Source organism: Lycorma delicatula, chromosome 10 (genome assembly GCF_047948215.1).
Source record: "Lycorma delicatula isolate Av1 chromosome 10, ASM4794821v1, whole genome shotgun sequence".
Lineage (NCBI taxonomy): Eukaryota > Metazoa > Arthropoda > Insecta > Hemiptera > Fulgoridae > Lycorma > Lycorma delicatula.
The window spans coordinates 38,517,999-38,662,177 of record NC_134464.1 but is presented as its reverse complement, the minus strand read 5'-3'; the positions used below and the strand labels follow the sequence as shown (position 1 = coordinate 38,662,177).

Here is a 144,179-nt window from a genome sequence, read left to right as displayed (position 1 = left end):
CCACACACACCTCAATTCCAAGAATTTAAAAAAGCTATTACATGTATGTAATACTGATACTTATTTGGTATCATTTAATGGACGGACACAGAATTAGAAAGCATTAACATATTATCAGGACAATCATAATTAAATAATGTATAGACCAACCAAACACTAATACTGAATGAATGGTGCTATCCAGACAAGTAGGAAGAAGTTTTGAACAAATCTTAGCCTTACAGCTCTCTGGAACACATTTTATAATGTAAGAACACATACTCAGAAATAGGATTCATTATTATCCAGGATTGTATAATACACCAACAAAAATGATAGAAAATACATTCTACAGAAAACTAATATTGAGTCTGATAAATGTAAAAATAACTGCCATTATTAACTCAGACAATATAGTTGTAATTTCAATCATTACATGTACAAAGTGTACTGACAGGCACAATTATATAAACATACTTACAGCACTGATTATATTACAGTGTTTCTCAACAATGAGAAACAATGATTCGTAGCAATGATAAGAAAGGGGGTTGTGAAATTAGCCTATAGCTTTACACATAAACAATAATGAAATCATTTTGTGAAAAAAGATATCATTTATTATAAACATTTTACTTACATTTATAAGTATACATGTAAAAAAATAAATTAATGAGATGGTTCCTTTTGTTTTTCATTTAAGAGTTTCTCCATATGTGAATCTATATTAGAAACACACAAAAGCAAATTGTTTTCAAGTGATAAAAGACATCCTACATTTAGTTTTTAATACAACCATAGATGAAAAACCCTTTTCACAGATGTAAGATGTGATGAAAAGGATTAATATTTTCAATGCTTCTGTGACTAAATTTCCATATTCACTTCAACAAGCAAGTCAAAAGATATCTAAATCTTCAGATGTGAAATGTAGTTGTAATATTTTATCGGCAGATATTTCGATTAACTGGTTGTGAATCTCAACAGGTAACAGCAGCTACAACAACATTTTCACTAAATTGATTCAGTACTTATCTCTTTGAGAAATTGTTTTTATCTTTCTGGAAATACTCCACCAACTGAATTTTTAGCTCACGCAAATGCATCTTCATGCTATCCAAACTCTGGTGAACAATAGTGTCTTCTTCATTCAAATTTTTTCAAGTATAAATGGAAGCGAGTTTAAACACATCAAAATTTTTGCTTCAAAGGCAAATAATAGATATCAAGCTTCGTAATGAAAGCATGAACTTTGTCAATAAAATATTTTTATTACATCCTTGTAAACTCACATTCAAGTAGTTAAAATGCGAAAATATACTAGCTAAGTAAGCCATCAGCAACATCTAATCAGTATCCTGTAAAAATGTTGAGAATGGCATTTGCTTATCCTGGAAAAATACTATTACTTCATCTCGCAATTCCAATAACCGGGTTAACACTTTCCCCTATGGCTTCTGTAGGGAAAAGAAGAGATTTTTTCTTTTCGCCTATTTAATCACATAGTTTAGCAAACAGCCTATTCTGTAATGGTTGACATTTAATAAAGTTAACCATTTTTATAGGTTTATAAAGAAATGTTTGAGATTTTCCAGTATATTTTTTGCGGCAAGAGCATGTCTGTAAAGGCAGCAATGTGTCCATTCTGCCCTTGGTGATGATCTTTCTACAGAAATCGACTATTGTTTCCTTTCGCCTTTGCATTATCACTACATATGCAATTCATTTTGTCCAATCTATATTATAATTTTTACTTTTTTTTATGTTTTTTTGTCTTCAGTCATTTGACTGCTTTGATGCAGCTCTCCAAGATTCCCTATCTAGTGCCAGTCGTTTCATTTTAGTACACTCCCTACATCCTGCATCCATAAAAATTTGTTTTACATATTACAAATGTTGTCTGCATGCACAATTTTTCACATTTACCTGTCCCTCCAATATTAAAGCAAATATTCCAGGATGCCTTAACATGTGGCCTATAAGTCTGTCTCATCTTTTAATTATATTTTCCAAATGCTTCTTTCTTCATCAATTTGCTGCCAATACCTCTTCATTTGTCACTTTATCCACCCATCTGATTTTTAACATTCTCCTACAGCATCATGTTTCAAAAGCTTCTAATCTTTTCTTCTCAGGTACTCTGATCATCCAAGTTTCACTTCCATATAAAGCTACACTACAAACATATACTTTCAAAAAGGTTTCCTGACTTTTAAATTAATTTTTGATGTAAGCAAATTGTATTTCTGACTGAAAGCTCATTTCACCTGTGCTATGCGGCATTTTATATCGCTCCTGCTTTGTCCATCACTAGTAATTCTACTTCCCAAATAACAAAATTCTTCTACCTCCATAATCTTTTTTCTTCCTATTTTTATAGTCAGTGGTCCATACACATTATTTCTACTACATTTCATTACTTTCGTTTTGATCTTGTTTATTTTCATGTGGTAGTTCTTGCATAGGACTTCATCCATGCCATTCACTGTTTCTTCTAAATCTTTTTTACTCTCAGCTAGAAGTACTAAACAAGTATCGTATCATCAGCAAATTGTAGCATCTTTACCTTTTCACTTTGCACTGTTACTTCGGATTTAAATTGTTCTTTAACATCCCTAGTTCTATGTAAAGATTAAAAAGTAACGAAGGTAGGGAATGTTCTTGTCGAACTCCCTTTTTTATTATGGCTTCTTTCTTATGTTCTTCGATTATTACTGTTAAAGTTTGGTTCCTGTGAATGTTAGCAATTGTTCTATCTCTACACTTGAACCCTAAATTTTTTAAAATGCTGAACATTTTATGCCAGTCTATGTTATCAAATGCCAGTCTAAGTCTACAAATGCCAAATATGTTGGTTTGTTTTTCTTTAATCTTCTTTCTTCTATTAATCTGAATGCAAAAACTGTTTCCCTTGTCCCTATACTTTTCCTGAAACTCAATTGGTCTTTTCCAAACATTTCTTCCACTCTCCTCTCAATTCTTCTCTACAGAATTCTAGTTAAGATTTTTTATGTATGAATGGTTAAGCTAATTGTTCTGTATTCTTCTCATTATGTGCTCCTGCTTTCTTTGATATCATGACTATAACACTCTTTTTTGAAGTCTGACAGAACTTCCCTTTTTTTCTAAATATTACACACCTGTTTGTATAAAAAATCTATCGCTTCCTCAGCTGCATTGCACAATAATTCTGCAGGTATCCTGTCTATACCACGAGCCTTTCTGCCATTCATCTTTTAATACTCTTTTAAATTCAAATCTCAGTATTCTTACTCCCCTTTCATCCTCTTCAACTTCCTCTTCTCCCTCTATAACACCATCTTCTAATTCATTTCCTCTGTATAACTCTTCAATATATTTTACCAGCCTATCAACCTTTTCTTTTGTATTATAAATCAGTGTTCCATCTTTATTTAACACATTATTAGATTTTAATTCATGTACCACAAAATTCTCCTTAACTTTCCTGTATGCTCCGTTTATTTTACCAATGATTTCTCTTTCTACTTCTGAAAACTTTTCTTTAATCCACTCTTCTTTTGCTAATTTGCACTTCCTGTTTATAGTATTTCTTAATTATCAATAGTTACTTTTACCTTCTTCATCACCAGCATTCTTATACTTTCTATGTTCTTCCATCAGCTGCAATATAAACTCTGATATCCAAGGTTTTCTCCTAGTTCTCTCTGTTCTGGTTAAGTATACTTCTGCTGATTTAAGAATTTCCTTTTAAACATTCTTCCATTCTTCTTCTATATTTTCTACTTACCCCTTGTGATGTCCTTCTCAAAAATCTTCTTTACCTCCTCTTCCTCAAACTTCTCTAAATTCCACCGATTAATCTGACACCTTTTCTTCAGGGTTTTAAACCCCAGTCTAGATTTCATTATCACTAAATTTGGTCACTATCAATATCTTCTCCAGGATAAGCTTTGCAGTCGATGAGTTGATTTCTAAATCTTTGTTTAACGATGATATAATCTATTTGATACATTGCAGTATCACCTGGATTTTTCCATGTTTATATTATTCTATTATGATTTTTAAACTGGATGCTGGCAATTAATAAATTATACTTTGTGCAAAACTCAATGAGTCCATCCCCTCTTTTCATTCCTTTTGCCCAGCCACAATGTTTCCTTCCCTGTCTTTTTCGATGCTTGTATTCCAATCTCCCAACTATTATTAAATTTTCATCCCATTTTATGTGTTTAATTGCTTCATCACTATCCTGGTTTTGATTTTCATCCTGATTGCAATGATTCTATCACTAAGCTTTTTGAAATACTCTACTCTCTTCCCTATCTTCTTGTTTATTACAATAAACCTACTTAATACAATAAACCTACCATTACAAATCCTACTCCTGCCTGCCCTTTTTTTGACACTGAGTTAATTATTCTAAAATCACATGACCAAAAGTTGTTTTCCTCTTTCTACCAAACCTCGCTAATTTCTACTAGATTTACATTTAACAAATTTTCTAACCTACCAATCTTTTTTAGACTTCTAACATTCCACGCTCCGAATCATAAAATGTTATTTTTTAATTTTCTGGTGACCCCTTCCTTAGTAGTTCCTACCCAGAGATATGAACAGGGGACTAGTTTACTTCCAGAATATTTCACCAAGGATGGTACTTCCATCTTTGTTACATGAAAATGCAGAGAGCTATAATTTGTTGAGAAAAAAAGCAGCCATAGTTTACAATTGCTTTTAGCTGCATAGAACTCAGAAGATTGAGTAATGTTGATGTGACCGTTTAAGTCCTCTTGACCTACATCCTTAACAACTATTGAAAGACCTGCTTCCCTCTTTCAGGAATCATTCCTTAGTCTGACTCTCAACAGATACCTCTCTAATATTTCTGTACCTTTGATCCAGCTACTCTGTATCACTGAGCACTCAAGCCCCCTCACTATCAGCTAGGTCTCACGATTCATAGAGGGAGAGTTTTTAACAGCTTCATAAAAAACATCAAAAAGACATTGTCCTATTGCATGACTAGGTATTGATTTGCAAAACTACATATTTTCTTTAATTGATCAAAGAAAATATGTAGCATTCATATCCTATCATACCCTATCGCATTCATATCTCACAAAAGATAAGAACTGAGAAATGTTCGCCACATCTGTTGTTTCATCAAATCTAATACTAAAAAATTCACTTGAACTCACTTGATGAATTATCTGATCACGAACATAGACAGACACGTATCTGATTCGCCTTGATACTGTGTTGTTAAGAAAGTAGAACTTTTTCAATTTTTTTTGCTTCTTCCATGCATGTTAAAACACTGACCATATCAATTGCAGCAGGCTATGAGGTTTTGTGTATTTTATGGGGTTTGGACATCTTAGCTGCAATTAATGCTAGGAGCTCTCTCTTTTTCCTGTTTAACCAACATTAACTACCGTTTAGATAATTCTTCAGAGGATGAATGAGGATGATATGTATGAGTGTAAATGAAGTGTAGTCTTGTACAGTCTCAGTTCGACCATTCCTGAGATGTGTGGTTAATTGAAACCCAACCACCAAAGAACACCGGTATCCACGATCTAGTAATCAAATCCATGTAAAAATAACTGGCTTTACTAGGACTTGAATGCTGTAACTCTCGACTTTCCAAATCAGCTTATTTGGGAAGCTGTTAACCACTAGACCAACCCAATGGGTTTAATGCTAGGAGCTAAGATGCTTCAAGTGTACTTTTATCAGTATAGCTTGATTTACAAATAAAAGCTTTTCATTTCAACAAGAACTTTAGTGGGGAGTGAATCGAGTCTCAATTATGATGCACTGCTGATCCTAATTGAGTCTCAATTATGATGCCAACTCTACACAGAGTTGGCATCATCTGATGCCAGCAGCAGGATATCCTCAGTGATTTACTGCAAAGGATCATCTCCGAGGCCTCAGACATCCAGGCGTTCTGGAAGATAGAATAAAAGAAAGAAAGGATGGTCTAAGGGTAAACCTAGGCAATAGAAATTAAGATCTTAGTTCTTATGTGATTGGTTTAATTTTGTGATTTAATGTTTTAATTTTATTTTGTTAGTTTTTGACATTTAATTAGAAATGGTTTGAGCATTTTTAAGTGTTTACTAATGTGTTTAGAACTGTTTTTAGTGTGTTAGTTTTAACTGATTTTTAAGAGACAAAGACCCTTTACACTCTTGTACTGTAGTGCTTTTTTTGGGTGTATTAATATCCCTTGACAAGTCTATTTCTGGATGTTCTGTTATGACAGGACTAGTCTACTGATTATGTCACTAGTGTTTTAACAGGGAGAGGAAAGGAATTTTTCTGTTGATGTGGAAGGGGCTAATGACCACAGTAGTTGATGCACCTAAAATTAAAAAAAAAGTAATTATAATAATACTGTTTGTTAAATAGTTCATAAATATATCTATTATTTGTTTTGCTAAGTATCTCAAAAGTACAATGTATTATCAATTAGAATTATGCAAATTCATGTTTTCAGCACATTAATAAAATGTATGGTTAATTTTAATTTGGCAAATCTGTCTAGTAATTTTTGTCATTTAGATAGAAACATGTGAATTACACCATTAATTTTTGCACACTGTTAAAAATGTGAATATTTTAAATGAACTTAGTTTTCTAAATTATAAAACACATTTTATTCATAATTTTAATTTAAAAAAACTTATATAAAGGTATTTAGACAGTCAAGTTTCTGGACATTGGCATCAAATGCACAGAAAGATGTCTAACCATATGCAATATAGATGTCCATGTATGGTTAGATATCTATATTTTTTATCAAGGTCTATTTTATCTATATTTTTATCAAGGTCTAAATGTTCAATGTTTAAATTATTTTTTATTTCACACCTGAAAAAATGTACAAAGGAATTAAAATATGTTTTACTCATAATTTTAAAATGAAAAGTAAATGTGATACAAAATTATAAATACAGGTCTCTCAAAACTTATGTACTTCTCATATATGGGAACTATACCTCTGACAAGAAATCATTTCAGTCTGCAACTAACAAAAGACAGCAGAGGATGGAATGATACATATTTATTTATATAGTAATAAAAATGAAATCAAGCGATATTAAAATAATAAAATCAGGCTTCATTTTAATTATACCAATTACCTTCCTGAATACAAATTACTGAACTAGTTCTATTTCATTCTTACCTGCCATGTGCCAGTCAGTAGTAAAATACTAACAAATGCTCGAACAGTATGAATTACTACTAGCCAAGCATTATCATAATCTGGAACTGAACAGAATTTAAGAAAAATTTAGATTTTACTACTAAAACCATTTTACTAGATATAGTGTAACAAGAATTACTTAACCTCAGGAAGAAATTTTAAACTTGAAAATAAACAAAACATTTCTCAAACACATGTTCAAAAATTTTTCATTTTCCATCTGTTTGCCATTTATATTTCTATTAACAAGTTGTTTGAAAATTCTACTAAAACATTCATTACAAAACACATAGATTTATGTTTTTAAAACCCTGTTGTCAGCCATTCCTATTCCAAAGTCATTAAAAATTAACTATTAAAGAAATTTTCTTGGAACTTAATCTTCATAGTCAAATTTGTTTTGTCAAAATCTAAAGTTCAATTCTGACAAAAAATGACTTCTCAAATATGCAAATAAAATTACCATTATCTAAGTTGTATGAAAATTGATACTGCATATCAATAAGTTATGAAAGAAATTTCATTTCCTCTAAAAAAAAAGTAAGTCCTCTCCTTCGTGCTGTCAGTTCCAAATAAACTCACACAAATAACAGTCAATCATGAACAGATGTGCACCGCACTGGGATTTGTTACATTGCTTTGCAAGCCACCACGTACTCTACTGTCTGTATAAGAGCCAACTTAAGGCTCTACAGTCACATTTATGTACAACAGTTTTATAGGTATTACCACATTTTTGAAGAGATGTACTCTTCATTCACCAGATATAATTGTTTCCAGAAGAATACATTCTTTGATGATGGGTAACAACAATGCCTCTGTTCAGTTGTCAACAGCAACTAAAAACATTGCCTTGTTTCAAAGGAGTCTCTGTTGAGAAGTGAACGTGAAACGTTGTTTTAAATAGGCTCCTTTGTGTGTGTTACTAGTGCTTGTGTGTTGGTGTTCTGCTTCTTTTCCGTCAAACCTGTGTCCATGACCATGTGACGTCAGCAACATCCCGTCAGGATGCCTACCCAGGCCTTCAGTCACATACCAAAGCTATTGTCAGTGACCAGATAAGTTTTAAACCTTTGTTTAAAAACTTCCTAATTTTATTTATTTCTATATGTTAATATATTAGTGAATACTATTTAACTTTTACAAGTAATTTTATTCCTAACTCTTAAATTAATTTAATTTAATTAATTTATAAATATAAATATTATATTTATAAAATATAATAACTCTGTTATTATATTTTGTTAAATTGATATTAGTAATTTAATTTAACTTAATATAATAAGTTAATCTTAATTTAATTTAATTAATTAAGCCATTAAATTGGACTTTATGTAAATTAAATATAATACAATAAATAATTTTGTATTAAATTACTTCTAATTCTAAGTAATTTTTACTTTTTATTTTAAATTTTCTAAAACAGACTTTCCATCGAAGTCAAAAATAGTTTAATAACTTAATATTAATTTAAATTTTAATACTAATTTTAGCAGTACTCTTCGGACGATTCTTTCTTAATGGAAAGCTATGTAATCCGAACCCGTCCTCCTCCCCCTCGTACCCCTCGACGGAGTTTTCTGATGGAGGAGAGGATAACGGTGTGGGAGCAAGAAAACGTCTAAAGCATAGGTCGGTAACTACGGGTGATCAACCCTCCGAGGAGCCGCTCTGAAACGGTAACTGCCACCATGGAGATTAACGATGGAGATTCCTTGCAACCTCCGGTCACTAGACGGGAGAAAATCCTGCTTATCATGTTGAACTGCCCTAAGGAGTGGCCAACGCTGGCAAGAGCGATCTCCGCCATTATAAGAGGGCGCATGGTAGCTAAAAGTACCGGGCTCTCTGTTAAGGCTGCAGCCAAGCAGTGAAGGCGACTTCAGAGAAGTGCAGAGTTTTCTGCATTCTAAGGGAGTCACCTTTCACTCCTTTCAGCTTCCAAAAGATAGGGAACTCAAAGTTGTTATCCGGAGCATCCCTTTTGTGGACACCTCGGAAGAGGTAAAAGAGGAGCTGATCTCGCTCGGTTACTAGGCAGCTTCAGTTAAAACGCTGACAATGAGGGACGGAAGGGAGACCCGCACGTGCCTCATTGCCTTAAAACGAACGCCAGCCACCAGGGGCATTTATGACCTGGAAAACTTATTCTACTGCAGAATTAAGGTGACTGTATTTGTGTCTCGAGGGGATCCACCCCAATGCCACAGTTGCCAAAAGTTCGGCCACTCGTCAAACTATTGCCACAGGACATAGCTCTGTGTGAAATGTGGTGGAGACCACGATACGGCGACGTGTCTGTCTGAAGCCGCGCGAAGAGCCTGCCTCGTATGCAAACTGTAAGGAGCCGCACCCAGCCAATTACAGGGGCTGTCCTTATTATAAGGAGCAGCTGAACAAGCAAAAGGGCACCCAGAAAACGTCCGCCGTTACTGACAGACGTAGCTGGGTACGAGTTAACGGAGGAGGAAAACCAAGCCCCCAGCCACAGGTAGTTTTATCGGCGGCAATGGTGACGGTGAAAAAAGGGGAATCACCTACTCCCACACTACCAAAGCCGAAACCGGCAGCATTTACAAGAAAGGTGGAGGCAAAAAGTCGACGAAGCCAGCTCCGCAGGAAAAAAGGCAGCCGAACAATCGGCAAGATCAAAGAGGGCGGGTGCCAAACCCACGACGTCTGGCAGACCAACCAAGGTCCCAGAAGCCCCACGCCCCACCAAAAAGGCGTTAACGACTCCCAGTCCCTCCAGCGACAAAAAAATATAACCGCAATCCCGAAGGAGAGTTCTGGTACGGATTTCTTGTCATAAGTGACAATTAAGAATGTCCTACCGGAAATTTTAGCAATATTGCCCCGCCTCCTACAAACAATTGGCTCTTCTCTCTTGCCTATTTTGTGCAGGTAGTTATTGAAGGATCCATGTCCTGTAACAAACTGCGATAGGTGATGATCAACCTCACCAAATCTATCTAGGTATGGTTAAGCAAACTCTCAGACCACTACAGTGGAACGCCAATTCAGTAGTAGGCAAGACGGCACAACTTTGCCGTCTGGCCGAGGATCTACTAATAGACGTGATACTGTTGTCTGAACGCGAACTAACAACTGACCATTCGGAATTACTTTACGTATAGAACGGATAGGCCAGTACGATCCGGACGCTCTGCCATCGGCGGAACCGCAATTTTAGTCTACAGACGCCATATACACACGCGGGTCGACCTCCACACTAACGTGATTGAACATACTTGTGTAGTATATGTAGGACATCTAGGCACGGTGTATCGGCTGATTTCGGCTTATAATAAAGCAAACTCAGCGGTGTCTAGCGCAGATCTAGATGCCGTGCTAGAAAATTTGGATGGGCCCATGATAATCATGGGCGACCTCAACGCTAACGACTCATGGGCAACCTCAACGAGTCTTGGAATAGCAATCTGACAATTACAAATGGCAGGTTGCTATACGAAAGGGCACGAGCACGCCGGTTAGTCGTCATAGGCTGCGATGTGCCCACCTTCGTTCATCGAACGGGCAGATTGAGACCTGATGTACTCGACATCGCAATTATGAAGGCGGTAACAACGCCAGTCATGATTGAAAAGATAGAAGACCTTAGCTTGGACCACTCTCCTGTCTTATTGGAGTTGGTCCAAGCAGGGGGCGGCCGAGACCCCCCCCCCCCCGGCGATACCCCAAAGGTCAGTGAATTGGAAAAGGTTCTGTGAAACTCTCTAACGGGATTACAGGCCAGCGCAACCTGAACCCTGACCACACCGGGGGAAATCGACGACACGGTCGAACGCGTCCAGGCTTTTCTGCTATAGCGTCACATCATGAATGACCGAGACTCTGTCAACCAGCTCTACGGAAAAAACCACGAGGCTTATCCGTAATAATCTACCACCTCTCGTCTCTGACGCTATAGCAGAAAAGCACCGACTGAGGAGGAGATACCAAATCACCCTGTCCCCCGATAATAAAAGGTATTTTTATATTCAAACGGACAGAGTGAAACAGCTGCTGGCACATCGAGAGGATTCGTGGAACGAATACCTCGCCTCGATCTCAGACGACCACTCCTCGGTGTTCAGGCTAAACAAAAAACTACGAGAAGAAAATAAGCCCCGGCACCCGGTTGTGGCGCAACGAGGCCTTCTGGCATATTTGAAGGCGGACAGGGCGGAGGTTTTCACCGACACCCTGGAGAACCAATTTATTCCAATTTACGCCGCTGTCGGAAGGAGTCAAAAAAGTTCTATACGCAGATGATACGGCATATTATTATGAATCTGGAAGTGTAGATTACGCGATCGAGAGACTCCAACGGCAATTAGATCTAGTAGAGCCGTGGCTCGATATGTGGTGAATCAAGGTCAACGGTTAAATATCGGTGGCAGTAATGTTCATATACAAGACACGTACTCCAGCCAGGCAGCTGGAAATCTCAGGAGAGAAAATCCCCTTTGGGAAAATAGTCAAGTACCTGGGAGTAGTCCTGGATAAACGGCTTACCTTAGGAACTGTACAGTGCCAGCCCATATCCACTGGCGACCAAATTGCTCATTTTTCGGTTATACGTCCTGCCGATTCTAACATATGCTTACCCGGCATGGGGTCTTTAGTTGAACTTCACCCTTTAAAAGAAATTATAAGCCGTCCAAAACATAGCGTTTCGGACGATATTCGGAGCGGCGTAGTTCGTCAGAAACGTCACTCTTCGCTACGATGCGAGACTACACACCGTATCTGAGGTAGGGGTGGCGCAGGCATGCAGACTGTTCGGGAGAGCGGCCGTGTCCGAACACGGCCATATCCGGGACATCTGTCGAGAGGAGCGCACTCCACAAGGGTATAATAAAACGGCCTCATGCCGTATTAAACAAACCACCGTGAAGAGACGGTACGAGAGTCAAAAAATGACAACGCAGGCTTAGGAGCCTCTATCGCGTAACCGATAAATGGAAACCGCGCGAAAATTACGGCCGCGAAAGTGACCGTTTTCACAGTTAAATTTTGTTAAAACTATAAAAACCTAGACAACACATCACAACGTCCCACGAAGAGACGACAATCTCATTTAGTCAGCATATGCGACTCCCTCCGGAGAACGGGACGCATTTCTCCCTCCAAATAACTAGGGCTCCGGTAGGCGCATTCCTGCTAGCCCATAGGTGCTGGTAGCGAAAGAACTTCAGCGGATGGACTGAAGGGGAATCACGCCGGGATTACTAGGCTCAAAAGCTTAGTCTCCCACGGTCAGAACTAGTAAATAAATTTCACGCTGGTCCATACGGATAGGAAGCAATTTACCAAATCCGTCCATAAATAAAACTTAACATTTATAGCCGCCACTAATTTACCGATGAAACCCTCCCGATAATAGAAAGATACAGCAGCAAGGGCCATTGTCCAGGCTCTGCTATCTGTAGGGAGAAATATTTAAATTCTCGCCATTCTTGCGTTCCGTCTTTCGTTGTTTCAAAACATTTCCAAATACCCACTGCAGTAATACATGACCAACATCATTCTTACACTGCAAAAATAGGTTTTCATCATTAACTACATTTTTTCTGAGACTACATATTTGAATTTCATTTCTCAATAGGACATGTGCATACATTTCAAGCATACAATTGCTCAAGTCAGCTAGAGTATATGGTTGATTTCCAACTCCTGCTCACACAACTGTATTGTTGGTAGTTTCTTAGACCAGCAGTAAATGAAAAATAAAATTTTCCAGAAAGGCAATTTCGAGCATGTCAAATATGTTTCTTGTCATAACTGTTTGTATTGACACTCGCATTTAGAATAACACCAGCTCTGTCGACTGCGTAAATGTAAAACCATTTCATGGCATGACTATACTTCAAGAGCATAGTTACATAAAACACCACGCTCCTGAAAAAACTTTATGACATTCTTGTAATTTTTATTAGTTAAACTAAGGTAATAAAATTTATAACTGAAAACAGATGCACACAAGATTATCAGACAACAACTTAACCAGGTCTGTCTGGGTAAGTATCTGGTTTGTGCAGATATGAAAAAGTGTTCTGTTTATGGCTAAGAAACTACACAAAGTATATACAAGAAAAATTCACAACTACTTTAAGGAGTATAAAGCACTTTCCAGTCTTGAGAATTGAAATGGCCAAAATTGAGTAAATGAAATGTAATAAAAAATGAGAAAATATTTTATAAGAGTCGCTCACCATCATGCAGTTTTTCTTCTTCAGTGAAAAAATTAATATATTTAAAAAATGCAACAATATGAAAAACCTAAAGAAACATAAGGAAAAATACTCAGAATTTAACAAGCAATTAAAATTAGATAAATATAAAAAATAATTATATCAATAATTCAGCCTCAATAGCTGGTAGAAATATAAACAGAGTCTTGGGCATAAGAACCCTCATCTTGGGACCATTCCCAAGTTAAACCTTTTATTCTGTTGTCATTTGTTTATTTTTCAGTAAGTGAAATTAACATCCTCAAGTCCTTTGGAATTTTGAGGATTGCTCTCCAAACAGATAATGCCTTTCTGTACATTAAATATTTTTTGTTTTTTTAGTTTCAAAAAATGAAAACAAACACTCCAGTAACGTAGGCCACACAAATCTCCATGTACACAGTATAAGATGCCAGAAAAGTTGACAATTCAAATTCTTTTTTGTAAAAGATCTTTGATCTTTTTTTAGAAAAAGATAATTTTTTTTATATATTTTTTGTAGAAAAGCTTTCTTTACCAATCAGAAGACGGTACAATAGATTTCTGCCAGAGGGGTAAATTTCAATAAATGGAACAATTTAGAAGTCCTCACAACATCTGATGAACAGAAGTCCTGAGCAATGGAAAAGACAGAAAAATAACTAGTCTGTTCCCTCGAACAAACTTGATTCATGATATTTGTGTTTATACTATTTGTGCCTAAAATGACTGTGCTTTCCTTCCCTTCTTTAAAACTTTCAACACACCCATACAGTCTTTTCTTCCTTTTTAAAGATGAAATTCCAACTAAAAGGAGAAAGCTTCATCATAAAAGAGATAAAAAAAAAGTATAAGCAGAACTATGCACAATTTTTAACATTCTTTTTTAGTTAGAAGAGATGTATAAAGAACTTTGAAGGAGGCAATCAATAAGTTATAGATATAAATAATAAGATTATATTTGCGAAATTTTCAACTAATTATAGATTACATATGTGACAGTAAAAACTGGATAGATGAAATGCTTACAACAGATAATAAACTAATGATTAATGTTCCATATCTCAATGATAAACATCCAAAACAAAAGCTCGCAAATACAGGATGCATTTTTTGTACCTGGAACAAAATTTAATCTAATTAGTTTTGTATGATTTCAAAGATTAAAAATACAGAACTTCATCATATAGTAAGATAACAGTGGTTTGTGTAAATTAACGTTTCTGTATTTTACATCAGCCAAATGAAAGAAAAAATAGACTACAGAATTGGCAAACATAGGATCATATTTGGTGAGGAACATCTGACTTTATTTTGCACATCCAGGAAAACTACACATATCAACATATGTGGACTCTGACTTTATAGAACAAAATTTACATTCACATACACTCTGCAGACTTTATTGCATACACTCAGTTAGAACATTATTTTAATAATTAAATTATCATTTACAGTAGCAATTAAAACCACTCCTAATAAATTTACAGGGGTATTGCGGGGTAGGATTACAGTCAATAGGCAAAATTAAACCAGTTGCAGCCCTGGTAGAACAATTTTTATAAAACTGGATAGAGTTCCAATACAAAATTTTGATAATTAATAAGCTGACTGTTTGAAAAAGAATAATAAGATTAATAAAAATTATTTTTATAATTTGCTTTCTTCTCGTACAAGTCAGCTGTGACTCGTTAATTTGAAATTAAAGCTTTTATCACAACAGTAAAACGAATTGTATCACGTGCATTACCTGATGCTACAGCTGACAGTTTATTTAATTAGGCAGACACAAGTTTTTAGGCAACAGCTGGTCTTGCAGTGATGAAATTTGGAACCCTCTTGTCTATGACAATTGATGAGGATATTATGTAATTGTCTTACCGACACAAAAGAACTGCGAAGAGTAACCAGCTGATAGTGTGAAACAATTTGATTTGGTCTTACGTTATAAAAGTTTAAATTTTGAATTAACACTTCAGTTGTATACATTTAAAAAAAATAATTATGAACTTTCTTTATTAACCTTGATTGCTAATTAACCAATCTTTACTTAAGATTATATAAAAAGATTCATAATTTTTATTATTTAAAGATCACTTCTGGGAATCACCGAAATAACCATTAATAATTTTTATTATTTCAAGTTCTGGGCTGGAACTACATTTTTAATAAGAATCAGAATAACACAAACTGTAAAAATGTTTTTGCAAATGCAGTTACCAACATCTGCCACCATATAATTAATCATCTGATTTTTTAATAAGATAATAAAATGTTTTAATTTTAAATGATTGATTTTCAAAAATGTGGAGCTGAGCTGTAGAAGATACTCCTGGAGCAACTCTAAGATTCCTTCAACTGATAGCATGTAATACTATTGTTAATGACACCACTTAAACTGTTAGAAAAGCCTTTGTAAATAAGGTCAAATAATTTATTCTAAATATCTTCATTTAATAAACTCTCAATAAATTAGGGTAGTGAATATCATAATATTCAAATATAATACCTCTGGTATATTGTGTTGTCAGTAAACAGACAATTTTTTTGGTGAATGAAATTTTATTAGATAAAATTTCATTCACCGAACTAAATACCCCATAACAAAACATGCTCCTATTCTAGGATAATCGTAGATAATTATGAAAAATTATTCACTTTGTGAATAATGATTAAAATATTAAATTATGAAAATATTTTGGAATTTGTTATTTCAATATTATAAATAATTTAAAAAAAATCAAATTAGTATTAATTATAAATAATTGAATACAACAAATACTCAAGGCTTAAAAACTTATTTCTTTTTAATAAAATAATCTTCTATTTACTAGCTACACAATAAAAAAATAAAAAAAAATTATAAAACACCTAATATGAGTTGGAATAATTTTTTTCAAAAATGTTTCATTTTTATTTTTAATGGTACTTCTGATGTAATTTTTAATAAACTATACAATTAAACATGAGAAAGTTTATGTAATAGCAACTTTATAATATAACAAAGTATTTCCCAAATTTTTATCAAACTGTTTTCAAAAGTCTTATTAATGTCCCAGAAATCACAACATACTTTATGGTTATAGATTGAATATTTTATGTCCTTTTTATTTTTTATTTGTCCTTTTTATTTTTATGTCTTTTTTTTTTATTTTATTTTATGTCCTCAATTTTCTCAGAGGGTGAAAAGTGCATTTCCTATCTTTTTTTCCTGTTTAGCCTCCAGACCACCGTAAGGTATTACTTCAGAGGATAAATGAGGATATGTATGAATGTAATTGAAGTGTTAGTCTTTTGCAGTCTCAGGTTGACCATTCCTGAGATGTGTGGTTAACTGAAACCCAACCACCAAAAAACACCGGTATTCACTGCTATTTAGCAAATTCACTTCTGTGCTAGACTTTTAATTGCAACAGTTTTTTTTTAAAATGACAGATAACCAATTGCTTTGGCCAACAACCACTACAATCTGGCAAATGAAAGAATTCACCTGAACTTCACTACAATAATTTCCCAACAAATCATCATAAAAAATATATTGCACACCAAACTACAACTGGTTCCATTCTACATTAGTTTATAACAAAATATTCAAACAGCAGTAAATGCAAGTTTACATTAGCTGGATTCTGTTGCAGTTATGAAAATGATTTTTTTATTCATCAATAAACAGATTTACAAATAAATAAAATAATAAGGCTATTATTAAGGGGAGAATCATATTTCTGCAGAAAATGGAAAAAGTAAAATGAAAATGTTTGTTTAAATTCTGAGACTTATCATACATGGTAAAGAATCAAGTACAAACCACAGACCAACCAAAACATAAACAACATGCAATAACCTAGAAAGTTGTTAATAATAAAGGTGTTACTTCTGGAAACAAATTTTTTTATATAATTTTAAGTACAATAACATTCTCACAACAAAATATATATTACAATATTTAGGCATAAAATATATCCTGCAACATATAAGATAAAAGTAAAAAATTGAAACTTATTGTAAGATTTGTTTTTCTTCTAACAAAAAAAAAACAACACTAAAGACAACATAAATACGGCAGTCATATTCATTAGTTTACTATGCAGATATTTGAAATTTGATTAGTTCCAAGATTTTTTAAATTTGTAAGCTCTTTTTTTCGAGTTGTTTATGTATACTAATTGTAAAAATATATCTTTATATTTATTTTGTGTGGGATTGTATCAATTTTGTGTTACATCCATTTGTATGAGTTAGATACTTCATTGTGCTGAAATTTTCTCTGTGATCTTTAGATAACATGGGTGTATTGATAGTCAGTCATTGGATCATACTTGAAAAAGATGATAGTTCATGTGAGGTTACTGGTTTGAGATGTAATGAATGAAAGTAGTTATAATTGTTTGTTTTCTGTTTATTTTGATTATGTGTATGTTAATTTTTTTTGTGCTGATGAAGTCAAGAAAATCGACTTGTATATTGTGTTCATATTTGGCTGTAAAGTTAAGTTTATGATGTATTTTTTTCAATATTTTAATAATTGTTCAAATCGCCTTTTGTAGCCTTGTTACAACAGTATATAACTTAGTTCTAAAAGAAATAAAATTATAAATTAGTTTAGAACTAGAAATTATTAATTTAAAACTACAAATTATTTATTCATAGTTATACCACCAAAAAAAAAAAATCATTTGCAACGTCCTCAATTTATTTCACTTCTTGCTTGTTCACTAAATTCTTTATTTTAAAAACAAACAAATAAATGTAAAGAATTCAAATTTTATCTTATAATTACTTTACAGTTAAATTTAAAATATGCTACAAAAATTTAGGCCTAAGTTTTCAATTTATCCTTAATAAACATTAATATAGACAAGTGTGTAAAAAAGGTAAACATGTTTAATAATAAACAAATCACATCTGATTTTTATTGTTTTTTTTCCACCTAATTAATATTGCTAACCTAACAAAAGGTGACTTATTCTTTCAAATTTCAGACCTTCTAACAAAGCTTCTTTGAAGGTCAAAATGGTGCAATTTCTAATAAATAAAATTAATTTATAATTACTTGAATTATTTCTTTATACCTTTTCTACAATATGGGGAAAATGACACTGATCAATCTTTGTTTTTTGGTTTTAGAATTTAATGTGCTCATACAGAATGCTATGACTGTCATTTTGATAGTCATATTTCAGAAAAAAATTTTAAAATCTATTATCATTTGTTTTATTTTAAGGTGAAAGTTACAAAAATTTTATCGCTAACTTTTTGTTAAGCTTCTTTAAAACTGCCACTGGGAGTGCTTGAATTGAATTAGGTTTTAAATGATCATTATTTCTTATAGTGTATACAAGTGGTTCAGTAACTATTAAGAGCTCCATTTCAGCCTCTTAAGAAACTTAATATAAAGCAATGTTTATTCTCTTGTTTTTTTTTAGTGGTTAGTAGTACAGCTCAAGGCCATTTTAGTGTACCACGTACAAAATGCCATTGGTCTCTGTCATAGGTGCTCGTCTCCTAATCCTCAATTCTACATAGCGATCATAACATCACTCATCCAGATGCTGCTTGGCAGCGGATCTGGATTCACAATACACCTAAAAATCAGCTTTGGAATATGTATGTAGTTTTAACAGAAACATGTTTGGAAACGTCTAAAGAAAGATTTGAGTTTTCCATGTTGGAATATATAGACATGTATTTTACTTTGACTAGCTCCAACAGAACTATGACAGAAAAAATAATTTAAAAATTGGTTTTCATGATAAAACTTCAAAACCTTTTATACACAAATTAACATTACAAAAACCACACATCGTACAAACTCAAGATAACTTTTTTACACAGCTTACATTTATACATTATTTATTCTTTAATCTTTTAATGAACTCTTTTTAGCCATCACACTTAACATCATCAGGCACTTGTGGTGATTTCCAACATGAGGTTAGTTTTCCTGTTGCTTTAAATGGATTCACACACACTTTCAAACACATTTATACAATTTACCTAAAATCAGATCAAGTAGGTCTAGATGCCACACACTGTGTACAGACACATAATTAAGCAATTTTGAAAGTTATGCCCACACCACTTCTTACTGCTCATGTTTATTCCACATATGTAAATATTTTCATCTGCTCTATCTATTTGAAAGTAGAATAGAGCCATACGTACAGTAGATAATGTAGATATATTAAAAAATATTTTGCATCTCTTAGAAAATGAATGTACTCTTCAACTACAACTATTTGTTGAACTATTGAGTAGTATTTTATAGGAAATAATATTTGTATCAGACGAAAGTTCAAATTCCATGGATACATAAAAAGGATGGAAGACAAAAAACGTGCATCAAACAAATCTGTACCAAAATGATGAACCTACACCTTCAAAAAAATGATGAAAGAGCTACTAAACAAACATAACACCACAAATGAATTATGTAGCAACAGACCAGAATACAGAAACACCTGCAAAACATCAGTCTACAAGTGACATAAGAAGATGCCAAGGAGGAGCCCAGTGGTCTGATGAGAGAAAAAAGAACTCTGAACAAATGAAAGTTTACTGATAAAAGAGAAAAATGAAAACCCAAAAACCCTCCAATTAATAATAGGAACAGGATCCCTGGATAGTCTTTGTCAGAAGTTTTCCTCCAAATACAAAGGATATATATAGGGTTCCAACATAATAATAATCTGATTGGTACCTAACAAAACAACTGAGAAGAAGATATTGAAGAATAAGGAAACTGGATAGTATACAGGATGATTGATTACAACCACAGAAGCACAGCTATGCAAGATAAACAATCCTACCTTTTTAACAGAGTATCTCAGGCAACGAGCAATCATCTCATTCACAGCTCCTCAGGAGATTTAGGTAATTTTACCCATGATGGTGTAATAGCATTACTTAACAATTTTGTAGTTATTACCGCAAAAATATGATGCAAAATACCTGGAGAAAATTGCTTGTGCCTATAGAAACTAAAAATTCATCTGAGCATGGTTTCATTAAGTAAAACCCTCACCCATCCTCATAATTATGTGATGTGTATAAGTATCCAAATAAATTACAAAACGATACTTTAAATTTAATTATTATTAAAACTTATAGTCACTTTGTATTTTGAAAAAATTAAAAATACCTTAGTTAAAAAAAATCACTTATTTTAATTCATTTAACACAACATATTTATATTTAATAAATATATATATTAATTATATAACTTCATTTAATCAGATTACAATGATCATTTTTTCAAAAATTTATATAATTTTTAAAATTACAATATTATAATTGAAAACATATTAATTTTACAGTATTTTTTTCATTCATCACTTTATTTATGTATTACAATAAATGTATTTAAATAATAATATGTAATACAATATTACAGTTTATCAGTCAATCAGATTTTTATATAGTTAATATAATTATAATATAAATATAATTAACAATATTATTATAATATATTACAATAATCATAGATTTAAATAAATGAGCATATTTATAATTAATAAATATATATATGTACACTTATAAAATCAATAATTGGATTAACAGTAACTTAAATATAAAAAATAAATAAATAATTCCTGATAACACTAAATTAAACTATCTCATTACTAAAGATTAGACAATGAGTTCAGTTTGAAAACAATGAAGTTAAATTATTAATAAAAAATTCCACATTTTCACTTGCTAAGTTAGTCTCCAAAAAGATATAGGGATGCTTCTTATAAACTTGATGCTGTTAATTTTCATCTGAGGGCTTCATGTTTGAAATAAGTTATGATGTATTATATTAATGATCTTTTATTTAGGTTTTTATTGATTTTTATAGTCTCAGAATTTCCATGTGTGTATTTAATTACAAAGTTTAGATAGGTGAAACTCTGTCAGTAATTGAATTAATTATGTAAAATTTCTTGTTATTAGAAATTTATTCTACTGGAATGCACATTTATTACAAAAATTGAGAAAAACAAGACTAATAAAAATACATTCATTGGTTATGAAAAATCATTAGAAACTACTTTTTTATTAGATCTTACAAATATAAATACAATTCCCCATATTCCGTAGTACCCACTCATTGATATGCATGAAAATGTTCACATTAAGAAATAGGTGAAAATTAATCTTTCAAAATATGTTTTTGGAGCTAATTATGTAGTATCTTACTACTTGGAATTACCAGTGACATTCCACAGAAGAATGATGAATAAGAAAGATGTGATTGCTTCAAAGGATCTTCTGGAAGTACAATTTCCATATAATTTTATAAGTAAGTCACTGATTATTTTAATATTTTAAATGTTGTCTCCATCCATGTTGTCAATAACAACAAAACTTAAATTACAAAACTATGTTATGAATATGAAACTAATATGAGGTAACATTAGTTTAATTTGATTAACAAAAAGATATTCTTCCAATAGTGTTTTACAATTATTACTTCAGATTGGCCCTTGGTGAAATAGATGTCATTGCTGACACACATTATAGTAATAGGTACTATTGTCAATGAGTGTATTATAAAGAAAAGATATCCATCCAAAATACACCTGATCAGCAGTTATATTTTTAAAATAATTTAATTACTGAATACAGACAGTGTACATAAAACATTACTTCAAGAAGAAGTGGGGTGTCACTATTTATGTCTTTATGTTATCTATCTAAACATGAATAAAGCACATTGTGCAAAGAGCACCAGTCATGATGCTCTTGCATGATAAGTAATGTAACTATAGATTCAGTCCTTGCAAATACAGGCGACATTAGTATGGCTGAATATTATATGTATTTTGGTTTGGTAGAAAAATGTGCAACAAAATATTTCGATTATTTCATTCCTTGCTTCTTTGTAAAAATGTTGCAAGATTCTTGTTATTCTTTAGAATGGACATAATCATCCTCAAGCATCCATTGTCAAGTTGCCTGTAACTATTTAATTATTAGCCTGGCAGACAGCTAAAGCAATTGTAAAATTTACAAAAGAAACAAATAATTTTAACAGTGAATTTATAGTTCTATGGAAGGAAGAAAAAATTAAGAACTGTCAGAAAAAATTAATACAATTTTATTTCTGAAAACAAACTAAACCACAACTTTTTTCAATCACAGCATTGAACATTTTTTTCACTAGCAAGCATATTAAAAAAAATTTCAGAGAAAAGAATGTTACTGTTAAGATATTTATTAAAAAGTACTCTCTTAATAATTTATCTTTTAATAGACATCAATTCACCAATAAAAATATCAAAAGATTAATTTTTTTTGTTCTCAAGTTGAAGAAATGAATTCAAGTAAATATCACCAGTATAAGAAAACTTCTTTAACTAGCTATTACAAACAGTGTTATCCACTTATAATTAAATCTATGCTTAATTTTTGCAGTAACACCGATTGTAATTGTTTACAAATCTTCAATATATCCTCTTAAAGTTAAGCTAAAAAGTAGTTTTTTAACTCCATAAAAAATAAGGTAACTTTAAAAATATTTTTATGATGTCATTTCTACATAGAATGAATTTAAAAATTAAATCGATGACTAAAATTTATCTTTAAAGCATCAGGATGACATTAAAACACTGTTTTTATTTAAGTTTAATAAGAGAGTTCAAACAATCACAATTAGAAGTGCAGAAACCTCTTATAAGAAAATATCTATGTATGAATTTATATCTGATTGAGATAGTTGGTAAGTCTTTAAAATTTATTTGTACAATAATTGCTTAGACTTTGTCCAAATACAATGTGAAATCAAAAAAGACATTTGGACTGTGAACTCAATATAGTCTACTTACAAATGGTCCAGTTGAACTGGAATTACATTCAAATTCCTTCCATTTACAGAGAATAAAGATTAGATAGACTTAACTACAGATATGATGGGAAAACCAGCTTCTCATTAATAGTAATGCTGTGTGAAAGAGCTCACTGTAAGATTGTGGAATTTGATAATATTATTACCATTTTCAATTTTCTTCACTGGTTTACTACTGGATATTACTATTGTACCACAAAAGAAAATAAGATTTACAGATGCAGAAGCGGAAAATTAAATTTAGGTAGACTTAAAATTGTTGCTGCTGTAATAGCATATGTCTCCTTCCTTCACATTTTATGTTTTCCAAATATTATCACCTCTGAAAATCTTCTTTTTATTACATTAGTACTAACTAATCTTGAAAATTCAGGTTCTGGGTTTGAATCCCAGCATGGGATTATTTTTGCTCAAAGTTTTTTTATTCATGTAGTAGTTACACAAGCTGCTGCTTGTTTATTTTATATTTGATAAATGTTTACTCTTTATATTCTTAATGAAGAAAATCTCCAAAGGTAACTTGTAGAAATTATAGAGGTAGTTGATCTCCAGTCAGCTTTGTGGATAAAATGATAATTTAGTATTTTAAAAGCAGTGTACATGATGAACAGGATATGGTAAAAAACACCGACAGCACTTTTATCTAAAAAAAAATGCCCACAGGTCTTAATCCTGAAAATTTTACTAAAATATTAAAGTTCTAATTGCATAATTTTTTATCTGTTAATAAATATAATTCTGCAATTATATAACAGTAATTTACATTATTTTATTTTATATCCAATTCATAAATAATATTAAATTTGATTCCAGTAATACATATATACATTGTGTAACAAATAGTTGTAACTGTTAGTTTGATTATAATTGTTTTTATTGAAAATTGAATATGTAAAGCTTCATTAAAAAACTCTTAATAAGGAAAAGTTTTTTTTAGATATAGCTAAATATTTTTTTAGTAGAGAAACAATTTTTATATAAGGTATGTAATTTTTTATTAATAATACTTAGAGTAAAGATAAACAATAAAATTTTAAAGAATGTGTGTGTATATATATAATAGGGATATAACAAAAACTTATCTTTACATTATAATTATTACTATTACTACTACTGAATTATTATTAACCAGAAATATAGTATAAATCAAATATTTAAAAAAATTATACCTATGTTGTATGTGGATATAAGGACTTGCTGTAAGCCTTAGTCAATAACATAAATGAACATTACATTAAACTTGAAATATAAATATAATTTAGCAAAATTCCACATTTAATAACCACGCAGCAAAAATAATAGACTGTGTATTAAGTTTTATTAAATTTAATAAATTGTTAGAGTGTGGATAACTCTACAAATATTTTATTCTGGTCATTTGTAAGATGCTAAGCACACAGTAAATAAAACCAACTTATTTTATTAATAATACAAAGTTAATTATGTTTATTAGCTCTGAACCAATCTTTTTAAGTTTCTTGTGAGATAAGTAAATACTATAAAAACAGTGCATAAAAGCAGTGCATATAAACAGTTTTATAAAGCAGTCTTTTGATTTCTTACTATCATTAAGTAGAACAACTTTACTAAGGTAATTAGCTTTTCTTACTGGTCGTGGTCTACCATTTCAATCTTTTCCCTAAAACTCGATTTAATACGAATGAAATTCAATTTTTATATTGTCCTGTACAAGATGGCGGCTTGTAATTCCGACTCTGCATCTTTTTCAAAATGTAAAGTTAAGCTTATAGAAAATACAACAAAAGTTTTTCGGGTTAAGGGGTTAGAACTGAGATCAGCTCTTTTTAATGCAAACTAATTCATATGTATTCATTCATTTTTAGTTAATAGGTTCAATCTTACAAAGCAGGAGGTTTTATACCATTTAAAGAAAATATTATCATTAGTTTAGTACATTTCCAAACACTCGATTTTTCAATTATATACTTTGTAAAATATTTGACTACAACTTAATATAACATTAGCAAAATTAAGATAATTAATTTTCAAATCTTTACTTCATTTTATAAGTAATTTACACCTAGACTGAAATTTTTAATTTGAAAGAAGTAAATGATATAAATAGAAAAATGTTATATGATTTCTTTTCTTTATCTTTTTAAAACTGCCTTCAATCCAAAATTAAATAAAAAAATTACACATGGTGAGCTAAGTCAGTTTTCTCTCCATCCAGATTTAAAATTCTGTTCCTTGTGGAAAATTCTGATTTTGTGGTTGTAATAATCAACTGTTATAACTACTATTCACCTATTGTTAAGTTCGGTTTTATATCTATACTAAGAATAATGGAATTAGATTCACAAAACAAGAATATCATATCATATTTTTTCAGTTTAGACGGAAAAATAATTATGATACTACTGCCATCTCTAAAAAATTTCACACGAGATTTCCTAATTCTCCACTATCATTCTGTCGCATTTAGATAACACTCAAAAATACTGGCGGAGTTGGAGATAGACCTGAATAAGTTCATTTTAGAAAACTAATAACTTGTCACAGATTAGTAAAGAGCCCTCAAATGTCAAATTGAAAAGGATTTTGTTAGTCTGGAAACTTGCACAAAACTGTGCAAGGAATTAGATCCCAAGTGTTATTAGTAAAGATTACTTCATGAAAATGATTTTGTCAAAAGGGGAAAAAATTTGTGAGGATTCATTATTCTTTAAGAAAGAGATCCTCATTTCTCTAGTTCAAAATGGTCTGATGAAACATGTTTCAAATTAAATGGAAAGTAAACAAAGATAATTTGTTTTAATTAATTATGGAGAACTTAATATACGTGAAATTTATATTTGGTATGGGAACATAAAAAATGACTTCATGTCTTTGACCAGTGTTATTCCCAAGTTATTAAATAATCATGTTTGATGTTGGATACCCCCATATTTGTCAGTAAGATGGGAGACGCCTCTTTACTATGCTCTTCAAGTTAGAAACTACCTTACTCAAACTGTTCCTGAATGAACAAAACACCTAGGAACAACTGAATGTCAAATGATTTGATGCCTTGAGATTTTTCTTTTTGGGAAATCGGTTAAATGTTTTATTCAAATCCAAATGACCTCTGGCTGTAAAATGAAAACTAAGTTAATTTTATTAATTGGAACAAAATTTTATTGTTAAAATACGTATAATTCAATGGTTAAACACTGTCATGAATGTATAAGTACATAAAAATAACATTTAAACATTTTCTATGATATATATTGATCATGAAATTTTTTTTTATATTATTAATAATTGAGGTAAACTGCTGAGCTCATCCAGTGTGTATACAAACAAACAGCTACGCACATAATTGTGAATGGTTTGGTTGATGTAGAGGTTTAAAGGAAAAAAAGTTGGGTCTGATGATTGATTTTAATAAGAGATAATAGGTAAAAAACACCCAAAAAAATATTCACAAATTACAAATTATTCTCAAGTAATACAGAGACAAAAGGAGGAGTAAACAAAAGTAAATATAAAGTAAAATTAAGGATATAAGAAAAAGTGTTAATAATTAATTTCAGGAAAAATAAATAAGGATACAAAATAAATAATAAAAAATGTATAAACAGAATTTGTAATATTTTAACAAAAAATTACAATAAAGCTCCATAAACACTAATCATATTAAATGACTACAGTCAAATTATAATAATTAACATTAAATAACTTAATTATAAAAAATGACATTACATTACAACATGATATTAACTAAATAACTACTGCACTTCATCATTTACACACTTAGAAAGTAGATTTAACAATTTTCTTTTCAAAAAAGTTATAACAATTTATTAACTGCCGTTTTAATTAAATCAACAATAAAATAGGTATAATTAAGTACAAAAAGATTTTCTTTTTTTAATTAAATAAGTATTACTAAACCTGTACCTAAATTATAATCCTTTGGTTCTAAATTATAAGTAGAATATCTGCACATTGGATTATAACATTTAAAGGTTATATTTTTAGCTTATCACAAATTTGAGAACCTTGTTTAAGTATCGTTAAGGTAACTAGTATTGATAGTATCTAATGCTTTACTTCAGAGATATTATATAACAGTTATAATTTATTAAAAATGTTTACAAACAAGATTATATATTGTTCTTTATGGAAATTCTCTGACAAACTCATAGCGGAAATTATAGACAAAAACTTTTAGAAATCTATTATCCTTAGTTTATATATAAAAAAAATGTATTAGGTTGCAACTCCTTCAGACAATCTAGGTGTAATGGAACTGTCAGAACACAGGGAGATGCATTTTCTGTCTTACCCAGGACAATTTTACTACATAACAATATTTACATCTTTGGATGTTCATTCCAATGTCAAATCTAAATTTATAAATTCTCTATTCTTTTGTTATGTCAAATACAATCTATAAAAAAATTGATAAGTTTACAGATTTTTTTCTTTTACAATAACATACTTATTCTTTGGATTATGCTCCTGGTTAATTAGTCATTGTGAAAAGTTATACATACATAATATGTTGTAAAAAAAGTTAAATATATATAGATCATTTTTAAGGTTGTTCTTTTCTTAAATAATTTAGCGAAGGGATCTCATAACATCACAGATTTAGTTAAGTTTAAATTATTCATAAAATGTATTATCGTCTGGTATTTTAATAAACATTATATTATTCACAATTTTACAAAACCGTAATCAGTTTACTTTTTAACATTAAAATATAATTAATTTGAAAAAAGTAATAGAATTCAATGTGTAGCAGTGCATACTACATAAGCCCCTCATACCTCATTACTCTGAAGTAGTATCAAAAACAGTCACATAATACTAGACATATTTTCCAGTTATCAATTTTTTTCATTCATTTAGATTAAGCACAATAATATATCACCCACAATTTCTTTATGTCCTTATTAACATAATTATAGTGTTAGAAGCATTCTGCTATGTGCCTTGGTAATGAAAATAACAAATTAAAAAATATATATTTCTTTAACTCCTTATAAAAATAAGAAACAAAAATAGCAGAAATGTCAAAGATCATTTTTTATACCTGAATCAAATTCATTTTTCACCTTCAGATACATAGTTATATTTTTTTTATATTATTTTTTGTACTATATTGAATTTTATTCACATTCCCCTAAAACTTATAAAATTTTATTTCCGATTTCACAATTATTATTACATATTACAATTTTTAAACTTTTAATATTTTATATTTGTTGTATTTATTATTATTTTTGAAATGAAAAAAATAAAATCATGACTTAATATCAGTAAGCTTATTAAAACTTACAAATATGTATAATCAAGGGTCCTCATTCCTAAAAATAATGCTGCATCAGTTAATGGAACACATTAACAATCTTACCATCTAATTTAAAGTGGAACTATTTTGTTCTATAAAATAAAATCTAAAGAGTTGTGGTCACAGAGAAATAGTGGGTAACAGCTTATATAAACAATCCATGTGTCGCATTTCATCTAATTAATTGTTACTTAAATCTGACGGGTAGTCTAATGGTTAAATTCATCATCACAAATCAGGTGATTTTCAAAGTTGAGAGTTCTAAGATTCAAGTCCTTGTAAAGACAGTTGTGTTTATACAGATTTGAATGCTAGACTGCAACTATGGATATGCAACTCTTGAATGCTAAACTGTGGATACTGGTATTCTTTGGTTGGATTTCAATTAACCACATGTCACATGTCTCATGTCTCATGTCTCAGGAGTAGTGGACCTGTATGTGTTCCAGACTTCATGTTTACCAGTGCATTTACATGCACTACATTAGGCCTGGCAAGCTGGTAGCAGTAACACACACACGTGTGCGTGCACAGCAGCAGTAGCAGTAGCTGGTTGGAAAAATATATGTATATAATGCTTTCTTAGAAATTCTAGAAATAGAAATTAATTTTATTCAAAGTTACAAATACCAAAACTAAAAGCAGCAACAATTTTTAGTTCATGTTTTGATTGTTCAATATCCATTTAGTGTGCAGTATTCTAAATAGTTTAAAGCTATTTAAACTAGCTGTACTTGATTATTTTATTATTATTATTATTTGTGCAGTATTTGATTTAAAAATATTTTAGAAAATTATTTTAGAATGTTAATTCATGTTATATTTTAGGCTAAGTGTATTTCTTATTTTTTAAGTTAACTTTTAAAAAAATTATAATTAACTTGAAGATTTAGAAATGTTTTAAATTTGTGAAATATCTGTGAATGAGAATAGTTGTAACTACCACTCTGGTAAGTTAAAATTTATATAGTAAACAGTATAATATGTATTCTCTAAAAATAGCCAATTTCAGTCTCACAAATTTAAAAAATTAGAAAATGTAGTCTACATGCAATACTTAAATTTCCGCAGTATTCTGAACATATATTTCATACATTTTATTCCATAGGACCTCACTCTAAATTGGCTTGATTTTTAAAAATTGATTTCTTACTTGGTCCTGTCAAATTCCAATTTGGGCAGGTTTTACTGTATTACAATACTTAATTGGATCAATTAAGTATCAAGTACAGATACTGTAAAACTTCAATCATATTAAAAATAAAATATTTATTTTGCATATTCCAAAATATGCTGGATGTTATCAGACAGAATTTATGATACTTACAAGGGTTTTGATTAAATTTTTTTCAGACTACATAACTTGAATTAAAAAATATGTACATAAATGTTTTGTCATAAATTTTTGTTTTTAATTTTAGCAATTTAAATATTAGTTTAAATCTTTATTTATTATGTTTCACAAAATGTTATTCATTATAAAAATTTAATAAGTAAAAAACTTCTTTTTTTTTTGGATGGGTGTATATACAACAATATATTAGCTTACATTTTTTTTTTTTTTTTTTGAAGATATTAACTGTTTTCAATACATGAATCACATCTCTAATATTATCATATACAAAAATTATGTATTATAATATACACTTGTGTATTATACATATATTATCAAATACACTTGAATTATATTAATAACAGTAAAACCTTTTATTTATATTTGTTAATGATTTATATTAACTAAAATTTCTTATTCATAATTATTTACATTGATATGAACCTTAATTTTCAGTAAGTAAAATGCAAAATAAAGTAAAAAACACTGAAAGAATATGTAAAACAATTTTTTTTTTAAAACTCAAAAACAATTCTAAGCTTCTAATTATGTACAATTCCAATAACAGACATTATAAAACAATGCGCCAAAGTATATTAAAATACTCTAACATTTTAATATAAATTGATGTTATTTTTAATAATATAATAAAGTTTAATTTGCTTATGACCTGATAATTTTTCCAATAATATAAACATACAAACATAATTATATTTATTCAGTAATAATAATATTTATTTTTTGAGTAGTCTACTTTAAAAAAATAAAAAGCAAATTTTTTTTATAATCATCTTTTATAAAATAACCTGAATGCTTTTTAACCGAAAACTAAATACAATATGTAAATTACTTTATTCTCTTTTACATAGAAATAAATTACCTTCCATATTATCTTATCTATTAATTATCTTCAATGAAAAATTAATTTCTGTTATATATACAGTAAAATGTATCTTACCTTTATGGATCTATTCAGAAATCTAATTTGGTTTACTGCATATGTACATTCTGTGAATATGGCCATGATTTCCTATATAGTCAACCGGTTAAATATTTTACATCAGTATAACTGTCTTGCAGTATCCCCTTGCGGATAATATGTGCTAGTTTTGTAATAGGCCATTCAAGGAAAGGAGTTTCTCACTAATTCAATATATATTTAGTGGTACTATAAAATACCAAACCTCAGGAAACTACAGCTACGTTTAAACTCGTTGGAATTTTGACAAACAGTTTGTGCAGTATAATTTTGTGATCCTTTCATTAGATTTAACAGATCAATGATGCAAAATTGGCAATTGGGTTTAAAAGTTGTAAAAACTACTAATGTAGTCATTAAGTGTGAAAATTAAGACTAAGAAAACTTCTTTGGTGGTTTAACAGAGTAGGTCCATGGTTCATGCTTCCACCGGCACGGTTAACAGTCATGAGGGCAAAAGAATGAATATATCTGAAGAAGCCTAAGCAAAGGCAAAAACTGAAAAAAATCACAGATGAAAATGTCAGTCACGACATCAATGGCATCCAGACATTGGGCCTAGCCAATGACTGTGATATGTGACTGGTTTTTAAAACTAAATAAGATGAGATCCAGTAAAAATCTAAGAACCCTGATGGAAGGGGTAGTATGGTTACCAGAAGTATCACAAGGTTATATCTTTCTCCTAGGGGATCAGGATGAACCCCCTCCACTCAAATTTAAAACCCGGGAATTTAATTAATAACTGAATGGAATGGAGAGAAAGTGAGTATGCAATTTATCAAGGGATATTATAACAAGCGAGACAAGGCACAGGAATCACCTGTTGTTATGGTGATTTTGATGTGGTTTGTAAATATTAAATATTCATAAAAACAGATAACTTACATTATGACCACTTCATGTGATTTTCTACAAATTACAATCTAAAACAAATAAAGTTCAATCTGCAGCCTAGGCTTAGTACCACATGATTGCATTTGAAGCAGTTCCTGCTTGTTGGTCAGTCCTATGACAACAATGAAGTTGAAAAAGCAGTGAAACACTGGTTTCTTCACAGAAGCATTATTTTTTATGAAGACTGTATTTAATAATTGGTACCACGTTAAGAATATGAGATTTTGACATGGCATACCATGAGGTTTTCTAAAATTATTAACTTTAATGTTCTCTTATCATAAGTAAATGTTGACTTTTTAATGCAGTTTATAGTTTTCATTATGCTTTGAGTCACATTATTTTTTAATTCTTATTTAATACAGAAAAGGAAATTAACAGAAAGACCATGTTATATATTAGTAGGAACATGCATAATTTTACAAAATTTGTAATAACAATTTATTTTTAAAATTTAGATAAAAATTTGAAGATATATATAACTGGTTTCACTTTTCAGTAAAATAGATGGTTGTTACAGTAATAATATTTTTATTTGTTTTTTGTTTTTTTTTAATGAAATTATGGTACTATAAACCTTTTTTGCCATTTCAACTCTTCAAATTTATTTAAATTTAAATAAGTTATTAATTTTTAAAATTTGATTATATAATTAAAAAAGATTATTCTTAACAAAACAAAAAGTTATACAATTATACCTAATAATAACAGAAATAAAATTATTTAAAAAAACTGTGTTAGAAAAGTATGATAAAACCTCAAAAAGATTCGATGATAATGCATTAACAAACCAGCTTTTTTAAAATTGTCTGTTATTTTATCATTTTTCAAACATTAATTCTTTTCTGTAAATACTTACGTGATGCTCTTTAAGCAATTGAACATATTAGTTGAATGAGTACATAAGTAATAAAAATCATCTAATATTTTAATAGTTTCATAATCTCGGAAGAATAGAGATAAATAAGAAATATAAATTATATTTTGTAACATAAAATTGTCCTTTTATTAAAAAAATAATTTTGTTTTGTAAAAATTAAAAAATTACCGTGGTATGTTTTATAATTTTTGATTGAATAAGTTATTTGCTTATTTCTTAATCATAAGTAAAGCGAAAGAAGTGAGATGTAAGTACCAATGTTAATAGATAAACACTGTTTCGATTATTTACCCATTAATTAAGCAAGCAAAAGTTTATTACATAATTCAATTCATTGTTTCAAGCAAAACACTTTTTATTTAAAAAAATACATCCATATGATTTAAAATATATGCTTTGAGAAAAATACACATTAAGACAAGGAGCAACAATATCTGGGTGACAATACACTGAAAACCAGTTATTAAAAACTATTACTAAGAAGAAAATTAACCATCAGGAAGAATGTGCTATTTTTTTTTTTAATTAAATTTTAATTAAACAAGTAATATATAATATTACTAGAACGATAACAATAACTAATTAAAAATAATACAAATACATATTTTGTTACTATGGCTCAAAATTTAATAAATATTCTTTTAAAGAATTTGGTAATGGTAACTTATTAACATTCATACCCGGCCTCCTATTTAATGATCTATATATAACATTACGTGTTATTTGTTTAAGAGTTCTTGGTTTAGAATACATTTCTTTTAATAATGAACATAAAGCAGTAGCGCGTACAGGTATAACACCAGCTTGTTGCGCACGTAATAAAGCACCTAATGTAGCATAAACTTGATGATGGCCCATTGCCATATAATATAACCAAATAAGACTGGCGAACCTTTGTAACGGGTCATATATTAAATTATCTTTTCTGGAAACCATTATAACATAATGATATAAAACAGGATGGCTACCAGCTGATCTTAAAAATATTGTTGATGCGACTGATGTTTCACAGGTTGATGAGGATGAAACATATAAATCAGGATTCGCCCCGTACTATAAAACAGAAGACAAATAATAATTACTTATAATATAATGAAGTTTAAAAGAGAGAATATACAATATTAGGAAAAATCTTTCAGACTAAACTTTCATCTCTTCTAAGCTTAAATACACTAGATCTATTCTAACACCTTAACCTTTTACTTAATTTTTTTTACTAAAAATGTTACTCTACCAGTTTTATCAATGATTATTTTTTGCATTTTTTAAAATGCAAAAAAAGAATATTTTTTAAAATACAAAATCTTTTACATAAAACATACAAAATTAAAAATTTGACTTTAGTCTTCTTATTCCACCAAAAAATAGCCAAAAAAACAATGATAAAAAATATAGCAAACACAAATAAAATATGGGATGAACAAAAAGGATAAACTGGTAAAAATAATTGCTAAAAATTATGTAAAAAAAATATCATAACCAGCCTAAATAGTTGACAAGGTTTATGTGAGTAAATAAACAAAAAAAAAACAACCAAGTAACAGCTAGCGTTATTGAAAAGTAATTTAAAATGAAATGCATTTGGAAGGGGTAAATTTATAAAACTTTTTTTGTAAATATGTGGCTGCTAAAATGCAATCTGAAATTATAAATACTAGCAAAGAAATAATTTTTCTTCAAGGGCTATTTGACAATGAAAAAGATGTATATTAAAATAAATAATTTTAACCTGTGATAAAAATATATAATTAAATTGAAAAAAAGAATAAAATCAATATTATATTCATATTTTACACTTTTACATACATGTGAAAGCATTAAAGCAATCCAGATTATATATTATAATAATAATTGTCAGTACTATGTTCAATGAGTGATGACAGATGACCATCATCATCCTGTTTTATATATACTGGTTAATCATTTTGAGTTAGGTGCACACTCCTAATTCAAGTATAGTATAATATTAGTATAGAAGCCTCAAAATAACTTTTATAACATTTTTCAGATGTTTTCATTTTAATGATGTGGTTAAGTAATGCATGCTTTTTATTTATGCGACTGTTAAATCAACCAAGTATGATAAATGTTTATAGCACACAATGATAACAGTGCTCCAAGTCAAATTTATTACCTATTTTTGATCTATGATATAAATACTCGTAACACTTTCTTTCAATCGGGTTAATTTTTTGTACTAATACTTATAAGTCTGAATAAAGCAGTAAACTGATTCCTCTTACAACCAAATAAAATAAGATATATATATGTATGTAAGATACAAGTGTGCATATGCCACATATGTGCGCATGCACACACACACATACACATTAAATACATAGTATATTAAATTAGCAGTGATTTTTGTTTTGAACTATTTTATAAAATTTTAACCACCACTATCTGTTCCACTCTTGGCGAGACATTTTTGGACTTATTGCTTATCTCTGAGTTAAAAGGTTGGTATAAAATCATAAGATACTAAATTTTAAATCAATTTCATCATTCAAAATCTTTTATAGGAATAATATCTATTTATTTAACCAGTAATAATTGCCTAAGTTAAAAATCGCCTAAGTAATAGTATGTAATTAATTAAACTAACATAACATAAAAAAATAAATAAAAGTACTGTACCTGAAGGAATGTTAGAGTGAGGTCATAAACATGATTGAGGTCAGAGGGTGTACGTGATGCTTGTACCATATCAAGTAATGCTTGTAGAATATGTTGTGTTCTTGGAGAAAATCTAATATTTGTATCCAGACCGTGTTGTAATAATAAAACTAATAAACTTCTTATAAATTCCATATTCTGTTCCGGTGCTCTAGCTAAACTAAGCGTTTCACTAGCACTAAATACTAATACATGTAAAGGAGTTAAATTACTACGTGAAAAACAGTTAGGGTTTGCACCATGTTTTAAAAGTATTCTAACACAATTTAAATAACATACCTATAACAATCAATAACAAAATTAACACACAAACATAAATAAACATTAAAGTAGAAGAAATTGATAAAATATTTTATAGATAATTTAATTTAAAACATTTTAATAAAATACTGTTTAATAAATGCAAGCAATAGTTATTTATGAAAAAAATTTCAAAACATAACAAAAATAACAGCTATTCGACTCATAAAATAGTAATAAAATATTATTTTTTTGTTAAAATATTATTTATTATTTGTTTCTTATGAGTCACGTGACTTTCATCCTAAATAAAGTATAAGGGGAGACAGAATGCAGATTAAATGAAGAAATCTTACAGATTATAATAAATTACCTTACACAAAATTCTTTCGTTCTATTTATGTTAAAAGGCATAAGAATCCTTGTTCATTTTTTTTCAATCCTTCTAATTTATTGCCTTTCTTTTTGTTCCTCTCAACTCTTTCTATATCCACAACTAGTTTTGTATGTTTTCATTTACATTATCTCTCTTCAAATTCTTTCCTCTGCAATTAGGCAGACAAACTTCTGAAACAATTTCTTCTCAATATTTTCACTACAGGCGAAATTTGAGAAGTTAAAGATTTTAAAATTAAAGTTTTACTGACTTTTCTTAAATATTTCATACTTCTTAGATACTTCCCAGTATCTAAGAGACTATTTTAGTTCTACTTGACCAATTTTCTCAAGTGTACAGAAGTGCAAATAGAAGTATGGTTTTATAAACTTTCAGGTTTGTTTTATTTGATACCTATTTCTTTCCTCTAACAACTCTGTTTAGCTAGTAATAAACCCTACAGGCTTTGGATACTCTAAGATAAATTTCTGATTAATTTTTCCATTTTTGCTGAAAACAGTTCCTAGATTATTCAATTGTTTACAATTTTTAATTTTATACCACTGTTTACACAAGGCTAGTAATATCAAACGTAATATCCTTAAGAGCACAGATAACACAGTATAATATAATAGTCATTCATTCAATAATATTAAACTCTCTGTTTTAATATCAACAAAACAGGCTACAGAATTTTTTATCTTTAATGCAATGTTTTGATACAATCATATTAATGAAATATTAATTTTTTTTAATCAACCATGAAGATTATTATCATCAACTAAAAAATAATGATATGAAGTACGGCAATGGAAGTGATTTATAAAGAAAAAAGCTGACAACATAGTTACAGGACTTAACCATCACGCAGATAAAGCTGCTTTCCAGGAAAGTCGTGCAACTGTGGGTTGTTTCTGATGCAGGTTTTATACACACAACCCAATTAAAAATATTTATCATTTTATGTAAATATATGCTTTCGTTTGTTTAATTCAATGGTTCAAACTAAAATGCGTACATATACCGTATTTAATTCAGGCAGGTGTGGTAGTAGTAGTGGCAATGGTCGGCACTAACTAAACTAATGTAATCTTACAAGTTACATAGAACAAATTTTGCTTGTGCGATCGGCGACAGGTGTAGCCACAAATCTTAATGTATCAGGTACTGAGTCAACCGAGCACGATCGAGTTTGAGACCTAGCCAGATGAGTTATTTTTTTACACTTTAAACATTATTCATTTATTTAATTCTACTGCGCACCTTGACATCACAACAGATGACTACAAAAAGCTGTACATCAGTGCTACACTAGTGCTCCTTGTGGTGAAAAAGGGTACTATTTATATAGTATGCCCACTTAGCCACTAGTTTACAGCATCTTTTGGAGGTAGGGGTGCTATTTTGCAAAAAAACATTTTTGCAAATATTATTATTTTTTAATTGTTAAAAAATGTGCCTACAAAATTATGACCTTAATAAGGCAAAATCTTGAGGTGACCTTGCTCTACAGCCTCACCCCCTTGACCTTTTAAATTGAAAATTTAATGGCATCAATGGTCCATATATAGAAGTAATCTGACCAAGTTTGGTCAAAATTGGTCCAGTATTACTGGTGATACAAAATGATTTAGAGGGCGACACTAAACACACATGAACATACGAACATCTGGGAAATTTCCATCCGGTTTTTTGGGTTCCTTAGGCATCAAATGTCAAGATCCAGTGAAAACCGCATATGCTCAAATTGGACCAATTACAATACTTCCCCCTTCTAGAGCTGTAGCACTGGACAGGAAAGTAATAAATAAATATTGATGAAATAAATATAAAAGTTAAAAAACTAGTTGAAAAGTTCTAGTTTGAAATGAGTTACAATATAAAAAGTTTTGCAAACAACAGTAATGAATATAACAAGAATTAATAGCATTATTATAGCAGTAGCTCCTGCTTGGAGTAATGTAGATAAGCAAATATGTATGCGTCATTACTAAATGATGTGAATCAATAAAATAGTCTCTGAAGAATAAAAAATTAGCAGGTTTAACAGGTTTATTTCTATATCTGTAATTAAAAAAACATAAAAAATAGTGAATAGACAATACAAAAAATTAACTATATGTAACACTCAATGATTATATTATAAATTTAAAAAAAGCAAAAAAAGCAGCTTATAACTAAAAGTTATCATAAAATTTTATATATGTAAAAATCTAAATATATCTGACCTTCATAGTATGTGTAAAATGATGTAAAGGATCCTTATTTATTAGAGGTACAAGGCAAACCATAAGCGGTACACTACCATCCCGGCCAACAACATTAGGATTGCCACCTTCTTGCAATAACATATTTAGCAATTCGTATCTGAATTCCCAGTCTTTCACATGCCTTAACACACATGCTAAAGCACTATTACCTTGTTGATTTATAGAAGGTTTAGCACCATTTTGAAGTAAATATCTTACCTTTAAGAAAATATTAACCATCAGAAAAATTTTAATTATAAAGAAAAACAGTTCACCAGTTATTTTTAATCCTAGAAGAGAGGGTGAATATTCCAAGAACCTAGTATAAAGTTTTATTTTATAGCCTACAGTTTTAGTACATCACATTTACCTTCTGGAATATTCAAAGAATTGTTTTAAAGCATGCAAATGTCACCTTTTTCAAAATATTTTGTTCTTTGTAATGATAAAACCTAAAGAACAGTGACATAATATTCACAGATAGTCTTAAATATATGTGATCGATTAAATAGAGGCAGATCATTACAACCTACATTGTAGGTTGTAATGAAAATTTACTGGTACCAGATAATATTTTTAAAACAAACTCATTTTCTCACTCTACTCTTTGAAAACCGTTAATATGGTAGTCATTAAGTTTATTTCTCAGACAAAGAAACATTCCATTTATTAATTTCTTATGCAAGTATATACTACTACCAACAAATTCTTAATTATATTAAAAGAATACATTCACTTACAATTTTAGAAAAAACATTTCCAAAAATTAATCAAAAAAAGAAGTTACTTATTGAATGGATGAATTTTTAGCGACAATGACTAAATTATGAACTTAAATTATGGATAGTCAAATACCCAAGTCGTAAGTGTTTAAAAATATTTATTGTAGATGATGTTCCTGCAATTAAGGTAACAGCCATTCGAAAGAAAGTGACTGTACAATGTGATTATAATGAAGAATACAATTTTAATAAATATAAAAAAACAAAGTTTTAAGCTGCAAACTTTTTATTGCTACACAATTTATCAAGAAAGAAAAAACTTGTCTTACAAATCACTTAATGGAAAATAAGTTTTGTACTACATTAAACCTTTTTTTTCTAGTTTATTTGAGAAAAACTTATACAAATTATAGCAAATTATGCAAACAAAATATCCCATTTTCAAGTGTTTTCCCAGTGAATACTTTCAACATTTCCCAACTTCATTATAAAATTTCACTAAATTTATTACTTATGTTTAAAATCAGAATATAGTTTTATCTGTAAATAAAATAGAATAAAAGTAATTTTTATTTTTATGATAGTTAATTTCAACATAGTGGTTAATTTTTTTAAACTTCTTATTTTATCTATCAATAGAGGTGGACAATTCTTTTTCCACCGAATTGTGTTTTAACACCATTACAATAAGTAAATAATGACATAATTTAAACTAACAACTTAATGGAAAAAGGATTCTGAGAAGAAAAGAACTCTGTTACTCAACAGAGAAGCAATTATGCAATTTTTATACAAATTTAATATTATCAAGCATAATTAAGCATTAATAAGGTAATTATTTCCAGTATTTACTCATAATTTTTATTACATTGATAAAAAAGGCAAAAAGAGTAAAGTTAAGGAAAATTTAATACATTACACAAGTGTAAGTGTTCATGAAGAGCATTTGTTCTTTAAATAGAAACATTTTAATTTTAGTGTTATGACCTTGCAAATGCACATTTGAAGAGGAAGATATGATGAATTCAATAGATGACATGAAAAAAATCCCAGACTTCATTTGATGTAGATCAGCTATTATACACAAAAAAAATTGGCCTGTTGTAACACATTCAATTAAAACAAAAATTCAAGATTTTCTTGGAACAAGAGAACACTGTTATCAGATTAAGAGTTGGTTCTAATGCACATTCCAATAGGAAAATTGTTCCTGTAAATTTTTTGCAAATGTGCAGTATACATCTGGACACAACTGTAATCAGAAAATGGATTTTCAAGAAAGTTCTCAAAGTTTTTCTTGATTTTACCAATGATGAAAGTTAGACAAGCTGGGTTCAAAATTTTAACACAAATAAAATCTAAAAATATGACCGAATAAGTGAAAAATCGGTGTTCAAAGATAACAAACTTTTTTCTTTAATAATGATACAAATTAAAGAAATTAAAAAAAATAAAAGATGTAAATTATGATACATCAATTGGTGGGTTTTGTAATATTTCATATTTTTTAAGCTGAGTTACAGGATGTAAAAATAATCATTGTTTGAACTGAGATAAGTTGATCTACATGTAACCAATTACTTCAGTTTATCATAAGAAAAATAAATCTATTTACATTTTTTTTAAACTATATCTCTAAAAATATATGGACAGAACATTTTAATATTTTCTTATTCATTATATACATTAAAAAACAATTCTAACCGAATCCCAATGTCAGATAATATATAAAAAAAGAATTACATATATTGACTATGTTGATCTCTATCAACAGCATAATAGCTTTTTACAAATGAATAATAATTTATCACCAAATATTTGTAAACTCTTATACAGTGCGATGGATAATCTGATTAGCAGAAATCTGAATATATTAGCATTAAAAAAATCTTTAAAATTTATCAATATTTTAACTTACATCTGAAATAGTGAAACAGCAACAACCAAAATAATTACACAGACTTTAATTATACTTACCAAATGTAATACATCCCATTTATTCCACGGTTGATTATCAGAATCATAACCGTAACGAGCTTCTTCAAGTGCATATCTAACAATAAGACCGTGTAATGGTGTATTACCAAGTGAATCAGGTTGATTAATCATCTCTCTAAGACCATGATCCAACAGTAACTTACAGGTCATTAATGTATCTTCAGCTGATTTTCTACCTTGTAAAAACACAAGGTGTAGAACAGTCATTTGCTGAGTAGCTGTACAAACAGTTGAATCTGCACCATTACTGTAAATAATAATACAATTGAAGATAGTAAAAAATAAATATATTTTGATCTACGGGTAATTTTTTTAATTTCTTTATTTAATCAGACACAATTATTGCTCTAAATTAAATATCCACTGATAAGGATCTTAATGATCCTTGCGATACCCATGATAATCTTAAAAGAAAGTTTATTATGGAAATGACCAATATTTTTTCCACATTATATTACAATAAATATTAATCATTACTGGTCACAAGTAATAATGAATAACTAAATGATTAACTTTATAATGTGCATTTTCAAAACTCATTATAAACAAAAACTTTAAGAGTTACTTCTTTCTTATTATGGAAGCTATTTTGTCACTTTGAACCATTATTAATGATTTTTTTTTAGTTGTGGTATAACTGACTACTTCTTTATTTAGGTTGTCTATGATTGTATTTTATTTTAAGGGCTTACAAGTAGCTATGGTCTTACCTAAAATTGGCAAGTACTTTTTCAGGATCTTTTACAAAAATAAAGAAAATTCAATTTTTACCTTACATAAAGGAAAAAGGATTTAGCAAATCAAATTAAAGACAAAATTAAAATCATAAAGTTCTTTATCTCAAAATTAAGAATTACATTTGAAAATTATCATTTGATAATAATTAAATACACTTAAATTGTATTACTAAAAGATCTATATTTCTTATGATCTTCATTAAATTTCTTGGTAATGTTTGATCAATATTTAAAAAAAAACAATACAGACATTCAATGCCTTTATAGACATAACTGTATGCCCTGGTTATGTGTACATTTTTATTATTACTTTCCATTTAAATAATTCCACATTCTTAATTCTATTCAGTTTATGTTAAATTATTAAAAAAAAATTCTATCCATGCAAACTGATACAAATTATCAAGCTGGAGCAAACAACATTATGTTGTGACTACTTTAACGACTTTTTGTTGTTAATACATAAACTACATCAGCCTTATTTTATTAATTTTCTTAGAATTTAATTTAAATGATTGTGATGATTATCAAAACCTAATGTTCAAATGTTTAAACAATAATAATTATTTAAAAAAAAAAAAATTAGAAATTTTTAACTCTGGAGAGTCATGTACAAAATCTACCCACAATTTTTGTTCGGACCCTGATATCATGTAGAGTAGTAGTAATAATAATAAAGCAGAATTATTAATGATGTAATAATAATAGTAATGGATAAATTGCTATAAAAAAAAATATGCAACAGGTATAAGCAAAAAATTGATCTATTATATTAAACATTTTTGATTATATTTATAAAATAATATGAATACAAAACTGCAAGACTGGATGTACTCTTGTGCCTTGGTCACAGTAAATAAAATAATCATAAGAAACTTTATCTCTATGGAATGAAAAAAGTAGAAATAATAATATATCGTTCTTAAAATTCACCTCAGCATTTGACTTATAAGCTATTTAATCCTAGAATACCAACTCATTTAATAGAAAAACACTATTTACCATGCTGCATGTTTTCAGTGGTCAACAAATAAATATGAGTTTGAATAAGCATGTGCTATTCTAATTTTCATTTCAAAAAATGTAAAAATTTGATTTGAAAACAAATTTTCTGATTTAAACAATTTGGAATGAAAATCATCCATCATTGATTTCTTTGTACAAAACATGTTAACTAAAACTTCATATTTTTATCAAATATTTTGAATATGCAAGAAATCTTAAAATTTATTTTTAGAATAATTTGACTTAATTTAACAAAAATTTTGATAAATATTAGTTAAGTTATAGGCAGCTGAATTTGATAAACAAACTGCTAAACCTTTAGTTGACATGTCTATTAATAATTACTGCACACTAATAATAATAATAATAATTACTATTATTATTATTATTCTTAAAAGATAAACTGATAAATCCAACTAATTGTTTATAACAGACTAAATTATTTTTTTATACAAGTCATATCAAAATAAAAGTATTTATAATTTTGGTTTGGGTTATTACTTATTAATAGTAAGATATATTTATTTCTAACTGTAAACAGTTCAAAATAAAAATAAAAAAATTTTTTTTAACAGAAATTCACTATAATAAAATATTTATACTCTGTATTGCTAAACAAAACAATCAGTAGAAGTTTTTAAAGGGAAAATCCTAGACACTATATGAAAGTCCTAATGAAATAAACAACCTGTCATAAAACAGTAGTTTTAAAAAATAGTTATAATCGAACAAATAAATTTACTTACCAGAAGTATAATAGTATGGCAAGGCAAAATGCAGATTTTGTGCAGCTACTTCGTAGAGAATTAATATTAAAAAATGAAAAGATATAATTCTCAAAATTTGATATTTTTCTTAATTTTATTCACATCCTTTTTTAAAATAAGTAACAAAAAGGAAGCCCCTACCTAAATAGTCTATAAAAAGCAGGACAGCATCAAGCCAGCAGCTAAGACAACTACTTTTTATCAAACACAGAACAACAGGAAAATTTTTTTGTTTCAAAAGAGGGCAGGTTTTTTTTATATGTACGTGTTTATACGTACATCACTCCAGCCAACAGTCTTTACCAACACCATATCTTGTAAGGCTCTCCACAATCTTAATATGTTAGGATACACATCAAACAACAAAAGTCTATTTGCTTGTTTACACTTTTTTCTCTACTTTTACTACATTAAGTAGTGTAGTATCTGAACCTTTTCACACTGTTCTGAGTTCAAATTTTCTCATGCTAGGTACTCTTCTTCATTTGATATAAAATTTTCATATTGTATTTCTAAAACAAACTTTGAGCTCATAAAGTGAATTAATCATGTAAAAAATAACCTAACAAAGATTTAAACACACAACAAAAAATATTATATTAGTATGATTAAGTACTAACTCTATTAGAAGTTCAAGGAACTTAATAGGCCTGAGAGCAGCTTGATGTATTGGATAATATTCATCAAATATTTTATTAATTTGTTCAGAACGCTCTGAGACTAGATATTTTGCACATCCAAAAGCACCTCTTTCACATGCCATATGTAATAATGGTTTTTTCTGTTGCCATGGTAACCAATGATCTTCACCTTGTTGCATTAATAATTCCAGTATGTCAACCTTAAAGAAAGAACATGGAAAATTTATCACGATACAACAAATTATAATTCAAATTGAATAAATATTTTAGACATTAGTTTATTACAGTAAAAGTGTAAACTGGAGATTTTTGTTATAATATTAAGAAAAATCTATGGCTGAAAATGACTTGCCAACATCAAAAAATTTTTTAGTTATAATTTTTTCTGTTATAGAAACTATCAACTTTTTAGATTAAAAAAGGAAATAACCAATAAATTAAACAATGAATTATGTGTTTGAATAATTGTGCCAAATGCACCTTCCAGTATTCAGAACTTATGCCGCTGGATCATTAATGTCTTTCAATAAATACCCTGTTAGTGTGATCGATTATATTTTTATTATATACAATTTATAACAGATTTAGATACGTTTCGTTTATTTTAATATTCTATTATTAGTAACCTATTTTACATTGTTGAGATTAATTATGATGTACATGTACATTATTTATATTTTAAGAAGTATTATATTAAAGTATTTTATTTAGATTCACATTTAAGTTACATCTTTAACAAAACTGAATTAACTTTAAATACATCTTTTACTGAACTGCATTAATTAACAATAGTATTATACTAAATATGTTTCCTATTTACCTACATCAAATTTTGAGTTTATAATCATGTTAGAAAAATCCATGAGAATTAAGCACTCTAAGCTTATATCATTTACTCTTTTAAGGGAAAAATACATACATATATATAGGGAAGCCCCAAATTTTTCAGATATTGCTATCTATACAAGAATTTTGAAATCCATTCTTAAACCATCTTCATCCTTTTTAAGAAGAAAGGCTTATAAAGGGAAACTCAAAATGAGTTTTTATAGAACCTGAGCTGAATTTCAATCTTCTATCACAAGAGATTTAGTAGTACAAGAAAGGGAATACTTTAATACTGTTTAACCTTTCTTTTAAGAAATTTCATAGCTAGAAGTAAATGCAAGGTATGTGTTAAAAGTAAGATCCGTTTTGAATTTGCCACCTACATACACGAGGACGTTCCCTTTCAGTCTTTATTAAATAATATCATATGTTAGTAACACATTTTTCCCTGATACAGTAATTAAAAATGACTTCACAAAAAGGAGGCGATGCTTATTTTTCAATCCATTATATCTCCATAAATATAAGTTTTATCAAAATGTATGTTTTTGCTAAAATATTAAGCCTTTTATTTTGAACAAAATGACATTTAATTTTTTAAAATCAGTTAACAAATAGCAAAGTTATGGCAGAAAACTGATGTTATAATTTTGTGTCTGTTTTCATGTCCTCCACTTTACGTTCAATTTGATTAAATATTAATTATTTCTATTTATTGTTAATTCTAATATTGTAAATTAGTGACAATGACCAAGAGTTCTTCAATCATTTGATCACAGATGATGAATCCTGGATATTTGAGTACGATCCTGAAACAAAGCGGCAAAGTGGCACACTCTGACATCTCCTCGACCAAAAAAAAGTCTAATGAGCAAATAAAAGATCAAAACCATGCTGATTTTCTTTTTTGACAGTAGGGGTGGTATCGTACATAAAGAATTTGTTCCTCCAGGACAAACTGTCAACAAAGTGTTTTACAAAGGTGTCCTTGAAAGGCTCAGGAAAAGAGTGATTCACGTGAGACCAGACATTGCAGACAAGTGGATGCTTCATCATGACAGTGTCCCGTGTCACACGGCCTTTTCCATCAGGGAATTTTTGACCTCAAAACGCATTCCTATGGTTCCTCAACCCACCCTTTATTCACCTGACACCTGATTTGAGCCCTTGTGACTTTTTCCTTTTCCCAAAATTGAAACATATCATTTTGGAACTCTGGAGAACATTCATATCATTTTGGAACTCTGTGACCGACCAGTTAAAAGCCCTACCAGTTGAAGCCTTCCAGTGCTGCTACCAGGAGTGGGAACGACTCCGCCGGTGTACAGCTGCTGCCCAAGGGAACTACTTTGAAAGGAATAATATTGTTGTTTGAAAAAAATAAAAACTTTGGTAAGTAAAAAGTCAGTCTCATTACTTTTCTCACACACCTTGTATGTGTCAATGTAGTTATCAGTATCTTAATTCTCAAAGTACTGTAATTACCTCAAATCTTATTCTTGTCAACCTACTAATATTAAAACACATTATTTAAATGTAATTTTTGACAAAAACTTTTAAAACTAGCAATAACTTGGTCTTAATTGGATGAATTATAGTCACTACTAAAAACATTATAAAAGATTCTGTTTACTCTTACTATACTTTCATAATGCATTAACTGCAACTAAAACACAAAACAGACAAGCATGTAAATTATTTTAAGATCTTAATAGACTTATTAAAGATACCCAAAACAGCTTCTTTCTGGGATACTGCTATGTCCATTATTTTATCTTTTTTAAGACTACTGAGTTATAAGATGAACCTGTCCACTAACCAAAATATCTGAGCCGATAAATTAAAAAATAAAATGGATACTATAATTAACAAATATATGTATACCAATCCAATGGTAAATTACCTGGTCACCATCTATGGCATAACAAATAGCACTTTGAAGTTTATCACTAGAACGATCAGCAATGGAATCATCATGAACACCTAAAACATACCAAAAAAGAATATATGTATGTGTATGTGTGTTTATATATATAATTATATATAAACAATTTAATAGGTCGAATATGGTTAATATTAATAAAATCAACTTTAGAGGCAGATGATATTAAAAAATATATTTTTGGGTTAAGGAGAAAGGAAAATTAAGAAGGGTTACAGGAGAATGCATGTTGTGTGTGTGTACACAATACTGTCATTTCTCATTGTTCTAAAAACCTCTTTCATTGTTCAGTGTCAGCCATTCTTTGTGAACAACAGACACGTCATAATTTTACCTACTCTTAGTATTGTAAACCAACCATATCATAACAGTGTATATATTCGTGCATACACACGCGCACATACATACACAAAATATTCCAAAGGGAAGAAAGGGCATTACTTCAGGTGATTCTAGAACTAAAAATAATAAAACAATCTTATACAAATGAGGGTATGGAAATACTTTTTTTGGGACCCAAATAAAGGTAAACTTTAGTGATTTTGTATGTTTTATAACCAACCCATCGGGTTGGTCTAGTGGTTAACGCGTCTTCCCAAATCAGCTGATTTGGAAAGTCAAGAGTTACAGCGTTCAAGTCCTAGTAAAGCCAGTTATTTTTACACGGATTTGAATACTAGATCGTGGATACCGGTGTTCTTTGATGGTTGAGGTTTAATTAACCACACATCTCAGGAATGGTCGAACTGAGAATGTACAAGACTACACTTCATTTACACTCATACATATCATCCTCATTCATCCTCTGAAGAATTATCTAAATGGTAGTTACCGAAGGCTAAACAGGAAAAGAGAGTATGTTTTATAACCAGAAAAGTAACTCAAAATAGATCCCATAACCTCTATTAGTTCCTAAGAAGACTAAAAAAAAAAAAAAAATAATCATAAAATATTACAGAAAATAGAATATTTGTAATTCTATGATGTAATTAATTATGTATTTTAGGAGAATTTTGGAATAAATTAATACTACACTTAAGGAAGTTTCCTACAAATTTAAGAAAGTATCTGCCATGTTCAGGCAATTATCATACCATGACATCAGCATATACAAACCTTTGTCAAAATGTCCAGTGTTCGAGCACCCAGCCGGTTAATTACCTCATCCAAGAACTCTTCATTGATTTCAAATCACTGGATAGGCTGGCAGACCTGTTTCCTGGCACCAAGTATAGGCTGCAGAAAACATTCAGGAAATTTCCCACCTGAATCGTTCGACACAAAGCCTTTGCTCAATCTGCAGGGTCATTAAAGAGTGTTCTATGTCATTCATTTTGGACCATTTTTAGACTTTATCAGTAATTAAAAATTAAATTATGACATTCATATTGTACCTGGTTCTACAAATTCTGTTAGCATAAGTCCTTTGTAGTTTCAAAACGTTCCAGCCATCATGTATCTGTTTGAAAGTGCCTGCAGTACCTCTTTCTGGTTGGTCCTTGTTTCAAATTTCTAGCACTAATCTACATCAATATTGCCACTAATATTATTATCATAAACAAAACACAATCATTGATGAAACTCAGTAATACTAAGTCGGCTATGCCATTACCTCACAATCAATAGAGTAACAATGATAGGTTTCAATTTAATGAAGATTTTTCTTAGTAGTTCTGAAGAAAATGGATAGCAGATAAGTTTGTATTGAAATTACAAATTACATTACTGGGTGGCTACTGAATGGCTGCAGCTACCGGCTTATTTTCAACAGTCAATCTTATCCACTTTGGAATACCTTCAGAACTTTAGGTATATAGCATATTTAACAGTGAAAATACTGCAACAGACAAAAATTAAAATAATATCACATTAATCTTTACTCACAATGTTTTCCTCGTTCTTCACAGTTTTGATTGTGCGGCCCAGGCCAACACATTCTAGCTTCAACATCTACCCTTGCCCCATGTTTCAATAACAGTTCAACACATTCTTCATATCTGTAAAAGTAATAAATTGTAAGCAAATACAGGCCATACATCAAAATTAAATAATAAAGTAATTAACTAATTTCAATAAGATCATAAATAAACATTTTTATGATATATAAATAACTTTTTCTTAATTTTTAAGCAACAATTTTTACTATGACATAATGGATATGTGGAATGCAATAATTCCTTAGAGTTATTTCAAAAGACAGGATAAAATTATAATATATCTATTATTTTTCTGTTTAAAGAAAAATAAATTAAAAAGAAAGCTATATAATTACTGACATTCATTAAGATTTTCAACAAAAAAAATGTATTTTCAAATTATAAAATATATGTCTATAATAAATGTATCTATGAATAATTAAAAATTAATTTTCATTAAAATTAGATCTTATTTAATGGACTAAGAAAAATCTCACACGCTACACCATCGATGCTTTAAAACAAAGGTAGAATTAATAAATTTAGAAATAAAAAATTAAATTTAAAAGGTTCTTTGAATCAGTTCAAATTTTTTAAATTTGAGAAGTTCACTTAAGTAAAATAAATAAAATATAACCAAAAAACTCAAAATCATCAAGAGCCAAGTTAGTGTTTACTTTTCTTCTTACATCAGAATATGGCTGTTTGTTTAAAAATTCTAAACATGGAATTGATGATGATACCACACAAACAATATATAGCTCTAATCCCATTTATAAAATTAAAATAAGTCACATGATGGCTAGCACTACCACTTGGTAAATAACTCTCAAGTAGATTCACGAGAATCCAAGACATGATTCAAGAGAATTCCAAACATGTTGATTCTTTTAAGATAAATATTATTATTTATTTCATTATTTCTTACATCAAATTTATTTTAAAATTGAATTTATTGCCTATAAATAAATCTATTTTTCAAGGGATTTATATCGATGAGTAAACAGAAAGAAACCACTGTTCACAAAGTGTATCTCTACCTAAGAAAGACCAAAATGAGGGATACAGTTTATTTTAGCAAACTATAACTCTAGTTACAGATTTATAATGAAGAAATATACTTTTAAAATACTTTTTTTAACAAAATGCATACATGAGATTTTTTGAAAAGTTTGTTCAATTGAAATACACAGTAGGGGCTAGATAAACTTGAAAGTTTATCTAGAAATGATGTCAGAGTTCCTTTAACATTTCTGGGCAGAGATTGATATTATTTTTCACCAGGCTTCAGTATCAGGGGAATAACTATATGAGGTTACTAACTTACTTATTTATTAACTACCTCCTAAAGTAATCTTCTGTATTTACTAACTTTAGAAATACGTTCAAGAAAATTACTTCCTAATCTTTATTAATTTACTTCAAAATGGTAAAACACAAAATTAGTTCTGTCAAGTCACACGTCTAAACTATTCTTCATTACAAGATTATCAACACTATTAGTTCCTTTAATTAACAACACCCTACAAATGTAGGAGTATATAATCAGCAGATATTATACAAACTCATACACAATGAATCAAGGAATATTGAATAAGACATAGAAATCACATACAGGCCCCACTCAGAGCCAGTGATATCAAGCGCCATAAAGTTAATAACTCCATATTGAGCATGTAAACAAATAGCATTTAGATACTTAGCCTGGACTTTTAAATCTGCAAATCCTTTTTTGTTTTCTTTTATAATTTTATGTTATTTTATTTATTTGCTTACTCTTAAGCAATTTTGATTTACTGAAGTTTTATAAATTATTTTTTTTATTAAAATTTCCACAATATTTCTGCAAGGATTGTCATAACTGACTTGAGTGTTATAATCTTCTCTTCCTGAATTGTCACTTAACATTTATAAGTTGGGCACATTTCAGAGTACCTCCAATCTCAAAACTACTTTATACTCTCAAGTATTAAAAGTAGTTTTAAGAATGGAGGTGCTCCGAATTGTGTCAAGTACAAATGTTAGACTGACAATACTAGGAAAGGCAGAAATAACACTCAAATCAATTATTTTATTTGTTATACATTGCATAATTTTTTTTTTAATACTAAATGATCAATTTTTTTTATTATGTTAATGTTTTTTAATTTGAATTAATAAGGTTAATTGTTGTGAAATCTTCACAACAATTTCTATTAGTCTTTGATAAAATCAAAAACTAATAGAAATTAGTCTTTGATTTTATCCAAATTAATAAATAAATATTACCATGATTTAGCAAATACCATCCTTCCATTTTCAATTTCAAATCAGAAAATTTACAATAATTTAATAACTTTAGATTAAGAAAGACAGATTATTTTTTTCAAAAACTAGTTTGAACACACACAGTAAGTTGATTATAATCATTCACACTTAAAAATTATATATTTCATTTTTGTTATAACACAAATTATTATTAATGAGGAAATTAGATAATTTGTAGTTTGGGCTAAAGTAGTCACCAGGTTTGAAGTTTTTTGTTATTTTTTTCTACAAGCATCTGTGTTTTGAAAATTATGTACAACTCTTTTTAAAGATTTCTTCAAATGCACATGTCTGGAATTATATAATAAGAAAAAATCTATAGCAATAAATTTTGACTTAATAGTACCTGATAAGTCTCTTCATTAGATTTAAATACTTATTCAGGTATTTCCCCTGAAATCTTTCAAACTCTTCTTCAATATAGATAACAATATTTAGCCATTCAGATGATAGATTCATAAGAGAAAGCCTATCTTGATACAGTTGAAAATCAATCAATGTTTTTCAAAATCTTTTCACTTTCATCAAGTCAAATCTCAGAACAATTTTCTTGCATAAATGATGACGTAAAACAATAATTATCCTTCACAAACTAAAACTGATATTTGAATCCTAAGTCAGTAGATGATTACCCTAGCCACCTCTTAATAATTGTCTTTCTAAGAGGATAATTTACAGCTTATCTTATACATGATCATTTTTTTTGGATATTAATTACGTTTTAAGAGCTTTTGGTAAATCTTCATAAAACTGATTTTTGCACTTTCTTTTTTGAAACGTGTCGCTATTTGTTGCTTCATGTTTTTATAATGACTGTTTCAAATTTGGTATAAACAAAAAAAGCACTCCCTAATACATTAAAAAGTAATGTTCTTTGGGGAGATGTTATGTTTTAAAATACGAGTAATGGTCCCATGATGGTCCACAGCGTTACCATTACAAAGTAATGTTATATATTTAAAAAACATTGGCTAAAACCTACTTCATTTACAACACGTCTTGTTGTAAATGAAATTTACAACCCCTTGTTTTTTCTCTTTCCTTTCCAACTACATGTAAAATGCATTCCAAAACCTACATCCAGGTGTTGCATAAACGTCATACTCACTACTTATGAAACAAGGTTCTCTTTGAAGAACTTACGGAAAAACTCTGTCGTGTTGACAATGGTCTGAGCAATTTCTGTAGCCAGAATTGCAAAACAGAGCATTTTAATATGCAATCAGCAAATAATTAGTATATTTAATAATGAAACTACTGACTTTATAAAACATAGTATGAATAAACAATAATAACAGATATGTATGCATGTATTTAAGTTCCATAATCACAGTGGTTGAATGACTGACATAATTACAAGTTAATCCTGAAAATGTCATAACCATCCTTAAAACTAATGAGCAATCCATGCTAGGTATACTATAGAAAGTGAGGCATGAAGTGGTATGTATCCTTTTTCTTCACAGAGCCAAATGTATAGTTCCATATTACTATCTATGCCAAGCCCATCAAATTGTTGCAGGTGATAGTCAGTGATTCCATTTTGTTCACCACCACAAAGAGCACCATTACTTTCAACAAAAGCTGGTGCTCCTTGCATCTCATGTGGAAATATGTTTTCAGCCCGATTTTTTTCAATATAAAAGATTCTATTGTATTTATATCACAACATAATAAAGTTCTAACACCTGATTCATTAGTGCCATTTTTAGAGCAATGAGAACATTAATTACATTTTTTTTAATAACAAAGCGACTTCTTTATTTACGAGCTGTATGTAACAAACTGGTGGTGGAATTATAAGTACAGCAATTGCAACATTTTTAAAAATGTTCTTGTGTAATGATTAGAAAGTCTAATTATTCAAATCATCAAATCGCAATAAAAAACTTCTATATACGAGGGTTATTTTTTTAAATAAGGTCCAATTGGCTGCAGTTATGTAAATTTTGTATGGCTGTTGCCTTGCACAAATGCAGACGCCAGTTACAGTCGTAGTGTCACTGAGCACAGTTTATATTGTGAAGTTCAGATTTTTCAAATAATTAAATAGCCTGCCAATTGGGAAATACGGTCTGATTTGATTTTTGACTGCAAGGAATGTTTCAGTAGTTGACATTCATTACCAGATATGTAAGGTTTATGGACCTAATTCAATGAGTTACAGCAAAGTGCATAAATGGGTAAGACTGTTCAAGGATCGGCAGGACAATATCCTTGATGAACCACGATCAGGCCAACCTTCTGTAATCACAGATGATTTGGTGCATGAAATTGATGCAAAAATTCATGAAGACTGGCGATTCATCATTTCCACTTTGTCACTGACACTCCCACAAGTTTCAAGGTCAGTGCTATAAAAAATTGTTTCTGAAATCTTGCAGTTCAAAAACTGTGCTTGCAATAGGTTTCTAGGCTGCTTTCTGAAGAACACCAAAAAAGGAGAATGGCTAGTGCTTTAACATTTTTGACCCAATACAGTGATGAATGAGATGAACTTTTAGACCACATTGTCACAGGGGATGAGGCATGGGTTTCTCAGATCACTTCAGCATCAAAGCAGCAGTCAATGGAATAGTGACACACAACATCTCCAGTCAAAGTGAAAGCCAAACAGACAATGTCAACATGCAAGTTTACGGCAACTGTGTTTTGGGATAGACATGATGTTCTATTAGTTGATTTTATGCCCAAAGGAACAATAAACTCAGCTGCATAATGCAAGACCTTGATGAAACCTCAGTGTGCCATACACAATAAGTGACGTGATCTACTGCCATCTGGAGTTTTCTTGCTGCATGACAATGCACAACCTCACTCTGCTGCTCAAACTCTTGATTTAATCAGATCTTTTGGATGGGAAAATGAACCACCCACTGTACAGCCTGAACCTTGCATCTAGTAATTACCACTTGTTCTGCTACCTGTAGGAGTGTCTCGGCAGTCGGTGATTTGACACCAATGAAGAAGTGAAAACAACAGTTGAAGAGTGGTTGTCTTCAGTCTTCACAGGCTGAATTACTCAATTTTTTACTCAATAAAAAATTGAGTAAAACTATGACAAATGTTTAAACAAACAAGGTACTTATGTATAAAAGTAGCATAAAGGTAAAAAAGGTTTTTTGGCAATATCTTTTAGTTTTTTTTGTATTAAAAAATGGACCTCAAAAAATAATCCTTGTAAATCATATTTACTGCCATAGTAATGGTTTTGCATGCCCCACGGTTATAAAAAGTCTGAAAAAGTTAGTGTAAAATAGCTCAATTTAGTTCAAAGTTCATTAATACATCCCTTTTTCAGTAAAAAAAATATATAATATGCATTTCTTCAACTCAGTAAAGGAAACATAACAATGCAGTAATAACCCTGTTATTACCTGTAATAACCCTGTTATTTTGTTATCTCTACATCTTATTCTAAATGATATAGAACCAACTAACTATACTCCTTAAATCTTGAAACCCAACCCAGTTATCATCATTTACATGACCTCTCATTGGCAGAATGATGGTAAGGCAGATGTCAAAACAATTCTAATGAAAATAAACATCTGTTAAACCAATGTGATTCAATTTGTGAGCTTATACAAAAGTTTGATTTGAGATTTGTGGTGCTGAAAAGACAATTAGACAATGTTTTGTGCCTAATTCATTTATCCCTAACTAGGATTACTACAATTAACACCATTGATGATAAAGAACTTTCTTGGATGGACAACTTCCAAGTTATGGTCTGGAACACTAAACCCAATAAAACTGTCATATTAAAATAATTATAAAGTTTGTTTTATGATAAGAATTTTAAATTGCAACCATACAATATCACGTAAATGTAAATAAAAATATAAAGCAGCTTCTCACTGTCATATACAATGACAGTTATATATACACAATGAAATACTACATATATTTAATAGATAAAACTACAATCCACTTCTTAATTATAATAACATTACCAGTAAAAAAAGATCTGATTGTATTTTTGTTTACTAGTTTCTGAACCTCTTTATTTAGAAATTTAATATTTTATTTTTTCTTACATAAAACATGATTTGATTGATTACAAATAGGGTCAGTTCAATCGAGACTAACAGTCAATTGTTGTTTCATATTTTGATTTTTGTACATAGTATGAAAAGTTCTCAAACTAAATAAAATAAAATACAGATTTAAAGATAAACACTCATTGCAGCGCCGGGAGAGCCTGTCAAACGCTCTGGAAAAATCATTTTGTAGGAGCCTTCAACTGCTCGATGCAAGTCCTTTGGATGGCTGGAATATTATCAAAAAGCAACCTTTTATATTCAACTTGAGTTTCAGCATTGATTCAAATGCATCAAAGTGCATGCATAGTTTTGTTCAAATCTCTGATTTCAAGTTCTTAAGAATGATATGAGTTTGAGACTTAAGACTTTCATATTCTTAAATACGTTGTAAATTTAATTGGACTATAAATACACAATGTTAGACGAACTTTTTTTTTTCTGTGGACAATCAAAAATGCCCTTTCCATAAACGGGTCACTCTTTAAGGCTTCATACCTCAAAAAAGGTCACGTCCATTGTTGGATGTGACCAACAATGGATGTTTAATATACCCATTTTAATATAACATTTTTCTACAGTAAAAATCTAAAATTGGAGTTTAAATTATTGCCGTAGCTATTTAAAAAAAATTATAACTACTATTACAACACAAAAATATATATGAATAAATTAATGATAACATATGTTATATATTTACATACCCTTTAAGGCAAGCAATATGCAAAGGAAATGAGCAGGCACCTCTATTTAAATCTGTATTACGTGATAATATCCATCTTACCATATCTAAATTATTAATACCTACACATTTCTGTAATAGGTTATATCCCTCTTCATTATGCACAACTAAAATATTCTCACTCTAGAAAAAAAATTAATGATTAATAATAAAACAATAAATAAAAACAAAATTGGCTAAATGAAATATAATATTTTAATAATGTTAATGGTTAAAAAAATTACCATACAAATTAATTACAACACATCCATAAAATTTTTATTTATGGATAAATAAAAATTTATTTATCAAGGTCAAGGTCGCTGTGTTAAATAGAAAATGTTAAATAGAATGGGGCATACAAATATATCTGAAAGGAAAGCAAAACAAAATACATTTTGACTTAATAATAAAATACACATTTACACTGATATAATACACTTATAAATAGGATCAATTCTAAATTAAAAACAAGTTTAATAATTTTACATCGGTCAACAAAATTTAATTTTTTGTTTGTTAAATAAAATGGCTATTTCTTAAAGTATTTTTTATGCTAATTTCTTATATGTTAATGAATTTTTTCTATCGGGGTTAGTATTTTAATAATCGAAATTTCTTTCGAAACAAAAAATGTTATAACACTTTGGTTAAAAATATTACCATACAAATTAATTACAACACATCCATAAAATTTTTATTTAGTATTTAAATTTAAGCCATTTCATAATGAAGTAGACTTTGTTACCTATATATGTACAACATATGTTCCTAGACCTATAAAATTCCCGAAAGTGGCGGCTAGCAAACCTTACAAATCAACTTAACTTATTTTTCATTATATATATAACAACACAACTATGCTGAAATTTAACTGTTAAATTATACACAATACGATATTAGCAACATTAAAAATAAAATAAAAAATAAAATACATGAACTTCCACAAGTCACAAAATTAGAGATTATCAACAAACATTGTTTTACATGAATCTAATGCAGTACGATTTATTTCTGTAGATATTGAAGAATAAACAAAGGATACTTATTAAGAATTGTATAATATTCATCCATAAAATACTGGATATAATAATATAAAATATATTTTTAACATTTCAAAAAAAATTCAGTTAAGTTCCCACAAAAAAAATCAATACTGTAATAACAACAGAATGAAAGTCAAAACTTCATTCTGAAAAGCTTTTTAAAGACAGAATTTTTTTGTAAAAAAAGAAAGAGATACATCAATTAAGATAGAAGGATGCAAAGTAGTTCTTTAATAAAGTATAAGAAGTATCAAAGAATTTTTCTTTATTTCTCAGAAGTCAGTAAAAATACTATAAAAATCAAATATAAAGGTGTAAGGCATTAATACTAATATATAGGTCTAAAAGTATTAATAAATAAACAAGGTTGCAAACAGCTCCTTATATAAAAAATTCCTTTCTAATAACACCATATTCACACAATATCTTGAATATGTTTTTCAATATAAAACCTTGAATTATTCATAAAGTAAATAATCTGCTCACAAATTATGGGTAGTATTCTAAAGTTAATATATAATCTTAAAAATTATTTACTTCAAATTCTTAGTTTAATGTTTTCAAGGTACAGTTCTATAGATGCCAGTCTGCAAATATAGGGGTCCATTGATATATCATTAACAGAAAACTTCTGATAAGAATTATAACCTTTTTCTTTTCATTCCTAATACCTATGTTTAAAATTTAATATGAAAATTACTACAAAGTTAATTTCTAATTGACTGTTGAAATAAACCAGCTGCAATAGCAATTGCAACTGCTTGAAGCTATGAGCATAGCAATTCTGTTCACCAATGGTACCACAAAATGGTCGAGAATCCATGGAATCTACTATTGTTGCCCCATTAATTGTGAGGTAAATAAGACATGATTTGTTCTTGTAAGCAAAAGAATATAGCTTCACTAAGATCCACTGACTGTTTTATCATATTTTTGATAATGATGTTATGAGTATCAGTGCTCTAACAAATTGTTACCAGAAATTAAAAGAATGGCACACAGGTATAAAGAATAAGGAATAAAAGGATAACATCCAATTAGGTTGAATAATTTTACATGTTTAAATGTATTTCATGATCTCTGATCTTTTAAATGAATTTACTAAATTTAGAGAATGAATAAAAGCAGGAAGGTTCCATACAAGACATTGCCCAAAAATATCTGGAATTCTTTAAGAAGATTTGTTTTAATAATGATTACTGACTTAAACTTAATATCCTATAAAGTAAGTATTATCCATGTGACTGAAAGCACTTGTGAATGCAACAATTTTTTTTAAAAACAACAACCAAACAGCTGGAAACATTCTTAAAGACATATATTATTCAACGCCAGCAGAAATTTGTTTTTAACTTCCTGTAAAGAACAAAACTACTTTTCTTTACGTTCTTTTTTCATTTACATGAGCAAGAAAGTTGTACGGAGCAAGACAGGCAAGTAAGGAGGTTGAGGAACAACAGTTATCTTGTTTTTTTTCACAAAAACTGTTTGAAGTGGATTCATCACTTTCACCATTTCAGAAAAAAATATAAATCACTTTGAAAACGATCCTTCAAATTACAGCACACATTAGTCTGATTAACTTTCTGTTCTTCCGTGATGAACTGAAGCGCAAATTTTGCAGCAGTGTATTTCATGTTCAAATTATCTATTAAAATAGATAATTGAACATATAAGACTAAGACTAAGACATATAAGTCAATTAAGACATTTTTCAATAATAACAATCTTTAAAGATTTCATTACATAATGTTTTCAAGATTTATGTAACTCCTAATTGTGGAAGTTCAGACAGTCTTGGTTGATCTTCAAGTAAGTAACATTTCCCCTCCTTTGAAATACAAAAACCACTCATTGGGTTCTATTTTACTAAATGCTTACTTTTAAAAAAGAATCTGAAGTATCACTATTGTTTCAGCAGCCATTTTCTCTAAGGGGAACAAAATTTAACACAACTATCTGCTTTTTATGATCACAAACACAAATAAAAACCAACAAAGAATACTTTATGAGCAATATCAAGGAAATCCCCTGCAAACTGCCACAAATACTATAAACTTGCTATATTTAGGGGAGGAAATTGTAACTACATCTAAACTATTAATCAGGTACAGATCCAGTCATTTTTTGATATACGCTATACAAGATAAACATTGAAACAACTGCCAGGCATAAAACTTAAAGAATCACTATAGTTTTGATATACCTTGAATGCAACAATAAAAAAAGTGACTGAATATCTTTCACGAACTATTATTGGGAATGAAGAAATAGGTTAAATCTATAAAAGTTAAGTTCAAGAGCATACGCCGGCCTCCATGGCGGAAGTGGTAGCATCTTGGCCTTGTATCTGGAGGTTCCGGGTTCAAATCCCAGTCAGGCATGGCATTTTCACATGCAACAAATCATTCATCTCATCCTCGGAAGCAATACCTAATGGTGGTCCCAGAGGTTAAAAAAAATTGGAAATTTAAAGTTCAAGGATATAATGATGTCATGGATGGGATGAATACCATTCATTAATGATATCCGGCAGCAGAGTTCTTCAACAATTTGTAAAACCTCATATTATATGACAATTGTTAAATGATAACAATATACAAATCAATTGCAGATATGCAGGTGAATATACATATGATAACATTTTTTTCTCTATTTTTATTTTACCAGTTGATCATAAATTAATTTTGTAATAACTTACATCATAATACTTAATCAAACAAAATTCCATTAAAACTTGTCTTCAGATTTTTAAAATACACAATGTTTTAAAGACAAATGAATAATATAAACATTGTCAAACAACTTTCAAAAATGGTCTTGGTCTTGATTAACAATACCATTTTAAGTATAATTATGATCTTTTTACTCATGATAATCAGAGGTGGAAATTTAATATAGTTTTAAAATTTACATCATAATGTTTTCAATCTCTTTTGTGGCCATTTTCAAAGACAAGCGTTGCTGTTTCTCACTTTGGCATCAGCTGATCTAATTGCCAGCTATTTATAGAATTAAGAAGATAGGCATTTATAACGTGTCAAAAATAATATTAAATTTGAATTGGGTTTGTTCATTTAATGTACTACCATTTCATAATGTAACTTTCCTTATTAGTGTACTCATTACACTAATGTGTAAAATACTGTTGTAGTTACAAGCTTAAATTCCAGCATAATATGACAAACAACCTTATGATTCATAAACAAAACAAATAATTTATGCTTCTACAGAGAAATTTCAATTTGTAATACGATGTTTTTTACCTTTGTCTAAAACATTTCCTTAGCCTATCACCAGATAAAAAAATTGACCAGATGATGTTTGTTTTACAAGAAATATTATAATAATATATGTTATAAGAAGAATATTTTGAAGGTCTATGAAGACCAAATTTTCTGGCGAGTCAGCTCATTTTACACTTCAAATGGTTATTTTTAGAATGGTCATACGAGTATAAATGATGTTGAATATTTCAGACAGCCTGTTGAGGTTACGGCTGTGAGAATACTGAAAAAAAAATCAATGACATGGTGATAGAGGATAGAAGAGTGAAAGTGTGCACAATCATTAAGGCAGTAGTTATCTCATGTCAACAGGTTCATATTACTTGTCTGCAAGATAATTCCTGGGTTTGCTCACAATTGATCAAAAGCATGAACTAGTACACATTTCTAAGCATGGTTTGGGGCTGTTTCAACATTAGCAAAATGAATTTTTGCACCATTCCATAAGAACAGATGGAAGTTGGAATATCACTATCGATTTGAAACTAAACAAACAATCAAATCACTGGTTTTGCAGTTGAGGAACTTGAACCATATAAGGCGTAAACCATTATCAGCAAGAAAGATAATGGCCATTGTCTTTTGGAATGCTCATGGGATAATTTTCACTAACTTTCTGGAGAAGGATAAAATGTTAACTGGGCAGTATTATGCATCATTAATGATTATCTAAGTAGGAAATAAATAAAAATGACCACAATAAACAAAAAAGAAGATACTTTTTTACCAAGAAAATATACAAGCTCATTCTGCTTACTTCTGCAGTTGCTGCAAAAGTTTGAATTACATTAAAACAAAATTGTTTGAATTACACAAAAACATTCTTCCACATCACCCTTGCTCATCAGACTTAGCACCTTCAGACTATTAACTGTTTCCAAATAAATATGAAGAAGTGGCTTAATGGAAAGAGATTTATGCAAAATAATGATTCTGTAACTGAAACGTCAACCTTTTTTGGAAGACTTGGATAAATCATATTATAAGGATGGAATCCAAAAATTTGAGCAAAATTAGAACTAAACGTACAGACTTGAAAAGAGACTATGTTGAGAAACAAAAACTATTTTTTCTGATAAATTGCACCTTTTTTATTTTTGCACTGATTTATCAACCATCCCTTGTATATAATAAACAAAATTCAATATTGAAGATGAATCCACAAATAAAAGAAATCTCTCCGACATTTCTGTTCAATAATTCATTATTCGATATTGGTTACTGTAAAAATAAAATGGATGCTATATTTAATTCTTTTAATATACATAAATATACTTCCAACTAACCTTTGGAATGCATGAAAGTAAACCTTCAAGTCGCTGAACAGTAACTTTAGGATTGGCCCTAAGGGCCTCAAACACAGTTTTTATTTTAGAACGAGTCTGGTCAGTACAACCTCTATGATTACCGGCTGAAAGCAGCGCACTTCCCGACTGGAAGAAGTGGCTTACAGCCCCTCCCATTCTTGGGTTTAAAGCTCCTGAAACAGAAAAACATCATTCAGTAACAAATGAAAATAATCAATATTTAAAACAAAGCATATATTATTCCATACTGCAAATGTATTATTAAAATTAACCCGAAAATAATTGGTATTTATTCAATCATGCACACTGGTAAAGAAAGAGGAGTGATGGCCAATTGCAATCACCCTTAATATTTTTTTTTGTAATGAGAAATATATTTGCTAGCATGTGAAAAATGTACTTCAGTGGGCTTTGAAAACCAATCCTTCTGGATGAAAGGTAGAGATGCTAATGCTCTGCAATAGATCAAAAAATAATTTAATAATTATTATGAGAAGTCAATAAAGAAGAACTCTAAAAAATTAAATTACTTTAATTTATAAATTAAAAATCAACTAATGTAAATTGTAAATTTATTTAATATCAGTTATATGTATGTTAAAACGTTCTTAATACTGCAGCCTGAAAATAGCCATCATTTCAATTCACTTTTGCAAGTTTAGTTTTTATATTTTCTATCGCATGATATAACAAATCAAACAAATAATTATAAGAATTCATCACAAATTTTTTGTGCAAGTTCTTCAATGTTTGGGGGGTTGGATACTCTTCAAATAGCCCAAAAAAGAAAAAATTGCATGCTATGAAGTCTAGTATTTCCATCAGCCAAGGAATATCACCACATCTGGAGATAAGGTGATTTGGAAACAATCATTTACCAATATTAATTGACTTCACAGCTGTGTAACTGATTATCCCATCTTGTGTACAGAACCATGTCTGGACTGCTTTTGGGTCTCTCCATAACAATACAAAAATCATATAGCCATACTACTCTGGTATAATAATAACAACAGCATTTTCAATAATGACCCCAAAGTATGAACCAATTGTTTCAGAAGTTTAATCCATATGGTGAATAGTTCTATGCACTAGTTTTTGATGCTATGACTATTTGTCGTCCAATATTGGAATTTTTGTTTATTCACAAATCCACACATGTAGAAATGTGATTCATCAATCATTAGTACATTGTGGATAGTTTCTTTGTTAACATTTGAAGATTCAAAAATTAGCATATCAGTTAATAATACCTACACTAGCTGAATTTTTATAAGAATGTATGTGAATTTTTTTTATGAATCCTTTGCATTCATCAAATGAATGATAATGAGCAGACAATTTGGGACTTTGATCCACTGCAGTTCTTATAACATTTATGTTTCCAGGTCTCATCTTTGATAGTAAGGGCCGATATCACATCAATCTGACAAATAGTTTAGCAGCACTGAAACAACCACAGTGCAGCCATTTAATATTGTCATATTTGGAGAATGTTTTAATCAATAACACATGGTGTTCATCTGTCAATGTTCCCTCATAACCAAATGCCATATAAAAAAGAATCTACTGCTACTGATGTTATTAAAAATAAACTATATTTATAATTGTTAATTTCAATAGCTCACCCATTATAAAATAATTTATATCAAATTAACAACCCATTCACAGTAAAAAAAAAAAAAAAAACTTCACTAAATCCTCTCAATAAGCTAAAATAATACAAGCTTTGTTCTCACAGTTTCATCCTCAAAGTACAAGATTTGAAAATTACATTTCACAAAGTTTTTGTGAAATTTGGTTTACTTGATATAATCTTAATAGCTGTTTCTTCATAACATTAACACATACTAATTTTCAAGGCAAATTATACTGATATTTATATTAATATTTAACATTACATGTATTAACATGTACAATATTTAAAATTAAAAATATGTTTGTTTTATATATCTGTATCTATAAAGCAATTTTTCCTAGCTGACTGCCTGACTGATTAATAAATGCCCAATAAAAACTACTGAAGTTAAACTGATGAAAATTTGTATAGATCTAACGGTGTAAGTACACACTAGAAAGGATTTTTGAAGTTAATATTAACAGGTTAATATTTTAACCAATATTAACAGGTTAAAATAAAGTAACAATGAAATTTACTATTTTATTTTAATTTCTTGATAATAAATGAAGATATTAGCTTCAATTTTGGTTTGTGTATCTTCATGTGAATATCTGAAAACTAATTTCTAGATTTTCTGAAATTCCAAGTTTAAAGGGTTAAGATGGACTTTGATTTTTTTTTAAATTTATCTGACATGCAACTGGCTGCACCTCCCTCTGGTTACTTGACTATAAAACATAAAAGTAATTACAAAAATTTTTTAAAAATGAGAAATGAATTACCATCACCTCGTAGTGGTATTTATCAGGTAACGCTAAGAACCAAGCAAAATACATTTTTACCCACATGAAGTACGAGTAACCAGTTATAACTAATATCTTTAAGATGGAGGCTGACTGTTTAAAAACCCACATTCTTAGATCACGCAAAGTTTTGGGTCCTATACTGAACAAGTGTTGGCCTGAAGAAATTAAAATACATCGATATCTTTTTATAAATTGAACAGGTTTCAACTTTTATTTACCATTATTATTCTCACAAGAATGAGTTTAATGAAAATAGTGGGGTCCAAGAGGTAAAGGTCTATATCTAGACGGGAAGGATGTGCCATGACCAGGCTAAATAAACCCTGACTAGCGGCGGCTCAACCAACTCACAGCCAATGCCACTGTTAGTGTCTGCGCAACACTACTAGCTGCACCTGCCTCTGGTTACTTGACTAAAAAAAAAAAAAAATTGATCGACAGGAAACACAAGTAACCATATATAGCACAGACGAAGTCACAATGAGGGGTGATGATAGTTCATATATATATAAAAGAACATGTTGTGACTGATTCATAATCAACGTCCAGCAAAAACTACTTTAGATAAATTGATGAAAATTTGTATACATTATCTTCTTATGGTGCAAGTGTATAATACTAAGAAAGGAATTTTTTAAATTCCAAATTTAAAGGGTTAAAATGGGGTAACATTAAATTTTACTATTTTTTTTTTTAACTTTTCTGTAACAAATGAAAATATTAACTTGATTTTGGTATATATAATCTTCATGTAAGTTTCTAAAAACTAATTTCTAGATTTTTTTTAATTCAACCTTGAAAGGGGTGAAGAAAGATAAAAATATGTTTAACAATAATTGCAAATTTTCCCTATTTCTTACTATACAAAATGAGATTTTCTCTTGATTTGGACTTGCAAATACTCTTCAGATAAATATCTAAAAACAATTTTTGGGTTTTTTAATTTCTATTATTTTAAGGGAGTAAAAAGCATAAATAGTTTTTTATATCTTTGCCAATTTACGCTACTGCTATTCAATCAATCTATGAAATTTGGTTAACGATATGATGGTAATTTATGTTTGTAATTTTGATTATGTATTTCACAATCAAAGCCACAACAGGGAATCTAAAAACAAATTAGTGAGTGCTGTATTGAACAAACTGAAACTGTTGGTCTAAATTAATTACAATATACTTATAGTATTTTTAAAGTGAACAGGCTTTAATTTTTAGTTATTATTCTCACAAGCTAGTGTTTAATGAACATAGGGGAGTCCAGGGACAGAGCCCCTGGCTATACTGACCCCCCCCTAACCATGATGGGATGCAAGTAACCAAACAGCATTGGTGATGCCACGACAGAGATGCTAATGTACGTATGAGGTGTGTTTAAAATGTAACGAGAATTTTGAAATTTCACGGGTTGTATTAGTCTCGATTCACAGGATTTTTTCGTTGATGTATTGGTAAACATGTCTGAAAAGTATCTGTACATTTTTAGCCATATTGGATGTTTAATCTGTTGTCAGTTGTCAAAAGGATAACATGTGTTTTGGTACGATCGCTGATTTTTTATTTGTATAAATAATGAATCAGAAAATTTGTATTAAATTTTGCTATAAGAATGGAATAAAGTGTAGCAATATTTTTAAAATGTTAAATATTGCTTTTGGTGAGTCTGCTATGTGTAACGCAAGGGTTTACGAGTGGTATAAGCGTTTCCAAGAAGATCATGAAAACATTGAAGATGACAAGCACCCTGGATGCCCCAGCACAACAACCAATGAAAACGTGAAAGAAATGATTATGAATGATCACCAAATCACAATCAGAGAAGTTGATGATGATGTTGGGATATCAATTGGCTCATGCCATGAAATTTTTTTGGATGTTTTGGGTATGAAACGTGTGACAGCAAAATATGTTCCAAAATTGTTGAATTTTAAATAAAAACAGTGGCAAATGGAAGATGCTCAGTAGCAACTAAATGCATTGGGTCAACAACAATGCAGAACTACTCAAACGTGTCATAACAGGTGATGAAACATGGGTTTACGGATATGATGTCGAAACTAACGCTCAATCGTTCCAGTGAAGGCATTCTGGATCACCAAGACTGAAAAAAGCTCGACAAGTACGATTGAATGTGAAGGTTATGCTCACCATGTTCTTCGATTTTAACAGCATAGTGCATCATGAGTTCTAGCCACAAGGTCAAACGATCAATAAGGAGTACAAGTTCAATGCCATTTGCGTGAAACGATCCGAAAAAAAAACACCTAGATATGTGACAAAACAATTCATGGCTTTTGAACCACGATAATCTGCCTGCTCACATTTCATTGTTTGTTGTATAACACTGTAATGATACCCCAGTCACCATATTCGCCAGTCATGGCCCCATGTGGCTTTTTCTATTCCCAAAAATAAACAGAACCTTAAAGGGCCATTGTTTTACAAGCATAGTTAAGATTAAAAGGGAATAGCTGAAAGAGCTAAACACTGTTCCAAAGATCGATTTCCAGAAGTGTTTCAGGGGTTCGAAAAAGTGCCGGCATAAGTGTATAATATCTAATGGGGACTATTTTTTAAGGGGGATAACATTAATGTAGATGAATAAATAAAATCCTTTAAAAAAAAAAAATTCTCCTTACTTTTTAACACACCTCGTATTATATATCTTTATATATATATTTCTTGTGTGTGTGTGTATGTCACAGAACTCCTCCTAAACGACTGGACCGATTTTGATGAAATTTTTTGTGTGTGTTCAATGGGATTCGAGAATGGTTTAGATCCACAATTTGATCCAATAGAAAATGTTTTTTAATTAATTTATTTATTTATGTGTTGTTCTTGATCTTGGGTTAAGCTTCACAACTAGATCCAGTAGGCAGCGCTAAGATCGTTTTTGTTTTAATTTTTGGCATATCAGTCAGACCCGGTAGTTGGTGCTGCGATCAGATTCTAAGAAATTTTTTTATTTTGTTGCTTTTTCGCATATCAGTTACTTGCATCGTAGCTTATTGTTGTTATTACATTAAAATTTGTATTTTTAACGGACTACTGTGTTTAGAGAGTAGTCTGAATTAAATCCGATAGGTAGTGCTGTTCTGACAATTGGATTTATTTACATTCTGACTTTTATAAAGTGAAAGGTTAAATTTTATGAAGTTCCGTAACGTTTTATAAGTTTCTTAATGTTCAGTATTAATTGTAATGATTTTGCAGCCACAACCCTTTTCGTTAAAAAATTACTTTCCACCGAATACTGTGATTAGAGAGTGGTGTAAGTTAAATCCGATAGGTAGTGCTGTTGTTTTGCCATTTGGATTTATTTACATTCTGATTTTTACAAAGTGAAACGTTAAATTTTATGAAGTTCCTAATGTTAAATTTTTTAAGGTTTTATGAAACTTTCAATTGTGTTCATTAAACTGACATATACTCAGATCTAGCAATAGCAAAGCATTGCCAAGTCTGCTAGAATTGAGCACTTATTGAGAACATTGTATTATATATAATTTATTGAAATAATACTTTAAAGTGTAATTAAAAAACATACATTGTCCAAATTTGTAAGGTGCAGAATTGAAGTGAGTATTTTACACGATTTTTTTCATGAATTATAACTATGTATACACGTGCATTCAATAACAATCAACTTAACCTACAAATTTAAATTGTCAGTTCTCATTTGATTCTATGCAACTTATGAAGTACTCTTTGAAAATAAAAATGTCAGTTTATAAAATAAATTATAACATTTATAAAATTAAAATATAAGTTACTTATAATAATTATAGTTTAAAGTATATTTAAAAAATTGAAGTTATCATTTTTGGATTAATTTTATAAAAATATTTCTAAAATTGTTTTTAATTTCCAATTATCTAAAATTTGGTAAAAGAGATGTTAAAATAAAGAATGAGAAAAATGATAAAAATTTCTACTAAAATTTTAACTACGTTCCTTTTTTGTTACAGTGCTTTAATTTTTTTATTAATTGATTAATTAAGCTATCACATGGTTATGAAACTTCAAAATTATTAAATAAAAAAAAAATGTAGGAGGTACGTTTTTAGAATGATCTTAAGTGAAAATTAGCAGTAATGTGGATGAAAATATATTAATTACACTAATTACTAATTTTACGTTTCGATTTTTTAATTCAATTTTCATCAGACATCTCAATATTTAGTGAAAATAAATATTAACCATACTACACATAATTAATCAACAAACCCATTACAATAATACAACAATCAGAAACTGATAATAGTCATATTAATGAAATTTCATCCACATTCCTGCTAATTTTAACTTATTTTAACTTAATTTTAGCTTATTTTTACATAAATATAAGTTACTTATATTTATGTGTTATGCATTTATTACAGAACAATGCCGCGTCAGGACAATGTCTATCGGGTCCGCTAGTATATATATATATATATATATATATATATATATATATATATAAACTTTCTGAAGATTCAAATAATTCATCAACATACTGACCACTGTGCCAATTTAATATATATATTTAATGAGAATACCAAACACTTTTTACAAATTATAATACCAGCAGCTACCAAAAACAATCAAACAAGGCGCCATTCATTTTTATAAATAACCTTTATAGGTTTAGCACTCTGGGCTGCAATCCAATTATGTCTAAGAAATAAAAAACAATAATTGGAATGCAATGTTACTATTAAATAAAATGCAAACTTAGTTAATTTGATAGTTGAGGGTTGTAAGTAGGTGGTCATGATTGGAAGAGGCTACACAAAGGTGATAGTAAGTTGTGTAAATAAATACACTGATGGAAATGTCTGCCGAGTCATTTGTTTTGATGATATCCTGACAAGAGGCCAAATCACTGTTGTGTTACCACATTTAGAGGGTCAAAAAGACGACCTCCGGTAAAGCTCATCAGGGCTAGGAATGGAGAGGGTGGTATGGCAACAGAGATCATCACAAACAGGTGTCTCCCCTGTGGGTATCAGCTGCAATCAAAGGAAAAGAGATTAATTATCAAAAGATCTTCTCATATTGCTTTTTTAAAATGTAACTAAAAGTAGAAGAAATGTTTAAAGATATGGATTCATTGATTGTTTAATGTAAAAATATACAACACTGAACAAAATTAATGAAAAGAGACTATAATATTTAATTATATATTAAGTATGAGAAGTTGATTTATCAGAGGAAAAAAATTGTCTTATTTAAGCAGTAAAATTATTTACAAATAAAACATTATTTGATTACTACAACAAAGGAGAGAACTCATGTAAATAAAAATTTGACATCATCAAATACAGATCTAGTAATTAGAAAATAATCTTATAAACATTCATATGTAATAAGACATTTTAAAAAGAGAAAAAGATGTACCATAAGAAAGATAGAAAAACAAAAATTAAGGCTTTTATAAAAAGGTAATGTAGCAGAAAGTTTAAAAATAAGCAAGTTGATAAAATTCAAGGTAAAGAAATTTTATGAAAATCAAAGAAAAAAAAGCAAAATTTTAGCAAATTTAAGAAAAAGTTCCTGGGCAAGACAGAAAACTAGAATTCTTACAACCTCAACTGGTGTAAAGGACTGAAATGAAAACAGCTATAGCCATGTAATGACTGCAGCAGCAAATGACAGAAACAAAGAAATGACGTTAGTACTGAAAGTGTTTAATCTATAGTATTCCTTCATTTTTCTGTTTAGCCTTCGAAACCACCATAAGGTATTACTTCAAAGGATTAATGATGATAATCTATATTATCCCAGTTTATCCAAACTGTACAATTAATTATTCTATTAATTTGATTTATAGTAGTCATCAATAAACTTTAAATATTATACACACTGCAAATCATATATTTGGCTAATTGCAACTAACAGATTTTGAAAGCAAGGATTTTGTATTTTTTCATATATAACATTTTATATTTTTTGTTAAAATAAATGCTGTGATTTATCGCATTTAAGGGTTATAATACAAAAATAAGACCACTTTTAACTGACCTCCATGGCAGTGTTAACAGTTTGTTTTTAGGTCTCAAATTTGAATCCTGGTTAGACATGATATTCATACATCACAAAATTCCCATTCCATATTCATACACACAAGTAGCAAGCTTATGTGGTGTATTATTTGTCAACTACAGGGAAAAAAAAAACACTGTTTTAACATCTTTTAACTTCCACATTGTAACACACTTGCTCTTCTATTTTATAAAAAAAGTTCACTAACAATTTAGAAAAGAAGGGTCTTCTCTATGGCAGAAACATAGCAGCTCCCCTTACATACAAAGAATACAGGTTAAGTCCCATCAGATATTAAATTTTTCACACACAATGTAATTCATTACTATCCTTCAATAGTTGTTACAGGGCATCAGCCTGTTGTATGTGATAAATAAATAAATTTTAATTGAAGGCACTCACATAAAACAGAAATTGAACATTTTACTAAACTAAACCTTTTTTAGTGACACATCAAGTTTTTGTTCTTAAGCTATAGCTTTCGATAACTGAATTAAGTTTTAGGATAACTCAAAAAATTGTATCATAATTTAACATGCCCTTATCACAGTGAATAAATTTTTATTTTAATGTCTTTTACATCAGTATTAAATATTCCATCTGAGCAATAGATGGTAAAAGATGAAAATATTCATATATACTTATAACACATTCTCAAAACATAATCCTCCCTCCACAAATTTCCAACAAGCAACAGGTTATAAAATCCAAATTAGAACAATATGACTTAAAATATATTAGTACATGTACACAAAAGTGTGTGTGCATATATATATATATATATATATTTATTTAATGAAAAACTCAAGACTGATGCAAACACCAAAACAAAAACTATTAATGGTTTACTAACCAAATACTATCTTATTCAATTTTTTACATCATTAGTGAATTATTGCTTACACTGCATATAATTTTTTTTTTAGAATTATTTTTTTAATAGCCAAGAATAGAACAGTTGTCTATTATAGGGATATGAGAATGTAACATGAAAATTACATATGTTCAAAAATCATAAAAGATATTTTATATTTATACTTTCTAAGTAAACATAAATATAATCTTGGAGCTAGCACACTTCTTCATGACTAGTTTTCATCATCCTGGAAATCTGTTCAAGTTTTAATTTAGCAAACTGCAAAACAGAAAACATTAGTAGGAAAATTCTGATATGCGTTGGCTTTTATTGATTATCTTTAAACTTTTTGTATGATTTTATTATTTATTTACAAGCTAATTTCTTTTTTGCACAAAAAACCAATCAGCAGACATTTTAGTTGTTCTAAATCACAGACAGACCTGTTTTTTGTTTCTTTTTAGCTCATTTATTTACATTGTGTCTTTCACTGACAATGTGCCTTTTGTGTCCTTCAAGATGTAAGTGCCCCACCCTGTACCGATGATTCAATGTGGAGGTTGGCAGTGCCACCACAGTAGCTTCATTTCAATGCAAGAATAAATAACTTTGTAATCTTTGAAATAAATTTTAAAAAATCACAAAAACATACTTAACTTATTAACAAAAATAATAAAACAAGAGATCTTGCATGGAGCATCTTAGGCAAAATTTTATTTTCATTCGCCATTGTTTATTACTCATAATTTTTTATCTGCCACATATAGTAATATTCACAAAACAATCACCATTTATCAAAAAATTAAAAAAAATTTACAGAACCAGGATATGACTATGATCTAGAACCAACCAAAAATCTGCTGATCATTTTTAAGTGTTTATTGCGACATTTGTTAAGGAATTATTATTGCTTCCAAAAAATTGCTATCCTAAAATCAGTCAAGATTTTTCAGGATCAAAGCATGTGCCTGTGAACCAACCAAAACATCAGCTGATTCATGCTTTATGTGAGCTGTGAATAAAATAACATTAATTTACACAAAAGATAAAATCATTAAACAAAAAATGTATTTTCACAACTCCACAATAGCACTTTCATACATATGTTTCTGTTTCCCATTTAGTAAACAAAAAAATTAACACACTTTGAGCCTGATGTAAATTATCCTGAAAAACTAGCTCTAGGTCTAATATGAAGGAAAAAAACACTACATAAACTTTAACACGCCTTCAAACAATAAAAGTAATTTATAATTTGACAGATTTTTATGTATTTTTTGTATAAATTCAAGTAGACTTAATCATTTTAATTTTGGCTTAAAATTTTTAAGAGCTGTAGCAATTATAATTTTAAGTATTTGTGAAATAAAAATGACTAATTTTAAAAAAATGATCAATATTTTTAGCAAATATAATAATAAATTGAAAATTGTAATGGGTAACTATATCAACTGATTCGCAAAAATGATAGCAATAAGTGTATGCTACAAATATACATACATATGAGTATATATCAAATATAAAAAATGACCAACCTTTACAAGAAACAAAAACACGATTTGGTTTTGTGCACATTGTAATTTCACCACTCATCTGATTACCCATTGTGAAATACCACATTAACAATTTAATAGCAATTTTTAAAAAATCAAAACAAATGAATAGTGCAAACTTATAAACACTACTACATCAGAAAGCAAAATAAATAATATGTGCAAAAAAAAAGTTAAAACACATTTTGTTTAATTTTTATCCCTTTTAATTATATATAAAAAGCACAGATATAATTTTAAGTACACTTCTTTAAAGAATAGATCAATAAATAAAATCTAAATTGAAGTACAATTTAGCTAAAAATAGTAATTTTATTTTACACTGAGGAAGAAGTACACACAGAACAAACATTAGTAAAATAATGAAAATAAATGAAATATTGTAAGAGAAATACACAGAGATGAACACAAACTACGGTACCTCAAGCATTACATAACCTGGTTATGATAATCTAATAAGATTACATGCTTAGCAGACGTTTTGCAACTTGTATGGTATTTTTAAAAACAGAGCAAAATATTTTGATGATATAAGTAATAAATAAGATACGTAGTGAATGTTCAACACTAGCCTTTTTCTTGGCTTTAAAAACTAAGAAAATTACACACATGAGTTATCAATAAGAAAATAATGAAAAGGTAAGTTAACTTACATTAATCTTATAGTTAAACTAAACAAAACTTTCATGTAAAAATAATTTATTAAATTATTCAGCGCTTAATTTTATTTGTGCACAAAAATTTAGTTAATTATAATTTTCTAACTACAATGTAAATTTTAAATAATATAAAAGAATAATGTCATTTAATAATCTAACACTTTATTCCAATTCCAATACAAGTCAATACACAAGCTCTTTCATTTACATTACAGAAAATACACAGCAACATAGAATTATTGTTATTACTACCTAAGCCAAATAATACCATCTTAACAGCTAGCATCTGTTTTCATATCCAATGAATAATTTTTATTTTACATCTATTATGGATAGCTGCAATTCTTAAGAATTTTTTTTTCTCATTTTTAAGAACTATATCTAAACAAAACAAAAGTCTCAAATACACTTACTGTTTAAAACCAATCTAGTAACCTGTACAACAAACAAAATTCAACTACATAATCTGCAACAAGGTTTAAATATATTTAATGACATTTTAAAAATAGTTTCCTAGAAATGAGCATTTAACTTACAACTTCAAAAGAATTTATTGGAAAAGCAGTCAATAACCTCAACATAACAGAGACGATTTTTGTTATGCTGTCAACACCCAATCAGTTTTTTTAATTTTTTACATACGTTTGTAGTGACGTTTATTTACTATTTCAACGTCAGGAAGCAAGATGAAATATATAGCAACAGAATCAACAGGGCTTATCAATATTATATGCGTCGCAAATATCAGGCCAATCAGAAAAAATTTTTTAATAAAATGGGGGTTTAAAAGACATTAAAATTAGAGGCTTAAAGGATTAGGTAATACTTTTTCTTTTTCAGCTCATACTGGGGATGGTCAAAACACACCTTACTGAAACATACATTACAACATTAACCTCCATGTCATAAAAAAGTAAATGTTCAATTACCATTCGATTAAATCCTAACATCGAAAAATACAAGAAAACATGCTGCGTAAATTAGTTGTATACAATTATCTTTGCAAACGCTTACGAACATCACGACCGATTAACCCGACAACGGGAGATTGCACACAGTGGTATCAAATTTTTTCCGAATTCAAGCAACAGCGCACTCTGTTTTGAATCATTATTTAGTTAATTTCTACATCTGCATTTCGAATAATTTAACTGTAATTTTTCTAAACGAAATTTAGTTTTTTTTCAACTCTGGTAGGTAAGTAACACATTCAATTAAAAATAGTATTATAGAACATTTCAATTGAACCCACTTCTGAAGAATTATGTACTATTGTTTCTAATTTTACAGTCTCCGTTGCAACTCGTAATGTTGCTTTTAAAAATGGTTGTCAACCGTACTTTTAGTTCTCAACACTTGTGACTTGTATAATTTTGTTCCTGAAATGTTACAGAGAAAAAGGCGTTCATAAAATAATTTTTCTTCTATCCCCTTTAAGTGTAAACTACGAAAATGAATGCAGTTTTATGAAGTTTAAATAAAGCACTTTTAAATAAATTAAACTGTATTTGTTGTTTATCGTAATCACGGATTTTATTTTAATATTTTGACAAAAGTAATTTCAAAAAAACATTACCGCTTAAAACTATATTTCCAATATGTTAGATCATCCAAGCAAGTGCAAGAGACCGCCAAATTGTGCTTAAACAATTTCAAATTGAGGTTAGTCTGAATACCTTAGTTTAATTTGTGATAAGTTCGCTTGAATTACAGACCTAGAGATTTCTTGTTATCTGCTGATTACGTTCTAATAGCTACTGTTGAACTTTGTTATATGTACAAATATTCTCGCTGCACAATGTGAGTTAATTTAGAAAGATAAGAACTTTTATAACTACTGAAGGTATGATATAACTTAAAAATGTATTAGTGTAAATAACATTTATCAAGAACGTAATTATTTAGAAATACATGGTTCTTTCAGTGAAGTATAATTGATCTGCCCCGATTTAGCCTACGCGTTTCATTTGAACATTTTCCATCCATTATACCTTTACACTGTTCATTTATAATTGCAGCGAGACATTTTTTAAATGGTTTTTTGTAATAGGAAGCTAAAATTAGTTGATTTGTACTTGAAGGCACTGCTTTTTCAGGATACTTTAATTAAATTTATAAAGCAAGTAAAAACAAGATTAACGAGTTCCTTAAATAGTAACAGGTTTCCCATTTTATTTAAAATTAGGTTATTTTTATTTTTACTTATGGTAGTCTTTGTGTACCTATAGTACACAATCTATAATAAACATACAGTAAACATTCTGAACCTTATTCTTTATGATATTTGTTAATTGCCATGTAAGTTCAAAAGCTTGTGCATTGGAATGTGGAATTGAAATTTTTTAATCATGTAATATGCCATGCCTAGCAAATGTTTCATAATGTGTAAAAATTGTATATTAAAATTACAAAAAAACTTTTTTTTGTAATTTTAATATACAATTTTTCTGTGCACTCTCATTAAGAGTATAAGTTCCATATTAAAGCATTTAATCTGTTAATGCATGTCCTTAATGCAGCTGTGAATTTTAATTTTTTGATAAAATCTTCCATAACCTCAAAGTTCTAAGAGTTACAGGTTTATGTTTACTACTTACAAGTTAATGCAATCTCTTATTGAAAATTGTTAGTTTATGAACGTTTAGAATTAGCAGTAAGTGTTTAAATTCTATAATTTCATTACCACTGCATTCCTCCACATATTTTCAATATCATATGAAATTACCTAATTTACATGTTCTTGAAATCATGTACCACAGGAAAATTTTAACTAACATATTTAAATTCCTTAGTTCAAAGTATAGTTTATTTTCCCGGGGTAATAGTGCAACAAAAAAAGATCTTTATAAAGTTTATAAATAAAATGTTTCAAATTTTCAAAGAAGAAGTTAAGCATCTCTCTGCCTCACCCTGTGTAAAATTATTAATTTTTAATTGCAGACCAAAACAATAGGCATTTTTTATGTAGATCAAAACTTTCTAACCTCTGTTGTGATAATTCATAATAATAATTGATAACTACAATATTATTTTAATTTTGATTGACTCTTTAGAAAGTAATAAATTCTTTTTTAACCTCCGGGACTACCGTTAGGTGTTGCTTCAGAGGATGAAATGAACGACAAACGTTGCATGTGAAAATGCCATGCCTAACGGATTTGAACCCAGGACCTCCGGATGAAAGCCCAAGATGCTACAATTCATGCCATGGAGGCCGGCAAGTAATAAGTTCCTTGTGGCTAAATGTAAACCATATGTAAAAATTAAACTATAAAACAGAATGAATTCGTTTTTAAAACGTTATTGAGATATAATCATGAATTTGTTAACTAGATATTTTTATTTTTCTAGCGATTTGATTTTACTTGAACAAAACTCAGAAACACAGCTTTGTGTTTCCACAGTTTCTTTTTATTCTTACCTCAAAATGTTTGTTAAGTTGATTACAACTGTGCAAAGAACTAATTGATATAATGTTTATTATGGTGTGTATAGGCTTAATATATTCCTTTTAGATATTCTGATGCAAAATATGTGTTTTTGTTTCAGAAATTGAAGTAAATTTTTATTGTAATGAAATTACTTCATTGATCATCAGCATACTTAAGATTACTTCAGTTTAATTCATCTTCATTCATCAGAGATCACTTTTAAAAAATGAGTATGTTTTCACATCCTAGTTTATAATAATTTTTTTAAAAGCTACTACTGCTTTTTGTGTAATATGTAACATTTGTGTTCATTTAAAAAACAATCCAATAAATAATTCATTATCTGATATTCCATTAAACCAACAATCTGCTACAGCTACCTTGATTTCCTGAGTTATTGACTTATTTATCTGATTTGTATGACAAATAAAAGTGGTTGTATATTTAATTCACAGCTTTCAATCTTGGTTTTCTGTGTAGTATTTTCAATGACAAGAATGATTATTGCATGTGTTTGCTGTTTTGGTGTAGTACAATTACTCTGGTCAACAGAATGAGTTTGTATTAACATCAATTAAATCAGTCCTAGGTACATTTTTTTCAATTATGTTATGTTTTGTTATGAGTACCTGAGAGGTATGGTCGAACTGAGAATGTACAAGACTACACTTCATTCACACTCATACATATCATCCTCATTCATCCTCTGAAGTATTATCTAAACGGTAGTTACCAGAGGCTAAACAGAAAAAAGATGAGTACCTGAGAAGAAAAGATTAGAAGCTTTTGAAGTGTGGTGCTATAGGAGAATGTTAAAAATCAAATGGGTGGATAAAATGACAAATGAAGATGTGTTGCGGCAAATTGATGAAGAAAGAAGCATTTGGAAAAATATGGTTAAAAGAAGAAACAGACTTTTAGGCCACATATTAAGACTTGCTAGAATAGTCGCTTTAATATTGGAGGGACAGATAGAAGGGAAAAATTGTGCAGGCAGGCAACATTTGGAATATGTAAAACAGATTTTTAGGGATGTAGAAGGTATACTGAAATGATACTACTACCACTAGATAGGGAATCTTGGAGAGCTGCATCAAACCAGTCAAATGGCTGAAGACAAAAAAAATGCCTTTTCTGCGTATTAGGTATAATTCTTCTGGCAACATAGTAAAGTTTTCTTTGTTGTTAATTTTTGTGGTAGTATTGTATCACAGTATTCAATCCAGGATTTCTTATATCTCTGTGCCCTTTCAGAACAAATGAAAAGTAAAACTCACTTTAACCAGTCTATCATTTATACTTAGTTCAGCATGAAAGTATGTATGAAAAACTACAGTGAATAAACCACATTGTTCTTATATCCTGGTTAATAGGAATTTTCACTTTCTCAAACATTTTTTCCTCGACTCGAGATGTCAGTTAAATGTTTTTATACTTAAAATCCCTTTTTGTTTCTGAAGTAAAATTTATACATAAAAATTTTATATTACGTGCAGATTGCATGCTTCTGTAGTGCAGTTACATTTCTTTTATTTAATACAAAAACAAAATTTACTACACATTTGAGCTCACAGCTAATGACAGCTTTTCTAGATAGAATACTCTTCAGTTTTTACAAATTGCATCAGAAATGAAATTTATATAAGAGTACATTAAAGTATTTTAATATTTATTTTAATAAAATAAGATGGATTATTAGGCTGATCATACATTGAATAGCTGTGATCTTTTAAGCATTGTTTGTCCCGTATTCTAAGGGTAGATTAGACCAAGCCAAGTTATAAAAGTTAAAACTGGTTTTAATGAATTATTAGTTATGACTTTTAAAATAATTATGTATAAATAGGGTGGTAGCAGTGATTAAAATACTTTTTTTAGAAAATTATTTGAATAAGCTAAAATTTAATGTTATGTAGAAATAACAAATCTTCTTAATTTAATTTGATATAAAATACTTAGAAAAACAGAAATTTTCATTTGATTACTTTAAAGGTTTACTGTTTTCATTTTTTCTATTCTTTCAAATTGATTTTATATACTTTAAAATATATATGTATGTGTGTGCTAATTGAAAAGAAAATTATCTGTGATGTACATCATGAGAATTTTTTTTATTTGATGTAACTGCCTTTTATAAGGCAAAGTATTCAACATCAAATTTGTATTATCAGAATCACTATTGATTTCTTGATTATAGAATTAGTTATAATAGTTTCTAATCTTTCCAAGCTTATTGTATCATTCGTATAATAATTTGTACAATAAAGAAAGAACTTCTGGTTAAATGCAGACCAATAATAGAAAAATAATTCAAAATTGTAAGATTGCAATACTTTGTTCACATGCTACAGATACTATAAAGCAGATCCTATAAAGAAAAGTACAATTTTATATTAAATTGTGAAGCATTGCATAAATTATTTCAACTAATAAATTCAGCAACTAATTATTAAAGCCAGGGAACTACAGGAAACACTCCAGTAGATTAAATTCAATGAAAATGAGAGGATGAGCAACCAAATAAGTAAAATTCTGGGAGATTGTGATAGATATGGCTTAACAATTCATAGAATCCAATGTTTTAGGAAAATGTTTATTAGGAAATGTTTGTCTACCTCCATGGCAGATTGGTAGAGTCTCAGCCTTTCATCTGGAGGTCCCAGATGAAAGGGATCCCACACAGCATGGCATTTTTCATATGCTACAAATTCCATTTTCATGTACAAGCTTCTTCATAAGCTTCTGTGGTGAATTAATTCATCATTAAAAAAAAAGAAAAAGTTAATTTGTTATAAACTTTAATCCATGAAATGTAATATTCATTAAAATATTGAATATCATTTAAATCCAAATTAAGTTAACTACTTAATACAAATTGCATCAAAAATGAAATTTATGTAAAAGTACAATAAAGTATTTTAATATTTAATTTAATAAAATAAGATGGATTATTAGGCTGATTATTCATTGAATAGCTGTGATTCTTTTAAGCATTGATTGTCCCTCATTCTAATGGTAGATTAGACCAAGCCAAGTTATAAAAGTTAAAACTGGTTTTAACGAATTATTGGTTATGACTTTTAAAATAATTATGTATCAAATAGGGTGGTAGCAGTGATTAAAATACCAATGGGCAAAAGTAATCTTGATGATGATAATATCACATTGTAAATTAAATAAGTTCAGTTAATATAATTTAAGTATAGAGTATTAATTATTGGTAGATTAAAACATGATTTTTAAGTTTTACAGATTTCTAAAGCCATGAAAACGTGTTTGATGACTTAAGACATAAATATTTATTAAGTATAGTTTAAACCACATTTTAAAGGACATCTGCAAAGCATGTTAATTTTTTTAAAGTAAGTCTTATTTCTGTATTTTTTATGCTGATCAACCAAATGTAACGAGGAGGGCTGATTTTACTTTATTGATTTCTACAGTATTTTTTTGAAAATCCAAATTATTTTATGTGCAATTTGTCAAAATCTGATCTAGAATTATTCAAAAGTAATAGAAGAAAAATTGTCAAATATTTGATTTTTTTTGTGTGGTTAAAAAGTGCTTGATGGTCTTACCGAGTTGGCCTACTCAAAATATATATTTAGGTTTTTTTTTTTTTTACAGATAAATATACTGATCAGCATAGATATTTTCTACAAATAATGATAAACCAAAGGATGTTTGAAATCGGTAAATTAAACATACTGCATAAAAAAATTTTTCAAGACAGTAATGTATCATTAGATGAAACTATTCAACTAATCAACTCTAAAATTAATCCATTACATCTTAAAATTGATAAAAAAATTTGTGAAATTTCAAATAAGACAATGTATGTTTTATATACAACTGTTAAACCAAAATATAATGGATTAGACCTAACATCAACAGAAAAGGAATTTGTATCTACTATTTTTCAGCAAATTGTTACAGATGTTAATGGATCTATCACTACATCAGTGGCAATTAATTGCTGTAATGTTATAAAAAATAAAGGTCTTAAACTTAAAGATGGTGAAGAATTAATTGAAGATCTAATAAATAAACAATTATTCATGTATGTCAATGAAAAACAGACTCGTATTTCTTTTACACCACTTGCAGTGGTAGAACTAGAATCTGATCTTAGAGACTCTTTTAGTGATTACATTAGTGATTGCCCTTTATGTAAACATATTGTGTATATTGGTAATGTCTGTGATAATTGTCATATTAAAATTCACTTTCATTGTTTAAAGAATTTTGGCAAAGTTAATCGTAATAAATGTCCTGATTGTAATTCATGTATTAGTATTTAACATTAGTATTTGAATGTAATTTAATTAATTTTGTAATTTTTATTGTGTCTTATTATAAATTATATTAATAATAATTCTAAGTGCACTTGATGGAGAGCCTTTTTTATCGCAACACCTCATGTTCAGATTTACGCTTCCATGTCTCTTTAACAAACTGGCAGTTTTATGATACCCTCCTCGCTCATGTTCATACTTGCTTGTCATTTGATATTAACAGCTAAAAATTTTAAATCTGTCCTCTACAGTTCAGAATTATAATTCATAATTTTTACTTACTATACCAAAATATATTGTTTATGTAGAAATTAAATTTGCTCTAAGAAAGAGAAGGAGAAATGTATATGTTTTAATGTATACAATGCCATTGTACATGTTTGATGAATTTAATTTTATTATTTCTATCACATTTTTAAGAAATGCAGTAGCAAAAGATTGAGCAAAATTCTTAACTTGAACTGAGATTTATATGTTTAAAAAGTTTTATAACAGTAGTTAATCATATTATTATAAACTGTTTGATTTCTTGATTAGATCAGTTTTTCAGAAGACTAATTTATTTAGAGAAATATTTGAAGTGAACATTCATAGCAAGACTTAGAATAATATTACATTTAAAAATCTCATATAATTCGAAACAGAGCTTTTGTTTACTGGCAGTAGTGATGAATCTTCCTTTAAAAATTGTTATTGCTTTAGGTGTATATATCTGATAAAAAGAAATTGGAAAAAATCTCTCATGACAGTTCTTGAACCCTGTGAGAGTATATACGTTTCACACTATGGTAGATCAAAACACTCCACTTATATTAAAAAATGTTTAGAGTACTGCCAGGGACATTGGGAAAGTTCAGCCTGACAAAAAGATGACACAAATATGGTGAAATTAGTATGATATTTGTCAAGTATGATTCTTTAGATGGCATGTAGCAAAGTTTCAGATGCATGCATTTAGTTGCTTTGTGGCATTAGAGTAACGCAAACAAGTTTTGACTTTTCTGAAAAATTGGATGAAATTGAAATTCAAGCTGTTAAAAAATACTTTTGTTTAAAAGAAAGATTTAACCCTGATGGTCATATCAGAGTTGGATTCTACTTTAAATTCTTCTTCATTTTTAATTGTAAAAAAATTTTCTCTTGAAATGTAAACCTGGTCATACATCCATACAAGGTGATTAATATTCAAAAACCAGTGTGACCAAAAAAATCCACAATCCCATATTAAGTGACATTGCAAACATCTTAATAGATCAAGCCAAAACATATTACACAATGTTTTGAGTATGAAATAGCTTTTTGGTGAATGTGTGTCACGTTTGTTAACAATTAACAAAAAATGCATTTGACTGCACACTTTCAAAGCGTGTTTGAACTTAGTTAAATGAGATTTTGTTGAGTTTCTTCAGCATTTTATAACAGTAGGTGAAACATGGCTTCACTATTGCCTACCAGAGACTGAACAGCAGTCCAAAAAGTGGGTGGGAGCCCGGTGAGTGTGTCAGAGAAAACAAAAATGGTTCAATCTGAGTAGGTTCATAACCAAAAATGGGTATAATTTTTTGGGATTCTTGTGATGCGGTGCTCATAGACTACCTGGGAAAAGGTAGAACCATCAATTGCTGGTCCAATTGAGGGGTTAAACTGATTAAGCATAAACATCCACATTTAACCAAAAAGAATGTGTGCCTCAACACACATGTCAGATTATTGCAGCAAAACTCCATGATCTATGCTTGAAGTGCTGATTTCACCAGATTTGGCTCCTAGCCAAATCTTCCTCTTTCCAAACCTGAAGAAATGGCTTGCTTTATAAAGATTTGCTTTAAATAAGGTCAAAGCTGAGACAACCACTTATTTTGCAGCTGGACAAATTGCATTATTCTAAGCTTATTCAAAAGTTGAAAGAACATTAGTCTAAATATATCTAATTGCAAGGTGACTGGACTGAAAAATAAAAATAAATTTCTGAAAATCTTGTGTTCTGTAGTACTTCCAGAACTTTCTGAACGACCTTCGTTTATGCATCATATTTTTCTGCCTAAAAACACAGAGTTGTGTCTTGTCTTAACATATTTTACTCATTTTGTACAAAAACATAATATTTACAAAGAAAATTGATAGTGTTACCTTACTTCAGTTAAGTGGTCGGGTTAACTCCAAGTTTCTTCCAGGAAGTACTTCCACTTTTACAGTCATCGCTGTTTTTTCCCAATTCAATGATGAAATGATCAGTATTGTCTCACAATCCATAATTAAACCAATAGTTATGTTCAATTTTATTTACATGAGTTTAATAATTCATTGTCGATTAAATGTTTAATTTTATTGAGTTACATTAGCTCATATGATGACAAACCTTCTCCTCCCCCCTTAATCTTATTTCTAAATATATATTTCATTTTCTCTGTATAATAATGCACATTTTGTTTTCACTAAATGTATAATTTATATCATATAACAGATTTGTGATAATTGAATAATTGTATGTCCTTAAAATTGAATCAATTTTAAATGTCTACTATTTTAGTTTACATACTTTTATGAGTCAGTGGAGCTTCTGTTTGCATGTTCCTTAATTGCTTTCAGTGAATTTGAAGGCATTGTCACATTTATATTATATAAAGAACTGTGTCAATTTGTATACAATAAGGAGTATTGTCAAATACAATAAACTTTTAGCAAATTTTCTTTTTATTAAATTGTTGCGATTCAATTCCCGTGGTAGTCTCTCTAGAAATCAAACTGATGAATTTATGACTAGTATGTCGTATGAACTCACTTTTGCTTCCAACATGCAGTATTATTAGTATGTTTGGTTGTGTACAGCTAATGTGAACATTACAATCATTTTGCCATCCTCTATCATGTATTATAAGCCTCTATCTTATAATACACATTTCATCCTAAGTACACTATTTTTCAATTTTCTTTAAAAATCTGCTTTATCTTTATAGATTCTTATGCCTCCACATAATAATTTCAGGTCTACATTATTTTTTTAGTTTTTCCATTTAACCCCCATTCTCATAATGAAATGTTAACTTAAAAGAAATTAAAATTTATCCTACACAAAAGGTAAAAGTTTTGCCATTGTAGGAGTTTTATTTTGGGCTGTGTAAAAACTCAGAATTGTACTTCTAATTACATACACGTATACGTATAATGTATATATGTGTATAGATATATGCCTAATATATCCATATTCAGTATAATGTATTGTGGTCTTTTTTTTTCCCCTAGATTATTTAAATGTTGGTCAATACAAGTTAAACTCGTTTTATTTGTCTCTGCACCTTCTTATCTATTGTAATGAAATAATTCACGCTCTTTCTGTACCCTTTTAACAGTAAAAATATGCCCCTTTTCTCACTTATACTTTCTAATAACTGATGCAATAATTTTATATCCTTTAAAATAAATGAATGGTTACTTTTTCAAGAATAATTAAACTATAATAAGAATCAAAATTAATTAGTGTAAAACAATAATAATAAATACTGTGCAGAACAAAAATATATTAACATACTACCATTTTTTTAAATTAAAGAAATATATTGCTCTAAAATTAATAATTTAATGAAGTAAAGTGTTAGTGTAGAGCATGCATTAACACATTAATCAATTCATCACCACTCATTTCAAATAAATGTTGCATGTTGCTGATGACTAATGTTTTCATAAAGTAAGATCAGTTAAACCATTGATTCCCAAAGTGGTCCAGGTGGACCCCCAGGTGTCCACAGGAGACTCGACAGGGTTCTACGTTGGCGTGACAAAAAAATGGGGGTTCACAATTCGTAAGCGGGGGTCCAAGAAAATTCATCTGGTTTCGATAGTGAAGAACTAAAATGTTGGCTTGACTTCGCGTATCAATCTAGGCAGATAATGTTTTGAGAAGCTCAGCGACTTACTTGTAAAAACTTGCATATTCAGTACAACAAACGTGTCGAGACTTGCAAAGCGCCGCCGCCGTCCGCAACGCTTGTTCAGACGTGCAAAGGGACGAAATACAACTTGTGGTGTGCTAGCAATCTTGCATGAACTTGTTTGATTATTCACTAATATAAATACGATTGCCAAGGATAAACTTTACTCATTTGTTTCCGGAATTTCGAAAAGAAAAGTAAAGTGAATAGATGTTAGCATTTGCCAGTGTCGGAAAAAGTAGTAAGTACTTACCTGCTTTTTTGTTATACTTACTTTTATTTTATTTATTGTTTATTTCTTTATTTGACAATTTATTGTACACGTCAGTAAACAAAAAATGCACAAATTACAAAAATTACGTAGGTACAAAAGACGAGGCTTATTCCTAAAAGAAATCTCTTCCGTTTAAGGATTTATTAATTTTTGGTCTAAATTTTTTTTCAGATATATAAAAAAAACTATTTGAATCGACTTAAAAACTGATCCTGAACATACCATTTCCCAGTTGTAACCCTTATTCTGTAACACTTATATTTTCATAAATTGTACCTGTCTTTACATACTCGTAACGTGCATCAAAGTAATAAATAAATGATTAAAATTGCAGTTGTGATATCAAAATATTGGTTATTTAAAAGTATTTTCTATAGAAATTACAGAAATATATCAAAATATAATTAATGAAAAAATGTTTTGCATCACATTAAAATCAGTTCAGCCATTTTCATAAAACTTTATTATGGATCTTACTGATTTATTGCTTTTAATAATTAGAATCAGTTTGCCGCTGGTACTTTATTTCATTGCGATAATTAATTAATCCTATTCTGTTAAAGTAGTTATATCCTGTTAAGTAAGACCGCCTTGAGATTACTAAAACAAAGTTTTTTTTTTTTTATTTACCGGTAGGTAACTGATACAAAACATAGCTGAATCTAAGAAGAAATGTCGACTGTACTGTGTTGATTATTTAAAATTTGGATTTCTTCCATCAAAGGCAGACAAGCGATTGCCTATATGCCTTTTGTGCAGCAAAATTTTGAGCAATGACTCTATGAAACCATCGAAGCTCGAAGATCATCTAAGAAGGTGTCATCCTGATAAAATAGGTAAAGATTTGAAGTATTTTCAAACATTGAAGGAAAAATATGAAAAGAGACCTACCGTGCACAGTATGTTCGCTTCAACGTCTGAAAGTAACGATGATGGCTTGCAAGCATCGTACAATATTTCATTACTTATAGCGAAATCTGGAAAACCACACACCATTGGAGAACAGTTAATTTTACCCGCTGTTGAAAAGGTTTTAAAATCTGTTCTGCACAAATCTCCATTTGACATACTCAAAAGAATTCCTTTGAGTAACAACACTGTACAAAGACGTATTGATGAAATGAGCTCTGATATTGAAAGTTTTTTGTGTAATTATCTGCAAACAACTCATTTTTCTATTCAACTGGACGAGTCAACTTTACCTGGTAATGAAGCATTTTTATTGGCATATGTTCGATTTGTTATGGACGAAGAAATTCATGAAGAGCTACTATTCGCGAAAACTTTGGAGACGGACACTAAAGATGAATCAATATTTAATGTCCTGAGTGATTTTTTAACGAAAAATCAATTCCATTCACAAACGTCATTTCGGTGGCAACAGATGGAGCTCCTGCCATGGTTGGGCGATATCGTGAGTTTATAAGCCATCTTAAAAGAATTATACCAGAGGTAACTGCAATTCACTGTGTCATCCACCGACAACAACTAGTAGCGAAAAATCTGAGTAATAGATTGCACCAATCACTTCAACTTGTAATAAATGCTGTTAACAAGATAAGAAGCAATGCATTGAGTACACGTTGATTTGCTCAATTGTGCGATGAAAATGATGGAAGACTTCCAATGATTGCTCTTACATATTGAAGTACGCTGGTTGTCGAAAGGTGCATGTTTAACAAGATTTTACTCACTTTTTGAATCAGTTTTAGAGTTTCTGGAAGGTAAAGATTCAGATTTAAAAGAAAACCTGATCACTTTGAAAGCTGACATCGCGTATTTGACAGATTTGTTCAAAAAATTTAATGTACTTAACTTAAGGAGACAGTCTCAATTTAATAAAAACAAAGGGTGTAATTTCAGCTTTTCTTGGAAAATTGAAATTTATGAAGCAAAATATTAGTCGGTGCGTATTTTCCAAGTTTTCAAACTTGTCACAGGTAGAATGCCTTGATGAGGATATTCAGACATACGTTTAACATTTAATTGCCCTGCATGATGACTTCAAAATCAGATTTGAAGATATTCTGACGATGGAAATACCACCATGGATCATAAATCCATTTGATGAAACGGAAGTGGAGAATGTGATATTACAAGAGGAGCTACTCGAGCTTAGCACTAATGAGGAGCTGAAGGTGAAATTTAAAAGAGGGTATCAAACATTTTGGCTGCAAGCAGAAATACCAGAAAAATATCCTGGACTGTGGGGAATTGCGAGAAAGCGTTTGATAGCGTTTCCCTCGTCATATCTTGTCGAAAAAAAGTTTTAGTGTCGTTACAAACCTTTTATCAAAAAAAAAGGAGCAGATTTAATATCACAAAACGGGGAGATTTGCGCTTATTCCTAACAAAACTGAAGCCAAATATTGATAATTTGCTGTCAGTCCATCAAGTACATCCCTCCCATTAAAATTGTAACTATTTTGTGATTGTCATTGTAGAAGTTACATTACGTTATTAATGTTTAATTTTAATTATATTACGACAATTTTATTATATTGCATTGCAGTATGATAACAATAATAATTAATAGTGTAATGATTACATATTTGAATAAATGCAACACAAAAAATATACTATTTTTCTTTTGCTTTTTATCACTCTGAATGGGAAGTTTTCTAAACAAAATAAGTGAGAATTGATTGCTTTCTTGTGCTGTGAGTAGATGTCAAAAATTTAAAGTTGGATGGAAGCATCTTTTTTGATTGGCCAACTTTACTTTTTTGACATCCACTCACAGCACAGTCAATCAAAAATTAACCAATCAATTCTCACTTAATTTTCGGAAGCTGTTAGTTCGTGGAACTCAGCCGTAACACAAATTTTCATAGTTAGATCTAATCTTCACATTTTCGACTGGAAATATGGTAGAAATGTAGCTGCAAGGGGTCCACTGGAACCAGCAAAATTTTGAAAGTGGTCTATGAGAAAAATAAGTTTGGGAACCTCTGAGTTAAACCATTACAAAGTCATAAGTTTTCCCCTTTCCACTAACCCCTTGGCTGAGCATTTTATTTCATTAGGCCATTATTTTTTTTTTTAATTTACATTAATCCAATCTTAAGTTGATTTATTTTTATCACAAAGTTCTTAACTGTCTGGATACTGTGTTTGCCATTCCATACATGACATGTAGAACAAAAATATGTTAAATATCTGACAAAAAAATTAGATTATATTTCATGACTGTAAATTTATATTATTTTAGTAACATTTACCTGATACAATAAAGATTTTTTACAAAAAAATAACCTGAAAATCATACTAAATGATAATGTAATATACACATCATTCATATAGAGACTTGCATCAGCATCAGTTGCATAGTCTGAAGGTTTCCCATCAGTGACTGGATACTGAAAAATCTCTTGTTACTAGGTGATACTGATGTCAATGAACCATACATAACCTGATATATAAAATGCCTGTGTTTTATTATAGAAATATCTGTAAGAATGTAGCATGTAATGGTATCAAAACTTGGACAACAGGGAAAGCAGAAAGAAAAGAACGGAGGTCTCTGTAATTTGGTGTATCTACAGAAGCATATAAAATTTAGGCCAAGCTAATAAAGATAGAAATTAAGAAGATTTTGAGATGAATTAGAGTACAGAAGCTTAATGCAGAATCTAGTAAGGTAAAAGATGAACTAGATTGTTAAGAGATCAAGGTTTAATTAGTTAATAGTACAAGGTAAAAATCTGTGGGGAGAACAAAAATTGAAATATATAAAACAGATAACTAAAGGTTGTAGAATGTTGAAGATATCTTAAGGTTATTAAATTATATAAAACAGAAATGAATGAACAATAAGCATTATACCAGTCAAATGATTAATACTATAATCTTTAAAGTAATGTGCTCATGAAAATATATGTATGTAAATACAGGTATAAAGAAGGACACAGATTTAAAAAATTAAAATAGAAAATCAGTGCTTTTCAAATAGCCTTATAAAAACCAAGGACATTAACCACAACATATAAATATCTTCATATAAAATCAAGATGTTAACTAATTTGAACAGTGTTAATTTTACTACCTAATTTAACAAAAATAACATTAAATGGGTAAACAAAATAGATCAAATGTATATTATTTGATTACATGGATTTCCTAATAACAGCACCATTGGTAATTCCATCGAATAAAGAGCTGTGTAATTAGTATTGAAAAGGTCTTATTCAATTATGATGGATGAAAATTGACTATCATGGTGATCAATAAAGGTATTTTTTAAATCTTCATTACTCTTCCAGTTTCATTGACTGCATGTAATTTAGATAGACATTTGAATTAAAAACATTTTCTCCATTACCATTTCTGATTAACAAACTACTGTAAATATGACCATTACATTAAGGTTTCTGGGAATGCTGAGGCTAATTGAGATTTAGTAAAAGTAAAAACCAGTTAAAAATGCCTTTTAACAGATCTTTTTTTCTCATTTGAATGAACCATATAATTCAACTTATTTTCCAAGCATCTTAATCAAGAAACTGTTTATTAGATTGATCAGAAAAAGCATAATTTGCAGTATCAGGGAAATTGATTTGGTTTTTACCTGGTTATTATTCTCATCAAGTCTAAGTAATTGAATTTAACCATATTAATAAGTTTAGTTATTTATTATTTTCTTATTCAAGAAAAATACATTCAAAAAGTAAATTTTTCCTTTTATTGTGACCAAAATACTAATCCTTCCCAAACCTCTCTTTAGTTCCTTTTTACTCATATATGGGAAGTGTATATCAAAATTTAAAACTACAAAGAAGAAAAATCGTATCAATGATATCATTTGTAGTCAAATGATGTTCCATATAGAACCAATGCTTTTACTGTTATTAATTTCATTTCTGTTATTACCATTTGATAGTGAATGTCTTTTATTCTTGTTAGTTCGTTTTTCCATTCTTTATCATTCATTTCTCTTGTTTCACTTTCATCAACATTAAACGACTTATCTGAAGGAGTTAATTCAGTATCTGAAATATCTTTTTCATCTAGAGATTCCTGTGAGCCTACAGTCACAATGCTTGCTTTTTTTCCATAAGTTATCATCTATTAAAAATAAAAAAAGATGTTTTAATATTATTGTATATCAACAAATTGTAGAATAAACAATCAAAATGTTTGCTTTTTTTATATATAATGATCAGTGATAAAAATTATTTAAGACTAGACTTTTGAAATGTTAACAAAACCAAATTTTATAAATACAGTACTTTTTTAATAACTATTCCAAAATGTTTTCAGTCACCCTTACAACAATTTTCAATGACTGGTGTTGCTGATTTCACTATATTAATGGTCCAAGTTTGGCAATATTGATGGATTTGCATCTATTTATGGTTGGTAAAATTGCTTTGGGAATATAATGTTTTGTTTTATAAATGCATAAATAAATTATCAATCAGAACAATATCTAAATACATTAATGTTTTTTTTTTTTTGTTTATCTTTATTTATTTTGTGTTGAAGTAGTGTACTGTTATATACATCAGTGTTTATTAGGTGATTGGATAGCATTGACATATTAAAATATTGAATTTAAACACTTTATTTTTCTGTATTTTACATAACATGTCTATAACTGTGTGAATCCTTAGTTATTAAGATATCTAGTTAATTTATAATATTAATTGCACTTTAGTTGTCAATTGACATGGGTGTGTATGTAATGGTAATGTATCTCAACACGCCTTCTTGTCAGCTAACAACTGTAATAAACATATCAGCTTAATATGAAGTGTGATCCAAAAGTATCCAACCTGGCTTATAAAAACAAAAATACTTAACCTATTTAGTTCAATAGCTTGTTGTTCCCTTTAAAGTAGGCCCTTTCTAATGTAACACATTTATACCAGCAATGTTTATCGCTGGAAGCATTTTTCAGTCATTTTTAGTGAGCACCACTTGTCTCATCATTTCTTTTGATCTCTTCTCTATCTTCAAACAAAAATCACAGGGAGCCATACTTGGTGAGTGGGGCCTGCATGAATCTCTGGGTAACTTGTAATGCTTGGACTGGAGCATTGTTTTGATGAGTTTTCTCAGCAGTATCATGCTGACAATCATTTTTGATTATCAAATCGTGATTCATCACGGATGTGCTGCTCAAGGACAAACTTTCAGTAAAGAGTACATCATAACTGTTTGTTGGCTGAGATATGCTGTTTGACACAAGAGACCACAGTTTTGATAAAAATGGATAAAGCTTAATTTTCCATTTCCTTTGTGGTTTCTCTTTTCTACAATCTGCTAGTAGTAAGTAGTAAGAAGGCTGGAGGAAGCGTAACCAGTTCGTACAAGACTGCTCATTCCTAGAACCTTCTGGGTTGTAGCTAAAACCACACTTTTTTCAAATCAAGTTTTTATTTACATAATTCCAATTAGAATGAATTTTTTTTCTTTCACATTTTCAGTGAATAAAAGGTTATTAAAAAAAAAAAATGAAATATAAACTAACAAGTTTTTATTTCACTTAAATTAAATAAAGTTATATCTATTTAACTTGATAAAATTATATCTGTTTTTATATAATAAATCATTTTACCGGTTTTAATGTCATGCTCACACCTCTTTCTCCGGCAGTGCTTTTTGTAAAATCAATACTTTTAATTTTTTCTTCTTCTACTGGTGTAATGCCTTTTACATTTAAATGCATTATGTCAATTATTTCTGTAGTTAACAATTTATTTTCATCAAGAAGTCGTTCACTTTCTTTTTCATGGTTTTTAAGAATACTCCATATTGCACTTAAATTTTGTACATATGTATTCACTTCAGAAGTAATACTATCTGATCTGGAATTCCGAAAAATAAGTGTGTTCTTGTCAGTCATTAATGAGAACCTATGTATTTTTAATCCATTTTCTGCTTTTTGTAAAAATCTGATTACTTTTTTTTGTAATGTCTTTAAATCTAATTCTAAATCAATAAAATCATTTACTACTTCTTCACCTGAATGAGCTGATGTTGCCAAAGGTTTTGTCATTTTTATAAGTTTTATTAAATGTGTAAATCTTATATTCATTAATAAATTAAGAGATTCTAAAAGAGATTTTGTATTGTTTAAGTTTAATCTTATTTTTATTACTTCAAAATGTACATCTGTTACAGGAATTTTCTCTGATTTTCTAGAAGATATTGACATTTTTATTATTTTATGGTAATAAAATGAGAAGGATAAAATGTAAAATATTTATTATTTTGTAAATATAGAAATTTATAGATTTAAGAAGTATCTTACTTTTTGTTAATTTATTGCATTTAAAATAATGTCAATATTTAATTATGTCTGTAATTTTATAAAATTAACCAGTTGATCATTCTGAATTGTAATGATTTACTCATTCTAGAATACAATTTGCAGTATGCAAAAATAAATAATTTCTTATGTAGTCTTTTCAGTTCATCAAATTTTTAAAACAAATCTTTTTTTGAGTTTCTACAGAAACATATTTTTAAAATATGCACTTAAATTGTAATAATTTAAAACATTTTTAATTCAATTTACTGTTCAACAATTTTCATATACAATGAGGTATGGCTCTTGTCCAAACTCAAGCCACCCGTCATGATGAAATTAACTCCTGTTACCCAAGAGCAGCGTCAGTACATATTCTGTTAATAACTGCATTTTTATTAAGTGTGATATTTGATTCTATACAAATTTGTTGGTCATTGTTAGTATTACTACCAAAACAGCAAGTTTGATGGTATTACGTTTGCAGTTTTTCTTGTCAGCTTCTTTGAATTTTGTTAAACAATGCATTAAAACCATCCTGACCTCCATAGAGGAAGCCTTGCGATGATCTCAATCACCACACTGCCCCTTCTGTTCCTAGCCCATCAGGGCTTCACCAGAGGTCATCTTTTAGACCCTCTAAACTTAATATAACACAATCATGTGTTTGCCCATTGTAGAAATTCACAGAAGTGCGATCCTGGCTCCTTCCACTAATAGCGAAGGTTTCACACAATATCTCTTCCTTTATCTAACTTCAGTTAGACTATGCACTCAGATCATTACTTGATTGAGTCTTTAAATACCAAAATACTATCCTCATAACAAAACAAGTGTTGATTGCAACAATGACAATTTTTTCCTACAATTCAATTTACTCAAAGTCCTCTTGATTTTCTTAAGAATCAAGAAACAAATTCATATATTTGTTTCATATATATGTTTGTAAGTCTAATGAAAACATACCCTATTTCTCTCTGCTTTCGGGAGCAAGGTCAATGCCTACTCCCTCCCACAACGCTGTCTCATCACAGAGTTCTCCACACATTTATCTCATCCTAACAGTGAATATCTAAGCTAACTGGGGCACGATGCCAAAACACCTGTCTTGGCAAAGTAAGCTCCCAGGTAGGCCCATAGCCACCTGGGTTGCTATTCTATCTACACACTTTCTTTTATGCACCCAGAGGTGAGTTGGCCTACCTTCTTAGCATTATAACTTAATTGGTGCTCAGTTGCAAGGATATCAATGGGCTTAATGCCAAAAATAACAAGGTTCGCCTCTCGAGAGACAGTAATCACATAGCAGTAGGAGACCACTGCACTCTCAACAAAATATTTCTATAAAATTTGTACCTCATTCGATGAACCCAGATAGGTACAGCATACAGCATTATAGCTTTACTTGCATATCCTCTTATATAGTACAGGCATGGTTCTGAAATTAACCCTCCTATCAGGGTGAACTGCTTTCTGAACACTAAAGAAAGCACAACAAGCCTTTTTGGCAGCATATTGAAAGTGCTCCTTGAATCAAAAATTCTCACCAAGAATAATACCTACATCTTCAGCAGGATATACCTATTCGATGATCCACCAGATACATGGGGTAATAACAGCTAGTCTGCCCTTGAGCAACGTTTTCTGTGTTTTTCATCGTTGTTTTCTGTGGACTAAACACCATCGTATATTGTAAACTCCACAACTGGAGTATCTTGCAAGCCTAGGCTGCCTTGAATTTGATATCATTCCTTGAATCTTCTTTAATCAGCAAAAGCCCGTCATCCGCATATGTAATATTACGGCATCCTTTGAGTTACCACAATCATGCTTTAAAACCAGTATTTTTAAACTGTTGTATTATGTCATCTTTATTAATTTCTAATATTTCTAAATTTGTGTTAATATCAGAAATAAAATGTTTGTTAGATGGCCTGCCATATTAGATAAACTAATTTATTATTTTTGTAATCTCCAAAATGTTCAAGAAATCTTGTTTTAAAGGATCTATTTGTTTTTTCTATATAAATGCCATCACAATCATTTATTATGTAGTGGTTATTAGGTTTATTAGGTTTATTAGGTTTGGATGTATATTAATTGATGATTTATTTTCACGAAAATTAAGTTGTTTAGTGAAGCTGAATTAGTATGAAGAAGAGTCCTCAGATTTAAATTATTTTTACTATTAGAAAAAAGTAAATGTATGAAAAGTGAGGAAGGTTTAATTTATAATGTATCAAATATAGACTTAAGAAAAAAAAGATTTAATAATGGATTTAAAAATAGAACTGAAATTCAGGCAAGTGGTTATTTTACAATATGCACAAGTCAACAGACTATAATGGCGTTAATTTTTATAAGGTTGTTTCTGTTAAAGAGTTTTAAATATTTGACTTTTTTGATAATTACAATTTTTGATCCTCCTAAATCTGTGTTCTCTTTAGTGATGAGAGTGTTAACTATATTTGTTTTTTGCCCTTGATTATTGTTTCGTAGAGTATAAACCTTTTTCAAAAAGCACATTAACTTTCTGCAAATGGTTTTCTTTTTTAAGATTACAGTCTTTCAAGATCCTTTTTTGAGTAACGTCTTTGAAGGAAAGTTTGTTGTGAATGATGGGATCTTTCAAAATCTGCTTAGCATAATTTTAGATCCAATAAAAATTTCTACATATTCTGAGAAACAAAGAATCACTGAAGTGCTTTTTATACTAAGCACAAAAATCTTCCTTCTAACCTGTTGTAAAATATGTTCAAACCAATAAATTCCTGTATTGATAAATTTTAACAAACTAAGGGCGATTAATTTCTAAAAATACATTAAAAACTTATGTAGTTATAATCTACATATTTTTATTTTTAATAATAAATTTCAAAATTACAATTTTATTACATTTTTATTACAAAAATATACAAAATGATATTTATTATACAAAAGATTAGTTATCATAAAATGTACTGTTTGATGTTAGGACCGCCCATATTTTACTATCACAGTTTCTTAAGATTGAATTCTTGTGTTCAATATTTTTACTCCTTTAATTTATTTATCTTTGTAATTTTTCTCACTTTACTAACTTAATTAATTTTGTATAATGCATGTTTTTCACTACTTCCTTTAAACTTAATAGTCTCTTTTCATTTTCAACCATTTTCAGATATTCCTCTTTTAACCTTTCTAAATTATTTTCACAGCCATCTTTCGTCAGAGTAGTAGTTTCTTCCATTTCGTCTGATATGACCAATTCATTTGTAATTACAAAGCTATCATGTGAAAAAGACTTATCTCTTCTAATATCAGTGAATGTATAATCAATATCTGCTTTCATTTCGGTAATTATCTGTTAAAAAAAATTATTATCCTTTTTAACAGCCACAGCCATTTAATTAATGATAGTTATCTAAAATGTGTTTCACAGACCCTGATATTTTGCTGAAATATTCACTCATGATATTTTTTAATGATTTTAGTTAAACTTTCTTAGGCATAAATGTTAGAATTTCCCAGATAAGTTATAAAACAAGAAATAAATATTAAAAAACAAAACTGCAAAAAAAACATTGCTGCAAACATTGTTCTTTAATGTAAGATTATTAAAGAGCATTTTAGATTGATATATATATATATATCAAACTACATATTATACTCAAATACAATTAAATATATATAATTTTTTTTTGATAACTATGAAAAATTATTATTTTTCATATATTGGATCAAAATTAATACATATACAAACATGATTAATAGAGCGATTAATTATATACAATATAATAAAAATAAACAAAGAAGTAGATATTATAAAACAAATTGCTATACGTAATGGTTATAGTGTCTTTTTAATTATTATATACAAAACAAATTTCAAGAATTAACAATACTACCTCTCTAATACCAATAAATGGCACACAACAAATTTACAACATATATTTAAAATATTTATGTACTGATAACATTGTTGAAAATATAACTAAGGTTTATGATAAAAGTAAATTTAAACCTGCATACAAGACAAATAATCATAAATAAAACATTTAAAAAACAGTAATCATACCGATTCATATAATTTATACAATTCGTGTGGAATTTATAAAATAAAATAAAATATATATATAAAAACTAATATCCAAATTAATAGAAAACTTTCTAATGCAATTCATTAGTTCAAAAACCAAAAAAACAAAAGCAGAAAACCTCAACATTTTGTCCAAGATGTAGGATTTTATCAAGACAAACCACAAAATCAATTCGAGGTTTTCTTTGCTTTTGTTTTTTTGTTTGTTTGGTTTTTGACCTAATGAATTCCATTAGAAAGTTTTCTATTCATTTGGATAATTTTCTAACTTATTTAGTTTTTTATATTTGTCTAACCGAAGAATAGAGTTTAGTTATTATGTTTTATATATATATAATATATATATAATATATATAATATATATATATATTATATAAGTAGCCTATGAAACTCCTGGTAACATAAGGATTTCAATGCAGGATCTTAATCTAAATCTGTTCAGCCATTGAGCTGCTACGGTGCTAATTGTAGGACTAAAAACTTAAAATGAGGGCAAAAATTAGGCTCATTTCTGTTGAAATTTTAGTTGCAAAATGAAAATAAAACAATACTGATTGTTTAAGAATTATCTTAACCTTCATGTTTTAGTAGAAAAAGTAATGGCCCTATTAATGAATGGTTGGGCTTTCTGTAACAAGTAACTCATAAAGTTTCCCTCAGCAAATACTAGATAATGCTATGAATGATGTGTAACTCTTAAGTCAGTTGCCATGAAAGCACAACGTGTAGAGTAGTTTATTGAAACAAAATCAGAGACACAAATTTGATGCAATTTTAGAACGCGGTGTAACTTAGAGCCACCCTGTAGAACAAGTATTTGTTCATCGTACAATAAATTTTAAAAAACTGGCAGTGTTGAACATAAGAAGGGTGCAGATAGGCCTAGAATATCAGACAAAAAATGGAAATCATTCATCAGTTTTTTCCCAGCCCTGGGAAGTAAACTTTGAATGCAGCACTTGAATTAAATCTTATGTGATCTACCATTCACAATATTTTGAAGAAATGATTGAAATTAATTGATTAGAAACTTAAAAAAACATATCACTCCTTACAAATTTTATAAAATCCAACAACTCTCAACATGGTTGAATATTTAATTTATAAATACACTAAATGGATTAATATAATACTCAGCAACATATTAAAGTTTTCTAACCACAATCGAGTTACTGTTGGCACATTGTTATGATTTCCATCTCAAAGTGGTTAGAAAACTTTAATATGTTGCTGAGTATTATATTAATCCAATTTGAAAGTAAGTTGTTAAAAAAATGTTTTTAATATTCTGATTTATGTTTTGTCTTGCTGATCAAAAAGTGTAGAGTTACCCCCAACAATTATTAATAAATGCAGCATGCCATTGTTGATGTAATATACTTTTCTTTTAATAATCAGTTTACTTCTCAGTAAAGTTGATTTTATTTATTTAATTATCAAAATAAAAGAAGTTACCTCTTTTACACCTAACTTTTGTTATTTAAATGAATAATACATTACCACTTTAACTTATACCTCATTTATAGCATCTTCACTCCCCTTCTCCTCAAGTTCAAAATGTTCATCTTGTACCTCTGCCGCAGTATATATTTCTTCAATTGTTTTAGTAGATAATTTAAATAAACCTAAATTTATAGTAACAGCTTCCATTAGATCTATTGTTAACATTTTATTTTTTATCTTAAGATTTTTATTTCTTTTTTCTGTAGACCTTGTGATTTCAATTATTTCATTTAAATTTTGTTGTAACTGTTTAGGAGTTAAATTACCTGACTTAAGAGCATCTGAAGTGGTTATAATTGAGGCTTCACCAGTAGGTAAAATCACCACAGTTGATTCAGGTACAATACTTTTTATAAATTTTGAAACAATAATTTGTCTACTCGATTGAATGTCGTCTGATAATCTATGAAATTCATTTATTAGCATTGTTACTAGTTCACTTTGTATAAAATGATTACTTAACATTAATAATTTTGTTATGCTATTACATCTTTTATGAATCTGCATGTTTAAATCTTTCAACTTATTATTCACATTTTTCAATTCATTTCCGATCTCTATAACTATAGAATGTGCTTGATTAGGGTAAAATGTCAACTCATCAAATGCTCTGAATATGGATTCTGATCTTCTTCTTGGTTTATTTTCTTCATAATTTTGAGAAGTATCTTGATTATTCATTTATTTCTTAAATATATATTTATCAATAGATCTATTTATATTGTAATGAAATTTAACTTAAATTGAGAGTTTAGATTTAAATTTTTAATGAGATTTAGGTTTGTAAATTTTAAAGCAGAATAAAATTTTTATTTGAGTATTTAAAAAAAAGTAAAACTTCATTGCAATTGAAAATTTACAGTTATTTAGTAGTGAGATTGCACATTCTAAATCATAATTTAAAAAGAAAAGTATATATAATATACATACTATTGGTAATTCTAAATTACTTTTTATTGCTATGGTAACAAAACTTTTTTTTAAACATAAATTAGTTACTGAAATGTAAATAACTTTAATTAAATTTATTTCACTGAGCTGTTGTTTGGATTCTGATAAATAATGAGTGCTAAAAATTAAGACTATTAGTTTTATTTTATTTTTTAATAGATATAAATCATAATTTCAATATTAACAACTTAACCACCAACACAGTAGTGGATAAAATCTAAAAAAGCCAATAATACCAATATTTGACTTTCATGGGATCCTGCATAGTTCAGTTGGTACACAGATTATATAATTACAATAAAACAAACTATGTATTTTGGTGGTTAAGGTGTTAATATTTAATTTAATTATCACAATTGCCGATATGTTGATAAATTATATGAATTTTAAAAAAAAATCATTTCTATTTGTTATAAATAAATACATTTATAGAAAAAGAACTTAAATGTATACTAGAAAAATTTAGGCTGAAATAACATGAACTCATATTGGCTACATGTTATGACAGTAAAACATCAAGTGACTCCCTGCATTAAACACATGTACCTCCCTCTTCATATTTAATAAGTGTAAAGTTTTAAAACATTTTCCTGGAGTCTTTAGTAAGCACCAATCCATGTTTTTTTTACGAAATAACTACAAGGATTCAAGTTTCTTAAGAATCCATGACTGTGCAAGATACATCATGTCCTCAAAGAATTCTCATCCTCCTACATGTTATCTGTTTCAATCTCTCTTCTGTGGATTCTTTCATCTCCTTTATTCTTCCACCACTCTCAAAGGACATTCGGCATAGTTGTCCTTCCATAAAATTTACTACATAGACGTCAGATACTAATTTACTTTCATGATAATTAACTCTCTTTCAAGTAGAATAATATTTATTTTTAAAAGCAATTAACTAATCTTCTTGATAGCTTGATATAATGTACATACATTTATCAATATTTATTTAAACAATCTTGTTTTAAACAATGCATCTTTATTGAAAGTAATTTTGCACAGTTAAAATAATAATGGAATTTTGTTCTTGCACCTTCCTGTCAAATTTGAAGCAGAATTAATATTTTCACAGGGATTATGGCTTAAAATTAATAATTCCAAATAAATGTCTTCACTAGTGTTGCAAAACTTTTTAAATAATTTTTTTATTAATTTAACCACTGCTTCATAGAAGCATTATACTGAGCAGATGTGTACTTTTCTGTCAGTGGTATATTTCCTTCTAACTCACCGGGTTGGTCTAGTGGTTAACGCGTCTTCCCAAATCAGCTGATTTGGAAGTCGAGAGTTACAGCGTTCAAGTCCTAGTAAAGCCAGTTATTTTTACATGGATTTGAATACTAGATCGTGGATACCGGTGTTCTTTGGTGGTTGGGTTTCAATTAACCACACATCTCAGGAATGGTCGAACTGAGAATGTACAAGACTACACTTCATTTACACTCATACATATCATCCTCTGAAGAATTATCTAAACGGTAGTTACCGGAGGCTAAACAGGAAAAAGAAAGGTATATTTACTTCTACCCAGATTGAAGTATTAGGTATATGATTAAGTTCCAAATTTGACATATCTGTCTAAAATAGTTTGAATGAAGTATTACTTTAAACAGGAAATTCAAGATATTCAATCAAAGTTTTAATGGTACAAAAATCTTGAATCCATATTATGATAAATTATGCTTTAAGAACACCTTTCCCTAAGTTTATTTAAAAAACTGCCAGTGCTTACATGCCCAGCAGTGTTTGTTTTGTGGAGTTTGAATTTAGTTAAATTACATGATGGATTCTTCATTGACTAAATTTTTTACCCTTGGTTTAGAAATGTTATAAGTTATTGACTGAAGAATTTAGTCAGAAATTGCAGTTCACGAACTAACAACATAAACTTTACTCATCATATTAAAGCATACTGTGTCTTTTAAATAAGGCTTATGTTTGAAATGTTAGTTTTGTTAGCTTTCATTATTTTGTTATATATTAAGAAAAAACTTAGCATACTCTTATGTTTTGTACATAACCTTAATTAAAAGAATTTTACTAAATCGTGAGTTATTAATGGGTTGTTTGTCGAGTAGTTAGATATATTATTTATATGAAATAATTTTTCACAGGTAATAAAACAGACTTATTAAAAGATAGCAGTGAATTTTATGTAAAATAATGTACTTTGATATTAGTTACACAAAAGTTGACTGGAGGGCATATAACCAACCAGTCTATCATCAATTATTCAGACTATTGACAGTCACTCTCACCTGTTGCTATGGAGTTGAACAATCCCAGCGTTAGGCTTGGAAATACATCTAAAGAAAGTAAATAAGAAATGGATAAAATCAAGAACTTTCTCCTATCATTGAGGTCAATTAAAATTTTGCTACAAACTTAGCATAAGATAATTAATCTCAGAATCAATCTTTAAAAACATTTTATTTGTAATGGCATATGTTAATTTAGTTAAGTATTTGTTTTAGGTCAGAAACATTTCCTAAAACAATCTTTCAACTTTAAGAACTCTTCTTTCTATTTTTAAAAAATTGTTTAAGTTTTGAATCTTTAGGATTTTTTTCAAATTCTTGTAAAAACATCATAACTTTATTATACATTTCCCCATTTTCATTTTCTAATTTCTCTGTATAATTTTTATAATCGTTCACATAATTCATACCTTCTTCTATTTCTTGCATTAATTTATTTTCTTCTTTGAACAATAAAGATAGTTCTCTTATCAGCAGAGCTTGGTCTTTAAAATCAGCTTTTGATTCTCTGTACTCAAGCTTTGTTTTAGCTTTTGTAATTTCAACGACATAATTTTTTGTTTTTAAAAATATTAGATTCCTAACAGCATTTATATCACTTTTTAATTCATTAAACTCTTTTAGAATCTCGTGAATTGTTTTTTTGCCTTTTTCATATTGTTCAATCAAATTTAGAATTTTTTCATTAATCTGTTGGTATCTTTCCTCAGTTTCTGATATTATTGTTTCGATTGTTGAAACCATGTCCATTAAATTTGTGGTTTTTTCAGACATTTTTTCTTGCAGTGATACTATATTGTGAAGCAGAACCTGAAATTTTTCTACTTGTTTGTCAATATCTAATTTATAATTTTCTATTATGGAATTTGGTGTTTCAGATTCTTGTCTATCCATATCTTATACTTTATAATTTATTAAAGGTTTTTAAAAATATATTAAAATTGTATTAACAGTGACATTATCTTACTTAAAAAAGGAACAGTTCTTCAAAATAAAAAGTATATTAAAAATGATATGCATAATTCATCCAAGTTACCATTTTTAATTTCATTTAAAAAAATGTATATATGTATTACTTTATGTTAGTAATTGTATATATGTATAGGTATTAATTTCAAATACTATGAAATTTTATGTAAAAACAATCTTAAATTAGATTTTGTATCCACGATAACCATTACAGCATTAAATATATATATATATATATATATATATATATATATATATATATATATATATATAAATAGAATAAGCTATAGATAGAACAGTTTATTATGTCACATGCAAACATAAAATGCATTTTCAAAACATAACAGTCTACTTCATAAAATGTAACATTTTTTTAAAAATGTTTTCAAAATTCTGTTTCTTCTGCCATGAATAAAATCTAAAACTTAATTTTTAATGCCATTTCAAAATTCAGAAAATGCATGTTATCATAATAATACTGCAAAAAAAGTCAAATTTAATAAACATACTTTAGTATAAGTCAATACAATTGAAGGATGTACCAGGCTAAGTTGTATTTTTAAGGATTTTTGTTTTTTATGCCATAATGTAATTCATGATCATCTTTTTTGTCTAATACATAGTTAAGGAAGAAAACAAGCTTATCCAGTGTTATAAGTTTTTTGATATTGCGGTATAGAGGCATATCAATCTTTAAAAACAGGGCATGTTCATCTCTGATTGGGGAAGATATTTGTATTGTGATATTTTGTAATGTTTTTATAACAATGATAATGAATATTGTTTTATTATGATTTATATTTTTACAATTAAATTTAATTATTTTGTATTTAGTATGCCAATCAGTCTTAATTTTTTTTCTAATTATTATTAAGTAAATGCTTGTTAGTTTTAGGGTACATTATAATTGCATATGTGTGAAAAGTTTTGAGCCTCAACATGAAGATGGCAGCATTCGTCCACAAAAGTTAGGGAATGTATTTACGCATTTGTTGAAAGGTACTGACCAAACTTTCAGCTAGTTTGGACGCTCAGTTGTTGTTTGATAATTGTTTGAGTAAGTCATTGTGAGTATTTTTGTGAAAATGTCAAAAATCTAATATTGTAACTTCATAAAATACTTGCATTTGAAAGGCAATAACGCCTAGCAAATTAAAATAGAATTGTATGCTGTTTATGGGGAATCTGTTCCATCATTTGCCACCGTGAAAAGGTGGGCAGCTGAATTTAAACATGGTCATACCAGCTTGGTTGGTGATGAACGTTGGAGACGGCCAAAAACTACAATCACCATCGATATCATCAGAAAAGTTCAGCAAATGGTGGTGGACGACCGATGAATTAAGGTTAGAAAGATAGCAGAGGCTATGGGCATATCGAAAGAACGTGTTTGTCATATATTAACTGAATAATTGGATATGCATAAGCTATCCGCGCTTTGGGTGCCGCGGTTGCTCACTTTGGACAAAAAACGCGTCCGAATGAACATTTCCAAGGCCCTGCTGGAGCAGTATAAGCAAAACGAGTCAGATTTTTTGTGTCGATTCATAACTGTAGATAAAATGTGGGTCCACCACTACACACTTGAGACGAAACAACAGTAAAAACAGTGGACTGCAAAAGGGTGAACCTGCTCCGAAAAGGCAAATACGGTTCCACTGGCCGGGAAGGTGATGGCGATTGTTTTTTTTTGGGATATTAGTGGAATTTTGTTTATCGATTATCTTCAAAAAGGTAAAACAATAACAAGGCAGTATTACGCATCATTACATGACATGCTGAAGGCAAAAATTGCAAAAAAACGACCACATTTGAAGAAGAAGAAAGTGCTTTTCCAACAGGACAATGGGCCTGCTCACACTTCAACGATCGCCATAGCTTAAATTTACGAATTGAACTTTGAATTGGTTGACCACTCACCGTATTCACCAGATCTGGCCGCAAGCGACTTTTTCTTGTTTTCTAACCTTAAAGTTTCGCTTGGAAGAAAGAGATTTTCATCGGACTAGGAGATTATCGCATACGTAAACGCCTATTTTGTGGAGAAAGATGCCAGCTATTATTTGAAACGGTTAAAGAAGTTAGAGCATAGTTGGAAAAAGTGTATCGGCTTGAAAAGATACTTTGTTGAAAAATAAAACTTCATTTGAAGAAAAAATACGTTTTTCTATGTTAGGCTCAAAACTTTTCAGAACACCCTCGTATGTGGTGTTTTTACTACTGTCGGATACAGCCAAGAGGAACCGAAAAAGAAATTTACGATCTATGAAGAGCGCGCAACCCAGTTTCAAGGCCTAATATCGATAGTAAGAAATTGGATAATCAAAGACAACAGATTGAAAAAAGCGAAAAATTTAGAGACAAGGAGAGGATATTTGATTCAACAAGATGTGAAGAGGGCAATTCAAGCCCAAAATGAGCGCCAACCTGGCGGAGAACGTAGGACTTAGAGTCAGGAAAATCAGGGTCAAGACGCAAACCAAATGGCTGCTAATGTCAGAGGAAATGATGAGAGAGAGAATATCAAGTGGAGTGATGAACTTCTGGCAATGATGGACTTCCTGTCACAAGCATGAAGATGCATCAAAGATTCCCACCGATCAAGAAAAAAGAGAATCCTCTCATACGTCAGAAACTAAGTAGAATCAATCTCATAATGCATGATATCATAAAAAAATCAGTGAAGAATTGGAAATAACGGGGATCAGTGATCTCATACATGTAACCGTGCAAATTATTATTAGTATCCAGCAGGAAGAGATTGAAAGAAGGGAAAAGAAAGGCAGTAGAAGGAAAAGGAGAAGAGGTAGAAGAATTACACAACCGGGGCAGGAACCTCTTTGGACCAGGTGTATCAATAGTAGAAATATGCAATTGAGAAGCGAATTGTCGCAGCTGGTTGTCGACGAAATCAAAGGTGAAACTTATACCAATAAAAGAATGAGAGAGGGAATCAAGTAACTGGAAGATAAGTATAAGAATGGTAATGAGGCAAACCTTGTCGCGATTATAGAGACCCTCAAGCAGCAGCAAATTGCTGCGAAGCCAAATAACGACGCGAAGAGAGAATAGCGTCCCGGAACGATAATATGATTTTCCAAGAGAATCCAAAGCGGTTCTATAGGAAAATCAGTGGGGAGAACAATATAAGCGTCGGCAATGTAACTGAAGAAGAACTGACCAGATTTTGGGCTGACATATGGGAGAGAAATTCATCACAACGCCAATGCATCATGGATTGAAGATGAAGAAAATCGTACCCGCAACTTTTAAAATATGGAAAACGCAAGTGATATAAGCGATGACGAGGTACGAGGAGCGTTTCAAGCCTTCACGAAGATACTGAGGGGAACTAATCAGAGCCCACAATGAATGACTGAAGGCCTAACCTTCGTGATACCAAAAGGAGAGGGAACAGTAGATTCTCGGAAGAATTATCGGCCCATAACATGTCTGCCAATGATGTAAACGTTATTTACCTCGATTGTATCGAACAGAATATACGTGCATTTAGACAGGAACACGATACTCCCAGAGGAGCAAAAAAGGTGCCAGAGAGGTTTACCCTTGAAGGTAAGAAACTGCTCCTTCTTGATAAAACCATAAGAATGACGCTAGATGAAAGAGGAAGAACTTGGCGTTGGTTTAGATCGACTAGAAGAAAGCCTTCATCAGTGTGGGCCCTGAGAGTTTCGGAGATGTTAAAGATCGATTCAAAGATCATAAGATTATGCCAAGAAAATATAAGACAATGGAGAATTCTGCTATTAATAAACAATCAGGCCGACACCATCACAACGAGAACGATCTTTATAAGGAGGGGTATATTTTAAGGTGACACATTCTCACTTGTGCTATTTTGCTTAGTGTTACTACCCTTTACGTTTCGTCTGTGGAGTACTCTATTAGAATATAAAATGCACAAAAACGAGGAACCCATTTCGCACTTATTGTACATGGATTGTATCTGGAAGATTCTCGCAAAACGTCTGGAAAAACTAGATGGATGATCCAAATTGTCCAAGAATGCAGCATCGATATTGGAATGGAATTCGGGCTTGATAAGTGCGCGAAGGTCGTTCTCAGAAGAGGAACCAGGGTCGAAATGCCCAGAGAAGATGAAGAGATGAGATTGACCCATAAGACAGTTGGAGCACGGAGAGGAATATAAATATCTGGGTATGGAAGAGGACCCTAGAATCAAAGATGAGGATGTGAAGCACAAGCTGACCAAAGAATACGTAAGAAGAAGTAGGAGCGTTCTGAAAAGCAACCTAATCTCCAAAAAACAAAATAACGGCGATCGGCAGCTCTGCCGAACCCGTACTCGAGTATAGTTTCGGCATCGTGGAGTGATGGAAGTGCAGGTTGACGAATTGGATGGTAGGACAAGAAAGTTCCTCACAGTCTTTGTAATGACCCATCCACGAGCGGACGTTGATAGATTATACGTCTCGCGGAAAGAAGGGAGCAGAGGATTGCAGCAAATTGTAGTGGCATACAGAAATGCAATAGTTGACCTAGCGCAATTCCTCTTGAAGATAGCACAACAGGCTCTTCGACAAGTGATCAGGATGGAAAGGAAACCAAGGTAAGCGGGAGTCCATTCAAAAGCCTTGAGAAATTGCCCATACATGCGCCAGACAGTTGGGAGAGTTACATAAATTACAAGAAGATGTTCTGATAGAGATGGATATGAAGAAAATATCCCAGGAAATATTGAGAAAACAATGGCGCGGAAAAAAATTAAGAATCGCACAGTGTCATGGCTTCGTAGAGAACAGTTGAAAACTGAAACCGAGGCCCTGATAGTGGCGGCGCAAGATCAGGCATTGAGAACAAAAAATTACGAGAAATGCATCATGAAAACAAGAGAGGAGGACAGATGCAGACTGTAACCTTTCAGAGCCTTTCCCGAAACATTCGACTGTGTCATGTAGGGATGCCCGCAACTGGCAAAATTCCAGTACCTGCAAAGGTACATTTGATTTGATTTGCATGGCATTTCTCCCGCTGCCACCCCATTCGGTCGCCCTGAAGCATAATACCGAATGTCTGTGCCACAAACGGCTACTGAGCCTGGAATCAGTTTAGCGACCAGTGTCCTAACTAGCGCCTAGAGCTAACCCAATTTCGTGAGAACTAAGCATGTTGCCACACACCAATTGCTTCGTGTCCCACCGCTCGCTTGTCATATATTCTAAAATGGGTAGGCGCACCCCGTCAACTACTAAAATATATATGACATTCAATAAATTAAATTTATCACGTCAAGACAGCAATTCGCTGCCACGCCTAGGTCACTGAATGCCAGCAAGTACTTGATCACCATATTATAGTGCTTGGAGCTATATTTGACCGATGGCCAGCCATTTCTCGAGGGTAGCTTCCTACGGCTAGCGGTAGGAATCTTATATCTCTTAAACTACTGATGCCGGTTTTTACAAAGCAACCGCATTAAGGAACTCCCACACGGTCCGACAATGCGGCTCACGCCACACTGACTCACCGCTTGTGGGTGGCCAATTTTCCCCTTGACATCTAAGTTCCAGGGTGGCCTGAGTTCTCCCCCCCCCCCCCCCGCAGAGCTGGGCAGTCGAATATCATGTGTTCGTTCGACTGAACCTCCCAGCAGACGCACAGCTCATCAGCTGCCAAGTGGAACCGAAACAAATATTGGTTCAAATTCGCGTGGTTGGGGAGCACTTGGGCTTCCGTTGCCCTTAAAAACGAACTAGAGGCGTACCATCCCCCCCAAGTTCAATATAAATCTATACAAGGAGCTACCCTTACTTGTGGCGTGCCACAACTTCCATCACGAAGCTGTAAAGCCTCCTCCGCGGGCGGGAGATGGGCAACTGTTTGAAATTTAGAACCGGTGCATTGTGATCACCGTTCCACTCCAGTTATAGACCAGCTCGAAACCGCATCCCAAATACCTCGGCCTCCCTGCCTCTTCGCAATTTCCACATGGCCGCCCGAACTTTCATCACTAAATCGATTGGAAGAGCCTTTCCCAATACGGTGGTAGCCTCGTAGGAGGTTGTTTTAAACACACCAGTGCATACGATTATGGCTTTGCGCTGGGCCCTCCTATAATTTTGAATGTGCTCGATTTCTTTCTAACCTATGCGCCCAAACGGACGCCGCATAAGAGGTCATACTTTCGAAGGCACCTCGGTACACCATGTATTAATGACAGTCCGTAATCCTTGCGAGCAATCCTCCTAAGCTTGTGCATCACAGAGACAGCGTCCGCCGTTACTTGCCTAATGTGGTTGCTAAACAGCAACTTCTTATCAAACAAAACACCTAGGTACTTATGAAATCTAACTCGGCTGATTACACAGCCTTTATAATTAACGTGGGGATTATGACTGTACGATAATTTGTCTGCACCCTTGAGAAGCATAAACTTTGTCTTGGGCACAGAAATCCTTAAATTTTGTATTTCCATCCAGCCCTCCGCATTTTATAAAGTTGCCTGCGCCTGGTCTTCTAGCTTTGGTCGGGAATTACCAACAATTAACAGGAGACAGTCATCGGCGAAAGCCTGGGCCGTGACCCCTTCTAGTAAATCCGTCAAGTAACCGGTTCTACAGCAGGGGACCGAGAATGGCCCTGCGGGCTTCCCCTGCTGACGGTCTTTTCCACAGCCAGGTGCCCATCTCTAAACAGAACCGTACGGTTAGACAAATAGTCACGCACTACGGCCGACAGGGCTACGGGAACATGCGGTCTTTCTACTCATAGAGGACAGAACTCCAACACAAGGAAGGAAATGCTGCCTCTATGTCAATAAAAATTACCAAAGCATATTTACAGTCGGCGCCTTCCACCTCGGCAAGAGCATTTAAGATGGAATCCTCGGTGCCAGTCCCTTTCATGAAGCCATACTGGCCTCGATTTAGAAGTGAGTTCATATCGATGCTTTCCCAGTGCCGTTCCACAACCAGTCTTTCAAGCAACTTGCTGGTTACCGGCAAAAGGCTGATAGGTCGATAACTGCTGACCTCACTCGGATCCTTTCCTGATTTTAAGAGCTCCCTTACCGAAGCCACCTTCCAACAAGTCGGAAAGCAACCCTAGCTTAGGCACCCCGAGAACAGCCTGCCAAGCGGTTCTCCTATGACAGGCAGCAGATGATAAAAAATATCCGGGTCAAGTTGGTCAATCCCCGGTGCCTTTCTCAGTGTCATTTGAGAAACCACTCGGTCTGTATATACGGGTTCACAGCCCGTACGCCACGGAATGGTATTTCACCCGCCCTAACGCCGACTTCTGCTTTAGCCTCTGGAGCATCTGGAAACAGAGTATCCAGGAACCTGCAAAGGTACAATAAAATTTGTGACAAATACCATTTGTAGAGAACTGAGGATTCCGCTAAACGCGGGAAAATGGTACCAACATAAACCGCAGCTTGGTGGTCTCAAACAGTAGATACGCGATTACGTACGATATGCCAGTCCACATCGACCGACAAATAAATGCGAATAGGGCTGACATTATACTCAAAGATCATGTTGGAAGAATAGCGCTGCTAATGGATGTCTCGGTGCCAAACGACGTGAATGTTACACAAAAGAATGCTGAGAAGAAATTGAAGTACCAAGATCTAAAGATCGAGGTTAGCAGGGTGTGGAACATAAAGACTCAGACAGTGCGATAATCGTAGATACCCAACGATCCCTAAGGACCACAAACTAGAAAATACCAGGAAAATTGAGAATAGAAGATAAACAAAACGTAGGGCTCAATGACACGGCACACATCCTGAAAAGAGCCTGGATTGGGAAAACCATTACTAATATCTGGGATCCTGCGCGCCCATTTATAGTGCGCAGAAGGTTACGAGAAGCATGAGATCGTTACTAAATGGTATAACAACGCGATTTAACGTATGACATTTTAAACCTTGTTATTCTTATTGATTGATTGTTACATAATATTTTTTATTATTTATTTTTCTTTTCGATTGTCCTTGTGTGTTGAAGTGTCAATGTGTTTATTGGCATCTCTGTGTGGAATTAGAGGTTTATTTGGGATATTTGAACCCCAGAGAGGGAGGAGTAAGCGGCCGTCCTTTCAAACGAACTGGTGCTTGCCGGACGACGACAGAGGGTGGCCTCCGCCAACTGGCGTCCACGCCCGCCGGACACACGAGTTCGTAATAATAATAATGCCCCGGACAGTCCCAACCCCACGTTCGTGCAATAACATCTACCTACACGTCTGAAGCGGGAAACCACATGGTACTTCGGTACGTTTGCTTTTGATCGGCCAACGGGGCAATGGTTGTGTTCAGGAATTCCCTGTGGAGTAGGGGATTGGCTGTCCCGAGCTGGTTGCAGTTAAGCTGACGGTTTCGCTGTTTGCAGTGGAGGCAGGACGCATAACCGTGATCTGTTTTGCCAATGCTGGCCGGAATGCGGTCGGTGAGTGCTCATTCTCCTCGGTTGTGGAGCCGGTTTGAAGGTGAGCTGCTGTGAGCTTGTTCTGTCGAAGTCTTGCGCCGCCCAGTGTGAGTCAATTACTTTGGCCTTTGGCAGGGATGGTCTCAAGGTTAAAAACTAGTAACATCTTTCTAAAACTAACTTGGCACAGAGCTTTGGTAAGCTCTGTGCCATTATTACTTGGTAGTAAAAATTTTAAAAAGTGTCAAAAAGGAACATTTTTTTCCTAGTGTTTTTTCTTAAGAAATTTAATAATATTTTAACATATTTATTTTACTTAACATACTTAATTATATTTTTATATTAAAAAAATATAGGCTTACAAAAAACAATAACCTATGGAATAAGGTTATTCATAAGAAACTGAAAAGAAAAAAGCTCTATCTTGATAAAAATAAGGAAAGGAATTCTGTGAAGAAAAATGACAAATACAATGTTAGAAATCCAGAAATATGTATTTTTACCCTTGTTTCTTCATATCATCTATGCAGACAACGTAATTTTTTACTTAAAAATTATTATCTGAAAACAAATACAATGAGAGTAGTTCAGGAATTTACCGTAAAAAATAAAAAGTCTCATCTATTTAAATCAAACCACTTGGTGAAGGGTAATATTTGAACATATTACAAAAAAAAATATGTAAAAGTCAAATAAGAACATGCCCCTTTCTTTAAAATTAGTTAAAAACTATTTAAATATTTAAAAACAGCTCATGTTTTAAATTCAGGATTTTTTCCATGTTGATAATTATAAAATAATTTACGTTTAGATTTTAGTTTCCTAGGTAAAAGATAAAATTGAAATACTGCACAAATTGCGATTTAAAAAAAAATGATATTTGCAAATAGAATAAAATAATTAGACTATGCCTAATATACCTATCACTTTCATGAAAATAAAGTATTTTATTCAATTTATAACCTTTTAAAAAATTGACAGATAAACAAAATCCAGCCGATTCAATAATCAAAGAAAGAAAGCATATGTTGAAATTTAGTATTTATTCTAAAATTGTTACAAACATTTAAAATAAAATATAACCTTACATTTCATTATTAATTTATGCATTTTAGCAACTTCACTTAAGATCCCAGTTACAGTTAACTTAAGCATATGAAAAATGCCAATCTTGACCAGGATTCAAATCCATTATAAAAATATAAATAGCATAGAATTGTCCTATAACTTTAGACAATAGAATATCATAATGAACAATTTTGTGCCAACTTGAAACAGATAAAAACTTTTTTAAATACATCTTAATTTTTTTTATGTTCGAGAAGTTGTTGGCATTTTTGACTCATCGTTTTCTTCTTTCTTTTTAAATTCACAGAACGCTAAAAAGCAAAGTACCATTGATATTATGCATAATGATACAACAGCTATGATTCCTGCATAGGCTTGAGGGAAATTTGATTTATTTACATTATTCTCATCACCTGTAAAGTAAAATAAAATATTGTTAATCATTTCAATTATTTGTGTATATTAATTTTTAAAGAAATATTTATTAACTTACACTGATACAATATTATAAGTTTTCTTATTTTTGAAATCATGTTTATTGTAAACAGAATAGTTGTAGGCAATCTGATGTGAAAAATGTTACCAAAAAATGGCATAGCCATTTTGTGACTAAAAATTGCTTTGAAAAATGCTTCCAACAATGAAAACATCGCTGGGATAAGTATATTACATCAGAAGGTGCCTACTTTAAAAGGGATAAGTACTGAACTAAGTAGATTTAGTATTTTTTATTTTTATCAGCCAAGGTTGAATATTTTTTATCGTATCTTGTTTATATATATATTTGGAACCATTATTAAATTGTAGGCAACCTATGATGTGCTGGTGCTAATCACTTCTGAAAATGGCAACATTTTCTGAAAGAGCACTGCAATTTTTAGCCTCTCTTCAGAAGTGAAATGAAGAAGAAACATTTATGCTGTCAGGTTTACTTGGGGAAAATAAAAAGTGAGTAGATTCCCATAACCATCTTAACTGAATTGAATATATTAATGGAAATAATGTGGCAAGCCTACCAAAATGTAGATAACATTCAATTACTCAAGTAACATCCTTATACTGCTCATTACAGAAACAAGTTTGTATAAGCATAATTACAGTAGATAATCTAAGATTTTTTCTTAATCTATAATGACTACTATTAATCTCAGAGAAACCTACTCTTGACTACCTGCTTCCACTAGTATTTCAGAAGCAACATGACCACAAGAACGACTTGAAACAATTAGTCTAAAGCATTTGTTCTTGAAGTGGGTGATAGAGGCCTTCAGGTAGGGCAGTAGAAGGCCCACAGAAAGTTGAGGAAAAAGCACATCAGACTCATCCTTCACATTAATGTAAATGTAATTTTTCAGTTGAAAGCTTTGTTTTAATATTAATTTAATATTAATACTATTAGTTTTAATATTGTATTGTTATATTGAATATGATATCAATATTGTCGTTATATTACTATGTAGATATAATTATAATTTTTTTGAAAGCAATTTTAATAAAAATACTTCCAAACATGAATTTTTAACTGCCCTCATTTAAAAAGTAAGTTTCAATTTAGAAATAGGATATGCCACATTTAAAAACAATAATTGCAATTGCTGTTTTTAAGGGCGCATCTCAGAAACAGCAATTGCAATTATTATTTTTAACAGATGGTAAGTTTAAAAGGTTTGGTGGGCGTTAGAAAATGTTTGATTCTCAATGTGGGTGGTGGGCAAAAAATTTGAGAATCAATAGTATAAAGCAACAAAATATTTTTGTGATTATGTTACTGTCTTCACTCTGTAGAGAAGATTAAAAATGGTGAAATAAATCATGTTCTTATTACATTAAAAACTAAGTGCAACAAATTAAATAAAAACATTAATTTAAGAATTGCCAATCAGTTTTATCTCATTGTGTTTCTGTTATTTTAATGCAAAAAAGAAAACATTTCTACAATAAAAAGAATAAATCATGTTTTCGGATTGGAATTTATTTTTTTACATGACTACCTAGAAAAGAGTGTAATGTATTTAGGGTGTACATATGTTTGTTCCACTGTAGCAGCTCAATGGCTGAACCAATTTAGATGTTTGATCCCATGATGGAATCATTATGTTACCAGGAGTGTCATAGTCTATATAAATCCTACCTACTGAACAGCATTTCTATGTGTGTCTGTGTGTGTGCGCGTCCCCTTTAGCTTAGCACTGGAATGTACCAATCACTAATGGAAAATCTGGATTCCGTAATACATGTGTCATGGTGATCAGGTATGAACTTGTTATATTATTATTATATAACAATATATCGCATATACAAGGTATGTGAGAAAAGTAATGAGACTGACTTTTTACTTACCAAAGGTTTTATTTTTTTCAAACAACAATATTATCCCCTTCAAAGTAATTCCCTTGGACAGCTATACACCGGTGGAGTCATTGTTCCCACTCCTGGTAGCAGCACTGGAAGGCTTCAACTGGTTGGGCTTTTAACTGGTCGATCACAGTCTTTTAAATGTTCTTCAGAGTTCCAAAATAACATCCTTTTAAGACATGTTTAAATTTCGGGAAAAGGAAAAAGTCACAAGGACTCAAATCAGGTGAATCCTGATACGGGTTCAGGAACCGTAGGAATGCGTTTTGAGGTCAAAAATTCCCTAATGGAAAATGCTGTGTGACACGGGGCATTGTCATGATGAAGCATCCATTTGTCTGGAATGTCTCACGCGAATCACTCTTTTCCTGAGCCTTTCAAGGACACCTTTGTAAAACACTTGGTTGACAATTTGTCTTGGAGGAACAAATTCTTTATGCACGATACCACCCCTACTGTCAAAAAAGCAAATCGCATGGTTTTGATCTTTGATTTGCTCATTCAACATTTTTTCGGTCGAGGAGATGACGGAGTGTGCCACTCTTTACTTTGCCGCTTTGTTTCAGGATCGTACTCAAATATCCAGGATTCATCACCTGTGATCACACGATTGAAGAATTCTTGGTCATTGTCAATCCTCTCTAGAAGTTAAACGCACACGTTTCTTCGATTGTCCTTCTGTTCCGTTGTGAGTTTTTTCGGCACCAATTTCACACAAACCTTTCGCATGTCCAAATTGTCTGTCAAAATTTGATGTACGGTGAAAGTGTTTAAATTTAACTGTTCACTCATCATCCTTATTGTTAAACGATGGTCTGATCTCACAAAAACCCTCATAGGCTCTACTGAGCCTGTTAGGGTTCTCTCGTCAGATTTTAAAGTTGAAGGTCTCCCTGAGCGAGATTGATCTTCAGCGTGTTCTCAGCCTTCCAAAAATGATTTGTGCCAGCGGAAAACTTGTACTCTTGATAAGCAATGTTCCCCGTAGGCCTGTTTCAACTTTTCAAAGGTCACACTCGCGGATTCCACAAGTTTAATAGAAAACTTGATTGCACAATGTTGCTCTAAATTCCGGTGCTCCATTTTCATAACACAACTTCACGATGGCACTGTAAAAAATAATGTGTTGGCTGAACGGAGTTGAAACTTGTACTGAGCATGTGGAAGGGATGAACAAACCGGTCTAGCTGCGTTGCCAGATCGCTCACAGTGTTACCAATCTCATTACTTTTCTCACACACCTCGTGTGTGTGTGTGTGTGTATATATATATATATTAAAAATATATTTTTTATTTATGTGATTGTTTTTCTTCTTAAAATTGATTATTTATGTTAAGGCTTGGCTTCATTTCCTCCTTTTTTATTTGTAAAAATAATGATTCACTTTTTTCTTACTCTTTACAAATTTTCACTCCTTCTTTTAGTCTATACATTCTCAGTTGTTTTGTTACTCTTATCAAATGAATTTGTCTAATGCTCTATTGTTAGTCAGCCTTGTAATAATTATAAAATAAATTAATAAATTTTACTACCGTAATTCATTCATTCAATATCGTAGCAGATCGTAATACAACTTACTGCTAAATGCTATCGATTATCCATTTAGAATTGTATATATGATTTTTTGGGGGGGGGGGAGGCTCGTAGTTACATATATATAATCATACATATAGGCAAAACACGTGAGTCAAATAAAAAGGTAAATAATAAAGGTAAATATTAGACGAATTTTCACCTATGTATCCTCCTTAGTGACTTATTGATTTTGAAGCAAACTTCTCTTTTATTATTGTGTCAAGGAAGGTTAGTTTCGTATTGTGATAATTTGTTTCGTAAATTGAATAAAATATATAAATAAATTTAATTTATATTTAGGCTTACAGCTCTCGTACTGAGTGAATTTGGATATTACAGACCATGATGAAAATGTTGAGAGTGCAATCTTTAAAAGATGCCTAAACCGATCTAAACCCAATTTAATTGGGAAAATTTGCTGATTTTTTTTCGCTTTTACTTAACCAATTTTCATCATTCGAAAGAAAAAAAAAACATTTTACACAAGATGTAATCAATTTTTGACACCTAATAATAACATTACAAGACTCTGCCGCCCGGAGGGCCTAGCTGCGGAGGAGATCTATGTATAAAAATACATACTAAATTGCCAGTTGAACACAAACTTTAATGAACTGTGAGCCTCTAGCACTATCTTAGCTGGGTTTGAACTGATTATTCGACTAAATTCAGTGAATTACAAAAATACTAGAACTAAATTTCCGTTATATAAAATAAATACAAAAAATGTCCGTTTAATAAAGATCTCTGTTTAATAATACTGGGCTTTCCGAGCGGGACTGCGTGTGAGGCCAGAGTGATGAGGTGTTGCGAGCACCTCGTACGAGGCTAGACCAATCATCATCATCATCAACTAATGGGATGCCTCTGACGTGCTATTATGGGAAGTGCAATGTGCTAATCTTATAATGTCTGCAAACTACTGCTCGATTTTCAAAATTCAAATTGGGTTCTGTTAGTAGGTTGTAAGCTAACTTTGCATTCAGCAGGTTCACTCTGGATCTAACAAATCACGGTTATTCAGAAATTTTGTTACATCTTCGCAACCGTTCTATCGATTTTGAACATTCATAGGAGTATTTGCTTGTTTAGTACAAAGTCACGATGGAACCGAACCAGAACAAAAAGAGCAATGTTTGTCGGAAATGGTTTTTTAGCAGTTGTTTTTTATTCTTTAATACTTATCTCTTGTTAAAAAAATTATTTTTCTTAAATAAAAGGACTATTTTTATTCTTTTTAAACATATGATTAAAAAATATTTACTATAATTAGTACAGCTATAGTATAATTATTTTAGGGAATAAAAATGTGGTTGTATTTTATTTGCCCGATGGTATATTCTCATTACACAAGTTATACTGTATACAGATATTTGGGTTTTGTGTTGTTACACAATTTTAATATAAAGTTATTCCCAACATCAATAACTGCTTCAGCCAAGAGTTTCCTAGAAGTGAGAATTTCAAGTCCCTCAATCTTGTAAGTCCATAAGGAAAATGAGTGACAAAAGTCTTGATCAAAGAAGCAACTTTAGATTTAGACTACCGTATGAATAATTTTGATATTAACACAACATCTTAATCTTAATATTATTTATTAACACAAAATTGAAATAGTCACATGTAGAAATAAAACTAGACAACATGATGGTTACCTAAAATAAATGGTATGACTGCCAAACATTTGGTATTTTAATGGTTTAGAATCTCAATAATGAAGCTAACTGGGTTAAATGACAACTTATCTTGATAAAAAAATAATATATTTGTTATTACATTACTAACTGCCTGTTGCTTTTTTTTTTAGTTTTTTCTCAAGCTTTTATGGAAATGAATAATATTAATTATCGTCAAAAATTACATCAATATCTTATTTAATACATAATGAGAAAGCCCTTACTGATTCATTTGTAACTAAAACTATATAAATGTGATATACACTAGGGAAGTCATTAAATAGAGATTATAAGAGTTGGTGATCTTCACCACTTCTTATAACCTTGAACTTTAAACCTGCCAAGAATATTCCCCTCAACTTACTCGTAAAAGGGGATTTTTCCTCATTTATTTTAAATATACAAAAATTATTTTGATGAACAACTCCTAAGGGGTTAAGACTATAGAGGCTGGAAATGAATTTCCAGCTTCAAGGTCAACAACTGGTAAGGATTTGAACTTAAGTAACATATCATTTACCTAACTGATAATGATATGCAGACGCTAAAACCCTCAGTGGAATGTGATTATTGCAGGGAAGAGGATACTGCAGAACACATTTGTATTCATGTGCAATTGGTTCCTGCTACATAGGGAAGCATGCTGGAGAGAATTCAGCTTGCTTACCTCAGAAAATATCACTGCGACTATAGTACAGACCAAATGATTGTAACATGTCAGTTTCCTGAAGCTGATGTAGATCATCTGAACAAAAATGGTAGAAGACACAAGACACTTGGGGTACTGTGATAATAATGTAAGCCCATTAATAATAATAATTAATGTGATAATAATGGGCCCAGCATTTCATGGTGAGTGGAGGAGAGGTTTTAGTGGATAAGCCCGCAAGGGTGAGATGCACACTATTCAAGACCAGATTGTGCCTATAAAATGTTTCCCCTGCTCCAAGTAAAAAAAGAAAATGATAATGATACCTCTTACCAGTACAGTATCTGTTAAAATTAATTAGGAGTGTTTTGCTTTTTTTAGGAGTAATTTTATTTATTAGCAGTATTCTTTTTTCAAAATGATTAGATTTTTTTTGAGCTTGAAAGGATAAATGCACACAAAAGAGAAAATCCAAAAACTTTTCTGGTTGTATATTCAGATACATGTACAAAATATAAATTTTAACTTGCCTTTTTTATCACCTCTGACTGATTGATCAATGAGCCACTTTTTTAGGTCATCACTTTTTAACATACACTCTGTAGTTACATTGTTCCATGTATAAAAGCTGTAAATAACCATTTATTCATATTTTAAACTAATATGTACTTATTTTTTAACATACAGTATGTACTATACTATCTGCAACATACACTAAAAGAAAACATATTTTAAGAATGGAGTATTATTCTGTTCACAACTCATGGTAAATAATTTTATTCTTAGCTAATATCTGTTTGTTCGGTAAGTTAGTACAGAAACAATACTTATACCTCAGTAATAAATGCTTTTCAGTGAAAAATAAACAAAATTATTTCATGTTTTTTTTATCAGTTTTAGAAAAAAAATTGTGTGTTGTAATAACATTCTCTCTCTCTCTCTCTCTCTCTGTGTGTGTGTATGTGTGTGTCTGTGCTTTGCTTGTAAGCTTAACAAAGTTGCATTAAAGAAATAATATATTTAGTTTGTCATGTTTAAAATGAAAATTCATGAGAAATAAAATTCATAAAAATATAAATAAATAAACAGTACCTTGTACAAATGCATATCTTCTCAATTTTATGGCATATTAATCGGAAATCATGGCATTCATCATCATTTGAACAAGCCGTCTGATAACGTGAGACACCTATATTAATTATATAATTTTATTAATTATTTTTAATTTAATACAAACCTAAACTGAAAATGGATGTATATGAGATTGAAATAGTCATAGATTGTCCTTAGCACTCCAGTAGACGCGTGCAAAATACTAATGGGAGTAGTCATATGGGCAACATATGTCACCCACCTATATTTTTTATTAATAATCATTTTATTACATAAACTTTATACTGAATTACTGGTTATTTATTTCTTTTTCATTTATTTGTTTCCAGTTAAAAAGGTTTTTCAAAAAATTCATTGATAAGGGTTTTAGAAATTTATCGATAAATTAGACCATTACTTTATTTTCATTCTCTCAAAACAAAACATCAAATTTATATTTCCTTAATAAAAATTAGAAACCTTAAAACAAGCAGTAATACAATCAAAACAAACAAAACTATTACATTTTTTAAAAGTAACATTATATGTCCACTTCTTCAGCATGGAACTTTGTCAGGTTTCTTATTGCATTGAAGAAATGCATACAATGTTGAAATGTTCAAAGCAAATGAACTTGAAACATACACTGCACACTTTCTGCCTTGATCTAACATGTGCTTTTTCACACATGTGACAGTGGCCTCTTGCCCCTTCTCTGGAGTGCTCTGCTGGTCCTTAATGTTCAGGGAATCCTTGATAAATCCTTCCTTGTGTTTTTACCTCTTTTGACAACATTTTTTATTGAACTCACTAAGCAATATGCAACTTGATCAGAGCAGTTGCTAGCTAATTCAAATAGCTTCTCTGCATACCTGGAAACTCATTATTCAGCTTATAAAGAGTAATTGTATTTATTGCACCAACATTTAGCAGATTGAAGAATATTTTCAATAGCCATCTTTTTACATTTCTTGATAGAGCATAGTGACTGCATATTATGTCTAAAATATCAACTAACATTTTTTATTGTTATAGAATGTGAAAAAAAAGACCAACAAATATTTAAATTAAAATATTATTATTATATTTAAATAATTTTATTTAAATATTTAAAATATTTTTTATTTACTTATGGCTTCTGCTGCTGTTCTCTGCTTTCATCAATTTTTTTGTCGGTATGAAGAGACAAGACTAGGACTACTTTATTTGGTTTTGGCACATATGACAATAAACCAAACTTTCTAAAACCAAACAAAGAACTGTTTGCATTTCTATCTTTTCTAGTTTTGAACTCTTTTGGAATATATTTTTTGTTCTTATTTATTTGTTACAAAATGAATTTCTTTTTTTTTGACAAAAGCTCCACAGTGGTAGGAATTTAGGTTAACCAGTTATCCGCTGTTATGTGCCTACAAGTGTTCAGAGTTGGTTCTGCAATTTAAAGAACAATATCACACTTACTGCTCAATTTGTGTAGCCCTTCTGGTTGTTTTCCAGCATATATTTCCATATTTTGTGTATAAATATAACAAGTATCAACTAAGAAACTAAAAGATTTTGATGTCATACCTTGCTGGTTTTGAAGGCATATACTGGTGGAATGGATATTTCCCTTGAAATCCCATTTCACATCAACGTCCCATTTTGTGCGAAATGTTCATCAATGTACACACTCAGTTCATATACTTTTGTGAATTTCTGACAATTTTCTTAAAAAACACATGTATTGGAGCTATCATTTATTTTTATATGCTCATTTCGTGTTTTTATATAATTAAAATGTAAGCATCTTATTAGAATCTGAACCTTTGTATGCTTTAGATTTTGAAAATTTCTCTTTAATAATTTCAATGTAAATGTTAGTACAAAAAGTTATAATATCTACTATTTCATCATCAAAAATACATTCAAAACATTGCAGTGGATTCATTTCAAGGGTTTTACATATTGTTGCAAATCAGGTAATTGTACAGGAGAAATTATATTTTGATTCCTAAATCAAGTCGTCGAAAGCATTGATTCTTGACACCATTTCCTTTTTATTTTTTACTTCATAAATGGCTCTAAAAATTTCTCCATCAACTGTATACCTTCATCATCTTTTATTTCTGCATCAGCATCTTCATCCATCTCTTCATTACTTTGTTGAGGACTTCCAGTTCTTGTTGTGACTCAGAGTTATGTTGCGAGTCTTCTACATTGTTTCATTATCTTCAACACTACCCTAATTATTATCTTCATCAGTAGAAATTCTGTCTTCTGATTATAATTCTTCCACTCATTGTCCTATTTGTTCATCTGTTTTGTAAAATTTTATAATCCACATGAAAAAAACAATTACACTGTTTTTCCATCAGTAAACTAGAACACAAAAACAGTACAGTGAAGAAAGTAATCCTTCTTTTAGTATTTAGTCACTCACAAACAGTAATACATTTCATTTGAATACGAGAGCAACAATGATGTTTTGAAAAATGCAGTAAGAGAAAATATATCATTGTAGTACATATATTATGTGACTTGCATAACAGGAGTACAAATTTAGCCATATCAACACATGCAGATAAGATAAAGTATGAGTAATAAAATAACATGTGTGATAAACCGAGAGTAATTATAATAAAATATAAACATTAACCAAGGAAATGTAGTCACGGAGACAGAGCTTGTATATGACTCTATTTAGCAGTAATGGCAATTATTAATAAAAACACAATAATAAATATTTTGATATGAATGCAGTTGACACAAATTTACTTGACGAAGGGATATAGTTTGCCTACAATAAATACAAAGTAAAACTACAACAGTTGGATGACATATGTCACCCATGCAACCCTCAACAAAGTAAATATTTACTCAAGAAATTTTAACAAGCAAATACGCATTTATTTAAAAAAACAAAAACACCTATATTAAACAAAATTTTTATGATATATCAATACTGCCAAAGGCAGAACATAACTTTCTTAGAAATGTGAAAAAATTTCAAAGCTTTCTTCAAAATTTTTTGTTATTTCTCAGCATCTGTATTTACCAGATGATTACTTTGAGGAATAATTTCAGAAATATTATTATATTTTTTTTTTTTTTTTTTTTTTTTTTTTGAGGTTTTTAGGGGCATCGACTACTTTGGTCATTAGCCCCATCCCACTTCAAAAAAAAATAAAAAAAAGGGTTCAAAATTTCACATTTTCATGTGTCAAAAAAATGATCAAAATTTTACTTTTCTTATAACTTCTGATCCAATAAAATTACTTTCTAGGCTTTCCTTTCGGCCATCCTTTTTTACGTTTCTCCATTCTTCTGACGGCCTCAACCTCTGATGACAGCGTATCTGAGGCCTCAGACATGGCATCGTCTTCCTCTATTTCGGATGCCAGTGACGTTCTTCGGCTGACGTCAGTTGATGAGACTTTCGCCGGCACTGTTAGCATCTTTGCTAAAGAATCTAAATTAATGTGCGATGATGTCTCCGCGGCGGATGAGCCGGACTCTATCTCTACTGCAGTACTGGGTCCGGCTGAAATAGATGCTCTCACCGAAGCTGGTCTTTGCGCTTTGGGAGGCTCTATTGGTACAGGTTTTATTTCATCTGCGCCTGGTGCTTTTTCTATAATAACTTGCACCTCTGTTTCCGCAGATTCAGGTTTTCTTGTCACAATTTCTTTGGATTTGTGACTACACGACGGAGCGATCTGTTTCTCTTTGTCAGATAAATCAAGATTTTTAATTCTTACACAAGTTGGTGACTTTACAATCGCAGATTTAGCTGGTTTTTTAAACGGCGCTGGTGTGTCTCTCATGTCAACGGTGTCAGTCCGGGGATGAGCCTTCTCATCTTTACTTTGTTTTCTCTGATGAGTCGACTCAATCTTTGAATCAATGATTCTTTCAATCATCGTCGCAAGACTTGGTGCCATCGTGTTAAGCAACTGCTCCACATTAATTTTAGATGTGGAAGGGGCAGCCGCTGCTTCTGCATAAGAAGTCGATGGTCGTGGTGTGCGCTTATTAACAATCTTCTTTGCTTCAGGAAAGCTTACCTTCTGAAGCGTTTTAACTTCCTGAATTGCTGTTTCTAATTTATATGTAGGGCAGTTTCTTGAACGACAATTGTGATGCCCTTTACAGTTAACGCAGGTTGGAGGGTCTTTACATGGGTAACCCTCATGTGTTTTCTCTCCACATATACATATTTCCTGCGCTTCACATCTTGCTGCTGTGTGTCCGAATCGTTGACACTTAAAACATCTCATCGGCTGCGGGATGAAAGCTCGTACATCAAGCCAATGGATGCCAGCTCGTACCTTTTCAGGAAGATTCGGCCTATTAAATGTCAAAACATGCGAGGCCGAAGGAAGAATCTCACCATTTCTTCTCATAGTAAGTCTGCGACATTGAGTTACTCCCTGACTCGACATTTCTTGTACAATTTCTTCTTCTGTACAATTAAGAAGATCGCGACAAACAACAACTCCTCTGGATGAGTTCAGTGTGCTATGCGGTTGGACAGAAACCGCAAATTCACCGATCTTCTTCAACGCCAAAACTTTCTGGCTTTGCATGTCGTTGATGGTTTCGACATGCAATCCATTAAAAGTTTTACGAATCCTTGACAGGACCACCAGCACAATTTGTAACTTCTCTTGCGATAAGGAATGGACTAACTTTTTGAAAGTTTCCATTCTCCCTTGTAATAATTAAGAATCTTGGCTTTGGTGCGCTATAGCCAAATAGACTTTTCTTTAATTCTTTACTGATCCTATCAGCATCTTTCTTTATCCTATCAGATTCTTTACTTTTTTCCTCTTCGCTTGCGGCGAATCGGAGGTTTCTAAACGAGGGTGTTTACGTGCACCCTCTGCCACGTTTGAATGTTCAATATTCATGAACAGTGGATCCCTTCTGTAGCAAGGCTAGCCGCCGGGGTACACCCCCACTCCAGGGCTACTAACCTTGGAGGTCCTATCCGGTACTCCGGTGGAACCGGCATATGTCCTGGCAGAGAGCGGATGCGCAGTCTCTGCACTGACTCCAGGCTCCTACTCACCGAAGCTTTCAGAGCTCCCATGCACCGACATACATGGGCACCATTGCTACATGCTTGCCATCGCAGGGGGCATGTGGACAACGGAAGGGTCTCCGTTACACCTGCAATAACATTGACCCTGGCCGCCACATCGCCAGCTCTAAGAATGGTATGAATCCATTTCCAAAATCGTTTGTTATTCCATTTCCTGCAGGTGGCCAAAAATCCAGTCCGTTTAGTGACCTGAAGTTAGAACCAGGTCAAACTTAACAAGGCATAACCGAGGAATTTACTCGGAACCCCGTTAGCCAGCTATATGTGATGTACAAAGGTACAGCTGTTGCCGCCCTGGACGTGGAACATAGATGTTGTGTTCCGGACGTGGGGATTATCTACCTCAGGGCAGAAATATTATTATTTTATTTATTAGGTCATTTTATTTCTTTGAAGCCAGGTTTGAATTTATACAGATTGTTAAAAAAAAGTGGAAACAGATTAAAATTAAAAAATTCAACTGTGACTTGACCACAAAAATAGATACAAATTAAAACAGCAAAAAAATATTACTAATTTACAGAGTGACTGTTAATTCTATCTGCACCTTAAACCCAATTTTAATTTTTTAATTGAAGGGTAGGCATATTTTTTATCATTTTCATATAAAATTTAACAATAAAATTAATGGTAAAACCTGTTTTTTAGTACCTTAACTACTTCCATTTTTAAGTAATCAGCAACCAAAAATGCATAATTAGCTGAAGAAATGAAATGAAAGAGAATGTATCATAGAAGTTTTTTACTGGGCTTTTTCTTCAAATAGAATTTAACAATATTATCAAAATTTGGTATTGTAACACAACATAATTAAAAATTCTTATTTTTTTTTTAATTTCAATGAATATTTTATTTCAGAATTTTTATTCAATGAACATTTGTTATAGAAAGATGAACATCCAAAATTTATTTTATTGCATAATTTAGAGATAAAAACATTTAAGTAAATCTTAAAATTAACCAAATATGTTTTTTTTTTCAAATAAATAAACTGGTTATCCAGAGCAGTGTGTTATTTATTAACTTTATAATATTGTTGAAAAATCCTTGAAACCGATTACTGAAAACAATTTTGAGTGGTTTTAACAATATTTGTGACACTTTAAACTGAATTTGTTACAAGTACATTATTGATCCAATCTGAAAATGAAATGCAAAAAAAACTAACAGGACACATTTCCTTTTTTTATTTTTATTTTTTTTCTGATGAATTAATTTACCACAGAAGCTTACAAAGAAAGTTGTACTTGAAAATTTTGTAGTATATAGAAAATGCCATGCCTGACAGTGATTTGAACCTGGGACCTCTGGATGAAAGGCCAACAAGATGCTACTACTCCATCACATAGATCAGCTGAATATTTTTGCAATAATTTCTTTAAAAAACTAAAATTTGGATTCAAGGTGGAGACACAATATGGTAAATAGAATTTTCAAACTTTCTGTAAGGTATGAATAGTATTTTTACAGCTGAATACATTTGAATTTGTTTCTATCATCTAATTTTACAATAATAAATTACTTCCTTACTTTTTTAACATTGTCTACATGGAAATAATAAAGGAATAAATAAGCCATGATCCACCTTTACATAGTAGTAAAAATGTACAAAAATTTAAATAAATGAATGTAATAATTAGTGTTAATTTAGTAAAATTTTACACAGTTACAAACCTTTAGTTCATTTTCATTCTAAGTTACTTACCTATCAATATCTATGAAAATTTTGTGGTCTTTAATATCGATTTAGGTATACTAGAATCACATATAATACAATGAAGTTGTTGATTCATAAACTATGTACTTTATTGTTTATATGTTATGAGAGATAAAATGTTAGAGATATGACTCCTAATTTTGATTTATGTTATACATTTTACAAAAAGGTAAATCTCATTTTCATGCACCTGTCATTGTTAAAACTGCTTTATCATATGAATAATATTGATCATAAATATTGAAGCAGATTTATTACTGGATTTTTTTTTAAATCGAAAAGAAGCAATAAAAATTTATTCTCTTTAAAACATAAGTATGAATTTACTTTGAGATGTAACCAAATTTGTTAAATTGTATCTTTAACTCTATATATATATATATATATTATATCTTATGATATATATATATATATATATATTATATCTTATGATATATATATATATATATATATATATATATATATATATATATATCATAAAACTAACTGTTGTATCACACTAGATAGTAATTATAAAGTTACTTACTTTTTATATTTTCTGTACTGATAATATGTAAACAAGAGTATAAAACAACAAACCAAATTATTCTTGTTAACATTATTCTTTTGGATTACACAGCTATTTTCGTATTATGTTGTAGATGCAATAAGATAATATTAGGCATTACTGACTAATGTTAATATTTTACTATTAAAACTTATTCTTTCAGTACCCTAATTTAACTACAAAAAATAATATGTGTCATATTAAAAATGAATGACAAAAAAAAGAAACAACATATCACAACAATATTTTTCTTTTTTAAATAACTTTTCACTGTTTAAAATTTCACTCACTAGTGAGTACTGGGATTGGATGTTTGCCAACATTTAACTTTATTTTTGGTACTTTATTCAGAGAACTAGGTGTTTTAATCTTCAGTTCTCTTTAGTGACGAAGACTTATTAGAACATAGATATTTATATTAATTTTTGTTTTATTGTTGCAATATTTTATTATTTATTTTATAGAACTTTGAGTTTAGCTATACTGTTTTGAAACTAACAACAAAAATTAGTTAGCAAATTATTAAGTAAAAAATAAAAATTTGTCGTTAAGTTACTGTACATTTTATAAATATATTAACTTCATATTATGTTATCAATAAAATTTTCATTTCCCAGATTTCACTACCCCACAGCAGACTGCCAACCCAAATTACTTTATGCAGTTGGTTCTATAAGAATTGATTATTCCTGAGATAGCAATGTTAATTTAATCCTAGTAACTTAAGAATAGCAGTAACATAATTTCAAATTTATATTTAAAAGTAAATTTATATTTAATGTGTTTTAACATAGGATTTATCAGCATTCCAAGATAACAACCATAACAACCATTTGTGATGATTCTAACCTTTCATCCGACTAAAAATTTAATACTTATAATAATAATAATTTAATACTTATAATAATTAAAATGAAAAACTGGCTAAGTACACTGCTAACTCAGAATTAATGTGTTTTAATCTTTGTAGGTATTAAAGTAATAACACCACCAGTGTCCTCTTTATTTAAAATATTTTTTTTAATAAAAATTAGGAACTAATAGTATTAAAAAATTGTTCTTTCTAATTTCTCAAAATGGTAAAAAGCTCAGTGGAAAAAAACTGGTATTCTTTATTACAAATGTAACTGAACTAAAATATAGTATTTTCATGCTTACTTTTTTCCTCTTTTTTCATTTCACTTTTAGGTTCGGTCATGTTTAGAACTGTAAACATAGTTCGTTGACTTCGACGTCCGTCTAGTTTTGCGGACTCTTACCGTCGAAGTTCCATAAACTTCGGGAAAAATATTTTTAAAGAAATATATTAATATACGATAAATAGTTTGAAATAAATACAATAATAATCAATAAATATTTTTAAATAAATACATTAATATACCACAAATAATTTTAAATAAATACCAGAGAAAATAATTAATAGGGGAAAAGAAGGTTTCTCCAAATATACCTGAACTTAATTTTTAATCCAGACTAATTATTCCTGTACTTAGAGATAATTTTTAGTTCTCAGAATATTTTTTTGTCTAAAAATGTTTTAGAAAATATAATCTCTCCTATTATTTTGACCAATTAACTCCTCTTTGGAACGTTTTATTTTGTAAAGTGTTATGTTAGGTTCTGATTTTCACATAACTCTACATTTAAATGTATACGTAGCATATCTAAGCAGAATTCCTAAATATGGATTGTGACCAGTTGGAAACTACGGTAAGATTTATGGGGAAAACTGTGAGGGTTTAAAATTTAACGTAGAAAAAATAGAAATAAATCAAAAAATAAAAATCAGTGAAATTATGTAGTACTAAATTTAGGGATGCAGATAAATGTGTATTATAAAAAGCAGAAAGAATAACTTTTTGTTAATAACTAGCAGGCCCGGCAATGCTTCGGTATTGCTAGATTTGAGTAGTATATATATATATATATATGTATTAATATTACATATTAAATAAACACAATTGAAAGTTTGATAAAACATTAATACAATGAACATTCGGAACTTCACAAAATTTACCTTTTCCTTTTCCCCTTTTCTCATTTTCATTTTACCACATTTCCTTTCCCCTTTCTTCTTTCATTCCCCGTTTCACTTTCCCCTCTTACCCCTTTCCATTTCTCCGTTTTCCCTTCTTACCTTTTTAGATTTTTCCCTTTTCCGATTTTTCCCTGTTTCCCTTTTACTCCGCGCGTAAATCAGTCCAGTGGTTTTTTAGTCTATAGCGGACACACATATCGCAAAAATTGAAATGGAATCGTAAAATATTTAGTATAGCGTATGTTACTTTTACGTCCAACAGATAGTGCTGTTTCAAAAAAAAAAAGTTTCTACCTGTCACATTGTGTGACATTGTAGGTATATAAATAGTAGGTATACAAAAACACGCGCGTATTTGAATGCAATGTTGTGTCAAAATTTTAAAGCAATCGATGAAGAACTTTAGGAGATTTAAGATTTTGAAATTAGGAACATTTACATTTTTATTTATATGGATTACAACAAATAAATGTTATGTTTATTTTGTAAAGAACTCAGTTTATATAAGAACAATATTTCTCTGGTTTGTCTTATCTAGAAGAAAAAAAAATTGATATTTATCAGATAGGCGGTATTAATAAAAACTGACAAATTCCCAGTTTTTGATTAACAACATTTTTCTAAAAAGTAATGTTACGTTAATTGTCCTTCCTTTTATCAATGTATATTCTTTTATATGATTTGACTGAAGGGCATTTTACATGTACTTCGTTTATAGTAATATTTAATCTTAAAAAAATTGTATTTTTAAATTATTTTTGTGGTGTTTTCTTTTTTTATTTTGTATCGATATAGGTAAATGAATTAATCTTTATGTATTAACTAAACAGTCCTAAAATCATAATCAAAAGTCTGTAAAAGTACAATCATAAGTAAAAATAGCATACAATAGGTATTGGATTCGTTTTAGACCCATTTTAATTTTCTACGTGAGTAAGCTAGATTAATATCTACAATGAATAACACAGTACACTTGAAAAAATTCCACACATTATTTCTATACAAATCCAAATACGTTTCAAAAACACTTCTTTGCGGTTTTGTACTACTTTCTTGTCTCATACTAGGCTTCTGATATTTTTCTAATAACTAGAATTCTTCTTAATTTTTTTTACCTTTCCTTTTCTAAATTATAATTTTCTTTAAATACTGTGTTCATGTGACATAAATTTCTCTACCTGATCTATTACTACCAATGTTTGTTTTACAAAAGACAAGCAGGATTAGATAAATTGTCTATCATAAGAGGTAATTGACCAGTTTCTTTCTTCTTTAGAAGCATAGAAAAATTTTATAAAAACTATATAGTGCTTAAAATATTGTAATCGACGTATAGTTTTACTGTTTTCCTTTTGTAGAGGTGTTATTTATGTAACTGTAAAGGAATGGAAGAGTCTAATTTTGAAAGTGGGAATAATATACATAAAGTTGATTATAGAAAGAAATCTACGCAAAATTATTTAGATCTAAAAAAAATAGATGAAGTTAAAACATAAAAAGCAGTTGTTAATACCAATAAAAGATGATAGATTTAAATTTATCAAGAATATCTGTTCATCTAATAAGCAGTGTAAATTTAATATATTGTTTAATTAATTTAATGCAAATCAAAAGTAAATAAAGGAAATGATTATTAATAATTGGTTATCCGGCTTTACTTAATGTATACACAACCAACGAATTACTCTACGGCTGGAATTGTACGTTATTTTTGGTCCCCGGGCCGGATTTGAACCATTTAATTAATTAATGCAAATAATTTTTAGAATCAATCAAAACCGTCTTCTTCCACAATAAATTTTCTGTTTTTTTTTTTTATTATAAATATTTAGATTCAATAAAGCTTAAAAATTTCTCTACTATGAGTATTTTTTTATATTTTTTGTGATAGGGCCTCCTACACACAAACCCACTGAATGTTTAAGTAAAATATACGTTACTAAGGTACTACAATAACAATCTAAAATTTATGAATTGTTTTTTATTTATTTTATAAGTAAATTTCATTAGGCGTTTTTTTGCAATTAAAAAATGTTACACTACTAACCCGTGATTGTAAAAGAAAATTTACAATAACTAATAATTCAATAATAACAATAAAAAAATATATGTATGAAAAAAAAAACAAGTTATTAGTGAAGTAAAATTTTATGTACTTTTAAAAATGTGTATATGTAATTTAATAGGCATTATTACATAATAGATTTGGTGTAACATCTGATTATTTAATATTAATTAAAAATTATAATTTAGAATCATATAATTTTTTTTGATTTTCTAGTTTAATTTTATTTAATTATTCTGGAATTTCTGTTTAATTTTATCCACATTAAAATTAACTGCAGAGTGACTGAAAAAAAGATCGATGCGTACATAATCGATCTTTAATAAATTGAAAAAAATTATTATCTTTTAGTTCATACTGATATTGTCGGACAATATTCTCCGTAAGTCGGAGTTGATCATCATTTTGTTTATTTGTTTTTTTGTTGCCAATTATTTAATCAATCTGATATAGTTGCTTTGGTTTAGTACTGTTATAACATCTAGCTGTGTACCTCCTTTTTTGATTGCAATCGACTGAACCAAAAAAGTCCAAAATCAATTTATTTTTGACTTTTTCTTAACTGCAGTAATAAGCCCTCATTGAGAGCCTTTCAACAAAATATATATCATTAGTGATACTTATTTTCATTAGTTCCTGAGTTATAGCCAAATAGAATTTTAATTAATGAAATATTTCGATATTAGGGGAAGGCACGTCGATTCGAATCAGACTTCATCTCCTTTTTTTTTATTTAAATGTATTGATTTATTAATAACTATTGACCTCTCAATGTAAAAGAAATTTACAATGAATAATAATTCAATAATTAAAAAAACATGAAAAAATATCAGAACTTAATGAAATAAAATTTTATGTACTATTCATTTAAAAAAAAAAGTGATATTTAATAGAAGTACAAGAAAGTCATGTGTTGCCCACATCAGACTTTTAAACATAAAATATCACATTTTTTCAGCTCTTAACTCTAATAATTAAATAAGATTTTGTAATTCTTAAATTAAATTTCTTGACGTAAATCGTGTGTACTGTTGAACTTTTCAACCCATCCTAATAGTCTTACATCATCTCAGGTAAAGAAATTGACAAATTCTTTTGTCCTGCGATTAGATAAATGCACTTAAAGCATACAATCTAATTTCTGACGTACATACTTCTCCTGTGATCGTAACAGGCGAATGCACGTATCAGTTTCTGTTGCCATATAGGATTTGCAGGCGATAAACGAAACGATGAAGCCGCTAAGAAGACTTTTACATAGCCGACCTTCATGAAGCGAATGACCTGTTCTGATTAAATGTATTTCGTAAGAAGTCGGTCGAGGATAGGTGACAGGATTTATTGGGTTACCGTTGTAGATAAGTTTCATAATATTTTTATGATATTGTATTTCAGCGGAAGTAGTCAGAAGAGATAAAAGTTGTGAAAAAATAGTTCCTTTGCCGATTACGTTCAGGTCAAGAAACGTTAACATACCGACTCCATGTAAAAAAAGAGCCTTTTTTTATTGTAAATATATTGACGGTAATGTTTTTTTTTTTCATCGATATACTATGCAATTTATTTCTGAGCTCTGAATTTTAGCATCCGTTTAGCTTTCAAAATTTCGTTTGCGAGAAATCTTTTTAACTGTTATATTAATTACTTGCATTGCTTTAAATGCATTCAACTTTACAAAGGGAGGAGTAATTAATGTATTTGCTTCATATTTTTTATTCTGTATTTTTTTATTTCTGTTCTTCGTGGCTTTTCCTGAAATTTTGTTAACGGCATTCATATTTTAACTAAGTGTGACATTTTGTTCCTTTTGTTTATTAGACTGTAATTAATTTGTCGATAAAACAAAATGGATAAATTGTTAATGGAAGACGTTTTCCAATTATTTAATTTTTCCCAAAACTTCAAAACATTTATAGAAGATAAAAAAGATCAAATTAATGAATAACTAATTAAAAGCTGTTATTACTTTTCCGGCTAATTTAGCTGGGAAGGTGTGATTGGAAAGTTTAAAGATTGAGCTTGTAATTTCAAAACGGTAGTTTTTACAGTTTATTGTGATGGATCCTTTTCTGACTGAACACACCAACTCCAACGGTGTTTCTACTTTAAGAAGCATTCCTGGAAATTTTCTTTTTTAAGGTCGTTAAGAACTCTCGCCGTAATTTCCTGAATGTCTTCAATTGAATCAAATCGGTTCCCTTTCAGAAAATATTTCAATTTAGGAAACAGGTAGAAGTCGGAAGGAGAAAATCAGGGGAATAGGGACGTTGCTAAAGAACAGGAATTTGGTTAAAAATTCAGCGATTGAGAACGCAGGTGCATTGTCGTGGTGGAGGACCGTATTCTTGTCTCTGGCGAAACAAGAAGTCTTTTTCTTGAAGGCCTGCGTGCAGACCTTTTTTTCTTTTCTGGAAGAAGGCCTGCAAGTGCAGGCCTTTTCTTTCGTACGTTTTCGGGCAAACCTGAAGGATACTTTTATAGTACTTCTGGATTACTGTCTGTCCCCTTGGGACAAAATCGTGATGCACGATACCTGTAGAATCGAAGAAAACCTTCAAAATTGTCTTCACATTCGACCGAATTTGTCATTTTTTCAATCGTGGCAAAGTTGGACCCTTCCACTGCGACGATTATGCCTTTCTTTCTGGGTCATACCCATAAACCCATGATTCGTAGCCTTTAACATTTTTAACAAATCTGGATCACTTTCAGCCCGATTAATTAGTTCTTGGAAACTTTATGTCGGTGTTATTTCTACTGGTCTGACGACAATTTCGGAATGAACTTCGCGGAAACTCGGCGTATTTTTAAATCTTCAGTTAAAATTGAATGAACTTTAAGGAACAGTTCATCAGTCCTCTCCCTATTTGTAAGTCTTCGGTTAGAGATACCAAATCGCGAACTTTCATAAGGTTTTCGTTGATTTTTGAAATGGAAGGCCGGCCGGACCTGCGGTCATCTCGACTGATTTATGACCATCTTTGAATCTAGTGAACCAGATAAAAACATTTAAAGGGCTCAGACAATTACGCCCGAAAGCTGTTTTTTAAAAGTTCATAAGTCTCCGAAGCTGATGTCCCGGTTTTCAAACAAAATGTGACACAAACCAAAATACCATGTAGTATCAAAAGTCTTTACTAAAATTTTAAGAAAAATAATGTAAAAAAAGGGTAAAGAAAGTCAAGCAATATAAGAAAAAAAATCTTAAATTTCCATTATAAAAGTAAAATTAAGCTAAAAAGTGTTAAATACAGAGAAAATGAAATGTTTAAGCACACAGTGTTGGACTGCAAAAGCATTTAATTTAAAAATAATATTATAAAATATCAAAAGAAAGATTACATTGAAACAAATAGTAAGGATCAGCAAACAAATAAAAAACAATAATGAATTTATTCGTAACAAAAGAAAATATATGTTAAAATAGACAATTCATTTTTAGGATCACAACTTGGTCTCTTTCTCACATTACATTTCGTTTATTAATAGTATAATTATTTAAAGTCCCTTTTCTTTCCATTAGCAATTTTTAACAAAAAAAAAACATTTCTAGGATTCCCAGTTTTGTTGTACAACTCTCCTCATAATCACAGTTGATAGTTACAAACTGATATTAATCTGATGAGGAGTAATAATTGTAATTTATTACGGGATAATCAAATTATCATTCTTTCTTCAGTATTTCTTAATTATTTAAAGGTCAACTGGTTACTATAAAATGCACTGCTTTGAGATTTCTTGAAGCTTGTCACTAGAAGCTACTCATTCCTTACCACATGGATATAACACAAACAATTTTTACACATTTGTTTCATTATATTAGTCTTATTCACCGCCCACTGCAACAGTGTTTTTAATAAACAACTTTTTCTTTTTACCATATTCGCTTAGAAAAAGCTGGAAGTAGGAGAAGGATGACAAGACTAAATAAACATTTATTGGACCTATCCGGTTATCTATGAAAAAATGAAATTTGTTAATATAAATTTTTATATTCCACTTCTTATCTTTGTTATTAGTAGTGTGTCATAGTTATAATATAATTTTTGAATAAATAATGTAACAAATATTTAATTCAATAAACCTTTTCTGTCTGCACATGTTAACAAATATACATAATTTTTATTTATCGTTAGTAATTTATCCTCTTGTTTCACTGCATCGCTATCTCAATACCATTTGATAGTTTATTAGTGTATGTATGTAACGGGTCCAAGTTGAATTTTATTTGGTCACCACGCTACCCCCTCCATACCTAGCCCCATCATGGACTTCACTGGAGGTCATCTTCAAAACCTTGGCAAAAGGCATCTCTCAGCCTTGTTTTGCCTCAGTCAGGATCCTACCGATGCCTACGAATGATACGTGTGATTCCCATCAATGTACTATTATCATTAAGAACTCTCAAGAAAAAACAAAACACATCTAAACTAAGTCTCAAACAAGACTGAATAACAAAAATAAGGAAGTGAAACCCACTACCTATCCAAACGGTAAGGAGATGAGTTCAACACGCAATAATAAAGAATACGAGAACAACAAGAAACATAAACAGAAAATGGGAAAGCCCACGTCGGCACCCTAGATCCTCTCAGTAATCCTTTCTTTTTCCAAGTAATTGGAAAAAGTTCCTACTAAGACCATTCGGCCTGGTTTCACCAATTAACACACAAATCTAACACTGACTCGATAATATCGAACTGACAAATAAGGACTTCAGGTAAATCACACATACAGTGTTATTTAAAGTATGAGAATGGCTTCATATTTCAAAACTGAAGGATACTGGTGTTCTTTGGCATTTGGGTTTCAATTAACCACACATCTCAGGAATGGTCGACCTGAGACTGTACAAGACTACACTTCATTACTCCTCCAAGACTACATATCATCCTCTAAGTAATACCTTACGATGGTTCCAGAGATAAAACAGAAAAAGAGAGAAAATCTTTGTTTTCAATTGCAACTAAACTCATGTTTTAAATTAACTATTTTTAGCTTTATTTCTTTTACACAAACAATTTTGATAAAAAAACACAGAATTTATTTTATTAACATCACACCTTAAAAAGTTAAAAATTAATACTAAAGCCCAAACAACATGGCTGCACTTATGTTTGACAAGATATGGTATGATCTGAATGGAAAAGAGGTCACTCGATTGAAAAACCAGGGTGTAAAAACAACTTATCGTTACGAGCTAGTGAAAAGTACGTATTAAGCAATTCCAGGGTGCTGTTTGGTGTTGATACAATTTCACAAGATCATGAAAATGAACAGTTTTATATTGATGTGCCCCTGGGAATGTTGATGAAATTTGCAGAATCTCTCAGAGTGGTCATGAAGTGCGAAACAATAACTGGTATCAATAAGAGCGATTGGCGATGCTAATGTAACAGTGACGACTGAAAAACAACCATGGGTCCAAACTGATAATAACAAAAATCCCTTGGGACGTACCGTACCTGCGCCCAACGCTTACAGAAACAATGGAATTAAAAAATATTATTAAATTGAGTAAGAAGTTATCTACCGGGTTTCTGCAATTGGGATACGTTCAAATGGTCGAATGTGATGCAGACGAATAGTAATAAGTGGACCGTACAAAAACATTGCAAGAAAACAAACTGCTTCGGATGATACTAGTGTTCCACACAGCCAGAAAGATGCCACTAAGGAAGTAGCCAAGTTCAATCACTACAATTTGAAGAATATCCTCAATTTGGATTATAATTAATGGGCAATTCACAGTTTAGAGATGACGGCAGCAAGATGTATAGAATGTTAAAAAATCTTATTACGGTATGCATTGTCCACAGCCTGCTTACACTTTCTCCAAATTCTTGAAGGACATTCCACTTTTTGTGGTCAATTGCTCGCATCAGTACAAGTCTGTGAAATCTTGTCTGGTGAACTAGAAAATGCACTTTGAGACCAACAATAACATTCCTGCAAACACTACTGGGTATCGCATTGTCATTTATAAGTCATTGGTAAAATAGACATCCCTGACTGGAGATGTGAATACAATGAATTAAAATATATATTGATATGTACAGTGTACATTACTTCTTTTTTTTTTGTTTCTGTGATCACAGTTGTGTTGTAAATGGTCTTAACACTTTGGCTACCATGTGTAGCAAATCTGGACATACTGAACTTTTCTACAGACCCATATGTTAAATTTCTGGACACACTACCTAGTAATGTTTGTAGCAGTTGTGGTCAATACTGGCCACGTTTATGTGCAATTCAAATGACTAATTCATTCAAGCGGGATGTGGGACGAAAAATATCACCTTGGGTTTGGGTTATGTTGATAACTCTGTCAACATGTTATTATTGAAATACCAGTTCATTGGAGCGAGTTTATAATAATAATAATTATAGAAAAATAAATTACTATATAATAATAATAATAGAAAAAGGAAAGGTGTATCAAAATCTGACCTGGAGAAATTCAAAAAGGGAGAAATGATCACATTACAAAACAATAAAAAAGTCATAGTTAGCAAATGAAGGGATAAATGTGAAATGCTTCTTCTTACAACCAAATCTGTACCAGAAATGGTTACAGTCACAAATACACGTGGTCTTAAAGTACAAAAGCCATTTACTACTGTTGTCAATTATAATTCAAGCTAAACATTTATCGACCTTTCCAGCCGATGTGCTTCCTATAGTTACCACACTGAAGAGGTATAAAATGGTACAGGAAAACTGCATTTTGAATTATTGTTAAATGTGTGTTTAAAAACAGGAAAGAAAATCAGTATTACAGGTTTTAGAGAGAAACTTGGTGTTGCATTATACACTAACAAAGAAATTCCAAAAAAAATTGTAACTTAACATATGTTCGTGGAAGGTAAACGTAGTAGATGCACAATGTCACCAGAAATTTACCAGTCAATATAGTAAAGAATATGCTGTTATAATTCAAATTATGTTACCACCTGTTGTTCTGAAAAAAGGTACATGTGTTCAAACTGTTTTTCATTAATTGTAAAGTTATGTTAAAAAAATAAACTTTCATATATAACTTGTTATGAACAATTTCTTTTTCATAATTATCTTGTTTTATTATTTTTTGTCATAAAAAATTGAAATTTATCTTCTGCTACTATTGTTAATGTGAACTTAAAATTTAAGCCTATGCACAGTTTATTTGTTTCTCTGTATTTAGTGTAATTATTTATGATTTGTGTATGTGAAAAATATAATAAATTTGTGAAATCTACTATTTTATAGCATAATTTCTATTAATTTCAGCTCAATATTATTTGGACTAAATTTTCAGGTCACCAAATCAGGCTATTTTATACATAATTGCAGTTTTTTCAACACTGCTTCATAATTTTCAACTTTCATATAAGTTAAAGATCATGTGTCCACATGGCTCCTATCAAACATGAAAATGTGATTTTCTGTTTGTGTAGCCTACGTGTACAAAAAATGGACACAATAGATATTCAATCAATCTTTTGTTATATTGTTGCCAAAACTTCATAAAACCATATATTAAAGATTCTAAATATCACAATTTTATTACTATTAGGTCATATTTATAAAAAAAGCCATTTGGGTTGGAGGGAAGTTTTAATAAATTATCTGGTAAGCCAAAGGTTAAAAGATGGTTTCGTTGTGAATATAATGTAACACATACCATAACAATACAATGTAGAAAAGATTGTTTTAACTGTAATAAAACATACACCATAACAATACAATATGGCAAGTAATGTCTGTGGTATTAATGTGCAATATTAATCTGTTGCCACCTACCATAAAACTTTCCAATTTGATCTTTTAACTTTTATTACAGTGTACATAACACCACCACACCCATCATAAAACGTTTCAATTTGATTTCTTGCTTCTGTCACAGTGCCAATAACACCACCCACCATAAAACATTGCAATTCACTCTTTCGCTTCACGCAGCATTTACATGCACCGCGTTATAAAATTGTCACGGGATCACTGATTCCTAATATGTGCAAATATTAATTCCCATTACAGGGTTTGCAAATGCTCTTCAGATAAATATCCAAAAACCATTATTGGACTTTTTTGGATATTTATCTGATTGATTTTTTAAAGGGTGCGATGGTGTACAATGCGGCAGCTCAACCAACATAGCCACTACTACTGCATGTGCAACGTGACTGGCTGCACCTGCCTCTGGTAACTTGACTAAAAACATAAACGCAATTAAAAATGAGAAACAAAGTACAATAACCTCCTGGTGGTGTTTGTCAGGTAATGCTAAGAACTGAGCGAAATACATTTTTACCCAGGTAACTATTTATAAGTAATATTTTTAAGATGGAGGTCGACTGTTTTGAAACCTATATTCTTAGATCACCCAAAGTTTCTGGTCCTGTACTGACCAAACCGCTGGCCTGAAGAAATTATAATACATTAATATTTTTTATGCAATGAACAGGCTTTAATTTCTATTTATCATTATTATTCTCACAAGCAGGAGTTTAATGAACACAGCAGGATCCAAGGGGCAGAGGCTTCTGGCTAGTCGGGAAGGAAAAGCAGTGACAGGCTAAACATCTGACTGTAACAGGAAATGAGCAAAATCGTGATGATGATGCTCTATTTTTTTGGGCTAGAAAATATTCTTCAGAAATATACTTAAATACCATTTTTGAGGTTTTTTAATTTCCATTTTTTAAGAGGTGTGATGGGCGTTTGGCATGGTGGCTCAATCAGCACAGCCACTGGCTCTGTTTTTGTCTCTGCAATGTGACTGGCTTACCTGCCTCCAGTAATTGACTAAAAAACATAAAATTAAAAAAAATTAACTGCAACCGGAAACACAAGAAACCATATAGCGTGGGCAAAACCACAACAAGGGAACGCTAGTATATACATGTGTATATACTATATACAAGTAATATATATATATATAAAATGCAATAAAATCTTCCCCATCCCACGTAAATTAAATTTCATCAGACATCAGATATGATGGTTTACTGATACTGCACATTTACAGATAAAATTAATCAATAGAGTACCACTACAATTGTATGCATTCGTCACAAGTTGTAATGTATATAATGCATGATGTGGTAAAAATCTCTCCACCTAAGTATGTATTGTAACAAGACCAATATAACAGATTCCTTCTAATTAAAAAGAAAGTATGAGAAAATAATAATGAAAGATATCCAGAAGGGAACTATAAATGACCCTTTTCAAGGCTAGCAGGTCCGCTTAACAATCTGATCTTTGTAATACTGTCAATGGCACACCCCCAACAGCTGTTCTTTGACAAAAAAGATTACTGCATGGGAATAGGAATTCTTGGGAAAATGCAAGGGCACAGATGATGAGAATTCTCACGCTTGAACAGGGTGAACCCTATTCAAGTGAGATAAAGCAAGTTAAGAGTCAGCATTAAGCAAGTGCTGCGAGGCCATGTTCAACGCGATTGTGAGATGGCATTATAAGTCAGCGTGAAGAACAAAGAGTGAAGTGTACGTCACAAGCATTCCAGAGTGGAAAGTTGTTCAGTCAGTTACTGATAGACAATAATGAAAGTGACAGTATTAAATTAATTCATAAAATGTAGAGTACTTTTATTGTAAACAGCAAGGATAGTAATATTTGCAGAGAATGAACTTTAGATTTTTCTAACACTATGTTGTTGTTAATGCAATATTAGCAGTTGTTAAAATGTCTCTAATCAGTTGGACTGTATTCTGGCTTTTATGATTTAACTACTTTAAACAAATCCTGTTATTATTTGAAATACTATTTTGTATGAAATCTATTTACTATTATTATTATAATTATCATTATTACTGTTTGTTGCTTATTATTATTTATTTATCTTATTTTCTATGTTCTTAAACTAATAAATTGTATTAATAGAAACATTTGTGCTTTTTAGTCTCTCAATAACCTGGTCGAGCTGCGAACATGTGACAATATTTTATATTACATTGTCCAACAAATTTCTTTATGAAATGTTTGCTAGACGATGAATTAGCTGTAGAAACTGCTTATCATTGTCATGTTCGAAAATGTTGCTTCTCATCACATGGATGTTTTGTCTTCAAAATTTACAGAGGTTTACAGAGGCAGAGGTGTTGTGAAAAAACCTATAGCTTTAGCAGAGGTAAGGCTGTTGGATTTGATGGAATAATAATGGTGGAGCTCCTTATTTAACAAAATGCTATTTGTGGACTATTTTCCAACTTGTTGGAAAAAGGGAATAGTTACTCTGTTGTTTAAGGGTGGCGGCAAGGATCCCACTGTTAGTTCCTCATATCAGGCTATTACGTTACTGGTAAGGTCTTCAAGAAGATACTACATCTGCATAATAATTAGAGGTTAACATCGCAATGGTTATTAATGATGGATCAGTATATCTTTCATCCTAGTAAGAGGATGGAAGATGCTATTTTACAAGTTTTAAGCATTGTTAAGAACAGTAGTTATGGGTATGTCTTAGAAAGATTGAGAATAATGGATTTCAATTGTGGAAGGATGGGTGAGATGAGACGGCTCATGGGAATTAGATGCATGGTCTTTTCCCTTGTGTGAGGAGTCTGCAGGGCGCCTCTTGAGTGTTTACTAACAAGTATATAACTCAGTTTTTTCGGACCATGGTGCTTTTATGGATAGATTGGCTCGTTTTGACCTGGGTGATTCGGGTCTGTGACCGTGTGGTGTGTCATAATAGATGATGCCTTTCATGTTTTATATGAGACGCCAGTATGATGAAAACGATTAGAGGTAGTGGGCAGCTCAGGGATATTCGGTTTAATTTAGATTTAAATGTTAACTGAAAAAGCTGGGCCGAATGGTGAATTGTACAGAACTTCATGATATATTTGGTTCTTCTAGTTGCGAAGGGTGTGTAAGATGGGGAGTTCGAGTTACCTGGATGGTTAGGAACTGCTTGGTCCTCTTCTCTTGTTGCCAAGATAGGCACTCCTTATTTTTGTTTTTGTTCTGTTATTTCATGACGTTGTTCATTTTATTTCATTGGTATAGTTCAAAATTTAAATATTTTATTTCTACTCGGTTCTGTTTATTTGAGTAGTTTGTTTTTGGTTTAGTTTTGTGTTTATTGATAATACATTCTTACACCGATGGAATTGGATGTCATTTGTGGTATTTACATCGGTGGTATGCTGATGAAGGCCAAGCTGCTAACTGAGAGATATTATAAAGTCTGTGGGTTCAGAAAATGACCTCTGGTAAAGCCTGTCAGGGCTAGGTACAGAGGGGCTGGCATGGCGACTGGAATGGTCACATGGCAGGATCTTCCCCTTCAGAGTCACAATGACCTAACACTTCAATGCATATCTCTCGCATATAGTTGTTCCAGTCTACTACAGTTCGATACACATAATTGTCTTTTGGACCAAGAAATGGAGGTCTTCTCTTCACTCCAACTGTAAATAAAAATAATAACTGTATCGGAAGGTATGCACAATTTTCAAGCCATTACCTACATGCATGTTCACCTCAGAGCGGCAAGGGATATGGTTGCAATGGTACTGAATTCCATCTCTGAAGTACAGCATCATTCCATACCCACTTTTGCATATCCAAGGATTACGGAGAATTCTACAGTTTTGTAAAAATGGGATGGGATTTTCTTCCTTGATAGGTATATTTCAGATAGGAAATTTAAGAAGTTATATTCACATTACAAACCGTATATTCTGTATACAGCGATTATTAAAACCAGACTAAACTGATATGTTATTGTTTCCAGGACCTGATCTTTGATATCACAGTTGGAAAAAGATATCTTTATATAAATTATGAGGAATATCTCTAAAGTAAAGACCACTGGGAAATTTCTCTCCTTAAGGTTGGCAAACCTGTGTTGTTCATGGCCATGTTAGTTATTGAACATACTGCATTGTTGTCTGTAAGTTGTTGCGTTGTAGTATCTTTGATTATGTGTGAGTTATTATGTTATAAAATGAATAGGAAAATCGATGAGGCTGCCGACTGTGAAATACATGGTCATATGTTTTTAAACCATCAACATGTTAAGCTGGCTGAAATTTGGCTGGCAGTTGGTTGCTGTGTACTATGATAATGTTATGAATAAAAGAAACATCCAAAAATGGTGTGAAAGGTTTAGAAATAATAGAATTAATGTACATGATGAAGAACATACCCTTGACTATCGAGAGGAACCCCTACATAGTCTCAGAGAACTTGTTGAAACGCGTCGATGATGAAATCAGAAAAGATCGTCGCTCAACAACTTCCAACCTGGCCCTTCTTTTCCTGATGTTTCAAGAGCTGTTATTGGTCACATTGTTCATGACCATTTAAGGTTTAGAAAGGTTTGGCAATGTTGGGTGCCACACGTGGGTGCAACAGAACGTCACAAAAAAATCCAAATGGGATCTGCTTTGTTATTTTTGATGTGCTATACAGAAAAAGTGATGAGTTCCTTAATTCAATTGTTACCGGCGATGAAACACGGATTTCATATTGTACATCAGAGAGAATACAGCAGTCAAGTGAATGGCATCATCCTCAATCACCAACAAAGGTCAAGTCACAGCCATTTGGATGCAAACTGATGGCCACAGTCTTTTGGGATCGGTTTAGCATACTGCTGATCATGCCACATGGAACGACTATAAATGCAGAAGCCTACCGCGAAACTCTACATAAGTTACGGTGCGCCATTCAAAATTGGTGATGTGAGCGGCTGACCGATGGCATTGTGCTGCTGCATGATAATACACATCCACATGTTGCAGGACTGATACGTGATTTACTGATAACATTTGGATGGGAAATTTACATCACCTGCATATAATTCGGATTTAGCTCCTTCTAATTACAATTTGTTTGAGAAATTGAAAGAATTTTTGAGTGGTAAGCAATTCACAGGTGACGATGAACTTAAAAATGCTGTTAATCAATGGCTAAATGAACTGGCGGCAGAAGAATACGATAAGGGTACATTAAAGCTGGTATATCACTATGATAAATGTCTTAATTCATGTAGCGATTAAATAGAGAAGTAGTATAAGGTAAGTAGTTTAAGAGAAATAAAAATTATTTATTAAGTTTTCAGAATAAATTTTTTCACAATGAAACAGTCTTTACTTTAGAGATAACCTCTCATAAATTAATTGAAAACAAACATATAAACTTATAGATAAATAGAATATTGTTATGAATAAATTGTCAAAAAACAAGTAAGAGAAAATTAAATAGCTAACACTATTACGTTGTTGCAGTACAAATGTAGAAACGCATGACTGCAGCACCCCATTAATGGGAAAGTACTAATAATTTATGTTGGTCCATAAAAATATGGTTTTGTGTCAAGAAAATAATTTTATTTAACATTTATAAACATAAATATTAGATTTTGTTAAATCTGTGATTAAATTCAATGTGAATATAAAATAACCCTCCCTTGGCTTTCTTACAATATAGTATGTAACAAAATTTAATCTTAAACTCTTTTAGAGTTATTTCAAGAAGGTTATAAACAGGCAGTTAGGTATATTCAATGTAATAACCAGCAATAATGAATGATTACTGCAAGACTTAATATAAACATAAGTTGTGTAGAGTTAATAAATATTTAACAATATAAAACTTGTATAAATTTATTCAATAAAAAGATCAGTATAAAAAATATTTTTTCACTTGGGTAGGTAGGGGGTGTAAAAAATGTATAAATTTAAAACATCATTAAGTTAAAATCAATAAATAAATAAAAAAATAATTACTTCCCTTCCTTATTTTCAAACATCGTCCTTCATAAACATACTTCTTATTGTTAGTCCTATACATCTTATTCACTAGGAATTTCAAAAATTCTTAATTTAAGACTAAAAAACTTCAGTTACCCATAAACATTAACTATTTCATTGATTACTTTTACTGTACTAAGTTTTGTTATTATAATCACATTAATGAGTTGATATTCTATAGTACCACTTAGTTCCATAAATAAAGCTGTAAAAATTCAAATCATCACACATTATGTCTT

At 30.4% G+C, this 144,179-nt stretch overlaps 3 protein-coding genes across 16 annotated transcripts; 1 reads left to right on the top strand and 2 right to left on the bottom strand.

The window, feature by feature from the left end:
* Window positions 1–26,796: 26,796 nt before the first annotated feature.
* Window positions 26,797–74,011, bottom strand: LOC142331757 (uncharacterized). Of its 3 annotated transcripts, none has more exons than XM_075377822.1 (10): window positions 73,872–74,011; window positions 61,400–61,593; window positions 55,764–55,924; window positions 48,678–48,790; window positions 46,755–46,834; window positions 44,003–44,223; window positions 40,853–41,120; window positions 38,133–38,372; window positions 35,250–35,567; window positions 26,797–33,665 (listed from the first exon to the last, which is right to left on the bottom strand). In XM_075377822.1, the coding sequence occupies exons 2-10, from the start codon at window positions 61,574–61,576 to the stop codon at window positions 33,225–33,227; spliced, it is 2,019 nt and encodes a 672-aa protein (XP_075233937.1). In that variant the 5' UTR covers window positions 61,577–61,593; window positions 73,872–74,011; the 3' UTR covers window positions 26,797–33,224. The 3 variants fall into 3 exon arrangements, with proteins under 3 accessions (XP_075233937.1, XP_075233939.1, XP_075233938.1); XM_075377824.1 differs by lacking the exon at window positions 73,872–74,011 and adding an exon at window positions 73,479–73,588; XM_075377823.1 differs by lacking the exon at window positions 73,872–74,011 and adding an exon at window positions 73,356–73,495.
* On the top strand, window positions 72,798–80,764 carry LOC142331758 (non-structural maintenance of chromosomes element 1 homolog). Of its 10 annotated transcripts, none has more exons than XM_075377829.1 (3): window positions 72,798–72,922; window positions 76,492–76,603; window positions 80,001–80,764. In XM_075377829.1, the coding sequence occupies exons 2-3, from the start codon at window positions 76,600–76,602 to the stop codon at window positions 80,672–80,674; spliced, it is 678 nt and encodes a 225-aa protein (XP_075233944.1). In that variant the 5' UTR covers window positions 72,798–72,922; window positions 76,492–76,599; the 3' UTR covers window positions 80,675–80,764. The 10 variants fall into 10 exon arrangements, with proteins under 10 accessions (XP_075233944.1, XP_075233941.1, XP_075233946.1 ...); XM_075377826.1 differs by lacking the exon at window positions 72,798–72,922 and adding an exon at window positions 74,007–74,139; XM_075377830.1 differs by lacking the exon at window positions 72,798–72,922 and adding an exon at window positions 74,016–74,135.
* Window positions 80,765–110,843: 30,079 nt separating this feature from the next.
* Window positions 110,844–128,218, bottom strand: LOC142331381 (uncharacterized). 3 transcript variants are annotated; one of them, XR_012757970.1, is made up of 5 exons: window positions 126,045–126,414; window positions 118,716–118,812; window positions 118,154–118,251; window positions 111,388–111,780; window positions 110,844–110,860 (listed from the first exon to the last, which is right to left on the bottom strand). XR_012757970.1 is itself a non-coding variant. In XM_075377262.1 (5 exons), exons 2-5 carry the CDS (start codon window positions 127,279–127,281, stop codon window positions 111,611–111,613), a joined length of 423 nt encoding a protein of 140 aa, XP_075233377.1. In that variant the 5' UTR covers window positions 127,282–127,341; window positions 128,203–128,218; the 3' UTR covers window positions 111,324–111,610. The 3 variants fall into 3 exon arrangements, 2 of the variants coding, with proteins under 2 accessions (XP_075233377.1, XP_075233376.1); XM_075377262.1 differs by lacking the exons at window positions 110,844–110,860; window positions 126,045–126,414 and adding exons at window positions 127,224–127,341; window positions 128,203–128,218 and having other exon boundaries at window positions 111,324–111,780; XM_075377261.1 differs by lacking the exon at window positions 110,844–110,860 and having other exon boundaries at window positions 111,324–111,780.
* Between the last annotated feature and the right edge of the window lie 15,961 nt (window positions 128,219–144,179).

Coding starts and splice junctions, on each gene's coding strand:
- LOC142331757 (XM_075377822.1), bottom strand. CDS start 61,576: ATGGGAGGGGCTGTAAGCCACTTCTTCCAGTCGGGAAGTGCGCTGCTT. Junction 48,791..55,763: donor CATATTGCTTGCCTTAAAGG/GTATGTAAATAT, acceptor TTACTTTTACAG/ATATGAAGAATGTGTTGAAC. Junction 38,373..40,852: donor AATGGGATGTATTACATTTG/GTAAGTATAATT, acceptor ATTTTCTTAAAG/GTAAGATATTTACTTCAAAA.
- LOC142331381 (XM_075377261.1), bottom strand. CDS start 126,117: ATGTTAACAAGAATAATTTGGTTTGTTGTTTTATACTCTTGTTTACAT. Junction 118,813..126,044: donor CAGTACAGAAAATATAAAAA/GTAAGTAACTTT, acceptor TAATTAATATAG/GTGTCTCACGTTATCAGACG. Junction 111,781..118,153: donor AGTCAGAGGTGATAAAAAAG/GCAAGTTAAAAT, acceptor TTTACTTTACAG/GTGATGAGAATAATGTAAAT.